This window comes from Rhamphochromis longiceps, linkage group LG3 (genome assembly GCF_057381845.1).
Source record: "Rhamphochromis longiceps isolate RC_006_pf linkage group LG3, R_longiceps_female_GT1.1, whole genome shotgun sequence".
Taxonomy (NCBI): Eukaryota; Metazoa; Chordata; class Actinopteri; order Cichliformes; family Cichlidae; genus Rhamphochromis; species Rhamphochromis longiceps.
In genome coordinates this window covers 39,238,330-39,382,508 of record NC_140559.1, presented here as the reverse complement: position 1 = coordinate 39,382,508, position 144,179 = coordinate 39,238,330, and the positions used below count along the sequence as shown (strand labels likewise).

The window sequence follows — 144,179 nt, the reverse complement described above, 5'->3', positions numbered from 1 at the left end:
GTAGTGACTGCTTCATTTGGCTCCTTTTTGCATTTTGGAAGAACAATATTAGGGAGTGCAGCAACACTCATAGTTGGACTGACAAAAGCAGCAACAAGGGCAGCAGCATTTACTATCCAAAATGTAAGGAGGATAAAAAATTTAGTTGCTGCTGGATTAGGGAGTACTGTGGGGGATCCATTTGTGTTCTTTTTGCGGTTAGGAATAACATTACTAGTAGTAGAAGGTGTATGTAATGGTGTGCAGAGTATAACAGGTGCTCTCTTTGGCATGATTTTAGGGTCTATAGCAACAATGTTATGGGATCGACTAACAGCAGAACAAATAAGAACACTTGAAAATAGCGTATTTAGGAGTCATTTGCATAATTTGACAAGTAAAGCACTTTGCAGAATTCACACTCATAGGGTTAGGAAGCATGGGGTGCACTCTCTTTGTCTTTTTGTTAAAGTTTGGAGGAACAACATCAAAGTTTGGAGTAGCACTAATAGTAGATCTGATAATATCACCAAAAATAGCAGTAGATGTTGGAGCAGCACATGTAAGTGTTTTGATAATTCAAATAGTGAGGAAAAATACCAAACTAGGCCCGATGTGGCCCGATGGTGGCGTGTCCCTTTGTGTTCCTTTCAGGTTAAGAAGGAGGCTTAGGGGATTGAGCAGCATTCACCGAAGGAACGTTAACATTAATGAACAGCTTTAGTCATTGCAGCAGCAGTGGTAGAAGCACTGGTAATGTACAGAAAAAAATAACCAACTCACAATGGGTAATAAAACAATTGAGCAGATGATGAAAATGAATGGGTTGGTTTAGACTTAAGAAAGTGCACAGCAGCATAGGCATTTAAATAAATTATGGAAAATAGTTTATCAGTATTCATAAATTAAGCCAAGTATCATAATGTGTAATCTAAAAATAAGCACAGTAAATGAATGAATAAGTGGTGCATTACGGAGCATTATGGGTGCTGTTCTAGGGTTAGGAGGGTAGGGCAGGATTTCCATTACTTTTTAAAACAACATTTGTCATGGTCCTGGGTCGTGCGACCCAGTGTTTTGTGTTTAGTCTATTTTGATGTTTATTGTTTGTTTAGGTTCATTAAGTTATTCCAGCTCATTTGTAATTATATGACCCTTGTATTAAGCCTCCCTTGCCCTTCATGTGTTTATGTTTGTGTGTCTTGTGTTGTCAAGTTCATGCTGTCGCTTCTGTCATCTTCCCCTGTACTCCGTCTACCTGGTTCGTGCGTCTACCTGTCATGTGTCATGTCTGCGTGGTTATGTTTAGTTCATGTCATGTCTAATCTCCATGTTTCCTGTTTTACTTTGAAAGTCTGTATTCAATGTCAGTGTATTTAGTTTCACCTCTCCTGTCCTGTCGTTAGGTTCATGTGTGTCAGCTGTCCTCCCATGTGTGGCCACTTCCCCTGATCATCCTTCATGTGTATTTAGTCTCGGTGTTTCATGCAGTCTGTGTCACATAGTCTGTGTTCCCACCCTCCGTGTTTCCATGCCCAGTCTTTTGTATTCCAAGCCATAGCCTTACCTTAGTTTGTTCCCAGTTTAGGTTTCTGTTTAGTTACTGCTCTTGTGCTGCCCTCATTTTTGTTTGTTTCACTTCCGTATCCTCACTTGTGTCTGCACCTGAGTCCTCCGCACACTCTCCACAGTACAACGCGACCATGTCGGACTCAGCGGACATTTCAGAGGAGGTAGGAGAGGAGCTGAACAGGCTCTGCCGCATTATGGATCGCATCATCGGATGCACGGATCCAAGAGTGGTTTCCACGGGATTGGCGGCCGTAGACGCCATTTTGTTGCGGGAGCCACGGTTGCGACAGCTCCCCCACCTCATCAAGGCGTTTGACTCCCTGGGCCCCCTTAAGGAGGAGCTTCGTGCCCGTGCGCTGGCCCAGAAGGTCATGAATGCCGCCTCAGCACCCACACAATAAAAGCTGGTGAGTATTCCCACTATGACCAGCAGAGGGTGCTGAAGTGAAGGAACCTATGCATGTCACAACACTCCCCGTCTGGTATTTTAAAATACCATTATGAACCAACTGAAACATCATAAACTGCAAGATTTTACAAATTATATCCGAATACAATGTTTACCATCATGACACACATACTTCTCAGTCCTTTGGGGACATCAATAACACTGTCTCTGACACAGGTCTCAGGTACACTCAACAAAAATATAAACGCAACACCTTTGTTACTGCTCCCATTCCCCATGGGATGGACGTAGAGACCTAAAATTCATTCCAGATACACAATATAACCATCCCTCCCAAACAGTGGTCACAAATCAGTCCAAATGTGTGGTAGTGGGCACATCTGCTATATTGAGATAATCCATCCCACCTCACAGGTGTGCCACATCAGGATGCTGATCTGACATCATGAGTAGTGCACAGGTGTACCTCAGACTGCCCACAACAAAAGGCCACCCTGGAATGTGCAGTTTTGTCTCACAGCAAAATGCCACAGATGCCACAAGCAATGAGGGAGCGTGCAATTGGCATGCTGACAGCAGGAATGTCAACCAGATCTGTCGCCCGTGCATTGAATGTTCATTTCTCAACCATAAGCCGTCTCCACAGGCATTTCAGAGAATATGGCAGCACATCCAACCGGCCTCACAACCGCAGACCTCGTGTAACCACACCAGCCCAGGACCTCCACATCCAGCAGGTTCACCTCCAAGATCGTCTGAGACCAGCCACCCAGACAGCTGCTGGAACAATTGGTTTGCACAACCAAACAATTTCTGCACAAACTGTCAGAAACCGTCTCAGGGACGCTCAACTGCATGCCCGTCGTCCTCATCGGGGTCTTGACCTGACTCCAGCTCGTCGCTGTAACAGACTTGTGTGGGCAAATGCTCACATTCGATGGCGTCTGGCACGTTGGAGAGGTGTGCGCTTCACGGATGAATCATGGTTCACATTGTTCAGGGCAGATGGCAGCTGAGAATGTCCCAGTTCTTGCATGGCCAGCATACTCACCGGACATGTCACCCATTGAGCATGTTCGGGATGTGCTTGACCGGCGTATACGACAGCGTGTACCAGTTCCCACGAATATCCAACAACCTCGCACAGCCATTGAAGTGGAGTGGACCAACATTCCACAGGCCACAATTGACAATCTGATAGACTCCATGCGACGATGTGTTGCACTGCATGAGGCAAATGGTGGTCACACCAGATACTGACCGGTTCTGGGTCCCCAGACCCCCAATAGCGCAAGAAATTGCACATTCCAGGGTGGCCTTTTGTTGTGGGCAGTCTGAGGTACACCTGTGCACTACTCATGATGTCAGATCAGCATCCTGATGTGGCACACCTGTGAGGTGGGATGGATTATCTCAATATAGCAGATGTGCCCACTACCACACATTTGGACTGATTTGTGACCACTGTTTGGGAGGGATGGTTATATTGTGTATCTGGAATGAATTTTAGGTCTCTACGTCCATCCCATGGGGAATGGGAGCAGTAACAAAGGTGTTGCGTTTATATTTTTGTTGAGTGTAAGTATTAATAGTTCCGTTTCTTGAGACCCTCACTTCAATCTTCCTGACCCTGCCATCCTTATCCGGGAAGATCTGGTTGACAAGTCCCATTGGCCATTCATTGCGCCTCACTTGTGCGTCTTTGATGAGCACCAAATCTCCCACCTTGAGGTTTGCATGGTTACGTTGCCACTTGTTCCGGCTTTGCAGTGTCCCTAAGTACTCCCGTCTCCATCTGGTCCAAAATGTGTTTGCAAGGTGTTGAACTTGCCTCCACTGCTGTCGATGGAGATCTTTCTCAATAAAACTTCCCGGAGGGGGGAGAGGAGTGCACACCTTCTGAGTGAGAAGCATGGAAGGCGTCAACAGGAAGGGTGTGTCAGGATCTGTTGTGATAGGAGACAAAGGTCTAGCATTAATGATGGCTGTTACCTCTGCCATTAGAGTAGAAAGCACCTCATGTGTCAAGTGAGAGTGCGTGGTTTGGAGAAGCATTGCATCCAGGATACGTCGGGACAACCCTATCATACGTTCCCAGCTTCCTCCCATATGAGAAGAGTGAGGTGGATTAAAGATCCAGGTGCATCCCTCTTCTCCCAGGTATGTTTTAATGCTTGACACGTCGGCGTCTGTCAGTGTGAAACCTAGCTTCCGGCAAGCACCAACGAAATTAGTCCCACAATCGGATCGAATCTGCTTAACAGGCCCTCTCAAACTGAAGAATCGACGCAGGGAATTGATGAAACTTGATGCGTCCATCGACTCAATCAGTTCAATGTACACAGCACGTGTGCTAAGACACGTAAAAAGAACAGCCACCTTCTGCTATTTGCCTGGCCTCCTCTTGTGCGCCTTGTGACCACAGACCAAGGGCCAAATACATCCAAACCCACGAAGGTGAAAGGAGGTTCGGTGCTGATATGATCAGAAGGCAGATCTGCCATTCTTTGCTCAGTTGTTCTCTTCCTAAGTCTGTTGCAGGTGATACAGTTGTGGATAATCTGTTTGATTAGCCTCCTTGCTCCTGTAATCCAATATCCAGCAGTACGGACTGCACCTTCTGTGAACACCCGTCCCTGATGCATTACTCGCTGGTGATGGTGTTCTACTATCAACTTGGCAACATGGCTACCACCTGGAATAATGAGAGGATGTTTCTCCTTGTAGTCGATGTTGGCGTGTTTGAGCCTTCCACCTATCCTCAAGAGTCCTTCATCATCACAGTAGGGACTGAGTTTTTGTAAAGAGCTGTGTTTTGGTATGTCTTTGCACGGTCATCTGGAGAAAACGCATCAAGAACCTCAGAGCTGTTTGATGCTATTTTATGCAGGCGAAGGTTAGATGTGGCAAGCATTTCCTGTGCTCTCTTCATTAGATCAATAGCTTCACTGGCTGTGGGCCTTGACATAAGCGCATCATCAACATAGAACTCCCTCTCAACGAAGCGTCGTGCATCTGATCCGAATTCCTCTTCACCATGAGCTGCTGCACATCGAAGGCCGTATATAGCTACGGATGGTGAGGGACTGTTAAAAAACACGTGAACCTTCATTTGATACTCACAGATGTCATTGGCAGGATTGTTGTCTTCATGCCAGAGGAAGCGCAAATAGTTTCAATGGTCCTCTCTTACAATGAAACTGTGAAACATCTGTTCAATGTCAGAAGTTACTGCAACAGTTTCACGTCTGAACCTCAACAATACTCCCAATAAGCTATTACAGGGAGTGCAGAATTATTAGGCAAATGAGTATTTTGTCCACATCATCCTCTTCATGCATGTTGTCTTACTCCAAGCTGTATAGGCTCGAAAGACTACTACCAATTAAGCATATTAGGTGATGTGCATCTCTGTAATGAGAAGGGGTGTGGTCTAATGACATCAACACCCTATATCAGGTGTGCATTATTATTAGTCAACGTCCTTTCCTTTGGCAAAATGGGTCAAAAGAAGGACTTGACAGGCTCAGAAAAGTCAAAAATAGTGAGATATCTTGCAGAGGGATGCAGCAGTCTCAAAATTGCAAAGCTTCTGAAGCGTGATCATCGAACAATCAAGCGTTTCATTCAAAATAGTCAACAGGGTCGCAAGAAGCGTGTGGAAAAACCAAGGCGCAAAATAACTGCCCATGAACTGAGAAAAGTCAAGCGTGCAGCTGCCAAGATGCCACTTGCCACCAGTTTGGCCATATTTCAGAGCTGCAACATCACTGGAGTGCCCAAAAGCACAAGGTGTGCAATACTCAGAGACATGGCCAAGGTAAGAAAGGCTGAAAGACGACCACCACTGAACAAGACACACAAGCTGAAACGTCAAGACTGGGCCAAGAAATATCTCAAGACTGATTTTTCTAAGGTTTTATGGACTGATGAAATGAGAGTGAGTCTTGATGGGCCAGATGGATGGGCCCGTGGCTGGATTGGTAAAGGGCAGAGAGCTCCAGTCCGACTCAGACGCCAGCAAGGTGGAGGTGGAGTACTGGTTTGGGCTGGTATCATCAAAGATGAGCTTGTGGGGCCTTTTCGGGTTGAGGATGGAGTCAAGCTCAACTCCCAGTCTTACTGCCAGTTTCTGGAAGACACCTTCTTCAAGCAGTGGTACAGGAAGAAGTCTGCATCCTTCAAGAAAATCATGATTTTCATGATTTTCATGCAGGACAATGCTCCATCAAACGCGTCCAAGTACTCCACAGTGTGGCTGGCAAGAAAGGGTATAAAAGAAGGAAAACTAATGACATGGCCACCTTGTTCACCTGATCTGGACCCCATTGAGAACCTGTGGTCCATCATCAAATGTGAGATTTACAAGGAGGGAAAACAGTACACCTCTCTGAACAGTGTCTGGGAGGCTGTGGTTGCTGCTGCACGCAATGTTGATGGTGAACAGATCAAAACACTGACAGAATCCATGGATGGCAGGCTTTTGAGTGTCCTTGCAAAGAAAGGTGGCTATATTGGTCGCTGATTTGTTTTTGTTTTGTTTTTGAATGTCAAAAATGTATATTTGTGAATGTGGAGATGTTATATTGGTTTCACTGGTAAAAATAAATAATTGAAATGGGTATATATTTGTTTTTTGTTAAGTTGCCTAATAATTATGCACAGTAATAGTCACCTGCACACACAGATATCCCCCTAAAATAGCTAAAACTAAAAACAAACTAAAAACGACTTCCAAAAACATTCAGCTTTGATATTAATGAGTTTTTTGGGTTCATTGAGAACATGGTTGTTGTTCAATAATAAAATTATTCCTCAAAAATACAACTTGCCTAATAATTCTGCACTCCCTGTATTGAGGTCAGGTCCAGAGAGGAGAACATCATTGAGAGAGACGCCATGGCACTTTGCACTTGAGTCAAACACAACCCTGATCTGATCCGGCTTCTGAGGATGGTACACCCCAAACGTAGGTAAGTACCAGCACTCCTTGTCCACCTCAAATGGAGGAGCCAGTTCAGCATGGTCACGATCAAATATGTTCTGCATGAAAGCAAAGAAATGCCTCTTCATTTCAGGCCTTTTTTTCAAGGGTGCGCTGAAGAGAGGATAAGCGTTTGACGGCCTGGTCGCGATTGTTGGGCAGCCACTGGCGAGGTCCCTTAAATGGAAGTGGCGCCACCCAGCTGTTGCTGTCATCTACGAACATCTCTCTCTTCATGACCTCTAGGAACAGTTTGTCTTCAATAGAAAGGCCGATTTTGTTATCGTCCTCGGATGTATCAAAGATGGTGCTTCCAAGACTGCATGCCTTAACTCTAGGTGTTTCGGTGGTAAGGAAGGCTTTACACTCAGACTTGGACCCATAATTCTCTTTGATATGAACCATATTTGGACATGGTCTGAAATAGGATGGGCGATTGTTCTCAAGCACATTAGTGTGATAGGCATCCACAGCTGCAGGCTTGTGAGCATCACCTAAACAGACATCACCAATGATGACCCATCCCAGGTCCAGTTTCTGTGCATATGGGGCATTGTGAGGACCGTTTCTATGCTGCCTCGCTTTGTGGACACTAAGTAGGTCACGTCCAAGTAAAAGGAGGATCTCAGCTTTGTGATCGAGTGGTGGGATGAGATGGGCTATTGGCCTTAGATGAGCATGTTCTGCTGCCACCTCATGGGTAGGTACAGTGGGGCAAAAAAGTATTTAGTCAGCCACCGATTGTGCAAGTTCCCCCACCTAAAATGATGACAGAGGTCAGTAATTTGCACCAGAGGTACACTTCAACTGTGAGAGACAGAATGTGAAAAAAAAATCCATGAATCCACATGGTAGGATTTGTAAAGAATTTATTCGTAAATCAGGGTGGAAAATAAGTATTTGGTCAATAACAAAAATACAACTCAATACTTTGTAACATAACCTTTGTTGGCAATAACAGAGGTCAAACGTTTACTATAGGTCTTTACCAGGTTTGCACACACAGTAGCTGGTATTTTGGCCCATTCCTCCATGCAGATCTTCTCGAGAGCAGTGATGTTTTGGGGCTGTCGCCGAGCAACATGGACTTTCAACTCCCGCCACAGATTTTCTATGGGGTTGAGGTCTGGAGACTGGCTAGGCCACTCCAGGACTTTCAAATGCTTCTTACGGAGCCACTCCTTTGTTGCCCGGGCGGTGTGTTTTGGATCATTGTCGTGTTGGAAGACCCAGCCTCGTTTCATCTTCAAAGTTCTCACTGATGGAAGGAGGTTTTGGCTCAAAATCTCACGATACATGGCCCCATTCATTCTGTCCTTAACACGGATCAGTCGTCCTGTCCCCTTGGCAGAAAAACAGCCCCATAGCATGATGTTTCCACCCCCATGCTTCACAGTAGGTATGGTGTCCTTGGGATGCAACTCAGTATTCTTCTTCCTCCAAACACGACGAGTTGAGTTTATACCAAAAAGTTCTACCTTGGTTTCATCTGACCACATGACATTCTCCCAATCCTCTGCTGTATCATCCATGTGCTCTCTGGCAAACTTCAGACGGGCCTGGACATGCACTGGCTTCAGCAGCGGAACACGTCTGGCACTGCGGGATTTGATTCCCTGCCGTTGTAGTGTGTTACTGATGGTGACCTTTGTTACTTTGGTCCCAGCTCTCTGCAGGTCATTCACCAGGTCCCCCCGTGTGGTTCTGGGATCTTTGCTCACCGTTCTCATGATCATTTTGACCCCACGGGATGAGATCTTGCGTGGAGCCCCAGATCGAGGGAGATTATCAGTGGTCTTGTATGTCTTCCATTTTCTGATGATTGCTCCCACAGTTGATTTTTTCACACCAAGCTGCTTGCCTATTGTAGATTCACTCTTCCCAGTCTGGTGCAGGTCTACAATACTTTTCCTGGTGTCCTTCGAAAGCTCTTTGGTCTTGGCCATGGCGGAGTTTGGAGTCTGACTGTTTGAGGCTGTGGACAGGTGTCTTTTATACAGATGATGAGTTCAAACAGGTGCCATTCATACAGGTAACGAGTGGGGGACAGAAAAGCTTCTTACAGAAGACGTTACAGGTCTGTGAGAGCCAGAGATTTTCCTTGTTTGAGGTGACCAAATACTTATTTTCCACCCTAATTTACGAATAAATTCTTTACAAATCCTACCATGTGGATTCATGGATTTTTTTTCACATTCTGTCTCTCACAGTTGAAGTGTACCTCTGGTGCAAATTACTGACCTCTGTCATCATTTTAGGTGGGGGAACTTGCACAATCGGTGGCTGACTAAATACTTTTTTGCCCCACTGTATCTCAGCTCTGTTACTCGGAATGTTATTACATTCAATTATTGTCGGCAGCGTGACTGATGTAGTGGAGTCACTAGATGGAGCCACAAAGCCTGTAGCTCTTCTACCCATCATTTCTGTTGTTCCCGCACATGTACGAAGTGTGAATGGAGACTCTGACCCCTCTATGCCATAAACATCAAAAAACTCTGACCTGGCAAGTGACCGATTACTCTGATCATCGAGCACGACATAAGCCTTTGTCACTCGCTCTGGCTGTGCTTTTGGGAAAACCTTTACCAAGCAGATCTTAGAACAGGATCTTCCTCTCTGAGCCTCTCCAAATACTTCGGTACAAGTCGATGTTATAGCAGACTGAGTTGTCTCTTCTGTGCCCTCCCTGCCATGACCAAGAGAGTTGCAGGAGGTGGTCCTGGATGAAGGGCAGAGATATGATTCCTGCTTTCACATTCTATACACTTGATTGTTGTGTTACAGTTCTTGGCCATGTGACTAGTGGAAGAACAGCATCTAAAACGGATACCATTGTTTTTGAGGAAGGTCTTACGCTCCTCAATGGGTTTATTGTGAAACCCTCTGCAGCGCTTGAGGGGATGTAGCTTTTTATGAATAGGACACTGCCTTTCCACATCACAGGTTTGCTCTCTCACGCTGTCTTGGCCAGCTTTCTCCTGTGATATTTCCGTCTTGTGAGCAGAGACCAAACCCTTATAGGGCTTCCTCACTGTAGTATCTGATCTAAAGTGGTCTGTTGTAGATGCTAAGAGCCTGAAGCCTGGGTCATTGCGGGCTTGTGCCTCTCTGCAGACAAAGTCACAGAGAAAGGAAAATGGCAGAAAAATGACACTATGGTCAACTTTATACTTAAAACCCTGAGAGAGCCACTTTTCCTGGATATTGTGTGGTAACTTGTCCACAATTGGAGCGACACCACGTGCAGTGTCAAGATAGCTTAGCCCTGGGAGATAACCCTCTGTTTTGCTGCCTCAACCTCATGCAGCAGGTCACTAACCTCTCTCAGCTTCACAGGATCCTTGCTACTGACCTTTGGGAAGTTTGTAAGCCTGTCGAACAGTGTTTTTTCAATTATCTCTGGAGAGCCAAAACATTCCTCCAAGCGCTCCCAGGCTTTGTCCAGTCCAACTTCAGGACGACAGACATGCACTGTCTTTATTCTTTTCACATGCCGTGCTGAGTCGTGCCCCAGCCACTTAATAAGGAGATCCAACTCTTCACTGGGGCTGAGTTTTAGTCCACTGATTGCATTCAGAAAGGAGGATTTCCACGCCCAGTAATTTTCAGGGCAGTCATCAAACTTTGTGAGACCAGCATTAATAAGATCCCCTCCGTGCCAAGTACCTTGCTATATCACCCACCTGAGCGCTGCCATCTGGTAGGAGTTGTGGTGTAACTCGATCAGGCGACCTTTCCCTTTTGCTCTCTGGTGGGTGCGGTGTTGAGTGGGGGTAAATACCATACTTTGGTTCCTGAGATAGACCTGATGTTGGAATGGCTTTGTTTCTCATTTTGAACCAGTGAGATTCAACATATGGAGTACCAAAGCTTTGCCTGGGTGGAATCGTGGGCTTCAGCTCATGAACAGTTGACTCTCTATGCTCTGCCTCTGGTTTAGCGCTCTCGGTTGGCTGTAGATGCTGGTCCACATACTGGCGTGTCCTTTCAGCAGTCTCTTCAAAGGCTGGTTTCCTTTCAGTTTTGACAGACTCCTCTGCTGCAACCTCAAGGATGCCATAGCTGCTGCTACCTCCTTTTCATACTGTAAAGTGTTCAATTTGGCTTCTATGCGAGCCTTCTCAATCATCATTTCTGACTCTATTTTGGCATAATCAGCTCGTGCGCGGCTGCCTCCAGTTTAGTACGAGCTGCAGCCTCCAGTTTAGTACGAGCTACAGCAGCGGCTCGACTGGCTGATGATCCACTAGATGCTATAGAGGCCACTGACCTGGTCTCTAGAGCCGACAGCTGCGTTATTTCTTTTGTGGCTTGTATGTCCTCCATCCCACAATGCTGCTGTGTGGTGAGAGTAAGCAGTAGTAGAGATGAGACGTGCTGGCAGACGAGGTTGCTGTCTTTGATTATCTCTGCCCGCTGAGAAGCTGCTTTTTTACTGTTCTGTCCTTATTGTGTATCCCTTTGCCCAACTTGACAGACAGCTAACGGTTTCAATGAACATTGATGAAGTAAGTTTAAGGCTTTTTACTTCGTCAGTAGTTCAATGATTGACATCCTTTTTTTCCCGTAAAACTAAAAACAAACACAAAGTAAATGTCACAAGATGTCTTTTCCTTTTTACTCACACTTCTAGGATATGAACTATACTGTTATATAGTATGTGTAATCAACAGCGACTCAGTATCGATCACAATACAACTTAGCGAGTTTAGCTTCCTCAAAGATAAACATAACAGATGAAATAACTGGTTTCTAAACAAATCTCTGTAATAGAAATGCACCAAATAAACTTGTAAACATGTTGTACATTAATACTCACAAGCAATAACTCTCCAAGGCAGAAACGTTTTAAAGAGCAACAACATATTCTGCAGGCTAACAAGCAACCAGCTTCCTGTTTCCTCTACTCACAGGAACACAGAAAAACCCCACCAAAATAAAAGCTGGTGAGTAACAAAACACCACACAAGGGTTAAGCCTTAGAGTGGGTGTCTCTTTAGAGATGGTCCTAGTGTTATTGACACATTATTATTCATATGAGTCATCACATAGGCCATAGTGGCGAACCTCTGTAAGACATGGCCCTAAATACACAATAAATACATAATACATAAAATTTTTTGAGTAATTGGCAAATAAAATGATGGAGTGTGCTACACTAACAAGATGTTGTGGTGGATTTTGGTTGTCAAAATATATATATATATAAAAAAAAACACCCAGCACGCCCCTGCGGGCGGTTTATCCTTCAAGCTCGGGTCCTCTACCAGAGGCCTGGGAGCTTGAGGGTCCTGCGCAGTATCTTAGCTGTTCCCAGGACTGCGCTCTTCTGGACAGAGATCTCCGATGTTATTCCCGGGATCTGCTGGAGCCACTCGCCTAGCTTGGGAGTCACCGCACCTAGTGCTCCGATTACCACGGGGACCACCATTACCTTCACCCTCCACATCCTCTCGAGCTCTTCTCTGAGCCCTTGGTATTTCTCCAGCTTCTTGTGTTCCTTCTTCCTGATATTGCTGTCATTCGGAACCGCTACATCGATCACTACGGCCATCTTCTTCTGTTTGTCTACCACCACTATGTCCGGTTGGTTAGCCACCACCATTTTGTCCGTCTGTATCTGGAAGTCCCACAGGATCTTAGCTCGGTCATTCTCCACCACCCTTGGGGGCATCTCCCATTTTGACCTCGGGACTTCCAGGTTATACTCGGCACAGATGTTCCTGTACACTATGCCGGCCACTTGGTTATGGCGTTCCATGTATGCCTTGCCTGCTAGCATCTTGCACCCTGCTGTTATGTGCTGGATTGTCTCTGGGGCATCTTTACACAGCCTGCACCTGGGGTCTTGCCTGGTGTGATAGACCCCAGCCTCTATGGATCTTGTACTCAGAGCTTGTTCTTGTGCTGCCATGATTAGTGCCTCTGTGCTGTCTTTCAGTCCAGCTTTGTCCAGCCACTGGTAGGATTTCTGGATATCAGTCACCTCCTCTATCTGCCGGTGGTACATACCGTGCAGGGGCCTGTCCTTCCATGATGGTTCCTCGTCTCCCTCCTCTTTCTTGGGTTTCTGCTGCCTGAGGTATTCACTGAGCACTCGGTCAGTTGGGGCCATCTTCCCAATGTATTCTTGGATGTTCGTTGTCTCATCCTGGACTGTGGTGCTGACATTCACCAGTCCCCGGCCCCCTTCCTTCCGCTTAGCGTACAGCCTCAGGGTGCTGGACTTGGGGTGAAACCCTCCATGCATGGTAAGGAGCTTTCTTGTCTTTATGTCAGTGGCTTCTATCTCCTCCTTTGGCCAGCCTATTACCCCAGCAGGGTACCTGATCACGGGCAGAGCGTACGTATTGATGGCCCGGATCTTGTTCTTACCATTCAGCTGACTCCTCAGGACTTGCCTGACCCTCTGCAGGTACTTGGTGGTTGCAGCCTTTCTAGCGGCCTCTTCATGGTTCCCATTTGCCTGCGGGATCCCCAGGTACTTGTAACTGTCCTCTATGTCTGCAATGTTGCCTTCTGGTAGTTCAATCCCCTCAGTTCTGACTACCTTCCCTCTCTTTGTTACCATCCGACTACACTTCTCCAGTCCAAACGACATTCCAATGTCATTGCTGTATAGCCTGGTAGTGTGGATCAGTGAATCGATGTCTCGTTCACTCTTGGCATACAGCTTGATGTCATCCATGTACAGGAGGTGGCTGACAACTGCTCCGTTCCGTAGTCGGTATCCGTAGCCAGTCTTGTTAATGATCTCACTGAGGGGGTTCAGGCCTATGCAGAACAGCAGTGGGGACAGAGCATCTCCTTGGTAGATCCCGCACTTGATGGTGACTTGTGCTATGGGCTTGGAGTTGGCCTCTAGTGTTGTACGCCACATCCCCATTGAGTTCCTGATGAAGGCTCTTAGGGTCCCATTGATCTTGTACAATTCTAGGCATTCCAGTATCCAGCTGTGGGGCATTGAGTCATAGGCCTTCTTGTAATCAATCCAGGCAGTGCACAGGTTGGTCAGTCTGGTCTTGCAGTCTCGGCTGATTGTTCTGTCTACCAGTAGCTGGTGTTTTGCGCCTCTGGTATTCTTGCCAATCCCTTTCTGTGTCCCGCTCATGTATTGACCCATGTGCCTGTTCATCTTAGCCGATATGATGCCTGACAGGAGCTTCCATGTAGTACTGAGGCAGGTTATTGGTCGGTAGTTGGAGGGGACCGGTCCCTTCTTGGGGTCCTTGGGGATCAGGACCGTCCGACCTTCGGTTAGCCATTCCGGGTGTCTCTCGTTAACTAGCAGCTGGTTCATTTGTGCTGCCAGACGCTCGTGGAGTGCAGTCAGCTTCTTCAGCCAGTAGGCGTGAACCATGTCGGGCCCTGGTGCTGTCCAACTCTTCATACTGGAGACCCTTTCTTGGATATCTGCCACTGTGATGGTTACTGGACCCTGTTCAGGGAGGTCGCTGTGGTCTGCCCTCAGATCCACTAGCCACTGAGCATTGCCGTTATGGGTTGCGTCCTTCTCCCATATGCTCTTCCAGTATTGCTCCGTCTCCAGCCTTGGTGGTGCTGTTCTCTTATTATTGTTCCCTTGCCACTGAGAGTACACCTTTGCTGGTTCTGTGGAGAACAGCTGGTTTATTCTCCTGCCTTCTATCTCTCTGGTGTACCTCCTCAAGCGGCTGGCCAAGGCTGTGAGTCTTTGCTTGGCAGTTTCCAAGGCCTCAGGTATGGACAGTTTGCTGTATTTCTTTTTTTTTTTTTTTCTTTTTTTTTCTGGAAGTGGAAGCTTGTTGTACCTATATCTATAGATATCTATAGATATATCTATAGATATCTATATATATAATAAAAATAGATATAGATATAGATATATATACATATATGTATATATCGACTTCATACCTGCCAAATTACAAAGTCTGTTTTGTAAATTTTCAATCAATAAATGATTGAGTTGACCGTGATGACCGTAGATGTAATTTTGGATGGATTGTTAACACAACCCCACTCTACACCACTATTCTATCCTAGTTTTAATAGTTAGAAAACATGTTGTAGTTAAATATCATTTAAAAAATATTGTAACTTTAGGTTCAAGGCCAAGTCTAAGTTTCTGTAAGGTACAAATCATAAAGGTTTTGTAGTTTTTTTTTTAAACTTTAATTAACTTTTTTAATTGGGGAGTAAGTGCTGAAGCTGTCTTCACAAAGACAAAGTGTTTTACACCAAAAGTCCGATAAGATCATTTATTTTCTGACAATGTGCCATAATTCTATATTTTTTCCACCAGAGACCACTTTAAAGACATTTTGGGATTACCGCTTTCTTACTTTCTTATAAATGTAGTGTGGGTTTGTCTATTTACATTTTTTATTTGTCTAAAATGAGCTGATTGATACACCTTTTAAGGATACATTTTGAGAAATTGTCCCAGTTCATTTGCAGGCTTGACTGATTTTTATGATGTAGATTAAAGAAATAATCAGTGCTATATGTATGTGGCACTGAAACAATTTTATTTAAAACTATTATTTTATTTATATAGTGCAAAATCAATCAGTCAATCAAAATTTATTTATATAGCACATTTTAAAGACCGAAGTACACCAAAGTGCTTTCCAGTAAAATCCTCATACAGATAAAAATCACAATATAAAATATAAATTACAGATATAAATAAAATATAAAATAATTACATAATCTAAATGCAAAGCCAGATGTAAATTACCCTAATTAGCCTTGAATGCCAGGTTAAACGAATACGTTTTTAGACGTGATTTAAAAGACTGAATGGAAGAATGGAGAGTTGAAGTTAAATCCCACTAAATGGGACATTGGCGCCACCTACTGTTGAAAAAGTCACTCTGCAATATTCACAAAGGGCAAGGGATTCTGGGTAATCCTCAGAATAATGGAGGATACCTGCGAGGTAAGGAATGTGCAAATGTCGTGGGGAGGAAAAATCATATCGCAGGCTGTTAAAGTAATACAGTCTGACCCGATTATTTTTGTTGTTTATACATCATTTGTTGCGGATCATTTCTCCAGTCTTTATGTTGAACTGAGTGCACGTTTATGTGAGATTTATTTATTGGGAGGAGAGGAAACAAAATGGGAGCATAGTTAGCTAACTCTGTTGTTGCTTTCCCGTTTAGATTTTGTGCTGATTGCCCACGACATTAAAAAGAGAGCATTCTAACCATTGCCTTTTTGTTGTGAATGCAGGTATGTGACTGTGCCACACTGTTTAGAGAATTTCCATTGTTTCATGTACAGCTTTAAAATATATTTCTATATTACTTTCATTTGGGAAATTTAACATGCAATGTTAATGGTGTTGAAGTTTTTCTATTTTGGTTGTATAAATTTACCACTATACGATCACACTGCAAGTGGAAATGTAATGAGATGTAATGAGAATAATGGAGGATTCCTGCGAGATTTTGTGCTGATTGCCCACGACATTAAAAAGAGAGCATTCTAACCATTGCATTTTTGTTGTGAATGCAGACCAGAGAAGACACTACACAGAGGTCACACCGGTCAAGAGACGTGCTGCAGCATTTTGGACCAGCTGCAATCGCTGAAGAAGGGAAGATTGTAGGCCCAAGTAGAGAGAATTACAATAATTCAGTCTTGCGTGGTATATAAGGTTTAGCCTTAGAAATTAGGCATAGTTGGTGAAAACTGTTTTTTACCACAGTAGAAACCTGTTTATCTAGTTTGAAGGAACTATCCATGAAAACTCCAAGATTCCTATCAGCTTCAGTAAGGTGGTTAGCAACAGGCCCGAGTGTGCCAGTCAGTTGTCCCAGAGGCATATTTCTATCAAAAATGATAATTTCTGTCTTCTTTTCATTTAAAGTAAGAAAGTTACGTGATAACCAGTCTTTGACATCCCTCAAACAATCAAACAGAGGATGTAGTGAAGATGAAACATCCCCAGTCAGGTGGAGGTAGATTTGAATATCATCAGCATAGCAGTAAAAAGAGACATTACGTTTTTCAAAAATGGAGCCCAAGGGCAGCATGTACAGAGAAAACAACACAGGACCCAATACCGAGCCCTGGGGCACACCACAGTGAAAAAGGGCAGAAGAAGAGGAATATTTTCCCATCATGACAGAGAACGACCTGTCAGAGAAATATGATTTAAACCATGATAGAACATTTCCTTTAAGGCCTACTACTTGTTCCAACCTTGCCAAAAGAATATCATGGTCAACTGTGTCAGAGGCTGAAGTCAAATCCAATATGAAATTTCCCCTTGTGGGACTAATAAAGGTATATAAAATCAAATCAAATCAAATAGAACTAAGACCACAGAGCGCCCAGAGTCAGTGATTGAAAAAAATCACAAAAATCAGCCACATACAACAGTCACTGCAAACCACTTTATAATAAAAGCTAAAGACTGCAATAATATGGAGAAAATTCCAACAACCATACAACCCCCTTTGAGCAAGTACTTGGCAGTAACCCTAACAATAACCGTAGCCCTAACGTCTTTTTCAAAAAGGAAAGTTTTAAAAGCTTGTGGGGATAGGTTAATTGGACAATCCAAATCGCCACTAGGTGTGAATGTGAGTGTGAATGGTTGTCTGTCCATATGTGTACCCCGCCTCTCGCCCTATGACAGCTGGGATATGCTCCAGCTCCCCCTGAAAAAGGATAAGCGGAAGCAAATGGATGGATGAATGGATGGATGGAAAGTTTTAAGCCTAACCTGAATCTACAGAGGGTATGTGCTGCCCAAATCTAAACTAGGAACTGGCTGCAGAGAAGAGGGACCTGGAAGCTAAAGGCTCTGCCTCCCATTCTACTTTTACATACTCTAGGAACCACAAGTAAGCGGGTAATCTGAGAGTAAAGTGCTCTTTTGGGGTGATATGGTACTATAAGGTCATTAAGATTAGGGGGGGGGCTGATTATTCAAGACCTTGTATGTGATATTTAAAGACTGTTTTAAGTCTAGAACCAATGGGCAGTGTTTCCCTCCTTGAGATGCTCTGCCAGGCCTTTGGTAGAGCCACCTTCAGTTGTTTGCTTGTTGGTGGGTCTCTCTGGACTCAGTTTTGTATTTATTTTGAACAGTTTATTCTCTTCTAAAGCATACTGGAGCATCTAGTTCCAGGTAGAGGAAATGCTCAAAACAAGGAAGAAGGAAAAAACAAAACAAAAACAAGAGGAGAATTAAACAGTCATCCACAAACATAACAGAGATAGTTATTAGACTTCTGGTTAGAGTTTTTGAGATTCTTGAGATCAAGTTTGCATGCAGGTGTAACTTTTGTTCATGCACCAGTGTCTGTTGTAATAACTTTTGAAAATTCCCATCATACTAGTGAAAGTTAGTATTGGTTTCATGTCCAGAGAATCAGAATGTCTCTTTCAGATGTCTTAACATAACGAAGGAACAGACTTCAATAAATCAGGTACTGCTTGTCAGTCAAAAAGTAATTTTGAGCTGCTGAAAACGTGAAAAATGTAATTCCTTAACAGCTGATCAAGTTCTTTTGATATAAGCACTCATTAAACATGAACGTCTGCACTTCATCACATATTGATTGCTTGATTTAAAATACATTCTGTTGTTATACACAAGCAAAAACTACAAAAATTAAAAGTTCCTAGCTTGACCATAAGAGGGTAAGTAGCATCTAGGTGCTGCTAATCAAATGCACTTCATTATTTGTTCATTAGCAAGTTTGATCACTTCTAAAAAAATTTAGTTTTGCCACTTTTCTGTTCTGGAGCATTAAGGCGTGTGTTAACACAATGCCAAGAAGGTAAGACAGCAATGACACTTCTGAGAAAATATGAAATGATTGACAGGATCATTAATTTCTGCCTATAAATTAGATGAAGGTTTAAGTCATTTCTAAACAATTTGATGACAATTTGATCTTTCTACAGTCAGAAACTTTATTTACAACTAGAAAACATTCAAGACAGCTTGTAATGTGTACTTAACTTTATTTACAGGTCTGCACAGTCCTATGAGGACTTTCATTTTTGCAAGAGCACATAGAGAGCTGCCACTCTGAAATGACATATTAAAAAAAATGTTGATGTCTGTATTTTTCTTGTGTGACCTTCAATTATTGTCCTTCACTCACTGAAAACTTTACTTTTTAAAAACAAGTATTTATTCACCTGTGACATTACTAGCACTGGGAAATTGGTGCAGTTGGTTGAAAGATTGAAAGACAAACTTGAATCAAAGCTGAACAAGTAAACAATCTTTAAAATGTGTTGAATGTTATTTTGTACATAATCAAACTAATTACTGAAGTATGCAACTGCATTTTATTTCCTCCTAAAGGGAAAAACCCAGCAATCCCCACCCCCTTCCGATATATATTTTAGCAGTAAGTGAAACTAAGCTTGCATCAAAAACATCAAGATACATGACAATTGTCAAGCTCTTCTCTTCACTGATTAACTTCAAACAACATGTCTGGTAAGTTTTTTTTTTTTTTTACCCTAATCCTTTGCAAACATAACAACACTGAATTAAAATAAATAGATAAATAAAATTGAAGATAAATGTCCCATGAAAATATGACTGGATGGTGCCTTAAGAATATTGTGAGCAAACTGTAAAATGTTGCACCTAGCCATGCAGTCTCATTTAATAAGGACACATAACTTTTGGGATTAATTATTTATGAATCATATTAATCTACTAACCAGACTACATTAAATATTTGATGTGAGTAATGTTTAGTGCCCTTCCTGAAGTAAATAAATTAATGAAATGTTACATAAAATTTAACAAAACACTGTTTTGACCACAAAGCTTTTGGTCAAGTGTTGTCAATGTATGGATGAACTTTCAGGGCCCTGAAGTTGGGACTTTCACAAAGACTTTCTTTGGGCCAAGCATTATATTTTCTTCTAATTCATTTTTTGTCTTCACTTCCTTCCAGTGGAAAAAATGTACAGGATTGTCCTGCTGGGAGACAGTGAAGCTGGGAAAAGCAGTCTAGCAAACATCATATTTGGAGAGGACATATTTAAGGTTGACAACACCGAATGTCAAACTGAGTCCAAATCTGTTCATGGAAGAAGAATTACCCTGATCAACACTCCTGATTTCTCAGACACAGGTAGATCAGAGGAGGAGCTGAAGCCTGAAATACTGAGGTGTATCACTGAGTGCACTCCAGGGCCTCATGTTTTTCTCATTGTGCTCAAAGTGGAGAAATCCACAGAGCAGCAGCAGCAGGCCGTCATTGAGAAAATAAGCCAGTATTTCTCAGAGGAGGTTTTCAAATATGCCGCAGTTGTCTTTACTGAGGATGGACCAGACTCAGATGAAATGAAGATCAAACAGTTCATAGATCAGAATAAATATCTGAGTGATCTGGTGAAGAAGTGCAAGAGCCAGTACCATCTCTACAACCAACAGGGTGATAACATCAGCAACCAGTCCAAAGTTGCAGAATTGCTCAACACAATAGACCAAATACTTAAAGAAAATAAAGGAGAGTTTGACATTAACAAGATGTTGCCCCAAGGAGACCCCTGCAATAAGGCTAACAGCAGTGGATTGTGGGATATATTGACCAACTTTGCAAGGCCTGCAGCAGAATTGGTCGCAAATGCTTTCTTTAACCCAACCCCTGGAACAACAACTGAGGCAGAGGATGAAAGCAATAAACTAGAAAGAGAAACAGAACAAGCAGGAAAAGGAAAAGCAGAGGAAAAGACAAAAGAGACTGAAAAACATGAAGAACCAAATGAAACGGGGGAAGAAATAGAAAAAAAACAAGCTGCACTAGATGCAAAAAAAGAAGGCCAGCAAAAAGAGCCAAAAAAAGGAAAAAATAAAACAAAGCAAATAGTAAGCAATGGATTAGATATCATGCTGACTGCCTTATTTGGGATCTTTTTAGCAGCAGTAGTCTTGGGGGATAGAGTGGCATTCACAATAGGAGTCATAATAGCAATACTGTTAGTAGCATGGATGATGCCAAAAATAAACAACCTACAAGAATGGGTAATGAAAGATACAAGCAAAGTAGCAGAATGGGTAATGCAAGAAAAAAACAAATGGGTAATACAAAAATTAAGCATAATAGTAGAATGGGTAATAAAAGAAGTAAGCAAACTTGCAGAATGGTTAAAGCAAAAACTAAGCAATTGGGCAACGCAAAGGATGATCAAAGTAGCAGAATGGGTAATGCAAAAAGTAAGCAAAGTTCTGGAATGGCTAATGGAAAAAACAAATAACATAGCAGAGCATGTAATAAAAAAAGTAAGAAAGTGGGTAATGGAAAAAATAAACAAAGTAGTAGAAGGGGCAATGCAAAAAATGAGAAAAGTAACAGAACTGGTAATGCCAAAAATACACAAGGTAGCAGAAGCGGTCATGCCAAAAATAAGCAAAGTAGCAGAGGTTGGTGGTGGATTAGTTAGCAATGTGGGTGCTTTATTTGGCTCCTTTTTAGGGTTGGGGGGAACAATATTAGGGGGTGGAGCAGCGATAACAGAAGTACTGAAAACAGCACTCCAAATAGCATCGGACATTAGAGCAGTAGGGATAGGACCATGGATAAAGCAAAAACTAAGCAAAGTAACAGAATGGGTACTGGAAAAAGCAAGCAAAGTAGCCAAACTGGTATTTGAAGAAATAAGCAAGTGGTTAATGCAAAAATTAAGCCCAGTAGTAGAATGGATGATGCCAAAAATAAATAAAGTAGCAGAATGGGTAGGTGTTGGAGCAGAAGTACTGAAAACAGCACTCGAAATAGCATCAGACATTAAAGCAGTAGGGATAGGACCATGGCTAAAGCAAAAACTAAACAAAGTAACAGAATGGGTAATGCAAAAAGCAAGCAAAGTAGCCAAACTGGTATTTGAAGAAATAAGCAAGTGGTTAATGCAAAAATTAAGCCCAGTAGTAGAATGGATGATGCCAAAAATAAATAAAGTAGCAGAATGGGTAGGTGTTGGAGCAGAAGTACTGAAAACAGCACTCGAAATAGCATCAGACATTAAAGCAGTAGGGATAGGACCATGGCTAAAGCAAAAACTAAACAAATTAACAGAATGGGTAATGCAAAAAGCAAGCAAAGTTCTGGAATGGCTAATGGAAAAAACAAATAACATAGCAGAGCATGTAATAAAAAAAGTAAGAAAGTGGGTAATGGAAAAAATAAACAAAGTAGTAGAAGGGGCAATGCAAAAAATGAGAAAAGTAACAGAACTGGTAATGCCAAAAATACACAAGGTAGCAGAAGCGGTCATGCCAAAAATAAGCAAAGTAGCAGAGGTTGGTGGTGGATTAGTTAGCAATGTGGGTGCTTTATTTGGCTCCTTTTTAGGGTTGGGGGGAACAATATTAGGGGGTGGAGCAGCGATAACAGAAGTACTGAAAACAGCACTCCAAATAGCATCGGACATTAGAGCAGTAGGGATAGGACCATGGATAAAGCAAAAACTAAGCAAAGTAACAGAATGGGTACTGGAAAAAGCAAGCAAAGTAGCCAAACTGGTATTTGAAGAAATAAGCAAGTGGTTAATGCAAAAATTAAGCCCAGTAGTAGAATGGATGATGCCAAAAATAAATAAAGTAGCAGAATGGGTAGGTGTTGGAGCAGAAGTACTGAAAACAGCACTCGAAATAGCATCAGACATTAAAGCAGTAGGGATAGGACCATGGCTAAAGCAAAAACTAAACAAATTAACAGAATGGGTAATGCAAAAAGCAAGCAAAGTAGCCAAACTGGTATTTGAAGAAATAAGCAAGTGGTTAATGCAAAAATTAAGCCCAGTAGTAGAATGGATGATGCCAAAAATAAATAAAGTAGCAGAATGGATAAAGTCAAAAATGACCAAAGTAGAATGGTTAATACAAAATGTATACAAAATAATAGAGTGGATAAGAAAAACAAATCAGCCTCTGCAAAACCAGTCTCACAGTAGTGGAGTGATACTGCTGGTGTTTCTTTTGTTCTCATTGCTTGTAGCATGGCTTTTTCACAAAGTGCCATATGCTGAGATCCTCATCTTATTACAGATTCTGTTGCTTGTTATTATTTTTGTTGTCAAACAACACTAGGCAGATATATTGTGCCAGATGTGCCTTATGTACAAGTCCCCACTAACATTGAACAAAGTTATAATCAATCAAAATTGGGATAGGGATTCTGTTTGGACTATAGATAATTTTACCTGTTCATTCAGAGTATTTTAACTCCTTTCTACATTTATGTATCTACATTAGTTAATATAATGAAGTCATGGAATCAGTGGATACTGTATAATGTAAGCTAAACATATGTAAGTTTGCACTATAATGTCTGATTTTGTTTTATCTCCCACAAATCTCCTATATTATGTGTTATCTAAAAATAAAAGAAAGGAATGTCTTTGGTATTTTTTGTTGCACTGTGCGTCTGGAAATACAGAGGCAGAAGACAGGCATCAGGCCTGAGTGCTTGAGATACTTGAGACCAAGTTTGCATTCATGCCACTAGGCGTATTTTTAAGAGTTTTTGTTGGTTTGATAATGTCATCCTAGAGACATCCTATACTTGTCTTTTATTCAGCCTTTCAGTTCAGGAACAGTTTGAAAATCATAAAGTCAAGTCCAGAATTGACTGAAGAGAGCACTTAGAATGAGACACAGCCTTAAATGAACATGATGTTCAACAAACTTGAAGTTAAACTATGTACTGTCACCAGCAGACTCCAGTGTCAGACATCAGAGGTTTACTGTGGACTGATATGATAAACAAATTAAAAGTTAGATTGATGAAGTGCTTGTGATAAAGAATCAAAAGTAAGCACACTCTCTGGGGCTTTAAAGATCAAGACGTAATAATACAGATAGGTCTGTAATTTTGTGGACTACAAGACATTTTTGCATCTGTACAAGACCACTGTGGACTTTAAATCAAACACACAATACATGATTGAAGCGCAGACTTTCAACTTTAATTCAAAGGGTTAAATTTTAATAGTGCTACTGAACTCTGAAACACACACACTTTTTATGGTTTGTGCTGTGCAATAAAAGTTTCCCATTGCATTGAGCAAAGCATAGCACAGTAACAGCCAACTGGCTGGAAAGCAATCAAATGTGCTGGGGTGCGTCATACATCTGTGCCACAAATAAAAACAGTCAGCAGTGCTCCACCTGCACTATACACAGTGTAGGTACAGCAATGCTTTTCCACTCCTGAGTCACCTGTTGTTTTGCCAGGATCTCTCTGAGGCAGTCTGAAAGTCCATGGCCTCTCTGAACTCCTCCCACACCCAAGTTTTTGTTTCAGCCACTACCAGAGCTGCGTTCCACTTGGGCTGTCGGTACCTATAGGCTGCCTCTGAAGTCCCATAGGCTAACCAAGCCCGATAGGACTCCTTCTTCAGTCTAATGGCCCCCTTCACCTCTGGTGTCACCCGTAGCTGGACTGGCCATCGGGCATACCGGGCATTTGCCCGGTGGGCCGCTGGCGATTTTTTGTTTTTATGGGCCGATCGATTTTTCTTTTTTTTCTTTTTTTTGGAAGGGTATAAATAATGAAAGGTGTTGGATTGGCCAATTGGTCATGATCGACTCTGGGCTGGACCAATTACAGCCGAGGAGGTCGGATGCACCCTCCCCCTTGTTTAGCAATCTTATAGACGAACTAAAGAAAATGGAGAACAAAATAAGGAAAGGAGGTGCAGAAAAAATTAGGGCCAAAAAGAAACAAGCCCTTCAGGCAGACGTTACCAAATGTGTAAAAATAACTGAATTGTTTGGCGGTAGCTATGGCATAGCTTCCACAGATTTAGCAACATCAGCAAGTGGTGGAGGCCAGCAGGTGGATAAGGGAAAGGGGAGGCAAGAGGAGGAGAGACCCGAGGCGGCCGCCGGTCATAGTGTCAGGTGAACTGAACTTCAGGTAAGAAGTTATGACCTGCTGTCTATCTGTGTCAGATATAAACCAAGTTTAGTTGGAGTTTGTTTTCGTTGTGCTGACTTTTTACAGTCGTTTAGAATAACTGGTACTGCGTACTAGCTAGCATGACGGAGTTTATATACGGCTGGGCGGGTGCTATGAAGTTACTGATAGTAAATTTTATTTTATGCTTAAGGTTAGTTTCTCAAACTCCTCAAAATCTTAACAAATTGTGCCAATCCTTACATGTTGCACCAGGCTGATTTATCATCAAAAGTGGAGAAGTCTGTGACAGAGGAGACAGAAGAGCAGCAGAGAGAGATGGAGCAAGAGAGAGAAATAAAAGAGCAGGAGAGAGAGATGGAGAGATGACTTTATGTCATCCATGAGGGATGCATTTGACATATGTTTCACATATTATAGCCCAACAAGTTACTTATAGCAATTTAAATACAAGCAATCAGTTTTTGGCACATACCGGAAATCAGTTTTTGGCAGACAATCACTTTTTGGCATAACACCGGCTATTGCAGTTAATAATACAACAGCTTCTTGCCATTTTTTGTGTTTCTTTTTATCGCTGTGTAACTGAGTTCAATTGAAAGCCTGCATGCGCTAGTATCTCTTGCCACAAGTTCCCAGAATCCTTTGCGGTTTTACCCCTGAATGATGTCACATTTTTGGTGGGCCGGTCTCTAGTCAAAATGCCCGGGCCGATTTTTTGTCCCAGTCCAGCCCTGGTGTCACCAAGCAACAAGTTCAAGGTTGGGGAACGTCTCAACACAAGGAAGAAGGGGGGGAAAAGGCTGTCACGTTAGAGTGTTTGAAATACTTCTGACCAACTTTTCATGAATGTCAACAAGTGAAATGTTACTTTCATTTTTTTTGGTGCAGTAGTACCTGTTTTAATAATTTTGCTGAAGTAGCAGAAAAAGTAGAGGAATTCTAATAACAAATAAAAAGGTATTTGACAAAGCAAGAGCAGTGAAAAATTTACTTCACTGCAACCTTGTATAATTTCAAAAAGCTGAAATCTTTAGAATTCTGGCATTGTTCTTTGTGCAGTGAGAAAATAGAAACAAAAACAAGTTAGATGCAGTACTTATGTATACAAAGAGTCAACAGAAAAAAGTAAGCATGCCCTTTTTAAAATTTTAATTTTACCTGAAAGAACACAAAAACAACACAAATTACACTGAGTCATTATTCATTTAATAAAAACTAAGTGAAAATGCAGAAATAATAATTTCACTTTTAATTCAAGGACTTTTGGATGAACCATTTAGTAATTACAGTGATATTTTTATACAGAAGGTCTTGTCACATACAATGAAACAACAGCACAATAGAACAAAAGTTCTGAAAGACAATAATTTCCTGGTTGAGCAAAGTGTAGCACAGCACAATCAGGCCAACCAGGGAACATTCACGCACAGCGTGGTTTGACACTCATATGTACACATTATGTATGTACACACTCATATGTACACTCATATGTACACAAACTGTAACATATTTTAAGATGCTTCAGTTTACTTAATTTACTCAATGATGGCACCTTCAGTTTCTTCTTGTTTTTTTTTGTATTTAAAAAGTGAAAGCATCCTCTCTTGGAGCATACAAGAAAAACAGTTCTGGGTAGAGGAAGAGAACAAGAAAGGAGGAAGGAGAAAGAAAATAAAAAAACATAAAATAATAAGTTAAGGCAGACATCTTTGAGAGTCTTTGAGATACTTGTGACCAACTCTGCAAAACAGTTAATGCAAAGTTTTTGTAAAACTCTTGAATTAAAGTTGAAAGTATACAGAGGCAAAACTGTGGACAAACTGTTTAGTAAATACAGTGATTTTTCTGTACAAAAGGTCTTGTCACATACAATACAACAATGGCACTGCTGAACTCAGAAAGACAATAATTAGTTGAGCAAAGTGTAGCACAGCACAATCACGCCAACCAGGGAGCATTCACACATGGCGTTGTTTGACACATTTGCACTATCAACAAAAATAAAGGGTATGGGCGCATGTAGGACACATACAGTAAAGACCATGAGAGATGATGTGCAGTGCCAATTTTGGGCTAAGTGGTCATTGTAGTTCACACTTCTTTCTTCATTAAATATAGAAACTAAAATAAGTTTAATATAATAATTTACTATCACATCCACAATCAGCTTACTTACTGATGGCAGCTTCAGTTCCTCCTTGTTTGTTTGTTTTTTGTTTTGTATTCAAAAAGTGAAAGCATCCTCTCTTGGAGCATTCGGGACAAACCAGTTCTGGGTAGAGGAAGTACTGAAAACAAGGAAGGAGGAAGAAAAACAAAGAATGAAAAAGATGCTTATGGTTTTAGAGTTTGTTGATCTGTGAAATTCGTGAATGTGTCAGCACAATGTCAATAAGGAAAGCCATCAATTTCAGAAAGGCTTATTATTCACAAGTGAAAAAACAATATATATATAATAAATAAAACAAAGCTCTAAATCTCCTACTCCACAGGCTTCATTTACCATTCACGAGTTTAATTAGAAAAAAAAAGAAGTGAACAGGTATGGCTGGTTTGTTCTCTAAAAAAATATGGAAGCTGAAAAACCCCTCATAACTACTGGAATGTTCTTTGGACAGAAGAGAAGAGGTGGAGGTGTTAGGTGTGCAACATGCGGAGAAATCCAAACCCAGCATATCAGCATAAACACCTCACAGCACCACACAGTGGTGGATTGGTTTTGCAAACACAAGAAGTGAAAACTTTGCAGTTATTGATTTGACCATAAGCTCCTCTGTATATCAAAGCATTCTAGAGTAAAGTTGTCATGATCCTGCGTTTTGTGTTCCTCTTCGCGATTTTAGTTCTGTTCTCCCTTTGGGTTGTGTTTACTCCCTTCTGCCCGTGTGTTCCTGTTTTAGTTAGCGTTTCTTAGTTTATGTCCTTCATGTGTAAGTTCCTGTTTTATTGTGAAGGTCTGCGTCTTATGTGAGTGTTTTCAGTTTGCCTCCCTAGTCTCGTCTTGTTAATCACTCCCAGCTGTGTTTCCCACCTGTGTGTAATCTCCCTGTGTTCTCTGTGTGTATTTAAGTTGTGTTTTCTGTCTCAGTAGTTGCTGGTTCGTCTGCGTTGTTTCCCCTCGGTCTCCCTGCGTCTCTCTATGTGTATTCCCACGGATCTCCCTGCATCTTCGGTTCTGGTTTGTGTTGTTAGTTTACCCAGTTTAGGTTTCAGTTTCATGCTCCCAGTGCCCTTGTTGTTTGTATTTCTGTTGTTAATAAATACTCACCTGCACCAGAGCTGCCGCGTCCTGGTCCTATATAATTCCACACGGCTTGCCCCCGCAAACCGTGACAGTACGAACCAGCCACCATGGACCCAGCGGCAGTAAATCCGTCCGAGGAGCTCCGGGACGACATCACATACAATGTGGAGATCCTCCTCGGGCTGTGGCTGGAGAATCCACCGTACGGGCTTCGCCGCGCCGTAGAGAACCGGCTACAACGGCTCTTTTCCGGCCTGCCATGACTTCTGAAATTGCTTCCTCCAACCATGCAGGCTTTTCTCCAGCTCACACCTCACCTCCTCTCAGCCACTCCTGCCCCGCTGCCCGACTCGCCGGATGTGATCTTGCCCGGCTCGTCGGAGCCGTCTGCGGGGAGGAAACGCAGATCGCGCCGCCGGTGTGCAACCCCACAGCCGGACGTTCGGGCTTTTAATTCGCCGGCTGTGGTGAGTGAGGACTCTTTTTCATTTTCGGACTGTATGACCGTTCATTCAGGGGCAGTGTTCTGTGCAGCAGATGATATTGCGAGCAGCATATCACCTGCTCAGCAGCTACTCTCAGCTCAGTTTGCTCCCCCGCAGCTACTCTCGGCTCAGTTAGCTCCCCCGCAGCTACCCTCGGCTCAGTTAGCTCCCCCGCAGCTACCCTCAGCTCGGTTTCCAGAGTCCCCAGAGTCACTTTCAGTTCAGGCCCCCGTAGCTCCAGAGTCGCCTTCAGTTCAGGCCCCTGTAGCTCCAGTGCAACCTGTAGTTCAGACCCCCGTAGTTCCAGAGTCACTTTCAGTTCAGGCCCCCGCAGCTCCAGTGCAACCTGTAGTTCAGGCCCCCGTAGCTCCAGTGCAACCTGTAGTTCAGGCTCCCGTAGCTCCAGTGCAACCTGTAGCTCAGGCCCCCGTAGCTCCTGTGCAACCCGCAGCTCAGGCCCCCGTAGCTCCAGTGCAACCCGTAGCTCAGGCCCCCGTAGCGCCAGAGTCACCCGCAGCTCAGGCCCCCGTAGCGCCAGAGTCACCCGCAGCTCAGGCCCCCGTAGCGCCAGAGTCACCCGCAGCTCAGGCCCCCGTAGCGCCAGAGTCACCCGCAGCTCAGGCCCCCGTAGCGCCAGAGCAACCCGCAGCTCAGGCCCCCGTAGCGCCAGAGTCACCCGCAGCTCAGGCCCCCGTAGCGCCAGAGTCACCCGCAGCTCAGGCCCCCGTAGCGCCAGAGTCACCCGCAGCTCAGGCCCCCGTAGCGCCAGAGTCACCCGCAGCTCAGGCCCCCGTAGCGCCAGTGCCACCTGCACTGTTACTGGCCTCACACACTCACTCCATGCAGGGAGAAAGTTTAATTACACCTCTAGGTGCTTCTTATGGTGCAGTCGCCATTGGCACAGTTTGCCGCTCCAGGGCTTCCCCAGAGTCTAGGTCTCAGTCCCCAGCTGATTCTGGACCCCTGAAGTTTAAGCAGCCACCTAAGAACTGCGACATGTCAGCATTGCCTGTGCAGAGCCCGTGCTCAGTGCATTGCCAGTCGCCTTCGTGTCCGCCAGAGGACTCCATGTCTGCTGGCTTGGTGATAGCTTCTGCTGGAGGGTCCAAGGGGCCCGTCCAGCCTTATTCTCGTGTCTCCGCTGGAGGGTCCGAAGGACCGCTCCGGCCTTCGTCTCGTGTCTCCGCTGGAGGGTCCGAGGGACCGCTCCGGCCTTTGTTTCCTGTTTCCGCTGGAGGGTCCGAGGGACCGCTCCGGCCTTTGCTTCCTGCCTCGTCAGCTGGGGGGCCTGAGGAGCCCGTCCAGCCGCCAGCAGCAGCTTCTTCATCCTCGCCTGGCCCGGCCCCGGCTTCATCATCTTTGCCTGGCCTGGCCCCGGCTTCATCATCTTTGCCTGGCCCGGCCCCGGCTTCATCATCTTCGTCTGGTCCAGCCTCAGAGCCCTCAGCCTCGTCTGGTCCAGCCTCCGTGTCTTCAGCCTCGTCTGGTCCAGCCTCCGTGTCTTCAGCCTCGTCTGGTCCAGCCTCCGTGTCTTCAGCCTCGTCTGGTCCAGCCTCAGAGCCTTCAGCCTCGCCTGGCCCAGCCTCGTTTGGGTCTGGAGTTGAACGGCCGTTTTCTAGACCACTGGCCGGGCGCCATCGCCGTCGTGGGCGGCCCTCAGACTGCCTTCGCCTGAGTGGCCGCCGTTGCCTTCCGCACGGTGCCTTCCGCACGGCCGGCCCCCGGATCGCCTTCGCCCGAGTGGCCGCCGTTGCCTTCCGCACGGCCGGCCCCCGGACCCTCTTCGCCTGAGTGGCCGCCGTTGCCTTCCGCACGGCCGGCCCCCGGACTGCCTACCCCTGAGTGGCCGCCGCTGCCGTCCGCATGGCCGGCCCCCTGAACTCTTCTGTTTTGGCCTCTTGTGCTGTCGGCCCCCTGGCCGGCCCCCGGGACTCTTCTGTTTTGGACTCCTGTGCTGTCGGCCCCCTGGCCGGCCCCCTGGGCTCTTCTGTTTTGGACTCCGTTTTTCTTGGGCTGTGGTGTGTTTCATTTCGTTGGTTGTTTTTGGTTTTGGGCTCTGTTTTCCTGTGTTCTGGTGTGCTTCGTTTCTTTTGGTTTTGGACTCGTGTTTTTCTTTTTGTCGTTTGGCCTTTTGGTTCTCCTGTTTTGTTTTGCCTCGTGCCCTCCGTCCTGGACCCCCACCGCCAGCCCTGGTCTGGTGGCTTTCTGTTTTTCTGGCAGTTCTGTTCTTGTTGTGCTGTCTGGAGCCAGCCTTTGAGGGGGGGGGGACTGTCATGATCCTGGGTCCTAATAAATACTCACCTGCACCAGAGCTGCCGCATCCTGGTCCTATATAATTCCACACGGCTTGCCCCCGCAAACCGTGACAAAAGTTTGTGATGCCATCTGTCCAACAGTTAAAATTTGATAGAAATTGAGTCATGCATCTTCAACAGCACTGTGCATAAACCATTCATGACAAAATCTGAAATTTAAGTCATTAGATTACATGTATTTTCCAAATAATTTTATTATTTAAGTGAAAGTAAAACATTACATTTAAGGTAATGTTGAATTTTCCCAATTCTTTGAATCTTTGGGCTGAAGGAAGGACAATACTCGGTGTATAAATGCTCAATCAACAATCATTTATTTCCATACAATTCAACAATAAGAGCATTACAACGTCCGGACGGGAGAGATGCCTGCAGAGGTTCGACAGCATGTCTCAAAATGGTGGCAACTTTCACAGACTTTTATAGCTAATCCCAGCCCCCCTCTTTGTCATAAAAGCTGCATCTTCACATGTTTTTCTAATTCTTAGTGAGCCTGGCTCCTGACCTTGCCTCCCTGTCTTTCTGTGTGAAATTGGAAGGGGGGTAAAGAATGTGGTTTTATCTCTTCTGCCCCGACACCTAGTCTCCCTCTTACGGCCTCCTTCACATGATTCAGCAATAAAACATTTCAAGAAAACAGTGTCAGACATTCACAGCTGATCAAGGATACAGAGTAATGCACATTTTGTCTAATGAACTACAAATGATTATGTTTCTTTTATTCAAGAGTATAATAGAGACTAAACTACATACATAGCACACCATTAAAACTAAAGGATAATATATGGCCTGCAGCTGTTAAGCTAATTTACTGCATTGACTACTGGTCATAAAATGGCATATGTTTAACTACTAGTCTTTAACAACAGTAATCAGGTCAAAATCTACTTGTTTTACTTTATTATGCACCATATATATTTTTCAAAATTATTATTATTCAAAATTATTGCTTCATGTTTATAAAGGCAAACAATCATTGTTTCATTTTTTTATTATTTGAAAGCAAAGTGAAGTAATTACACCCATGGAAGAATACCAGGACTGGGAGATTGGTGCTACCCCTTGAAAGACTGAAAGAAAAACTTAAATCCCAACAAGGAAATTGAATGAGTGACAATTAAGTTATTTGTTTTAAGACTTTATTAATGCAAAGAGGAAACAAAATGATGCATATATTTAGTTTCCTCATGAAGGGAAACCCCCCAGCTATCCACATCCCCAAAATGCACATATTTCTTACAGCAGGTGAAACTAACCTGGAGAAACAACAAGACACACAACAGTTGTCAAGCTCTGCTCTTTGTTGATTCACTGCAACCAACATGCCTGGTGAGTCCTTTTAATGCTAAACTTCTGCAGATATAACATCTACATATTTTAGATAAAATGTTATTGGTTTCGATGGGCCCACACAGCCTGTTTAAAGAAATGACAAATCACTTTGGGTATTTGTGAAGCTTGAATCACTGAATTATTCTGTTAACCAGGTGACATTATCTTTTTGATCTGAGTAAATGCAGACCAATCCAAAATAAAAAGCCAAAAAAATTCATATTTAATTTAAATGGAAAATTATATAGAGCAAAGCATTGTTTTGAACTTTTTTTTTTGGTGATGTTTTATCAAGCAAACTATTGCTATATCATGCTGTGTATGATATATTTATATTATATATTTTTTGTATCACATTTGGTACATTGGGCGTTTTTGGCAACTTTTGCAAGTACTGATCATGTCAATGAGAAAAAAGTCACAGAAACTCATGTATCAAATATGATACAAAAGGCATTATAAGGCTAAAGTGAAAGTCACAGCACTGTTTTGAACTTCATTTTTATGGTGATGTTTTATTAAGCAACTCCAGAAGATGCATAAAGACAGATTATTACTTTAATGGTTGTTATTTGCATGGTCTGTATGGCAACACAGAATCAAGCTTTGAGTTTGCCTTTAGTAAATGCCTTTTCTCTCAATCTTTGTGTGTGTGTGTGTGTGTGTGTGTGTGTGTGTGTGTGTGTGTGTGTGTGTGTTGTTATTGTTATAGTATCTATTAATCATAAACTGCAATTAATCTGTTGTACAAGGGTCAGAGAAGTTGTCAAAGGATGTATGGATGAACTTAACAGGCCCTGGAGTTGGGCCTTTGAGTGAGGCTTTCTTTGGGCCAAGTGTCACAGTTTTGCAGGAAAACATAGGACCAAAAGGAGTAACAGCACAAGCAGAAGACACAGGTATTCCAAAAAAAATGAATAAATAAACACAGTATTTGTGTTTCTGTGTGTATCATTAAGCAATATAATCTACACCATCTATCACTAACTATTTCCTCTCTACATAATGTTGCAAATGAACTGAGTTGGCATTAGTAATCATTCATATGACAACATGAAAAAACAGTCATAACCAAATAACGCTATTCTTACGCATTTTGCTTTTTTAGTTCCACCAACAATGATTGTCATGGAAGGACAAACAGCTGGGGCTCAAAAGTACATCAAAGGTAACAACATATTTAAGGAGTCATGAGTTTGTCTAAGTTGCATTCCTTAAGTAAAGCCAGCTTGGCCTGTTACAACAGAATGCTCTCCTATTCTTATGCTTTGCGTAAATGAAATAACACAGGAGTCCTGGAGAGCATATTTAAATTTGCAATGTTTCTCCTTCTATGCTTTCTTTTCCCTCTAATAATAGGACACACATTCTGCTATTTACTTATTGTCTTCACTCCCTTTCAGTGGAAAAAATGTACAGGATTGTTCTGCTGGGAGACAGTGAAGCTGGGAAAAGGAGCCTAGCAAGCACCATGTTTGGAGAAGATACATTTATGGTTGACAACACTGAATGCCAAACAAAGTCCAAATCTCTCCATGGAAGACGAATTACCATGATCAACACTCCTGATTTCTCTGGCCCAGGTAGATCAGAGGAGGAGCTGAAGCCTGAAATACTGAGGTGTATCACTGAGTGCACTCCAGGGCCTCATGCTTTTGTCATTGTGCTCAAAGTGGAGAAATCCACACAGAAGCAGCAGAAGGCTGTTATTAAGAAAATAAGCCAGTATTTCTCAGAGGAGGTTTTCAAATATGCCGCAGTTGTCTTTACTCAGGATGGCCCAGACTCAGATGAAATGAAGATCAAAGCGTTTATAGATCAGAATGAATATCTGAGTGATCTGGTGAAGAAGTGCAAGAGCCGATACCACATCATTAATAATTACACCCAACAGGGTGACAAGATCAGCAACCAGTCCCAGGTTACAGAGCTGCTCAACACAATAGACCAGATAGCTGCACAGAACAAAGGTTGGTGCTACACTAGCAAGATGTTGCCACAAGGAGACACCCACAATAAGGCTAACAACAGCTTCTCTAAGAATAAGATGATCAAATTGACAGGTTGTGCAGCAACTTCAGTAGCAAAGGCTTTCTCTGGACCAGCTGTTGTAGTTTTAACCCCAGGGACAACAAACAGAGCAGAGGAACCAAATGCTATATCAGAAATGAAAAGCAATGGTACCCTGACAGAAATGGCAAGCAATGTAGATGGAGAAACAACAAAGAAAACAGGAGAAGAAGAAGAAGCAGTGAAGACAAAAGAAGATCTTCTTCTCCAAGGAGAAAGAGAAGACGGCAATGCTGCTCGAAAAGCAGAGGAAGCGGGAGGACTGGAGTGCTTTGTACGTTTTCTGTTTGGTGTAGTTGTAGCAGTAGGAACACCATTATTAAAGGAGGGAGCCGTATTTATAGTATCAGTCATAGCAAGAGCGATAACATTAGTGACTTCAGCTTCAGACTCTACACCAAACGCAGCAGGAACAACAGATGTAGACTCAGCAAGAGCTGGAGGGCCAGCAGCAAATGTGGTAGAAACACTTAGAAGAGCCTTAGGTGATGGTAACGTACCAGAATGGGTAAGATGGGCAATAGAAAAAACATTCACTATAATAGAGTGGATAAGTGATTTTGAATTGGTGATAATTGTTTTCCTCGCATTACTTCTGACATGGTTTTTACTTAAAGTACCGTTTTTTGGGACACTTCTGGTAATTTTGCTGTTTGTGTTTTTTTTAAAGATTCATGACATGATCTAATTACAACACTAGACAGAACTGTATGATTGTGTGACTGGTTTAATTTAAAGACCAACATCATACATGTTTTAAAAGATACAGGATGCATGATATGGTCACAAATATTGTTTAAGTCATTGTTTCTTTTGTTTTTGTTTTCTTAAAAAGAGATATTCTACTCCATGAAGAAAAAAACATTTTTTCTCTTTGTCTATCTTTTTGTTGTAAAATCATATTTTCAACAGAAATTATTTTCCAAACATGTATACATGTCTTGTAGTTGATTCAGTTTACTATGGGTTACTGTACTTGTGTCTACCTTTAGATTATAAAAACAAAAACATAATCCAATCAGAAATTAGTGTGAACTCAGTTTATGCTTTCTGTCTTACCATATTCTCTGTTCCACCAAAGAATTATAACTGCTTTTATGTAATGCTCTAAAAAAATGTAATAATATGGAATTAGTAAATACATCTTAACATATATTTTGTCTTTATTCTGTACGTCTTTGGGTATAGTGTATCAACCTTGTGCAAGGTTTCTCTTTTATGTATAAATAAGCAATAAAGCAAATAATTAACTGTGTTTTAGTTGCTTCCTTTAATCACACCTAAGGCTGAAACCACCAAAAGCCTTATCTGGTGTCTCTATAATGACATCAAACTCTAAAAATCTTGGTGCATTATATATACATTTTCAGAAATAGTGTAACGTAAAAAGTCTGTCTCTGACACGAATATATCCCATCAAGCCTGCTGGTGGGCAGCAAAGCATGCCTATAATCCAAACCACTGATTTTTATATATTTATTATGTTTTTGTCAGCTTGTAAAGTTCACTTTTACTCTGCCGAATACAGAAACAAACAGGTAGAGTCAGAACTCACTAAAACTATGATGTTTTTAGTACAACATGCTGATGTCTGACCTTTGAACTATGACCTTAAAGCATTACATACTAAAATGGTGTGTATTATAATCTTTATACATATGACTGCAGCAGAGCTAGTTGAAATCTTTGGCCTCTATGAGCTGTAAAAGCTTTAGATTTTAAGTTATATTCATGCAGTGTGAGATTTTGCGAAGCGTTATGGCGTCATTGTGATGTCACAGGGCATCGTTTTGAAACAAAGTATGTTGCGCAGCTCTCTCTCTCTCTCTCTCTCTCTCTCTCTCTAAGCCCTTTCATATGAGTAATTATTTATTTAATAAAAACTTAGTTAAAATGCAGAAAACTATATCCTTACTGCTTCCATATGAGTTACAGTTAGGATTTTTTTCTTTTCTTAATTTTGTTTTGTATTCCCACGTAGTACATTTTAAATTATTTGTAATTGAAGTGCAGAAATCCAACTTTAATTCAAGTAATTTTGGATAAACTGTTTAGTAATTAAAGTGATTTTTCTATACAAAAGGTCTTATCACACACAATACAACAACAGCACTGCTGAGCAATGAAAGACAATAATTTCCTGGTCGAGCAAAGTGTAGCATGGCACAATCACACCAATCAGGGAGCATTCACACATGGCGTGGTTTGACACATTTGCACTGTAAAAAAAAAAGGGTATTGGCTGCAGGAAACATACAGTAAAGACTATGTGAGGCCATTAACAATCATGCGCAGTGCCAATTTTGGGTCTAATAGTTGGGGCAGTTTATCCTTCTTTCTATGTGAAAGGTTAGAAACAGTAACTTATTTTAAGACACTCAAAATTAAATAAACAAACTCAAATAATTTTAACATAATAATTTGCCATCACAGCCACCTTCAGTTTACTTCAGTTCCTCCTTGTTTGTTTGTTTTTGCTTTGTATTCAAAAAGTGAAAGCATCCTCTCTTGGAGCATTCAGGACAAACCAGTTCTGGGTAGAGGAAGTACTGAAAACAAGGAAGGAGGAAGAAAAACAAAGAATGAAAAAGATGCTTATGGTTTTAGAGTTTGTTGATCTGTGAAATTCAAGAATGTGTCAGCACAACATCAATGATGAAAGGCTTACTATTCACAAGTGAAAAACAAATATAAAAAATAAAACAAAGCTCATAATCATAGACTCCACATGCATCATTTACCATTCATGAGTTCAATTACAAAAAAAGACTGAACAGGTATGGCTTGTTTGTTTTCTAAAAAAAAAAACATGGAAGCTGAAAAAAAAAAGACTTCTGGAATAATTTGGATAGAAGGACAGAAGAGACTGAGGTGGAGGCGTTAGCCGTGCGACGTTTGATGAAATCCAAACCCAGCATATCAGCATAAACACGTCACAGCACCACACAGTGGTGGACCGGTGATGAGTTGAGCTTCTCTTACAAACACAAGAAATGGAAACTTTGCAGTTATTGAGTTGACAGTAAACACCTCTGTATGTCAAAGCATTCAAGAGTAAAGTTTGTGATGCCATCTGTCCAACAGTTAAAATGTGATAGAAATTGAGTCATGCAACAGGAAAATGAAGAAAAAATGAATAGCTAGAAAAATAAAAATCAAGGTGCTCTCATAGCGCTGTCAAAGTCGAAGCCTCAGCTGGACTCAAATGCTCTGGCAGGACTTCAACAGCACTGTGCAAAAACCATTCATGGCAAAATCAGGAATTTCAGTCATTATATTACATGTAGATTTTCAAAAAAAATATTATTATCAGGTCAAACGAAATTTACTTGGTTTTACTTTAGTACACACCGTCGTATTTTTCTTAATGGTCATCTATTTCAATAAATAAACATTTGATCTTATTTATTTCGTTTGCATTTTATTCAAAATCCTTACTTCATGTTTATAAAGAGAAACAACCATAATTTCAGTGCATTTTTTCTTATTTGAAGCCCTGGAAGAATACCAGGACTGGAAGATTGGCTACTAAAAAGACTGAAAGAAAAACTTAGATCTCAACAAGGAAACAGAATGAGTGACATTGAAGTTATTTGTTTTAAGACTTTATAAATGCAAAGAGGAAACAAAATGTTGCTTACATTTCCTTGTAAAGGGAAATCTCCAGTTATCCACACCCCCAAATATTTCTTACAGCAGGTGAAACTAACCTGGAGAAGGGTAGGTCAAAAGCAACAAGACACACAAGAGTTATCAAGCTCTGCTCTTTGCTGATTCACTTCAACCAACATGCCCGGTGAGTCCTTTGCTAAACGTCTGCAGATATAACATCTACATATTTTAGATAAAATGTTATTGGTTTCGATGGGCCCACACAGCCTGTTTAAAGAAATGACAAATCACTTTGGGTATTTGTGAAGCTTGAATCACTGAATTATTCTGTTAACCAGGTGACATCACCTGTTTGATCTGAGTAAATGCAGACCTATCCAAAATAAAAAGCCAAACTCCAGAATCATCATAAAAACAGATTATTACTTGAATGTTTGTTTTTTGCATGCTCACACAGACTCGAGCTTTGAGTTTGTCTTTTCTCTCTTGGTGTGTATTTGTATTTGTGTTTCTGTGTGTATCATTAAGCAATACAATCTATGGAATGTATGATTAACTATTTCCTCTCTATGTAATGTAGTAAATTAACTGATGTGACAATATTAATAAACAGTCCTGAATAAACTGAATAATGTTATTCTTGCTCATTTTGCTTTTTTAGTTCCATCCAAAAAAGGAAAAACAGCTCAGGCTCAAAAGTACCTCGAAGGTAACAACATCTTTGAGAAGTTATGAGTGTGACTAAGTTGTATTCCTTAAGTAACCAAGCTTGCTCTGTTACAACAGAGGAATAACTCAGAGTAGTCCAGGAGTGTCAAGTTTCTGACTTGTAACATTTATCCTTCCTGTTTTCTTTTCCCTCCAATAATAGAACCAAATGTTGCTATTTATTTATTGTCTTCACTTCCTTTCAGTGGAAAAAATGTACAGGATTGTCCTGCTGGGAGACAGTGAAGCTGGGAAAAGGAGCCTAGAAAACAACATGTTTGGAGAAGATGCATTTGTAGTTAACAACACTGAATGCCAAACTAAGTCCAAATCTCTCCATGGAAGAAAGATTACCCTGATCAACACTCCTGATTTCTCTGGCCCAGGTAGATCAGAGGAGGAGCTGAAACCTGAAATACTGAGGTGTATCACTGAGTGCACTCCAGGGCCTCATGCTTTTCTCATTGTGCTCAAAGTGGAGAAATTCACAGAGCAGCAGCATCAGAAGGCTGTTATTGAGAAAATAAGCCAGTATTTCTCAGAGGAAGTTTTCAAATATGCTGCAGTTGTCTTTACTCAGGATGGACGAGACTCAGATGAAATGAAGATCAAAGAGTTCATAGATCAGAATGAATATCTGAATGATCTAATGAGGAAATGCAAGAGCCGATACCACATCATTAATAAATACAACGGACAGGGTGACAAGATCAGCAACCAGTCCCAGGTTACAGAGCTGCTCAACACAATAGATCAGATAGTTGCAGAAAACAAAGATTGGCGCTACACCAGCAAGATGTTACCACAAGGAGACACCCACAATAAGGCTAACAACAGCATCTCTGCAGACGCTCCAGACACAGGAAGAGCTGGAAGGTCAGCAGCAAATGTGGAATTAACAGTTAGAAGATCCTTAGGTGATGATAGCGTACCAGAATGGGCAAAATGGGTAGAATGGGTAATAGAAAAAATATTCAATTTATTAGAGTGGATAAGAAATGATTGTGACTTGTGGATAATTGTTTTCATCTCGTTACTTCTGACATGGTATCTTCTCAAAGTACCATTTTTTGGGACCCTTCTGATAATTTTGCTGTTTGTGTTTCTTTTTGAGATTCGTGACATGATTTAATTACAACACAAGACAGAAATGTATGATCGTGTGACTGATTATTCAGCCTCTATGAGGTGTACTTACGATTATTAGATACATTTCTGCATTTGAGATTTTGCAAAATGTTATGGAATCATTATGATGTCAAAAAGGCACGTTTTTTTTAAGTGTGTTGCACATCGCTCTCCATATCTTTCCATATATATGATATATGGAAAGTCTGTCAGTATGTTTCTTTTGCTTTACACAATGTAGATACAACTTGGACTGTAACTTGCACTTTATTTGGTTTTTTGAGGGTCTTTTTGTTTTGTTTTTTAGGTGAACATTGACCTTGGGTGGTAATAATAAAGGTCAAATTCAAACGCTTAGCCAACCTAAGCCTATTAACAAACAGGCAGACAGAAAAGAAACAGAAAACGATTACATGCTCCCTCCTCTACAGGGGAGAATGAGGTAACATTCATTTTTTTTTTCATGTTAAAGGTTGCTTGTAGCATATGTGTGTATGACAGATGTTTGCATTATTGCTGGGTGACCAGTTTGCTGAGAAGCTGATATGAAACACATGAAGCTTTGAATGATAAACAAGAGCGTATCCAAGTGTGTGAACAGCAAAATATTTAAATCAGCAGTTAGGCTAACTAGCTAATTTACACTAATTTCACTTGAGTTTAAGTGATTATGTGCTACTTTTAAGCAATATGCAATACCCCTATAATAAAATAGGTAACATCTCATATTCTTATTAAAAGCAAAAAGAAGAGGCACATTAGCTGACTGATCATTCTCACAAAAACTACTCATAAGCCTATAAAATAATAACACATGAACCTGTAAGGACAGAGTTTTGCAGCTCTGCATGATGATAATACAGCTCTGGAGAAAAAAAGTGACCAACTAAGAGGAAGAGACAAAAAGATTGTTGTATTCTTTTTTAAGTCTCTATTTTATCTTGATTTCCATTTTATTTGCAAAGTTTGTTTTTACTCTCAATCCTTAAAAAGCACTGGTAAAAAGCAGGGTCAGGAGCACCTGAACATTTTGGCTTGAATGATCATGTCTATCTGTGTTGTATGTGTCTGTCTTCATTATGTCTCTATTGGCTTTTTCTCTCTTGAAAGGAGAGAGTGTGTCATCAGCAGTGTTGGTCAAGTTACTTGAAAAAAGTAATCAGTAACTAATTACTGATTACTTCTCCAAAAAGTAATCCCGTTTCTTTACTGATTACTTATTTTCAAAAGTAATTAATTACTTAGTTACTTAGCTACTTTTTAAAAACACGATTTACAACCTGAATAGTTGATAAAGCCCAATTCTACTTTTTCTGCATAATCCATCATAGAAAATGTAATCAAATGGAAAGGTCCCTTTTTAAAACGTGTTTTATTAGTTTTAAGCTTTTAACTTTATGCATCAAGCAAAAATTTAATTATATGCAACATTCTCTGACTGGAAGAAATTTGTTTAACATTTAAACCTATTTTCTACACATTCCAGCACATAAAATAAAATATTTTTTGTGTTTACACTCACTCTTTCAAATAGATGCAAGTAAAACACAGCAGAAAATAAATAAAGTCAAAGACTAGCGGTCCTTTTGCTCTATTTTCACCCGTAAAGCAGGAGTGTTGTAGGCGGAGGTTTGCCCTGGTGCAGGTGTGCCGCGGCGGTCAGTGGAAGAATCCGCGAGTTTCTCTGTGAATTTCCGTGGTACGGAAATACGTGGTAGCGCACTCGGTGCTTGCTTGGAAGTTTAGGGGGTTTTTTCGCTGTAAAAAGAAGTTTTCTTCTCACGCACAACGGACGCTAATGTTTTTGTCACTTTTTATGGAATCAAACTCAAAGTAAGGTCAGTACTTCCACGCTTTAAACGCTGCATGCTCATAATCTCTCCGCACTCCATTTATTATCCATTGTTGATCTGCACACAGCTGTTGTCATGAACATCGTACTCGCTTACTCGCTTACTCGCGTACTCGTGGGAAACAAATTTCCCACGTGTGGGACTAATAAAGGTTATCTTATCTTATCTTATCTTAAGTCACTGTCATGAGAATTTCTCGCAAAAAAATCACGGGTTTTAGTAAAGCGGTAACGCAGCGTTCCTACAGGAAAGTAACGGCAACCTAATTACCGTTTTTGCAATAGTAATCCCTTAGGTAATCGGATTACATCTCTGGTAATCAGTATTTGTTTGTGTGTTTGTTAGCAGTTTAGCATCCAGAGATTTTAAGATCTTGTGTTCTAATTTTGTGTGAAGGCTGATACCAATAACAGCTCACGTTGATTTAATTTAGGTGAAAAGCACATCAAAGTCAAACCAAATGTGATAATGAGCAAAGATTTTATGTTACCCACAATTTTTTAATGGTCATCTTTAAACTTCATAAGAATATACTAGGCCTTGGGGGACATGAGTACCTAAGTTGAATAAGCATTTGACCTTGGCTTCATGTTTGAAGATCAAACTCACCTTGGAAAAAAAAAATCAAGAAATCATATTGAGTAAACATCTTATTTGAAAGGACATGAAAAGAGCTGTAAAACACATCTTGATCCTCTTTTATTGCCACACCAACTGAAGGCTGTTCAAGGCAAAGTGCAAGGCAATATGTTTGTGTTGGCTGTCATAGTAGTCTAAGGAGCTTGGAAAGGAAGCAACTGTAAAATCTTGTTGCTTTCTTTCGAAGCTCCTGGATGACTGAGAACCATCACAAACAGCTGTACAACACATTTTTATTTTTTTCCATGCAGTATGTCACCTCACTACATCACAATGGTATTATAACAGGCTAAAGTTAACATGTTGTATATTCATAAAACAAAGTTTTTGCTTTTTCCCTTTCGCAGGAGTTCCAATCTCCAAGTGTTCTTATTTATTATAAGTTATTTGCCTTTTTTTAATCTGCTGCCAGTCACTCATCCAAAATACATCTTTATCTGAGATTTCCTGTTTAAATAAAGATACATGTGTAATATGTTAAACTGCTTCAGAGAAGCTGCCACATTTAAGTTCTCAAAAGTGAATTTCATATATGCTTTATATGTTTTGTATAAATACAACCCAAATGATTAGAACTAAAACCATCATACTTTGGACGCTAGATGGCAGCACCATCAAGCTCTCTTGTCAAAAATGCACTGCCTACATAAAAGAATCTGTTGCTGGAAGGATTTTTTTTCTGTGAAAGAGACAAAATGCAAATTTATTAAACTGATTGCCTATTTTATCACTTAAAAAGAAAAAAATGATACTAGCTGAATTTAAGTTTCAGATTTAATATGAATTTTATTTTAATTGTCAAACATATCAGCCATATTTCCTTAATGATAATCATTAATCGCCAAATGTTTCTACCATTACAGCAGAAAAATGTGTACATTTTAGTACAACTAGCATCGTTCCATTTGTTTGGTTTGTCCATTCATGCACAGTTTTCTAAGCCAATCTTGTCCATATTGCATCAGTATTATTGAACTTGACCCCTGACACAGAGCAGTGCCATCTCCTGTTTTCTTGTCCAGAGATGCTGTACAGTCCAGTCCAGGCATTGTGAGGTTTTTCCACATACCTGTATGCCAAACAGCTGTATGTACAACACTAAGATGTTTTTCACAAAATAATGTCCTATTTAATTTCACATGTATCAATCTGCTGCCTTACTAGTATTGTTATGGCTGTGTGCTGGCAGGCAGGAAGAGAGGACCCAAAATTAGTGATGGGACGTTCTGTATCGAGGCTTCGGAGCGTGTGTCGAGTAATGGAGGGGGCGTTTCCGCGAAGCGCGTATCGAGGCTTGCTTCATTTATGGGAGGAGCTGAAAATGATGACGTCCGAAGCCTCGCTGCCCGGCTGTACCACGTGACTGGTTCATGAAGTGGTTCGAACTTTGCCGCGAGATATGACAGCGATATAAACCCTCAGACTTCATTCAAAATGTGGGTGTTTGATGGAGAGTTGCGGTTAGTGAGAGTTTGGAGACAGTTTGGAGGTTTATGAGAGTGAGGAGAGAAAGTCAGGAGAGAATGGAGCCAGCTAAGAAGAGGAGGATGTCCTCCCCTGTGTGGGAACATTTTGATCTTATTCCTCCCAACAAGGTATGTAAATTTCTACAGAAGATGTATTTTCATAATACTGATGGTGCAATACAATTTATGTTGAGCTGTCTTGACTTTTGTACAAGGTGAAGTGTTTGCTGTGTGCCAGGGAGCTGGGATATAACAACAACAACACCTCATCCATGCTTAGGCACTACAGAGCTTTGCATGAGAATAAGGGGGACACCGAGGTGAGCCATCAAATGCAATGATAATATAGCATGCAGTAATGTTACTAAATGATATAACAATATTATACAACTGTTATAAGTTACGTGTGTGATATTTATATTTGTGCTTTGTCTTTATTGTCTTTCCTCAGGAGAACAATCTCAAATAGATGAAGACCTGGTCAGCATGGTGATTGAGGACTCCCAGCCATTTAGCATTGTGGAGGACAAAGGATTCAAAAGATTTGTTAAATCATTCAATCCTAGCTATGTTCTCCCCACTAAAAAGGTCATAAAAGCAGTGAAAATTTAGTTTTTACAGAATAAAATGTGAACAGGCAGGACTGAGGCTCAAAGCCTCAGTGTGTAGCTGTCCATACCTCAACGTTACAAAAGCACAACTACTGTCCACACCCCAACCACACCTCACCTCACAGTAAATGATCATTTCCATTTTAAGCATTTCCAAATAATCATTTTCCATACTGCCAGTATAAATATACACAGTATACTGCCATCACTACAATATACATGTTTTACACACTCCTTTTGTTGTTGACATTTACAGGCTGTGTGCAAAATGCCACACTCTTCAAATTCATGCCAGCTATTATTTTTACGTCCAGTAGGTGTCCTGCTAGAGCAAATGAAGCTTCATGAAGCTTCGCGTTGGGGTGAACCAATTGGATGAAAAGCTTCAGTGCTTCATGGGGCTTCATCTGCCCATCACTACCCAAAATGCAGGACTCACAGAGGCAAAGGTAACTCAAAAATACTCAGCTTTACTGCTGAAAAGCAACTGAACAAAAAACTAACTAAACTGAGAGTACACAAGAAAATAAACAGGCAGTCTGCCAAACAGAAAGTGAGGGTGAGCAGACGTTAACGACACAACAGAGAGCAAAGGAAACACAGGGCTTATATACACAGGGGAGTAATCAGGGAATGGGCAACAGGAGGGAGACACAGCTGGGAGAGATTAGGGCTAACGAGACAGGAGGGAAGTAAAATTTAACACACAGACATCAGACATGAACCTTCAAAGTAAAACAGGAAACGAGAAACAATTTACAAAGACGCAGATACAAAATAGAACCAGAACATGAATCACAATACAGAAATATACCAAAATATAAGAAACTGAAAAAGCTGGGTCAAAATGACCCAGAACCGTGACAGGTACTCACTAAAGTGTGTTTAGTGTGTTTTATTTATTCAGCCAAACAGCGTTTTTCTATGCCACAGCCGTTTTCTATCTAACATGCACACTCCGATGAACATATCGGAGAGCAACTTGGCATGTTTCACGTGCCGTCTGCAGCAGCCACAGATTGAAACACCAACTTTCCGATTACCTGCTCTGCTTCCTGAACTACAGCCGCCAATAACTAACCTATGATTAATGTTATTTGTCCACAACTGAAACTCAGCACTGTGACTGCTTCAGTCATTGTACTTGTATAATTGCCAAATAGTTTGACCTTACTCAGAAACAAGTTACTCCACCCTAAAACGTGGTATTAGCATTCGGCTGTCATCTTTTCACTGTGACCCATATTCTATGAATCAGGATTCATAGGTAGCCAGTAAAACATGTCATAACTTTTTTTTTCAATTAAAAAACAAAAACACCACGTCCAAAGGGACAGAATCAGCTTTTTGGTATTTACCTGGATGATTAAGCATGCATCAAGATCATTTTTAATCATTTTTCTGTTGCATATTGATGCCAGGCTTATCTTCTAGTTATCCCTTGTTCTGTGTAAAAATAGGTGTCTGAAATAACCATATTTTAACACTCAGAAATGCTGTAAAATGGATAAACAGTGCTGGTATTGACATGTTCTAGATTGAGATATTATGACAAAGTTTTTAAAAATACAGGATCATAATAACAGTTATCAGCTGGTTTCAAAAAGATTGGATTTGATGCAATGATTGCTTTTTAATAACTGAAGTTCATGCACTGCAATGCATGTGTCAGTAAACCTTTAAGAATTCACTTCTTGGCATACTTCATGCATATTTAACTTTGGAATATAACAAGGTACTCGCCAACATTTTTACAGAAATCAGTAAAAGAACAATTATCATGTTTGTCACGGTCCCCTGCCTCTCTGGCTGGCCCACGCTGGCAACAGGTTTTGTTTGTGCTTCTGTCTGTCTGTCTCCTTCTTCCTCTGTCGCCTGAGTGGAACGGGTTCCTGCCTTTGGCCTACACACCTGTGGAGGATGATGAACACCTGCACCTCATTTGCCTACAACTATTTAGAAGGAAGAAGCGCAGTACTCATCGCTGGATTGTTGTTTGACTCGGGCTAGTGAAAGCCCGGTTAGAAACTATTTGCATTGTTCGTGTGAATTTTGCGTCAGTTGTAGTTTGACTCTTCTGTGCACAGATATCCTGGACCTGTTCCTATTGCCTGTGGAGGCTCGAGAAAGAGCAAGTGGAGAGTGGTAGGCGAAGTAGCAAAGGAGAAGAGAGAAGACAGCGTTTTCTCGTCCCTGTCCCCTTGGATTCCCTGGAAACTCGACCCCTGCACGACTACATCACCTGCTTCACTATTGTACATATGTGCACAATAGTTCTTTCGCACAGTTGGCCAAGTGTAGAAACACACTGTGAGGTAAGCTCATACTTAGTTTGCTGCTGAGAAACAAGTCCAACAGGTACAGAAACAAAACAAAAGGCGTAGTCACAACGTTCACAGGATCTAAGTAATCGTGTGTCTCCGCTGATTTTGCTTTCTTCCAAAAACATGGAAGGTAAGTCACACTTAATACCATGTATTCTGTTTTAATAAATAACAGAAATGTGGGATCACAAAGGAAGAAACTTCTCTCGACCAAACCAAAATGTATTGGCTTAGTCAGTCAAGGTTATCTACTCCACTGAATACCTAAAGTAATTGTATAAATGTTACCTAATATATTGAAGGGTGTAATATTATAGCAGAAAATTACAGAGCATATGCTTTCAGCTACTTTCTACAGCTAAGTACTTACTGATTTGTAAGCCTTGGGACATTTTACTTTTACTTTAAACAAAGAAGACTGGACCATCATTTTTCAGTTAAAGCTTGTATATGTTGTCATAAAGGTTTTATTTCACTGTACTGTAAGTTTTTGATTATTTTGTTTTAGACAGTGTAATAGATAAATGACGGGCAATGAATCATTACTGTTTTATAGACTCAGCAAGAAGGATTGTGGTCCTGGGAAAAACTGGAGATGGAAAGAGTCTTACCAACATCCTGCGTGGAGAGCCTGCATTTAATATAGATCATTACGCCTCATCTGGAACAAGGGAATGCCAGTCAAGGATTATATCTATCAGTGGAAAAACCATATTATTTATTGACACTCCTGGATTTTTTGACACAGACAGATCTGAGCAGGACATGAAGTCTGAAATAGTGAGGTGTATCACAGAAAGTGCTCCTGGTCCTCATGTTTTTCTCATTGTGCTTAAAGTGGAGAAATACACAGAGCATGAAAAGGGTGTGATAGACAAAATAAACCAGTGTTTCTCAGATGAAGCTCTTAGATTTGCCACAGTACTCTTTACTCATGGTGACCAGCTTCCTGAGGGAATGAAGATCGAAGAGTTTGTTAAACAAAACAACGATCTGAGGGATCTGATCAAGAAGTGTGGGGGCCGCTGCCACGTCATTGATAACAAATACTGGAAGAGCAACCAGGGAGATGAATACAGGACCAAGCAATACCAGCTGACAGAATTACTCAAAAAGATTAACACGATTATTAATGCAAACAGAGGAGGCTACTTCACCAATGAGATGCTGCAAGAGGTGAAGAGAGATATACAACAAGAGGAAGCCTGCATCAAACGATCTTTTCCAGATATTACAGAAGAAGAAACTGCAACAAAGGCAAAAAATGCTGTGTTTGATATGCTGTTAAAAGCTACAGGAGTTAAAACTGGAGCTCTACTGGGTTCATTCCTTGGAGGGGAGACAAAATTAGTGAAAGAAGAAATAAGTGTAGGTTCAGCAGCAGGAGCAGCTGAAGTGAAAGGAATACTTCCAGACACAGCAACAACTTGGGGTACCTTTTTTGGTAAATCAAACATTTCATTCAACCTCAAGTGTTTATCAGTGATATATATATACACACACACACACACACACACACACACACACACACACACACACACACACACACACACACACACACACACACACACACACACACACACACACACACAATTAAATGTTTTATTTATCAAAGAAACATGCTTACAAATACATACGGTTAACAAAGTTTCTATAACAAATACACACAGTGTAAGTCAATTAAAAAAAATCATGACAGACTGACAGACTCTTTGTCTGTTAATCGAAAAATATCTCAAAGAGTGATGTTTGGGCCACAGTAACACTGATCACTGCTGGTACAAAGTGATGGTAAAACAGGTGCATAACAGCTGGTTAGAACTTGTGTTTTTCCAGAAATTCTGCAAAGACTGCAAAGCCGGTCAGGTCAAACCTTCCACTGGTGTCTCATTAGCTGATGTTCGATGTTTAGCTCTCTTATTTACTGATATGTTTCATCATTGGTGAAGGGTAGGACCACCTCTATTTTAGCTTTATTGAAATTCAGGGCATTGACATAACTTTTCCTTTTTGAATTATGATACGTTTGCATTATGTTTAGTTGCTTTAGAGAAGCTACCACATTTAATATTTCAGAAGTGAATTTCTGTAAATTTATAAATGCAGCCTGTTGATTAGAACTAAACCATTAAAGTTTGGACCCTAGATGGATGGAATGAATTACTCCACCGTTCCTGTACCTTTACAGTTTAAATTTGTTTTGCTTAGTGATACCTTGATTGCATTTTTAACAATTTTCAGCTCAGTCTATCCTGATTATCTTTATTTTCTTTTATCAGAATATGAGACAAATGTCTACTGAGTCCAGGACGAGCAGTACATTTAGTACAAGAGTCATTTTAAATTTTGCTAAAAATTAAAAGTCACTTTCACCACCTGACAGCATGTAGTATCCTGTCATGCCATTGTGATCAGAAGTTTAGAAACTATAAGTTTAAAAACTCTAAGTTTGGAATTTGACACCATGACGGTAAAAATTATTTCAGTAGTATCCAATCAAATCATGATGCCCTTAAACTGAAGGATTATTAAAAGCCATTATTAAAAGAAAAAAGAAACCTCAGCCTGTTCAGGAAACCTTCTATTCAGTGTGGAGAAAAAAAACAAAAACAAATCAAGCTATTATTGTTATCAAGATTGGGCTGTACAGGTGAACCCAAATGCAGGACAACATGACTTAAATAAAAGCAAGCTTTAATATAACAGTCCAAAATAGAGAGTCCAAATGTATTTTTAAAAAAGTCCAGAAAGAAGACGAAATAAACTAGATATGATATATATATATATATATATATATATATATATATATATATATATATATATATATAGAGAGAGAGAGAGAGAGAGAGAGAGAGAGAGAGAGAGAGAGCGAGATAGATAGATAGATAGATAGATAGATAGATAGATAGATAGATAGATAGATAGATAGATAGATAGATAGATAGATAGATAGATAGATAGATAGATAACAGATATTATGAGAAACTAGAAATTAATTAGTCAAAAGATTTAACTCAGGACAGGACATGAGGGAGTTTACACAAACAGTTTGAGGAAACTGGGGAGGAGATAGGAGTATCTCAACAATGAGGGCAGACTGGGGATGAGACACAGGTGAAAACAAAAATGCCAAGTAAAAAAACTAACTCAAGGCTTGCAAAAATATTTCTTTTGTTACACAGAAGCTAACCAAAAGAAAAACACTAAGCAGAGAGGCAAAAATACTCGTGCATGGCAACTCAAATACAGGGAGAAAAATTTCAGGCAACTGTCAGGGAACCATGACTCCTGTAGACATGAAGAAAAACACACGATTTTGCGTGTATGTGTAGCAATGCTGTACTTCTAGTTTTTAGATTAGTTTTTTTTTTTTATCTTTATTCATACAGGAAATCCCATTGAGACCCAATGTCTCATTTGCATTGATTCTCCAAATGAGTATGACTTCTGTATGATTGATAAGATAATCCACTTATACAGAGCAAGACAAACAACTGACATTTAACCATTACTGTCTTATAGAGTCAGCAAGAAGGATTGTGGTCCTGGGAAAAACTGGAGCTGGAAAGAGAAGAATTGCCAACACCCTGTGTGGAGAGCCTGTGTTTAAAGTAGATCATAGGGCCAAATTTGAATGTCAGTCAGAGGACATGAATATCAGTGGAAGAACCATATTATTTATTGACACTCCTGGATTTTTTGACACAGACAGGTCTGAGGAGGAGATGAAGTCTGAAATATTGAGGTGTATCACAGAATGTGCTCCTGGTCCTCATGTTTTTCTCATTGTGCTTAAAGTGGAGAAATACACAGAGCATGAAAAGGGTGTGATAGACAAAATTAATCAATATTTCCCAGATGAAGCATTTAGATTTGCCACAGTACTCTTTACTCATGGTGACCAGCTTCCTGAGGGAATGAAGATCGAAGAGTTTGTTAATGAAAGTAAAGCTCTGAGCGATCTGATCAAGAAGTGTGGGGGCCGCTGCCACGTCATTGATAACAAATACTGGAAGAACAACCAGGGAGATGAATACAGGACCAACCAGTACCAGGTGGCAGAATTACTCAAAACCATTGACAAGATTATTGAGGCAAACAAAGGAGGCTACTTCACCAACGACATGCTGCAAGAAGTGAAGAGAGATATTCAACAAGAGGAAGGTCGCATCAAACAGTCATCTCCAGACTTAACAGAAGTCAGGTGTCTGATTCTCTAACATTTGATTGGTTGCCGTGCAAAGTAAGGCAAGACAGGTCAACAAAGGCAAAACATAGTATGCTTGATAAAGCGTTTAAAGCTGTGGAAGTTACAACAGGAGCTCTGTGCGCATTTGTTAGTGGGTCAATAAAATTAATGAAAGCAGAATAAGTGTAGGTTTAGCAGTAGGAGCAGTTGCAGAAAAAGGATTAACGATAGATGCAGCAACAGTATCTGGCACAGTTTCTCCTGCATCTGCAGAGCCAGAATTTGAATAAAATCAGGAGTACCACACTTGATGAAGCTGATGCACAGTGAAGAAGCAAAGAAAGCAGACTACAATACTGCAGCACACTTTTTTAAAAATGTAAAAATGGGCTAGATTAAATATAAGATTTATGAGATCCTAGTAGGTTAACAGTCCACAAAAGTACACAATCAGCATATAATTGCTAGTTAATTTGGCACGACTACTGATACTCACCTTTGCAAATTGCCACCACAGATTCACTATTAAAATTATAGAACAGCAATAGTGAAAAGACTTTTTGTATCTATTTGTTCATCATGATTGGACTTAGTGCCCTATTTAAGAGTTTTTGTTTAATATTTATTGTAAATATGTAAATGAAGTAATGTATGCTTAATATATGTAAACATGTGATTCCCTCTCTGAATTTGTCATTAAAAGTCTTTATGTTGCAGTTTAGATTTCAATCTTTACCCATGAATAGGTCCATTACTCCAGCTTGTAAAATCTCTGGGTATGACAATAATAGATCTATAACTTTCAAATAACCCTTGGTTCTGCTTTGCAATGTTGTTTTTTTTGTTTTTTTACAAAAAATGTTGAATAAAAAATAGCAAACTTTTTCACATGCCAACATGTAACCAAAGGTCCTCATTTTATTCATAATTTTCATTTTTTAGCTGGATGGCCTCATGTTAATGATGAGCAGTAATTAACATTTTCAGTTAGTTACATTTTGATTCCTTAATTCAATTGAACCCGTTAAACCTCCTTAGCAATTTCAGCCAAACATGTTTAAGAGACCGTGGCATGTTACACAGTAACTTTCATTTTTACTTAATTTGGCTTCCACTGACTTCACTTCAGCTGAACCTGCTGATGAGGTTTAACAAGTTCAGTCAAAACAACCACAGTCATTTGCAAACCAGAACAGTAAGGGAAACTGCTGAAATGAGTGGATGATTTTAAGTTGTTCTTTTCTTTAAAAAAAGAAAAAACTGATTTGATCTTAAATTAATTTTATTATAAACCATCGTTAATGCTTTAAAGTGTTGCTCATGTTGCCAGATTGCTATCAAAGTTTCATTTATTAAGAAATGGAATGAGCGAGACAAAATGCAAAAACTAAAATGAAATATGAAGACTTTTGTATTCCGTAAATATAACTTTGAATAAATTATATGTAGTTCACAGAACAAGAGAATATATTAAGTCAGCAGTGTAAGGTTTCGGTGTGATGGCTTATATACAGTGGCAGTTTTTCATATGGGCAACATGGGCCATTGCCCAGGGCAGCATCGTGGTGCGGGTGGCATCATGGGCATGGGCATCGGCAAAAAAAGTTGCTTGCACCCATGCTGCCCCGACATCATGCCAGCGCATTTTGGGGATTTTTGCAAGGTGCGCCTGCTGCTTGCTGCTGGCCACACAGGGATAAGAGGAATGGGGTGGCAAGTGATTTTACGCTGCATGGCTGGAGCGGCAATTAATTACCAGCTTGCAAAATAAAACAAAATAAAAACAAACCAACAAACACAAAAAACACCAGACATTATGATATAGATTCAAAATTTGCACTGATGTGTTTTCTAAATTCTACTAAAAACATATACGTGAAAATAAGGACGAGGGCCCTCGGTGCGCCTGCTTGCTGCAGTCTCACACACAACCTGTCAAAAGGGGAGGGGGTGTGGGCTGCCTCCAAATACATTTAATTCATTATGTTTTAAATCCAAGCCCATTATGTATTAATTATGTTTTCCTGGGTTGTGCGAAATCCCCCAAAAAACCCTATTCAAACAGAGTCAGTGCTCTAAGGTGTATGTCTGTTAGTTTATGACCAACAATAAAGTACAGTAGTATAGGCCTATTTAACACTACATTCAGTTTACACAAGACAATTTTATTTCTTATATGAATGTTATTTATTTTAACCGTCATGAACAGGATGTTTATGGCTTCTGCTCCGTGGCTGCTGGCTGACCCCCACGTCTGGGGCTGTCTTCAGCTCTTTACAGGAAGGTGGCACAGTTGCCCCTCCGATGGTCCTCCTTGGGCTCTTACACTCTGGGGGCCTCTGGATGCCTGGTGCCTGGATCTCGTCCATGCCTGCTTCATGCCCTGGGCGTTGGGGCTCCCCACACCCTCTAGCAGATCATTACATGGAAAAACCTTTTGAATACAAGTGCGCTCACGCAAACAGGTGTACACACGGATGTTCGCTGACAGAAACTATATCTTTCTTGGCTGCTACCTCAAGGCATATTGTGTGCTGTCAGTCTTACGTGCTGCACAATAACATTCAATATTTAGTATTTATTGTTACTTATACTTATCTAGGTTATTGCTGTGGTGTTGTGTTTATTGAGTTACTCTGCTTTTTCTTATTTTCTTTTTTTTAACAGGTTGTTGGGTTTGTATTTTATTATTGTCATTTGTATTTAGAGACATATAATCATTTATGCTTAGAAATATATGGTTGATTGCATATTGAAAGAAAGTCTTGTCCTAGGAGGTCTGTAACAACTCTAAGTAGCCTGAAGAGGGGAGTGTGTTCACTCCTCTTCAGAGTGTTCTGGCATAGATCACACACCTCCTAGGGTCATGAGAGAGGTCGTATCTTCTCTTGCTGACATATGGTATAGCAAACACACATATATCTGTTTGAGTGTAAGAGCCTTTTGTTTAAGTGAACTGCTGGACTCCCTGGCACCAGTAGGTGCGGGGAGTCTTCACAGGGTCACATCTTGACCCCACCCCACACACACACACATACACACATACATATACCTACATGACACACAGACAATGTATTCTTTGTTTAGATGTATATCTATGTAAGACGTCATATGTTAATGAACTTTCATGCATATTCATGTAACCTCAATAAAGAGTGGTGTTACGAGGGAGCAGGCGAGAGCGACTCGGGTGAGCGACAGGAACACGCTCGTCACAGTTCTCTCCCTCGTGCACGAGTAACACAAAGAACTTTGGTGACTTGCGTCTTGCTTTTGCTGTTGTAGTAGAATTGTCTCGTTCCAGCTGTGGGTCTGTCTAGCATCACAGGTGATCCAGCTGATTTTTTTTAAGGTGTCTTCTCTCACTGTCCCTCTTCCCCTCTGTTTTTTCTTTCCCTCCCTTTTTTCTTTCTTTCGTTCTTTCTTTGTTTCTCGATGTCCTATACCCTGTCATGTCTGCCTTGTCTGTAAGAACTTAAAATAAAATAAAATAAAATAAATAATAATAATAATAACAAAGGTCAATCAAATGGACCAATATGGCAAGGTTGTGATGATCTATTTAGTAAAGTAAATCTGGTAGGCATAGTTCTTGGCCTTCAGAGAAAAATTCTGATTGCTAAATAACCAAACAGGACGGCTAATAAATAACTAAATAAATAAATAATCGACATGGGATTTATGCACGAAGTCTGTCAAGGCAGACTGAATGGACTCAGGCTCAGACTCAAGCTCTTGAGAATAAAAGTTCAAAAGTTTATTTACAATCACCAAAGTGCAAAATATATAAAATGTGCAGGGCAGGGGGTGAAGGGCTCTGAGGGAAAGAAGGGAAGGAAATCCACACACACCATGCTCCTCTTCTGCCACTCATTCTCACTCCACACCACTCAGCCAAACTTGGGAATCCATGAAAGGTTACAGGGACAGGTCCAGGGAATCTATGTACAGAGACAAGTAGTTAGAACAAGCTACAGATTTATGGGGAAAAAAGACAAGGAGACAAGAAATTTTCCGAGGCTACACAAACTCAGGTTGTACAATGATCCAGCGATGAGATGCTCTGAGTCACCAGAAAACCAGGTAAATAAGCGGAAGGCGCGGATAATCAGTCCAGGTGTGTGGGTGAGGAGCAGGAGCCCAGTGCTGAGCTTTGCTCAGGCATACAGGAGAGAAAAAAAAACAACAACAAATATGTGGCCAAGAGTGAGCCAGTCGGAGAGACACAGGGACCATGACAGATTAATTGTTTAATAATTGTTTATGCATTAATGGCAAAGTATTACATGCACATGTGCCAGTAAACTGTCAAGAGAGAATGAATGCATCAGTTTTATCCCATTTTTCAAACTAAACTTAACTGAAAAACTGTTTTTAACTAGAAAGAGAAACAGAAACATTTTACCACTCCCTTTTTCAAACTCTACATTTTTCTGTTTTTCAAAGTACAGAGGTTTTACTGAGCTGTTCAACACTATGTCAAATTCAATGTGTCATAGTGATCAAATCATTTTTTATACATAGTTCTGACATATATGAGGCTTTTTGGTTTTCAGCCCTATTACCGTTTATAAAATAAACAAAATAGTGGATGATGACCAGCTCTAATATATAATATGTGAACAGTTATACAGCGACATGTTGTGGGTTTACATGGATTTCCAGTAAAATTAATTTTCTGAGTGTACTGCAGCCTGCAGCATGAGGTGTTGCTCATAGTTTTGTGTAGTTACAGTGTAAGTTAACAAGTTCAACCAGTGTTAAATTAAAGCACAGCCAAAGTGCAGCAAGTGAGCAAAAACATGCAGCACAAGGTCCTGGTTACAGCTGTGATTTCTATGAGTGCTTGTGTATAAATACACAAACAATACACATATGCTTTCAATTGTGTAATTTAAGTGATCTAGGGTAGCTCTGTTTTGGAAGTTCAGTTAACGCTAGAAATGTGCTTTTGAGTTTGTACGTGTTTTGTCTCTAGGGGCCACCGCATATATTTATATATAAACATATATAAATAAAACCACTTTTTTTACATTAGTAATTCCCTTTGTGCATAATTTTATATTATTGTTAATAATAAATTGATTAAAGCACAAAACAACCTGAAGAGCCGGTTCGGCACCGAAAGAGCCGGTTCTCTAAAAGGAGCCGGAAATCCCATCACTACTGGGAAGTGCCAGTGAGGCTCTCCTTCGTATCCTCAAGGTGAGAACAGCTGTTAGCAATACCAGCCACTGTAACTTGTTCTCCATTTACTTGTATTATCATTATTAATATTATTATTTTGCTTTTCATGCTTAATAAGATCGGGTCAAAGCTCAATTCAGCAGGGATTAAATTACTCCTTATTCAGGATTTCTTAATTGTTATTCACTACTAAATCTCCATTTGCACTATTTGCCTATTTTGCACCACTATGCCTTCTTACTTGAATATTGTATATTGTATATTGCATAGCTTTTTTTTTGTTATACGTAAAATTGTATTGTACTTATTTAAACTTATTTAAATTTTTACTTTTTAATTATTTTATTTGCATTTTTCTAATCACTAGGGTTTGAGAGTAACGCAATTTCTATTCTGTGTATGTCCTGTACATGTGGCAGAATTGACAAATAAAGTTGACTTGACTTGAAAAAAAAAAACCTACTCCAGAGAGGCAGCGCAGAGCAAAAGCACATTGCAGTTAGGATACAAGTAGAAGCAGTAAAATCATATATTTATAAAGGCCTTCAAGAACTAGAATATGTAACAAAGTTAAAAGAAATAGTTTTAAAAATCAAATGAGAAAAAAGCACAAATATACATGATAAAAATGCTGCAAACTAGAGAAAATTCATGCTCAGAATTAATACATTTCCAAAATTTCATATTTATGTAAGTCAGATATTTTATATTTATTTCTTCTATTCCAACAGTAAATCATTTGGAGCATTCTAAACTCTTGATATTGCTTTTTGTGTCTTAAGCTGTTTGGATGCACAGCAACCCTTTCATTTAACATCTTGAAGAATTTGTCCTTTTTTTGTGCTTTTCTAGCCGGGTGAAGATGCTATGCTATACCTGGAGAAGCGGCCTCTCTCCTCCCCAGTGCTGCTTTTTGATGGGACAACCAGCATTGTTGCTGTAGGAAATATACCAGTGACCACTCTCCCCTTGGAGGATTTCTGGGAAGGAATGTTGGTGTTGATGGCATATTACTACACCTTGCACTTAACACACCCGAAATGTGTTGCAACGGTCCTCTCTGTCATACAAACCGAGGTAATCACTGATGCCATCCATGATCAAGATGCCACTAGTGCATATAAGAAAGCAATAGCTGAGTGGAAGTCATTCTTTGAAAAATAGGTGAATACCAAGCAGGATTTTATAAGGTCATTTGCAGTTTGTTTAGTTTTGTAGTACGTTTGTACAATTTGTTCCTAATTTGCCTAGCAATGTCCTGAGAAACGGCTCTACTTATAATGCTTTACAAATGAAAGTTGTTTTTTTTCTTTACTTAATGACACTTTACCTGAGGCATGTAAAGTTTTAAATCAGTAATGCCGTTATTTACAACATTGTGAGACTATGTGACTGTCACAAAAGTTTAAGGCCAAAAATGTAATTTTTTTTCTCTGTTTAGGCCTTTTAAAAGGTTGATTTAGACTTTTAGGGTTTGTGCAGCAGCCCTATATTGTTTACAAAAAGGGTTTTGTTCTCATGAGAGGAATAAATATATATTAGGAGGAGGCCCCGGGGCAGACCCAGGACACGCTGGAGAGATTATATCTCTCGGCTGGCCTGGGAACGCCTTGGTGTTCCTCCGGATAAGCTGGAGGAGGTGGCTGGGGAGAGGGAGGTCTGGGCATCTCTGCTTGGGCTGCTGCCCCCGCGACCCGGCCTCGGATAAAGCGGATGAAGATGGATGGATGGATGGATGGATGGATGGATGGATGGATGGATGGATGGATGGATGGATGGAGATATATATATATATATAAGTTATTTTTTGCTTGGATTTAATATCGATTGGGCTATATTTTAAGATAAGCCAACCTGAATCAAGAAACAAATTAATTATACTTCAATAATACTGAGTAGTTTTTCATAGTATTAGAACTATTTTTCTCATTGCAGTGCATTCATTTGCTGCAAGTAAGAACTTCAAAACATAAAAAAGACTGTAATTTAGCATATTTAACTTAGGAGAAGTTCAATTCATCAACTCTTCCGAAGCTGCTGCTGTCACTTCTGTTCATTCAGAAATCAGCTCAGTCGTTATCGCTACCTTATCTGAAGTACTTAACAAGCTAAGCACCCCCTCTCCATCTTCTGCTCAAAGACAAGGTCACAAGCTTTTCGAGCCGCCAAGCCCTACCTCAAATCTCAAATCCAGCATTCCTGCCATTCCTTCCGAATTGTCTGAGCTCATCCACTCCACACCACGGAGCGACGTTTGCTCTCCGTGCGCTCGTCTTTGTTCTCTTCTCCTTCTCTCTCCCCAAACCGGCCGCGGCAGACGGCCGCCCCTCCCTGAGCCTGGTTCTGCCGGAGGTTTCTTCCTGTTAAAAGGGAGATTTTCCTTCCCATTGTTGCCAAAGTGCTTGCTCATAGGGGGTCATATGATTGTTGGGTTTTCCTCTAGACATCATTGCAGGGTCTCAAGGCATCTGCCACTGTGGCTTGGTGCTGTATAAATAAGTCAAATCAAGAATCAAATTATTCCGTTGACGTCTTCAACCTTCGTATCGCACACTACTGCTTCTAGGATGCCTTCTTTGGGGATCTGCCAGGCCCGGGAGCCATCGCCAGTCGCCTTTGAGGCCTTCCCCAATCCGCAGCTCAATTCATGTCCAAGCATTCACCTTTACCTACTAAAACGCTGTCAAACCTAAAATGAGGACGTGGGCCCAGCTAGTGAAGTTCAGCTTGTGCTTGTTTTCATTGTGCATGAGACAGCATGACCCTCTCACCAATCTCAGTCAAATGTAGTGTCTAGTCCACACTTGGACCACAGATATGACTTTTGATTGTGACACTTGGAGGGGGTGTAAAATTGACTTAGTTAATAGAGCTTATATGTGTTTTTCAGCCCTAAATATATGAAATATATTTTTAAATGTGAACAAAAAACTATTTTCCTATTCTATGTACTTACATACTCATATCAAACATACTACATTTATTTTAAAAAAGCAGCTGATTTCAAAGACACTGGATTTCATGCACTGATTGATTGTGTAATCTGCAGTTATGCATTAATGATGAAGCATTACATGTGCATGTACCAGTAAACTGTCAAGAGGGAATGAATGCATCAGTTTCTCCCATTTTTCAAACTTAACTTAATTAAAACTCCCTTCTTTGTTTAAAACTTGTTTCACTAGGATGAGAAACAGAAACATTTTACCAGTCCCTTATTCAAACTCTGAATTGTCCTGTTTTTAAAGCACTGAGAGGATTTACTGAGCAGTTCAACACTATGTCAGAATCAGAATACTTTAATAATCCCTAAAGAAATTATGTCTCAGTTCATTGTGCAGTCACAGTCATCAAAGTATCTGCTTCAAACTATTTTTTTTTCAACAATTGCTTTTATTTATAAACGATTTTGCTATTATATGTGGCTTTTGATTTTCAGTTCTGTTACCAATCATAAAATAAACAAAATAGTGGACTAAGATTAATGTGATAACCAGCTCTGATATATCAAATGTGAACAGTTATACACCATCGTGTTGTGGTTTTGCATGGATTTGCAGCAAAAAATATCTGTGAGTGTACTGCACCCTGCAGCATGAGGTGTTGCTCATTGTTTTGTGTAGTTACAGTGTCAGTTTACAAGTCCAACCGGTGACAAAAGAAAGCACAGCCAAAGTGCAGCAAGAGAGCAGGTGGAAAAACACGCAGCAAGGACATCGTGAGGTCCCGGTGACGAGTGTGATTTCTTTTGACAACATGGACGGTCAGTCGAGTTTACTTTATATCAAATACAATGAAACGAATATGAGTCTAAAGGAAATGTTTTGTTTGGACAAACTCTGAATTATTAGCTTCTGATAAACTGAAAAAGCTGAATGAATCATTTCATTGCTACAAATATTAGAGAGGGGCAGACTTGCTATTGGGAAGGCTGGAATGTTTGCAGTTGTCCAAGGGTCTTTTTGTCTGCTGTGAACAGTCAGTGTGATATGATGTAGAAACCATGCATATGTACTCTCTCTTCCTCTGTGCAGTCTCCATGATGCACAAGAGCACATTACAAAGACCCATGCATCTCTGGGCATCCAGCCTCTCTTTCTCTCTCGATGGTAACACACATTATAACTGTATCTGTACTTCTGTGCTCAGGTGCTCTCCTCCTTTCTACACTTTTATTTTAAGTGTAATTACCTTCTTCATTAGGTAGAATTAATCTGCAAAATCAGCAAACGAGTGTTTTAGAGTGGCCAGTCTGGCAAAGATGTGATAGAAAATTACCAACCCATCAAATTCAAGTCAGCTTAATGAACTCAGACATGAACTGGAACCTCTGGATCTTAAAGTACTCAAACAACAGCAGAGGCAACAAAACTTAGTGCATCTCTTTAGTTTTTGGTGTTGGTGTCATTTCAACATAATGTGGCTTCTGTAGCAGCAATTTCACGTCCTGTGCAGTGAAGTTCAAAGCTAATATGTCTAAAGAACGGAGAAAACAGAGGGTGACTTTGACTTTGAAAGGCTCTCTTGTAGTGACCTTGGTTTTGAATATGAAAATGAATGTAACTACTGATCAAAGTCAGAAAAGGAAGCACTGAAAACAGGAACATGCTTTACATAACATAATGCAAAACAAGCTAAAAAGAGAACGAGAGGGGAAAAAGAAAAGGATTCATTCATCCAGTTTCTTCCGCTTATCCAAATCAGGGGTGAGGCTGGAGCCTATCCCAGCTGTCATAGGGCAACAGACGGGACAGGTCACCAAACTCTCATAGGGGTAAAAACAAATCAGCTATTTAACTACAAAGACATAATTTATTCATCAAGTTAATGATGCCAGCCGTAATTGAATCTGATTACAGTGTGTACATTTCAGTACATTTCAGTGTGATCTGTAGTGAGCGTAGGGAGCAGGTGAAAGACAGCCTGTTTAAGTGAGAGAAGAGGTGTATAGAATTATAAAATAACTGTGTGTCAATGTGACTGAACTGACTCACGTGCAGACATAGGAAAAAAGTGGAATGAATGTTTATTTAGAAGCACCAAGTGAGCTATATACAAATGTGCGAAAGTCAGGGGTTCCAGTGATCCATGAGATGGAGAGGAGAGGGACACTCCACTTCTGACATCCCACACCACACTCCCAAACACTCATGCTCAGGAATCCAGGGAGGAGAAACAAGGACGTTTCCAGGGAATCTATATACAATAAACAGATGAAGAGTTCAGAACTGGGAAATCATAGGGAAACACGAGGTTAGAGCCGGGGCTACACTAAAGTGAGTCGTACAAAAACCCAGCGAGGAGAAGCTCTTTTTCATTAGCAGTGACCAGGTCGCACAAAGATGGGGACAAAATTAGAGAGGCGTGGCTGAAATGGTTTGGACATGTGCAGAAGGATCACATCATCACATACAGGGTCTTAAATTTACAGGTCCAATCATATCTTAAAGACCACATAGTACATAGTAATGTATCAACTCAGACTGCTCAGATTAGGCTTAAAACTTTCCTTTTTGCTAAAGGATATAGTGAGGGCTGGATCAGGTGACTCTAAATTTTCCCTTAGTTACGCTACAATAGGTCTAGGGATTCCCATGATGCACTGTTTCTTCTACAGTCACCCTTTTCACTTACTGTGTGTTTATACACCTCTCTGCATTTAATCTTTAGTTATTATTAATCTCTGGATCTCTTCCACAGTATGTGGTTTTTCCTGTCTTCCTCTTCTTACCCCCACATGAACAATAACCACATGACTGCCCCCGCCACTCACACATGACCCTACGCTGTGTCACTGAATCATTTCATGTCTGGCACTGATCACCACCTGCACTCATGTATATATCCTTCTACGTAGCACTCTTAATTCTTATTCTCATGTATATATCTCATGTATATCTCATGCACATATCTTTCTTTCTACATAGCACTTTAACTCTTATTGTTTGCACTGAAGCACCGCAGCAAATTCCTAATGTTGTAAACCTCAACATCTGGCAATAAACCCATTCTGATTCTGATTCTGATTCTGATTCTGAAACTGGTCGTGCCAGATGGTTTCTTCCTGTTAAAAGGGAGTTTTTCCTTCCCACTGTTGCCAAAGCAGTTAAGCAAAGGGGGGGGGGGGGGGGGGGGGGGGGGGGGGGGTCATGTGATTATTTTCGCTTCTTTCTTTACCTTACAATATAAAGTGCCTTGAGGAAAATGTTGTTTTGATTTGGAGCTTTATAAAAAAAATTGAATTGAATTGAGGGATAATAGACAAAGAATGTTGACCATGGAGTTGTTAGGCAAGAGAAAAGAGGAAGACCATAGATAAGATCTGTGGCTGTACAGTAGTGAAGGAGGACATGCAGAGAGTTGGTATAACAGAGGATGAAGCTAAGGTTAGGGCGAGATGGCATCATATGATCCGCTTAGGTGACCCCTAAAGGGAACAGGTGCTTGAAGAAGATTTCAAATACGTAACACATCCTTTTTCTGTATTTATAATTAGATAATACTTTTAATTATAGTATTCTAGAACAGTAATACCATTTTTCTAAAGTCTTGACCTTCTCTTTTGCTAATCACAAATTTACTACAAGCATATTTAACTTTGCGTTACAACAAGGTGCTGGTCAAGATTTTTACATAAGAAATTAAAGAAAAATTGTGTTTTTTTTATATTACTAAATTTTGATATGCACGATAGTTCTCTCATCCAAGTTTGTAAAAACAAAAAGAAACAAACTATGAGGTCATCATAGCTCATCACTTTAGTTTGCTGCTGAGAAGCAAGTCCAACAGGTGCAGGAACAAAACAAAAGGCGCAGTCACAACGTCCACAGGATCTGAGTAGTCATGTGTCTCTGCGCTGATTTTGCTTTCAAAAACATGGATGGTAAGTTGCAGTTATAATCATGTATTGATAATTAACAAAAACATGGGAAACAGAAAGGAAGAAACTTCTCTCCAACCAGCTGAAAGTGATTGTTTTTCTCAGTCAAGGTTATCTACTCCACTCAATACCTAAAGTAGTTGTGTAAACATTACCTAATATATTTAAGGCTGTAAATCTGAATATTATAGCAGAATAATACGGAGTATATGCTTGCTAGACGTAATAATTCTAAATTATTTGGTTGGTTTCCACCATCTGAACAGCTAGATCTGAACTGTGCACAACAGTAAAAGAAATGAACATTCTTTCTACTGTACCACGATGCATTTTTAAGCCAATTACTGACTGGTTTGTGAATTTCATGCAGTTTTATTTACATTTAAAAGAAAGCAGACACGTCCATCATTTGCAGCTATAGCTTGTATATGTTGTCATAAATGTTTTATTTGACTTTACTGTTTATTTTTGATGCACTGTTTAGACAGAGCAATAGATAAATAACTGACACTGAATCATTACTGTTTTATAGAGTCAGCAAGAAGGATTGTGGTCCTGGGAAAAACTGGAGCTGGAAAGAGCAGTTTTGCCCACACCCTGTGTGGACAGCCTGTGTTTGCAGTAAATCATACTGCCAAATCTGGAACACAGAAATGTCAGGCAAAGTTCATGTCAGTCAGTGGAAGAATGGTACTCTTTATTGACACTCCTGGATTTATTGACACAAACAGGTCTGAAGAGGAGATGAAGTCTGAAATATTGAGGTGTATCACAGAATGTGCTCCTGGTCCTCATGTGTTTCTCATTGTTCTTAAAGTGGAGAAATACACAGAGCAAGAAAAGGCTGTAATAGACAAAATTAATCAATATTTCTCAGATGAAGCGCTTAGATTTACTACAATAATCTTTACTCATGGTGACCAGCTTCCTGAGGGAATGAAGATCGAAGAGTTTGTTAATGAAAGTGAAGGTCTGAGTGATCTGATCAAGAAGTGTGGCGGCTGCTGCCACGTCATTGATAACAAATACTGGAAGAACAACCAGGGAGATGAATACAGGAGCAACCAGTATCAGGTGGCAGAATTACTCAAAACCATTGACACGACTATTGAGGCAAACAAAGGAGGCTACTTCACCAATGAGATGCTGCAAGAAGTGAAGAGAGATATTCAACAAGAGGAAGGTCGCATCAAACAGTCATCTCCAGACTTAACAGAAGAGGAAACTGCAACAAAGGCAAAACAATCTGTGTTTAAAAATCTGTTGTCAGAAGCTGCAGGAGTTACAACAGGAGCTCTACTGGGTGCATTCTTTGGTGGAGCGATAAAATTAATGAAAGAAGAAAGAAGTCTAGGTTTAGCAGTAGGAGTAGTATTAGGAACAGCAGCAGGAGTAGCTGCAGCAAAAGGAATGATGGCAGATGCAGCAACAGCATCTGACACATCTGTCACAGTTCAGACTGGGTCTGCAGAGCCAGCAGCTGAGTAGCATCAAGGTTTGAAACAGGTGATAGAGCTTACATACAAACTATAGCACTAAACCACATTTTTTGAATGTATGAAAGGGTTAGAAATTAAATCTCTGATTTTTTCCATCCTCTGTTAAGCTCTCAATAAAGTACCTTTAATATCCACAGATGTACAGGATCAGCGTATATTGCTAGATAACTGGGCACAACTACTCACATTCACCTTTACAAGCTGCCATCAGAGAGTCATTATTAAATTTATAGAATGGGAAGTTTTGGAATCTATTTGTTCATCATTGATTGGATTTCTGTATTTGCACAGCATAAAGTTTCTTAAGAGTTTTTGTTGAATGCTTACTCTTAACATATAAATGAAGTAACGCATGCTTAATATAATGTGTGAATTTTCCCATTATGCTAATACAGTCTTTATGTTCCAGTTTATATTTCAAACTTTACCCATGAACATGTCCATTACTCCAGCTTAAAAACATTTCTATAATAGATCTATAACTTTCAAATAACTTTTGCTTCTGTTTTGTGACGGTTTCTTTGTTACAAATGTTCACTAATAAAACAGCTAATTCTATCACATGTAACCAAGTGTCTTGAATTTTTCTTGACAGATTTCATTTATTAGCTGAATAGCCTCATGTTAATGATGAGCAGTAAGTAACAGATTCAGTTACTTACATTTCAATTAAATAATTCATCTGTTATTTTCTTTTAAAAAACAGAAATCAGCTTAAGTCAACTTTACTGTAACCTCAGTTTAATACTTTTAAGTGTTGCTCACGTTGCCAGACTACTATCAAAGTTTCACATATTGAAAAATGCAACAACAAATGAGACTAAATAAATCAAAACAAAATGTAGACTGTGGTATTCTAGGAGTATCAATCGAAACTTTGAAAAAAACATATATAGTTCACAAAACAAGAGAATCTATGCAGTCAGTAGCATTAAAGAAACGTGTGAAGGCCTATATAAAAATAATTCATAAATAGTGGTCCCTCGCTATATCGCAGTTCAGCTTGCATCCTGATTGGCTGTAGACCATTGTCAATCAATCTCGTGCCGTGTCTCCTCTACAGTACACAATGTGTTGAGCTTTGATCACTAGCAGTGTGACTCTAAAGTGCTGTATTGTATGTTTGTAAGTTTTCTCCCCAACAAACACAACAATGTCGACAAAACATCACCACCTGCGGGTGGACTTCTTTTTCTACAAGGTTTGAACTTTGAGAGTGTTTAAACAAGAGAGAAAAATGTCCATGCCTGTCTGAGAAAAGTGTATAAAGTGTGTAGTGAGGGGTTTTAAAGCCTTACAATATCTGTAATAATTATAAAACATAAAGTTGGCTACTTTGCGGATTTCACTTATCACGGGTTATTTTTATAACGTAAATCCTGTGATATACGAGGGACCACTGTAAAAGAAATAAATTCCACTTTCCTGAAGAATAGAAATAAAAATATTAAAACATCCCTAAGGGCAATGAAATACAGCTTAACTTTTTCTTTCTTCTTGCATCATGATCTTTTTGTGTGATGTAGTTATTTATTACCTTTATCTCTGCATTGCAGCACTTTGGATTATTATATGTAAATGTACAGGGAGTGCAGAATTATTAGGCAAATGAGTATTTTGTCCACATCATCCTCTTCATGCATGTTGTCTTACTCCAAGCTGTATAGGCTCGAAAGCCTACTACCAATTAAGCATATTAGGTGATGTGCATCTCTGTAATGAGAAGGGGTGTGGTCTAGTGACATCAACACCCTATATCAGGTGTGCATAATTATTAGGCAACGTCCTTTCCTTTGGCAAAATGGGTCAAAAGAAGGACTTGACAGGCTCAGAAAAGTCAAAAATAGTGAGATATCTTGCAGAGGGATGCAGCAGCCTCAAAATTGCAAAGCTTCTGAAGCGTGATCATCAAACAATCAAGCGTTTCATTCAAAATAGTCAACAGGGTCGCAAGAAGCATGTGGAAAAACCAAGGCGCAAAATAACTGCCCATGAACTGAGAAAAGTCAAGCATGCAGCTGCCAAGATGCCACTTGCCACCAGTTTGGCCATATTTCAGAGCTGCAACATCACTGGAGTGCCCAAAAGCACAAGGTGTGCAATACTCAGAGACATGGCCAAGGTAAGAAAGGCTGAAAGACGACCACCACTGAACAAGACACACAAGCTGAAACGTCAAGACTGGGCCAAGAAATATCTCAAGACTGATTTTTCTAAGGTTTTATGGACTGATGAAATGAGAGTGAGTCTTGATGGGCCAGATGGATGGGCCCGTGGCTGGATTGGTAAAGGGCAGAGAGCTCCAGTCCCACTCAGACGCCAGCAAGGTGGAGGTGGAGTACTGGTTTGGGCTGGTATCATCAAAGATGAGCTTGTGGGGCCTTTTCGGGTTGAGGATGGAGTCAAGCTCAACTCCCAGTCCTACTGCCAGTTTCTGGAAGACACCTTCTTCAAGCAGTGGTACAGGAAGAAGTCTGCATCCTTCAAGAAAAACATGCTTTTCATGCAGGACAATGCTCCATCACACGCGTCCAAGTACTCCACAGCGTGGCTGGCAAGAAAGGGTATAAAAGAAGAAAAACTAATGACATGGCCACCTTGTTCACCTGATCTGAACCCCATTGAGAACCTGTGGTCCATCATCAAATGTGAGATTTACAAGGAGGGAAAACAGTACACCTCTTTGAACAGTGTCTGGGAGGCTGTGGTTGCTGCTGCACGCAATGTTGATGGTGAACAGATCAAAACACTGACAGAATCCATGGATGGCAGGCTTTTGAGTGTCCTTGCAAAGAAAGGTGGCTATATTGGTCGCTGATTTGTTTTTGTTTTGTTTTTGAATGTCAGAAATGTATATTTGTGAATGTGGAGATGTTATATTGGTTTCACTGGTAAAAATAAATAATTGAAATGGGTATATATTTGTTTTTTGTTAAGTTGCCTAATAATTATGCACAGTAATAGTCACCTGCACACACAGATATCCCCCTAAAATAGCTAAAACTAAAAACAAACTACAAACTACTTCCAAAAACATTCAGCTTTGATATTAATGAGTTTTTTGGGTTCATTGAGAACATGGTTGTTGTTCAATAATAAAATTATTCCTCAAAAATACAACTTGCCTAATAATTCTGCACTCCCTGTACACTGTGCGCAGTGTGTTGTTCGCTTCTTTTGGCTAAAACCCAGATAACAACTTAGACAGGTAGCAGAAGCGAAGCACAAGTCAAGTCACAGTACAAAAAACAAAAGCAAACGACTCACTGCAGAGACACATCATGAGCCAGATTGTATTTTTGACACACTTTCCTCAGCATGGAGTGGACAAGTAACTTTTAAATAGACATTACTCCAAAAATATGATTTTTTTGTCATTCAAAATCCTAAGGTGTGACCTATTTTTTAAATCAGCTGAGTTCATTTCAAGAGCTATTTCCTTATAAAAAAAAATCTTGGTTCTCTAAGCTTTAATAATCTCATAAAAGCAAGATTTTTGGTTATATAGGGTTGTTTGGTGACACATGGCTTGCAAAGTAGTACTGCATTAAGGTAGTTCATGATTTTCTTTTAATATCTCAAACATGTTTTAAATTTGGTTGTGTCACAAGAAATCCTTCATGTGTAGCTGTGGTTGGCAGAAAGGAAGTGGACCCAAATGCACAACTCAAATACAAAACATAAACTTAAGGCGGCAGCTTTATTGCTGCGGAAAACTGTCCAAACATAAGCTAACAAAAAACAAAGTATAATGGAAACTAAAAACAAAAACACTGAAAAATGACAGCTCAAACACCAGGAAACAAGAAATGAGGAGCTAACGCTTGACCACTTTAACACAGACTCACACACAAGAGGAGGTACAACGCAAGAAAGGGCAACGGAAAACACAGGGTTTAAATATACAAGTCAGTAATGAGGAAATGGGAAACAGGAGCAAAACACAGCTGGGATTCATTAGACATAACGAGACAAGAGAAGGAAAACTAGACAGACTGACACAGGGCATGGGACTGTCAAAGTAAAACGAGAAATAACACGAACATCAAACCGGGTACGCATGACATTATACAAGGAACACAAGTGAGGCATTCAGACAAAACCTAAAGGCTGGGAAATCACAGCGGTCCTAAAGAATAAGTAAGGAACATGAAAACATGACAAAAGACAAAACTATGAAAACCCCACAAAATCCCAGAACACTGAATAAACAAAACTTAAACACGGAGTCACCCGACTCCAGACCATGACAGAAATAAGTATGTTTGTTGGGTATGTAATACATTACAAGTAAAAGGAATCTAGAAACAATTAGGATTTACAATAAATCTATTTCATAAAAACATACAAAATAGATTTATTGCATGAAAATGTTCATGCAAAATTTTACTGAGACTGGGCCATCCTTTATATATAATATGTCCACTATGTCCAAGACACACATTCAGAAGTTGCAGTAACATCAGAGGGAGCTTCTTTATTTCAAACCAAAATTTAAAAATGGGAAAATTGTGGGAAAGCATTAAATAATTCACATGTACATGTATATATACATATTACCCGCCCAGTTTAATAGTTTTTGATGATTAAGGACCGTTGAATGTGCTTAACATGCGTTTTGTTTACTACTGATTTCTTGTGTAATTAGACACGATGGTCCTGCTTGTCTATACTTTGCTGTGATACTGGGTTGATAGATTTTTGATCTGAAATTTGAAAATTGATCAGAGATGAAAATCAGATGTAATGAGTTAATCTGATTTTTTCATCTATTCATTTTTTCTTCCAGTGACAAAGACAAGGAGAATTGTCCTGCTGGGAAAAACTGGAACTGGGAAAAGCAGTCTGGCTAATACCATATTTGGCGAGACCAGATTGAAGATTAATCATTTTAATGACTCAAACGCATGTTTGTCTCAGAGCGAGACCAAGACTGTTGATGGAAGAAGCCTAACTTTAATCGACACTCCTGGTTTCTTTGACCCAAGCAGGTCTGAGAAGTTGGAGCATGAGATGTTGAGCTGTATTACAGAGTGTGCTCCGGGTCCTCATGCTTTTCTCATTGTGCTCAAAGCAGAGAAATTCACAGAGCACGAAAAGGCTGTCATCGCACAATTATGTGAACATTTCTCTGAAGATGTTCTTAAATACGCTGCAGTGGTTTTTACTCATGGTGACCAGCTCCCCGAAGGAATGAAGATCAAGGATTTTGTTAATGAAAGTGAAGCTCTGAGTGATCTGGTGAGGAAGTGTGGGAGTCGGTGCCACGTCATTGACAATAAATACTGGAAGAACAACCAGGAAGATGAATATAGAAGCAACAAGTTCCAGGTGGCAGAGCTGCTCAATAGCATAGAAGATATAGTGACAGAAAACAATGGAGGATACTACACTAATGAAAAGCTCCAAACACTGGAGACAGAAATACAAAAAGAGGAAAATCGGGTTAGAAAGTCATCAGAAAATCTGTCACAGGAAGAGATTAGAAAGCAGGCTAAAGTTAACATCATTAAGAGACACATGGAAAATGCACAAAAATCATGGCTTAAACCTTTTGTGGGTTTGGCTGTCATCACAGGATTATTTGCAACTGTCTCAGCTTTGTTGATCAAATCGAAGTTTGGTAAGGTATTAACAGAAGTGCCAGCTTATGTGGTAGAACAAATACCAGAGAAAATCCCAGTTCCAGTTAATCCAGTCCCTGTCCCTGTTCCATCTGTTCCATCTGTTCCATCTCTTCCTGTGTCATCTGAATCATTCCCCATTCCAGTCCCAGTATCTTCTGAAGAGGACGTTGTGGGGGGTTTTGAGGCCATTTGGAATAGACTTCATGTTTTGTATGAGAGAATATTCAATCCCTGGAGTCCATTTGAATAAACACTGACGCACAGACAGAAAATAAAACAGCTTAATCATCATATATTGTCCTTTAAATCTTACATAAAAATAGCATTAATCTGTGTGGCTAAACCATGAGATTAAAATACTTTTATTTTGGCCGATTTTGAATTTTCATGGAAAGTATGAATGTGTTACTTTTTTTGTAATATCCTAAAAATGTTGAGTAAATAAAAGATAGTGGTCATATATTAAAACATGTATAGTAAAAAATAAATGGGTATTACTTGATTATAATCTGAAATTGCTTGATCAGAAGTTCTTCTTAGCTTTGTGATGTTTTAACGCGTTTACATGCAGCAGTACCAGCACTATTTTACCTGTTAAACCTGTATGATGTCTCCTGCAGCTCCAGAGGACCTTTACATAATCATATAAATGTAATGCACATCTATAAAACAGGTGTTTTTTTATTATGTGACTCTCCTTGTGCTTCTTTATGGGTCCATGTGTATATTGTATGATTCATTGATAACAATTCCAATCAAAAAAAAATCGTCTGTGTATAAATGGATGCACAGTTTTTCATGTGAGGTTTTCCCTCAATATGCCAAACAGCTCTATGTATTAAACTAAGTAATATGTTTGTCATGGGATCATTTCCTTATGACGGAGCTTCCCAAAGTGTGGGGCCCGCCCCCCCAGGGGGGCGCAAAGCAATTGCAAGGGGGGCGCGGTGTGAAAAGGGGAAAAAAACAAAAAACAAAAAAAAACGCTTGGACACTGCTAGCACGGGGCGCCCACACAAACGCAGTGCAGGAGATGAAGCATCGCTGAATATGTTTCCAAACCAACTTCATTCTAAGCCAAAGACTAGAAAATATGGTGAAGCAAATCTGCCCTTTCCTATCTCCCCTGCAGAATTGCTTTTCCCTGCGTCGGGAGCACATGCTGGGTTCTTCAAATCACCGACAAACAATATCCCACAGTTTTTTATGTTTTTGAACCCATTTTGCACAGAGAGGCATTTTTTGAAACATGTATTGATATCAATGTTGAATATTATTACACAGGAAAAAAAAACAACTACAGGTAAAATAATTACACCGTGATGACTGTGCCTTTCTAAATGGAGGGACATTTTTCTTGTCAAACAAAGGGGGGCCTAGCAAAAAAAGTTTGGGAACCACTGCCTTATGACAATGACAGCATTTTATTTCAATGTATCAGTTTGCTGCCTCACTTTCACTCACTAAAGCACAGCTGTTGTTGATTGGTGCATAAAAGTAATAAAACATAATTTTATGTAAACTTATTCACTTTCCATTCCATTTTCTTAGACACAGACAGACTTTGTCAATCAAGGTAACACGGTGTAGTGTACATAAGAATGAGACTTGTTCCATTGGCTCCAAGTGTGCAAAAGTATAAGCTGACTGTTAAATTCTCAAATGCTGTCAGGAGCCAATGCAGCCACAGCTGGAAAATCAAAGGAGCCTACTAGGCCAATAACAAGCTCCAAACAGTGAAGAGAAAAAATACAAAAAGAGTAAAAATCATTAAAAAGACATGAGAAAATCTGTCACGGGAAGAGATCAGTCTTCAGATTATTGTCATTGACAATAAATACTGGAAGAATCCATTTAAATAAACAAAGATCCACAGCCAGATAATAAAACAGCTTAGTCATTATATATTGTCCTTTAAAGATAAAAAAAATACTTCCATTAATCTGTGTGAAATGACAGCGTAAACCCTCACACCATTATGCTGCCTATATGTATTCATCATATTTAAAACTTGTGAAGCCACCACTAATATCCTATTAGTGAGTTGCAAATACATTTCATAGTAGTAAATGGGTTGATACACAAAACATTTCTTACACTCAGAACACTTTATACAGCTTACCTCATCCCCAAGCACTTTCTCTCAATGCAAATGCGCTTCTCTATCAACTTGGGGTCAGTGTTGTGTCCTACAATACTTTAGCATGCAGACTACAGCAGCAAGGCATTGAAACTGTCTTTCAGAGCTACCTTCTGAGCTACAGCCACAAATAACTAACTTTTAACTATTGTTATTTGACCACACCTGAGACTCAGCGCTGTGGCTGTTTCACTTTGTATTTGTACATTTGGATTGCCTGGGGATAGAAGCTCCCCTCTCAGTTCTTGCCTGGATGATGCAGAACCTTCTGCCTGATTGCAGAACTTGGAACAGTTTGTTGCCAGGATGGGATGGGTCCTTCACCCACATAGCAAGCAGGTTTGGCCCGGATCTGGTGTCAAGCCGGCACTGCTGGCTGACTTCTGGCATGATAAGATGTATGTCATCCAGATATGGGCCAGGCCTGGCATAGATGGCACTGTGTATGTGATGGCATGCCACATCTTGCTCGATTGTGGTTTGGTTTATGTGGCCCAGCCCCATATAAAGCAGACCTGGCCGGGATCCGTAATCAAGCTGGCACTTCTGACTGACTGGTGTCATGGCAGAGTATATGTCAACTAGATGTGTGACCTTGGTTTTGAATATGAAAATGAATGTAACTATTGATCAAAGTCAGAAAAGGAAGCACTGAAAACAGGAACATGCTTTACATAACATAATGCAAAACAAGCTAAAAAAGAGAGCGAGAGGGGAAAAAGAAAAGGATTCATTCATCCAGTTTCTTCCGCTTATCCAAATCAGGGGTGAGGCTGGAGCCTATCCCAGCTGTCATAGGGCAACAGACTACGTGATCTGTAGTGAGCATAGGGAGCAGGTGAAAGGCAACCTATGTAATGGAGAGAAGAGATGTATATAGTAGAATCAAAAAATAGCTGTGTGAATGATAGGGAGACAGATATAATGGTAAATTTTCAAGGACTAACGCTGGTGATAGACTTAAAGATGATAAGATTTACATTAGCAGTGACCAAGATGGAGACATAGTTAGAGAGGCATGTGCAGAGGAAGGATCACATCATCACATACAAGGTCTTGAACAATAAGGCCCCATCTCATCTTAGAGACCACACAGTACTGTATTAGCAGTACCATTAGAGCACTTCGCTCTCGCTCTGCAGGCCTACTTGTTGTTCCTAGAGTATTTAAAAGTAGAATGGGAGGGAGAGCCTTCAGTTTTCAGGCCCCTCTTCTGTGGAACCAGCTTCCAGTTTGGAATCAGGAGACAGGCACCCTCTCTACTTTTAAGATTAGACTTAAAACTTTCCTTTTTGCTAAAGCATATAGTTAGGGCTGGACCAGGTGACCCTGAATCCTCCCTTAGTTATGCTGCAATAGGTCTAGGCTGCTGGGGGCTTCCCATATTGCACTGTTTCTTTTTCACTTACCCTTTTCACTCACTATGTGTTTATACAACTCTCTGCATTTAATCCTGAGTTAGTATTAATCTCTGTCTCTTTTCCACAATGTGTCCTTGTCCCATCTTCATTCCCTCATCCTCCCCAACTGGAAGGACAAGTCACACCATAGTGATCAAACAACTTTAGGTCATGAAGCCGTCTTTTAAAATTGTAGCCTGAGGCCAGGATGAAAGCATGTCTCACAATCAGTGGTTATCTTGGCTATTTGTTGCTTCACTTCTTGTTCATGCTTGTGCTTGTTATTGTTATGCATGAGACAGCATGACCGTCTCACTAATTTCCCTCAAATGTAGCTTCTAGTTCATATTTAGCCTGCAGATCGAGATTGATTGTGACACTTGGAGTGGGTGTAAAATTGATTTAGTTAATAGAGCTTAAATGTGTTTTGAGCCCTGAAAATGTTATATTTTTTCAGAAAAAATTAATAGTGCTACATTTATTTTAAAAAAGCAGCTGATTTCAAAGACATTGGATTTCATGCATTGATTGATTGTGTAATCTGCAGTTATGCATTAATGAAGCATTACATGTGCATGTGCCAGTAAACTGTCAAGAGGGAATGAATGCATCAGTTTCTCCCATTTTTTAATTAAAACTCCCTTCTTTGTTTAAAACTTGTTTCACTAGGATGAGAAACAGAAACATTTTACCAGTCCCTTATTCAAACTCTGAATTGTCCTGTTTTTAAAGCACTGAGGGGATTTACTGAGCTGTTCAACACTATGTCAGAATCAGAATACTTTAATAATCCCTAAAGAAATTATGTCTCAGTTCATTGTGCAGTCACAGTTATCAAAGTATCTGCTTCAAACAATTTTTTCATATCTTCATATCTTTTATTTATAAATAGTTTTTATAGTATATGTGGCTTTTGATTTTCAGTTCTGTTACTACTTATAAAATAAACAAAACAATTGACGCAGGTTAATGTGATGACCAGCTCTGATACATAAAATGTGAACAGTTATATAACGACATGCTGTGGGTTTGAATCGATTTCCAATCCCACAGCAAAAAATATTTCTGAGCATGAGGTGTTGCTCATTGTTTTGTGTAGTTACAGTGTCAGTTAACAAGTCCAGTTGGTGACAAACGAAAGCACAGCCAAAGTGCAGCAAGAGAGCAGGTGGAAAAACACACAGCAAGGACATCGTGAGGTCCCGGTGACAAGTGTGATTTCTTTTTGAGAACATGGACGGTCAGTCAAGCTTACTTTATATCAAATACAATTAAAGAGTACAAATATGCATTTAAAGGAAATGTTTTATTAGCTTCTGATTAATTGAAAAACCTGAATGAATCAATTCATTGTTACAAAAATCCCTTGAGAGGGGCAGACTTGGTATTGGGGACACCTGGATGTTTTCAGTAGTCTGAGGGTCTTTTTGTCTGCTGTGAACAGTCAGTGTGATGTGATGTAGAAACCACGTATGTGTACTCTCTCTTTCTCTGTTGAGTCTCCATGATGCACAAGAGTGCATGACAAAGACCCATGTAACTTAATGCATGCAGCCTCTCTCAGCAATCTGGTGTTTTGGAATGGGCAGTCTGACAAAGATGTGATAAGAAATTACCAAACCTTCAAATTCCATATCTTTAGTATTTTGTGTTGGGGTCTTTTCAGCATAGTGTGGCTTCTGTAACAGCAATTTCAGTGCCTGTGCAGAGGAGTTCAAAGCTAATATGTCCCAAAAACGGACAAAACAGAGGGTGACTTTGACTTTGGACATTGGAGTTGTGATCCTTCATGGTGATGAAGAAAAATACAGAGCTGGCATGTAAAAGGGCATTTATTCTTCCAGGACCTGAAACTGCGTAAAGCACCCTCCGACAGCCAAACCCATCTGTTCTCTGATTGGATTGTTAAATTTGTGATTAACGTGACATTGACCAATCAGCTGAAAGGAAGAAAAATCGGGTCAAAATTTGTATTTGTAAGTCCCATAGCCAGGGAAGCTGAGCGCAGAGTTTTACACGTAGTTCTTTGCTTTGTATCTGTAAGCAGACCTTAACCAAAAAATTTGTAACTCATGTAAATATTTTTTACAAACACAAATCTGTTTTACACACACACACAAATTCTCATCTGTAGATGCACAAACATAACATTTTTACATATTTTGGTTTACACGGTTACAAAACTCGGTTCACAAATAAGCTTTTGATTTACAAATACAAAATATTTATGACCACAGTTTGAGCCCATACTCATTAGTGTTTTTAGTGATGGACCTACACAAATTCAGCTGCATACACTTTGACCATATGTGACACAGACACCCTGCATATCATCTGTTCACACCATCGGTCGCAAAGTACAAACATAAAGTTTTGTCAATCAGGCAAATCCAGTTCAATTCATCCCTTGAACTGATTTAAGTGTTCTGTATACAAGAATGTTACTGGATGTGATTTTAAAATGTTGTCATACAGGTTACAGTCCCTCATCGGAGTCTCTCAGCTGCTGAAACCTGTTTCTACTACAACAATTCTGTTGAAAACAGTTTGTGCTACATTTAACATGCACTCTCAGAAATAGGGGTACCAAAGTGTACCAAAAAGGGTACAAATGCTTGTCGCTGGGGGTGTTCCTTTTTGAAGGACATTTCTGTACCCTTTAGGCTTGGTACATTTTTGTACCTTATGAAGTTGTACCATCTGAAGTACAATCATGTACTTTCCTAAGACATAAATGTACCTTGAAACTATAGTACAGAAATGTTCCCTTGAAAAGGGTACAATAGGGTACCCCCCCAGCGACAACCTATTTCGTACCTAAAGAGACAAAAATGTACCCCCAATAGTCCAAAATATTTGGTTATTTAACCATTTATTCTCGATAATAGAATCACATCAAAGCATTTAAACAACCACAGGAATACATCCTTGATTACATTCGTATATTGCCATAGGACATGTCAAGAAAAATACATTCATTTAAAAAAGTAAACAATCATATAAAGACATTAAACACCTGAACACAATGGAAAATGTTCTTGCAATCACGTCACACAGAATACCTCAAGGACACAAACAGCCTATCGTCTACTAAATACATGTCTAGAGCTTGAAAGTCTAATTCATTTCCTGGATTGAACAGGATCCAGTCATTGTCAACTGCCACTTGGTAAGCATGGAAATGACATTCATAAGTGCAAGGAAGTAACAGTTTCCCACACAATACCCAACAAGTATCAACATTCAAAATATACTTGATTTTAAGGAATATAGGTATGGCTTCAGTGTGTACATGGCCAACTACAAAAACATCCTCAAGTTCATATTTGACACTGCTGACAGATATAGCAGACACACGCTGAAGCACTTTATCCTGAAAATGCACATCTGTAAAACTTTTGTTCATTTCCAGAGCATTCTGTAAGTCACCTGGCAGAGATGAAAATGGCACACTGACACTTGTGCTGAGTGAATGTTCAAAGTCAACAAGCAACTTATCTGAAGAAAACTCCCAGCACTGTTTCATTTGATGACGATTGTTAAGAGTTGCAGTGATGTTTACAAAGTTTTTGCATTTACTCGCTAGATTTTTGAAATATTGATGCTTGCTTTCATATCTCATACACCACAAAGGGCGAAGAGGACCATACATCAAAATCAGCCTTGGGTAGTGAATAAGGTAGTGACACTTGGGTGGGGGCATATTTAATAGAGTTGGTTAAGTACCCTGGTGACACTTACTGGCAGGGGTTTGTCTCCCTGGTCTCCTATGTTGACAATGCAGTTCTGAAGAAAGACAAGTGTTTTCTTGAAGTATGCAGGGTAGGTCATGTTGAACACGAAGAAGGTGGAGAATGCTGAGATGTAGGCCTCATCCAGCGAGCGGCACGAGCAAACATCCACTCCTTCAACTGTCACAACACAGCGAAACTGTCTTAAGAAGGCAGTTGTCCAACTCTTATCCTTCATTCGAATGGTTGGGTATGGACTCGTGGGAGTATTCTGCAGAAGAGGAAGAAAAACATTAGTATACAGTATGTTTAAGCAATATGTGCCAAGTGGATTTTCAACAGATTCCTCAAATTACCTTCTTTATTTGCTGCAAAACAAAACTGTCTATTCTGATAACCTGTAAACATGGGGCGATCGTGGCTCAAGAGTTGGGAGTTCGCCTTGTAATCGGAAGGTTGCCGGTTCGAGCCCCGGCTTGGACAGTCTTGGTTGTTGTGTCCTTGGGCAAGACACTTCACCCATTGCCTACTGGTGGTGGTCAGAGGGCCCGGTGGCGCCAGTGTCCGGCAGCCTCGCCTCTGTCAGTGCGCCCCAGGGTGGCTGTGGCTACAATGTAGCTTGCCATCACCAGTGTGTGAATGTGTGAGTGAATGGGTGGATGACTGGATATGTAAAGCGCTTTGGGGTCCTTAGGGACTAGTAAAGCGCTATATAAATACAGGCCATTTACCATTTACATGGCCCCTACTCCAAACAAAAAGCTTCTTGACCAATGACTGTTGTGGTAGTGTTTGATAAGCTGCTAAAGTTTGACATAATATTCAAGGGCAAAAGCAATCACCCCTGACAGTGACAGTACCTGTGAAGAAGAATTTCCCTAAGGGGACAATAAAGGTCTATCTATCTATATAAACACCAGACAAAACCCAAGAGCACAGCAGCACTGTGGATTAACAGCAGTGTTTCCTCTACATTAGCTTAGCTGTGATGCTGAACCGCAGCTGAATTCAGCTCCATGCCAACAAAACACCGAGAATGAAACTTGTGGCCAAAGGCTATGCATTGCATCATGCATTTACCTCTCCAAGGATGATGAAATCTTCTATCTTCTCCTTGAAGATGGATGGCAAGAGAAGTGCCCCCTTGAAGTCAATTCCTAGGTCATATAGATGCAAATGCACTTCATTAGATTTTGATAGCATGCAAATTCCCATTAACATGCTCTTCACATGACACTATGGTACATCAATTATCTTTGGAAGAGAGAGCAAATGAATTGTCACAAAATTTACTATTTGTATGAGGTCAAATTAGCACCTGTAATGTCTTCAGCCAGTGCATTCTCTCTTGCCTCCATGTAGACCTCCTTCAGTGGCAAATCCTTGGTCATTTGAAGAACAGCAGTGAAGTTTTTGCTAAAGCGGCGACAGATGTTGTCTTGGCAGGTATGCATTAAATCAACCTCATCACACAACTGGAAATGAAAAGAGCAGAATAGACAAAAGAATGACATTTTACATTGAGGATTTAAACTTTTGACATGTTTAAAGACACAGACTGGAGATAAATGTAAAGTGCTTTAACCCTTGATCAAAAAATTCTAAAGCTAATAAACAGATTGATTAATCAGTTAGTACAGAAAATAATAATAATCAGATTTAGAGACAAAAAAAATCATTAGCTGTTTCCCCAATCATCTTAACAATTCTTGGGTTGCAGACAGTGTCCCTGCCCAGAGCTTACAGCTCTCATATTCGAAAATCCCAAATCCCACTAAGTAGGTGGAATGGTACAAATGTGTACCTTCCATTGTTTAAAATCCCTTTGAGCGGGAAACAAGTTAGATGCGATAAATTTTGCTTAGAAAACGTTTTTGTTAATAGCTATATTTACATACTAGCATGTTTTGAGAAATTATTGATTTTTTTTTTACATTGTTGTACACGGTTACTGACTATTTATTGATAAAACACTGGAATACGGCGGGCAGACAGACGTTGAACATTCCACCAACAGTCTAAATAGTCCACATTTGTACCTTTCTTTGTTTAAAACTTAGCTAACTGCTAGCATTCACCCATGTTAAAGCTAGCTCTTCGGACTTTTGCTAACTCTACTATAAAATTACACGTTGTAATTTTTATAAAAACACAAAATCACACCCGACTTACCTCGAAACCTTTGCGCCTCGTCGTCTGACACATCAATGCCTTCTTCCATCAACTTTTTAAGGAGCTCCTCCATCGATAACCCCCCGAGAGTCATTTTCTGCGTCAACGCTAGTCAGCGCGGAGGCGGAGCACTCATCGCTGCTGGCTTTTCAGCCTTTGGGATTAATGCGCGTTGCGAACTTGATACATGGAAATACAACATTGTGGTATTAATGCGCAGTTGTTTAGAAACCGTTATGCTGTCTTGGCGAACTATATTTGTAACTTACAAAATGTAGTCACCGTAACATAAAAATCTGCTTGACATTTTAACTTCCAAAGAACCTCGGTTTAACTTGATGTTGCAAATTCCATAAAAACCTCCCAATTAATGAACAATTCTAGGATGTAAAAGCGAAAAAGTAAATGGCCAAACATAACAGTAATATGATTTCACGTTTTTGAAGGCTACAACCAAGATTTAAAACATTAAAAATTATAACTGGAACTTAATAAATGGAAATGGACCAGTTTTTTTTTAACATCATTTGGTTGTGCCTGCATGTCATTGTGTGGTTTTTTTTAAATATAATTTAACATAACTTACACAAAGGTAGGTTACAGATATTCTTTGCATCATAGGATAATTTACATACAGAGGAGAGGACCAACAGATTTGATTATAACATGTAGCTTTTATGAGCACACTCACATCTCATATGAATTTTACAATTAACCAGGCCCATCCAGATTTTCCCATGCTGACCCATTACCACATTCTGCCACTGTCACTGCAGTACAGGTCAAAATGGTACAGATTTGTACTTTATTTCAAATTGTACCTTTAAAGGGGCATTTCTGGACTTTTAAAGACCAGTCAAAGTCAAAGTCAAAGTCAACTTTATTGTCAATTCTGCCACATGTACAGGACATACAGAGAATAGAAACTTCGTTACTCTCAATCCCTAGATAAAATAGAAAATGAACATTTAAATATAAGAGTGATTAAAAATGCAAGTAAAATATTTTAAAGTAAAAAAAATTAAATAATATAATACAATTTTACATATAACAAGAAAGCTATACAATATACAATATAAGGGTAAATGACATTGAGTATTGTACCAGTATTGTACTTTTAAGGGAACATTTTAAAAAAATGTACCTATAGGTACAAAAATGTTCTTCTCTCGTACCTCTATTTCTGAGAGTGTGCATGACCTATGTTCATTGTTTGTTTTTATTACAATTAAGAAACTGCACCTGTCCTATTAGTAAATTACCCACAGCTATATTATCTCTTATTATGAGACCTTGCTTTAACCTCCTAGGACCTGGCATCCACATATGTGGACATCATATTTTGGGTTGTCTAGACCAAAATACAAAATTTTGCTCTACAAGGGCCTGATGTACACTTACGAGGACATTATACTGGCAATGATCTATCAAAATTTAAAACGAATGTCCTCATATGTGGATCTCAGTTTTCTCAGAAAAAAAAAATCAGGTTAAAAAAAAAATCTAGTAATTCTTTGTTTTTACATTCATCAGGTCCCAATCAGCCCAGATATCAAAGAGAAATTAAAAATGCATGCCATGAAGGAGTTTGGGTCTTAGGGGGTTAAATTCTAAACAATAAAACTCTCCTAGTCACTTTAAAGTCACCCACAACCTTGTTCTGCATTACAACTCTGAACTTCTGCATAACACACCCAATTGCATCCTCAGGCAGGGGCGTAATTTCCAGGGAGGTTAGGGGGGTTATGACCCCCCCCCCCCCCCCCCCCCCCCCAATAATCAGACCCAACCAATAAAATTATGAATTGTCTTGCATATATAGGCTGTTGATGTTCTTTACTCATTTCTGTTATTACCCGCAAAATAGCTGCATATTTAATCATCTGGGATTTTACCCAGATTTATTTAATCTGGGTAAATAAATCCCCTAATGTTCAGCACAAAGTTACGCCGATGCCCTCAGATCTTCTTCTTCTGTCCACTTCACTACTCGTGCTTCAGTATGTTTTACAGTTGCAGTTGCCCCCAAGTCTGGAACTTTCTTCTAACAGTAATCTTCAATATTGGTCTCTCTCATTGATGATTTCAAAAAACATTTCTTGTTTTGAAAGGTACCTAAAATAAAATGTAGTATTTTTGGTATTGTTATTATTATTGTGGTAGTGGTAGTAGTAGTCGTGTTAGTATTACTATTAGTAGTAGTTTGATTAATGAACAAACACATGCAAAATTAATACATTTCCCATCATCATCTCATCACTTATTTGTAGTTAACAATTTAAGGCCAGTAGGTTGGGCATAAGTGGTGAATATCATGAACATACTTGCTCAAAATACCCATTTTAACTTTAGGACTGCAAATGTAATAGCAGGAAATTTCATAGAAAATTCATTTACTCCAGGAAACACATAAACAAAACCATAACCAGGTTATGGTTATTCAGCAGCAAACCAACAAGACATTTTGAAATTGACTTCTACATCTCTTCATTTACACAAGTGTTTCTTGTCTTCCAGCACTGACTTCAAAGAGGATTGTTCTACTCGGAAAAACTGGGGCTGGGAAAAGCAGCCTGGCCAACACCATACTGGGAGAGAATGTCTTCAACGTATGCCATTCACCCGTTTCTGAAATAAGTGTGCCCCGTTTAGTAATTAAGTCTGTAAATGGAAATAACATCAGTTTTATTGACACTCGTAGTATTTTTGACACAGGCATGTCTGAGAAATTACTCAGGGATGAGATAGTGAGGTGCATGACAGAGTGCGCTCCCGGACCTCATGCTTTTCTCATCGTCCTCAAAGTGGAGAAATTTACACAGCAGGAGCAAGATGTAATCAAAAAAATATGTCAAGATTTCTCTGAAGATGCTATGAAATACGCTGCCGTTGTCTTCACTCATGGCGACCAGCTCCCAGAGGGAACGAGAATCGAGGAATTCATCAGTCATAACAAAGAGCTCAGCAATCTGGTGGAGAAGTGTGGAGGCAGATGCCATGTTGTTGATAATAAATACTGGAAAGACAACAAAGAAGATGACTACAGGAGCAATCGGTTCCAAGTAGCAGAGATACTCAGGACAATAGACAAGATAAGTGAGGCAAACAATGGAAGCTGCTACACCAATAAGATGCTACAGAAGATAGAAAGTGAACTACAGAAAGAGGAAGAGCTCATTAGACAGTCATCAGCAAACATGTCGGTTGAACAGATTGCCACTGAAGCTAAAAAGGGTGTGATGAACAAGCTGCTGATTATATTTGCAGGTACAGCAACAGGCGTATTGGTTGGAGCCTTTCTTGGTGTGGCAAAGATGGTCACATCAACTTTTTTGAATCTGCAGGAGCAGACAGATGCAACAGTATCACTGGCTGCTATACAGAAAGGGTTAGAGGGAGGTTGGTTAGGATATGCTGCAGCTGAACAATCAGAAAGTGCATCGGAAGCCATTCAGAAAGCTGCTAAAGCTGTCCTGGAACACACTGTTAAATAATTGTTAGGATCATGACAACGACAGAGTGGACAGCAAAGAGAGCAGAGAAAGGAGTGTTGTTTTCTTATGACTTGTATGATTACTTTATAAGTAGTACTTTATAAGTAGTGATAGTGTCATAAGTTTCCTCATTGGTAAATGGTAGGGTCATCTCTATTTTAAATGGCTTCACTGATATTCAGGGTGGAGTCCTTGGTCGGGGCTCAAATGGTCAATTCAGCGTTTTGTCATTTGGTCCAGACTGGTTTCTGTGTGAAGATGCACCTGTCTCTCTCAGAGTCTTGCTCTGGTAAAGCTGCCTCACATGGAGCTGGAGCATGCGTGACTCTCACCCTGATTGTGATTATTTTTTCTTTTTTTTTTTAGATAAAATCAATAAAATGAGTTAAAGACTTCAAACGGGGCCAGCCTCCAGCTCCCCCCAATAATCACTGTCACAAAAGCACCTGTTTAATCACACTAACCTTTTTGTTATCATTTAGCACAAACATGCAGACACACCTAAAAACTGCTGACATTTTTGTCTAAAAAGTAAGGTAAAAGTAAGTAAACTTTGGCCTTGCTCTATAATATAAAAATGCAAAAAGAAAATCACTTACACTGTTCCTCTCGTTTATATAAGGCTCCGAAGACAATTATTTCACCATTACTGCCATTTAACAGGTGCATCAGTCCAGAATCACTCTTATTGCTTTAAGCTAACAGTACTGCTGTATGATTGATAAGATCATCCACTTACCCATCAGAATGAGCAGAAACAGATTCTCCTGCATCTTTGTTCTGCTAGCTAAAACATTTCTAATGTGAAGTCAACAAAAAATTCCTAAAGTAATATATGTGTATGTGTGTGTATCAGTGTAGTACTGTAGAATTTTTACTTGAATATCTGAAAGACTCACTTCATTTTAGCCAAACATTTCTGGATTTTTAGATATTACATTATGACTCTAATTATGATGGCAAATCATTTTATTTGCTAAATCTGACAAAATCACAAAGTGCCATCATAATTGGATTTTAGATTGTATTTCAGGTCAAATACAAATCATGTCAAACTTGACTTACATTTCCCAAATAGTCCCTCTTCTGTGTGATTTTTCTGTTGCAAGTGAAAATGAATTACCCAGCTCAACAAAGGCTCTCTTGTAGCTGCCTTGGTTTTGAATATGAAAATGAATGTAAATATTGATCAAAGTCAGAAAAATATGCAAAAGCAGCTGAAAAGAGAATGAAAGAAAAAAAAAGAAAAGGATTCATCCATCCAGTTTATTCTGCTTATCCAAATCAGGGTTATAGTGAGGCTGGAGCCTGCCCAGCTGTCATAGGACACAGGGACAGTTCACCAAACTCTCATGGGGTAAAAACAAGTCAGCTATTTAACTAAAAAGACATTCATTAAGTTAGGTATAATTATTCATTATCCCAGCGGTAACTGAATCTATTTATAGTGTTCACATTTCATTACATTTCAGTGTGAGTGTAGGGAGCAACTATGTCCAGTAGAATTATAGAATACCTGTGGGAATGAGAGGGAGACAGATGTAATGATGACGTAGCCCTGGTAGAGTTGCAGATGATAACGTTTTCATTAGCAGTGACCAAGTTTGACAAAGATGGAGACAAAATTGGAAAGGCTTGGCTAAATAATCCTAAATAATCAGTTCCCATCTTATCTTAAAGACCATATAGTACCAAATCACCCCATTTGCTCTCAGTGTCATATGCTGTGGGAGTGTCTGGTTGGGTGTGGTCCAGGTTCCTGTCATTTGTCCCTGGGAGTGGAGTTGGCCAGCTCATCACCTGTTGTCAATCTCCGGGGCTCCACCTAGAGGGTTTTTAAGCCAGCACAGCCTGCCACTCCTCGCCAGTTCGTCCTGCTACCATCTGTGGTAAACTCGGCCTCCTCTGAGCTCTGACTCTGTATATCTGGACCTTGGGTTAATATGTTTTTGTTTCCTGTATTCTTCAGATTCTCCACCCATCGCACTCACCAGTAGTGCTGTTTTTGGTCTCCATCCTGTCCTCCCATCTGCTCGGAACCCGAGGATTATATACTCCACTTCTCCTCAGCCTGCCCTTCAGTCTGTATTCTCCACCTCCTCGGAATCTGGACCGGACTCTCCACTCTTGACCCTCTTTGGAATACACCCCTGGCAGCCTTTTCCCCGTTAAATGACTAGGGTCGCCAAGTAAGCCCAAGACTATTCACTGGCACTCCGTACCTTTGTCCCTTACTCGTTTGTTTCCCATTCAGTAACATTTCTCCCCTGTGTTTACAGAAGTTCCCGTTAGAAGTCTCCCCGTGCTCTACGCCGGTTTCTCCGCCCACGGATTTCCTTTAGTTTTCTGCGTATGGTTTTTGTTAAACCCAGTTCCGTTCACGTTTTGTTCTTTTCAATAAATTATACACAGTTCTAAGCAAATTGAGTCTGCTCTTGAGTCCACCGCATTCTCGTCCGTGACACTCAGGATGCTCATACAATACTTAAAACATTCATTTTTGCCAAAGCATATAGTTAGGGCATGAGCAGGTGACCTGAATCCTCCCGTAGATACACTACAATTGTCGGATGGCTGCGTCTGTGTCGCAGCATTTTGAGTTTATTTTGTATTTTTGATATATTGGAATAATGTTATAATAATAATAAAGTTATATAGTTATGCCTGTGCCCTCATTTCCTTTTTCTCCCTGTTAAAAGGGAGTTTTTTTCTTCTCACTGATGCCCAAACACTTGCTCAAAGAGTGAGCGTGTTGGGTTAGGGTGAGATGGAAGCAGATGATCAACTGAGGCGAACCCTAAAGGAAACAGCTGCTTGAAGATTTCAAATACGTAACACACACCTTTTATGTATATATAGTAAAACTTTTCATTATAGTATTCTAGAACAGTATGAAACGTATAAACTCTCTTTTGCTTATGTCATATTTACTACAGACATATTTAACTTTGGGTTATAACAATATGCTCGCCAAGATTTTTATATAAAAATGAAAAGAAAAATTGTGTTTTTGTTATTAATTTATTTAAATAAATAACATTTAAATATGCACAATAGTTTTCTCATGCTGTTGCCAGGTGTGGGAAAAAAAGAGAAACACACTATGAGGTAAGCTCATCACTTTAGTTTGCTGCTGAGAAACAAGTCCAACAGGTACAGAAACAACCGAACGGCGCAGTCACAACGTCCACAGGATCTGAGTAATCGTGTGTTTCTGCGCTGATTTCGCTTTCAAAAACATGGACGGTAAGTCGCAATTATTATCATGTATTCTGTATTAATGATTAACAGAAATGTGGGATCACAAAGGAAGAAAGTTCTCTGAAAGTGATTGTTTTTCTCAGTCAACATGATCTACTCCACTGAATACCTAAAGTAGTTATGTAAATGTTATATAATATATTCAAGACTGTAATACACTGAGTGTATGCTTGATAGAGTTAATAATTCAAAATGATTTAGTTGTATCCACCATCTGAACAGCTAAGTCTAAACTTTGATCAACAATCAGAGAAATTACATTTTTCTACTCTTCCATATTTACTTGTAAGCCAGTACTGACTGGCTTGTACACATCATGCAGTTTTACCTCCACTTCAATTTACTGTTTATTTCTTGCACTGCTTTTGACAAAGTAATAGATAAATAACTGACACTGAATCATTACTGTTTTATAGGGTCAAAAAGAAGGATTGTGCTCCTGGGAAAAACTGGAGCTGGAAAGAGCAGTATTGCCAACACCCTGTGTGGAGAGCCTGTGTTTAAAGTAAATCATACCCCCAAATCTGGAACAAGTGAATGTCAGTCAGAGTATATGAATATCGGTGGAAGAACCATATTATTTATTGACACTCCTGGATTTTTTGACACAGACAGATCTGAGCAGGACATGAAGTCTGAAATAGTGAAGTGTATCACAGAATGTGCTCCTGGTCCTCATGTTTTTCTTATTGTGCTTAAAGTGGAGAAATACACAGAGCATGAAAAGGGTGTGATAGACAAAATTAATCAATATTTCTCAGATGAAGCGCTTAGATTTACTACAATAATCTTTACTCATGGTGACCAGCTTCCTGAGGAAATGAAGATCGAAGAGTTTGTGAATGAAAGTGAAGCTCTGAGTGATCTGATCAAGAAGTGTGGGGGCCGCTGCCACGTCATTGATAACAAATACTGGAAGAACAACCAGGGAGATGAATACAGGACCAACCAGTACCAGGTGGCAGAATTACTCAAAACCATTGACAAGATTATTGAGGCAAACAAAGGAGGCTGCTTCACCAATGAGATGCTGCAAGAAGTGAAGAGAGATATTCAACAAGAGGAAGGTCGCATCAAACAGTCATCTCCAAACATTACAGAAGAGGAAACTGCAACAAAGGCAAAACAATCTGTGTTTAAAAATCTGTTGTCAAAAGCTGCAGGAGTTAAAACTGGGGATCTGTTAGGTGCATTCCTGGGTGGGACGATACAATTAGGGAAAGAAGACAGCACTGTAGGTTTAGTAGGAGTAGGAGTAGCATTGGGAATAGCAGCTGCAGCGAAAGTAGCTAAAAACAATGCACCAACATCATCTAGCACAGTTCCTGCTGCATCTGCAGAGCCAGCAGCCAAATAAAACCAGGAGTACCACGTTTGATGGACATGAAACTGGTGCACAGTGATGAAGCAAAGAAAGGAGACTGCAACGCTAAAGCACACTTTGTTTATTTTTTTAAATGTAAAAACAGGTTATAAATTAAATATCTAAAACATCTGTTAAGCTTTCAAAAAAGTACCTTTACAATCCACAGATGTACAGAATCAGCATATACTGCTAGTGTAACGCAATCTGTACTTACGCCAAACCTTTAATGCGTGGAAATCAGGACTGTTGACCTTGGGCAGTTCACTAGGTGTCAGTGTCATCAATTTCACCCCGATGTTTAACCCAGAATCACAGTTTCTCTAAAAATAGGTTACAAGAAATCAAATGTATCCCAAATACCTGTATCCTGTCAGAGGCTAGTTTCGTAAAGGAGATTGGTAGTAGCTGCTCCACCACAGTAACAATAAGGCTTCCAGCACACAATGGACACCACACTTACTTAGCATAAACACATTTATTTGACACAATTTTAAATAATAAACCCCCTTTTTTTTGTAGTGTCTTTCCACTCAGTGTCATGAGAAAAATAAAATAAATAAATAAAAACAAATATGTATCCTTTAAGGTCCTTTGGCCAAAAGAAAATCACCTGAGCTCAGGGAAAAATAAAGCGCATCGTTGGGGCCCTTTGAATTGTTCCTACCGCTCTGTTGGAACGGTGTAGCATCCAATAATAGCATCCAGCAAGCAGCAACGACCATCTATTTGCCAGGACGGTTCGGCAGAGTCATCAGATGAGGACTTCCACAAGGCAGTTCATCCAGTAGGATCCAGGGCACCAAAAGGGCAAACAAACCAGCCTACACACAAGTGTGCAGAAGAATTAACTGAAATGTTCATAAGTCTCAGTACCACTGACTCAGTGTCCATGTCACTAACGGCTTATTTAACAGACTTACCATTATAATAATACAGGTTTGTCAAAATAAAAATATAACAGAACATAAATGCTGTTAACAATGCTTATTAATGCTGTTCTCTTAGGCATAACATAATAACACTGTAACTGACCTCGTGTCGGCCGCCATTTCAGGACATTAGCTAGGCTCACTTAACGGCTAGCTTGCTAACAGTCAGCCAATAACACACGTTATACAATATTTAGCCTCTTTCTTAACAACATGACAGCGGTAGATTTGATACCTCGCTGCAGTATAATAAGGCACAAAACATTTCATACGAACATGAGCTGCACGCTAACTCACCAGAGGAGTTCGTGTAATGGCGAATGCTGTCGGACTCAGCTCCGCTTCACGTTTGTAACTGCTACAAGACTTTTCCCTAACAACATATTAAATCATTAGCTTCACATATAAAGGTTTTTAAAACTATTTACAGCGACTCAAATGTCTACTGTACCCGAATTTCCAGCTCGTAGAGGGCACGAGAGCAGCATGCGCCTCATCGGATGAACGGAAGGAAAAACTCTGTAGCTGGACTAGAGAGTGGCTATGCGCACGGCACAGTGGTGCGTTCAGTGACCACAAATAATCAGAAATCCCATACTCAAACAATGATCTGGGTTACACTCTCCCCCTCTAAAGTGCATGAGTCTCTGCATGCACACTTGACTTAACAGGTGTGTGAAGGAAAGTGCTCTGAGAGAATACAATTGCGAAACTCTGACAAAAAGGAACTGAGAGCCAAAATTAAAGGCTCACCTAACTCATCATAAGTTAGTTTACGAGGTTGGCGTCTCTCTCTCCCAGAACGCCGCAACTCTACTGTCTCTGGCTCTGAACTCTGCTCAGCAGTGTCGCTGCTTTCTTGATTCATTTCAACAGGTTCTGTTTGTTCAGGAATGTCAATAACAACCCAACCTGGACCTTCATCAGATGGAATGGGAGATGTGGTCACCTCATTGCTTTCTGAGTGTAACAAAGGCTCAGGTTCAGAAACATGACTGGGTGTTTCTCGTGCGTGTGACTCGTCTTGTGGCTCTGCACGGGGCAACCTAGAATGCACATCCCCAGTGGACAGCTGAGGTGTGATAACCTGCCTTTCAGTCTGGATAAAAGGACCTCTGGTTATTATTCCTGGAACCACAAAAGCTGGATACACTTCATCCTCATCACTGTATACCTCATCTTCCTGACCATCAGGGTTATCAGAAGATTGTACTTCTCTTTCGGCTTTGTTCCTTGGTTTCTTCCCTTTAGAGGGCCCATGAGATCTGCTCCCTGCTATTTCTTCCACAGGTAAGAACCCACACGGTAGAAGGAGATCCCTGTGTAAGGTGCGTTTTGGTCCGTCTCCCAACTCGGGTTCCACAACATAGACAGGGCCATCATCGATTCGTTTAACCACAACATGTACTTTCTGTTCCCACCTGTCTGAGATTTTGTGTTTACCTCTGATACTCATGTTCCTAACCAAAACCCTGTCACCTGCACAGAGCTCGGCCACTCTAATCCTCTTGTCAAACCTAACTTTATTCCTTTCTCCGATCTTCTGGGAGTTTTTTTGCAGCTAGGGTGTAGCTCTCCTCCAGACGTTGACGAAGGTTGTTCACATACTCTGAATGAGACTTATGGTTGGCATTTTCAGGTTGGATACCTAAGACTAAATCAATGGGTAGTCGGGGTTGTCTGCCAAACATCAGTTCATAAGGAGAGAAACCAGTTGTGTCGTTCCTCGTGCAGTTATACGCATGAACTAAGGGTTTAACGAAGTCCCTCCAGTGAGATTTGTCTTCCTCTTCCAACGTACCCAACATATCAAGAAGCGTCCGGTTAAACCTTTCCACCGGGTTTCCGCGAGGATGATAAGGTGTAGTGCGGATTTTGTCTGCTCCTATCAACGCACATAGCTCTTTGATTGTGTGAGATTCAAAGTCTCTACCCTGATCACTGAGTAGACGACTGGGAAACCCATAATGAACTATGAAGTTCTCCCACAGAGCTTTTGCAATGGTCCTGGACTTCTGATCTTTAGTTGGCACTGCCACAGCAAACTTCGTAAAATGGTCAGTGATAACTAATATGTTCCGGGTGTCTCTGTTGTCTGGCTCAACTGACAAATAGTCCATACAGACGAGTTCAAGCGGGTAAGTTGCTATAATATTTTCAAGAGGCGCTGCCTTCTGAGGCACTGCTTTCCTCCTGACACAGCGTGGACACTGTCTGCACTTCTCTTCTACAGACTTTGTCATCATTGGCCAATAGAATCTGGAACGGGCAAGATGCAGTGCTCGTTCAAAACCAAGATGACCAACTTCATCATGCACTCCACGCAACGCTTTCCCTCTGAACTGTTCAGGTAGGACTAACTGCCATACAGTGTTGTCTCTATTTGTCCATTTCCTGTACAATACTCCATCTCTCATTTCGAGTCTTCTCCACTCCTTGAGAAGAAGCCTAACATCAGGAACTTCAAGGTTTGTTTCTCTGAAGCTGGGCTTTTGAGCTCTTTCAACGAAGGTAATGACACGTGAGACAACCGGGTCATCCCTCTGAGCTTTATACCAGTCAGAGCTTGTCATAGATGGTAATGTGTCTTCTCCAAATACATCCGCAACTGTTGAGGGATCAACAGCAAGAGACTCTACAGCCAAGGGTTGTTCTAGATTTGAACAGTGCTCGATCTTTGACACCACAAGATGGCGTTGACATAAGGCAGATACCACCTCGTGACTCATCTCGTTGCTCACCTCTAGAAGACGGTTTTTCATGTCATCAACTCTCTCCCTTTCTTTGATGAAATCCTCATCTTCAAAAGGAGGAGCTTGTGGTCGTCGGGACAGCCCGTCTGCATCGCGATTGGCATGACCGGCCCTGTACTTAACGGTGAACTGATAAGTAGACAGCGCAGCTAACCAGCGATGACCAGCAGCATCTAACTTTGCAGATGTCAGTACATACGTGAGAGGATTGTTATCCGTCACAATGGTGAAGTTAGCGCCATAAAGGTAGCTGTTAAACTTCTCACAAACTGCCCACTTCAAAGCTAGAAATTCAAGCTTGTGAGTGGGATAGTTTCTCTCACTTTTGGAAAGTCCTCTGCTTGCATAAGCCACAGCTCTCAGCTTCCCGTCCTGCTCTTGGTAGAGCGCTGCACCCAAGCCTTCACGACTGGCATCAGTGTGCAGGACATATGGTAGCTGTGGGTTGGCAAAAGCAAGGACAGGTGCCGATGTCAGTCTCTCAATCAAAGTCTTAAACGCATTTTCACATTCAGGTGTCCACTCCTCTCCAAAAGGTAAGTTAATGTTTGATGGTTGTTTGAAATGTTCTCCAAGATACACTTTACCCCTCTTTTTGGGTGAGTAGTAACCAGCCGTGAGACTATTTAAAGGCTTTGCGATCTTTGAGTATCCATCAATGAATCTCCGGTAATAACCGGCAAAGCCTAGGAAACATTTTAACTCTCTCTTGTTTGTAGGACGAGGCCATGTTTTCAAAGCTGAGATCTTATCAGGATCTGTGTGAACTCCTTGGGCATCAACCACATGGCCAAGGTACTTCACCGAGGGCCTAAAGAAATGACATTTTTCTGGGGACAGCTTCAACCCAAAGTCCCTCAACCGGTTCAGCACCCTCATGAGTCTCACCTCATGTTCCTCCAGGGTGTCTGAAAACACAATCAGATCATCCAAAAACACAAGTACCTCACTCAAGTTCAAATCCCCAACACACTTCTCCATCAGTCGTTGAAACGTACTTGGGGCATTTGTAACGCCCTGAGGCAGGCGATTAAACTCATAAAACCCAAGAGGACAGACAAAAGCAGTTTTAGCTTTATCTTCCTCGGCCATCTCAACCTGATAATAGCCTGATTTGAGGTCCATGACCGAGAACCACTTGGCACCACTAAGGGCCGTGAAGGTCTCCTCAATGTTTGGGAGGGCATAAGCATCCCTAATGGTCCGTGCGTTCAACTTGCGGTAATCAACGCACAACCTGATTGAACCATCCTTTTTACGCACAACTACTATTGGAGATGCGTAGGGGCTCTCTGACTCCCTAATAACCCCTGCATTAAGCAGTTCTTTGAGGTGTTGCTTGACAGCTTCTCTGTCACTTGGATGGATGGGCCTCGACCGTTCCTTAAACGGCGTGTCATCGTTCAGCCGAATGTGGTGTTTTACCACAGTGGTGTGACCATAAGACAGATCATCAACCGCAAACACTTCTGAAATAGACTTGAGCTTGGTGGTGATGCGCTCTTTCCATTCTTCAGAGATGGGTGACTCATCAAGATTAAACTTAAGCTTCTCTCCATCAAACTTGTCATGAGAAGAAGCATTTGAAACAGGCACCAGGGGTGAAATGTGCTGGGCTACACATACCTGGGCAACTGTACTTCCTGGTTGCAATACAATACTATGCCCACTCAAGTTCTGCAAGACGACTGGAACCTTACTCTTAGCTTTGTAAGGGATGTCTATCAAAGCAGTTTCAAGAAATAAACCACCAGGTAACTTGTCGTGTTCATTTGGTTCAAGGACGAAACTTACGTTAGGAGTGTTCTTTCTCAGCCTAACATCGCCCATTAAACAGCACTTGTGGTTGGCAGGGATGGTGACTGGTACTTTCCCGTGCAACCTCACTGGGTGTATGTGGCAATCATCCATTTGTTTAGCCAAGTGCTGGAGAACCAGTGCTACATCTCTGGAACACAGTCTGTGAAGGAAATCTGGACCGTCACGTTCAGATAACTTATCATGGAGTCTTAACAGTGCATTGGTACCAATCAAAACTGGTATTCTGCTGTTAAAATGGCACTCAGGCACAACAAGAGCCAAAACAACCAACTCTTCCTCTTTGCCTGTAATGTTGTGAGGAAAAGTGATGTGGGTCTCAACATAACCAAGGTAGGGAACGTGCTGTCCACCTGCACCCTCAATCTCAAGCAATGCTTGAATGGGCTGAATGGGGAGATGTGCCAGCTTATCCTTGTGAAATGATTCGGAGATTGTAGTGACTTGTGAACCACTATCCATGATAGAGTTGCATTGCACACCCTCAACCAAAACAGAAGCTGAACAACGAGGACCTATCAGACCGGGTGGCAAGCGGGATTGGGAACTGAAATCTTGAACCGTTGTCTGGGTCTTTATTTTGCTCTGAACATCAATTCTTTGGTCACTTGAGGCGGGACTAATGCTGGTCTCAGCTCCTGGACGTCCCACAGCAGGAGCCGCTACAAGTTTAAAGCAAAAGGCTCAGTAACCTGTTGGGCTTGGAACCTTCCTTGCTTTTCCTTTAACTCAGCATTCTTCTGGCGGACTAGTGCCTGGTTGGGTTCATTTGGGCATCGAGCGGCAATGTGGTTATCTTCACCACATCTAAAGCAGAACCATGCTTTTGGCATAGAGGGAACCTTAACTGGTCTCCTGGCACTGCTATTTCTTGCCGTAAGGAAGTCTTTGCCACTATTATTCTCTTTAGGACATTTTTGGTTCTGAGTGAGCTCTCTGAGTTGTTTAGACAACTCATCTATTTTGCTTTCAAGTTTAACAGTTTCTTCTTGCCTCTGTTTTAACGCTGCACTAAGCTCACTGTCAAAAGGAGAATTCTTGGACCTTTGACTCAGTTTCTCTACCTGCTTTGAAAGCTCATCCATTCTCCTCTCAAGCTTAGATGCTTCGCTCTGCTTTGCAGTCTGTGTTGGAACGGGCTCATCATCATAGGAGGGTACATCAAAAATGGAGTGGGCATGTACAGCTGCTTTTGTAGCACCCAGATGTTTTTTCATCCTGTCTAGCTTTGCAGATCTACGACCTTCCTCGGTCCTCAACATAAGGAGAAGATCTGGGAATGTTGGTGGACTGTTCTTTTTGTTTTCTAGTTGGAGAGCTATAATGAGACTCTGGTCCCAGCAGCCTCTAATAAACTGTCTGAGTAGGTGTTCGCTCAAAGTTTCGACAGAGACTCCCCCTCTAGAAATAGCTCGAGTAAGGAGGCTATGGAGTCTGTTCAAATATGCTGAGGGCTTTTCTCCGCTATTCTGGTTGGAGCTGAGAAAGGTTGCAAATAACTCTTCTCCGTCCTCTACAACACTGAAAGCGGAATCGAGCTGCCTAACATAAGCCCTGGGTGGTGAGCTCACACCAAGCAACTTAACAACATCGGCTGCTGGACTTAGCAAACTTTCAAGTATTTTCCTAACCTTTTGCACATCACTAAGAGAGCAATCACTGACAAGAAGGTCCACTTGTGTGCGCCATGTTTCATAGTCTACCTCACCATTGGGCCTAGGAGCACGGCCAGAAAAGGTGCGCAGTCTGGTTTGTGTAGACCACGGGGCTGTTGAGTCATTTCTGATAACGTGCTCAACGACAACTTTTTGAATCTGAGGTGGGTTAAGGAGACTGCGGTCGATATTAACAGGGTTCACCACAGCACTATCAGGTGCATTGTGGGTCTGTGTGTAGTGATTAGGTTCATCATGATCACTAGCTACAATGTCATGGAGGGATGTGTCACCATCCTGAGCTGTGTGTGGCCGTGTGTCAGGAATCTCAGAGTTATGTCGAACTTCTTTGACCTCACTCTGAATAACACTCAAGAAACCTGCTTTACCACTATCTCCAACAGCCTTCAGTTCTTCTAAATATCTACGAGCTAACTCCTTGCCTACCTCTTCCTGAGCAACATCTCGAATGGTTTTGACAGACCAACCGATAGCAGGATCCTTGGGGCTCGGCAAGTCGCCTAAGATCTGGGGGTTGATCTTGGAAATGGCTTGATCGGACAAATATTGTATCAGGACTCTACCCTCTGGCTGGTTTGATTCATCTGGAATTCGAACTATCCGAGAAACTTTACCATTTACTGAAAAAACACTAGCAATGTCATCATCTGTGTAAATCCCTTCAACGCCAGTCACAAAAAGTGAGCACTGGCCATCTACATCAAAACGTCTGCAAAGATCCATGTCCAACACAATAGGGTCAAGGAAAAGAGGTAGGTGTTGTGAGCTGGAAAGTCAAGGTGCTACTTTTCACCAATCTCCTGGCTGGCTCGCCACTTGTAACGCAATCTGTACTTACGCCAAACCTTTAATGCGTGGAAATCAGGACTGTTGACCTTGGGCAGTTCACTAGGTGTCAGTGTCATCAATTTCACCCCGATGTTTAACCCAGAATCACAGTTTCTCTAAAAATAGGTTACAAGAAATCAAATGTATCCCAAATACCTGTATCCTGTCAGAGGCTAGTTTCGTAAAGGAGATTGGTAGTAGCTGCTCCACCACAGTAACAATAAGGCTTCCAGCACACAATGGACACCACACTTACTTAGCATAAACACATTTATTTGACACAATTTTAAATAATAAACCCCCTTTTTTTTGTAGTGTCTTTCCACTCAGTGTCATGAGAAAAATAAAATAAATAAATAAAAACAAATATGTATCCTTTAAGGTCCTTTGGCCAAAAGAAAATCACCTGAGCTCAGGGAAAAATAAAGCGCATCGTTGGGGCCCTTTGAATTGTTCCTACCGCTCTGTTGGAACGGTGTAGCATCCAATAATAGCATCCAGCAAGCAGCAACGACCATCTATTTGCCAGGACGGTTCGGCAGAGTCATCAGATGAGGACTTCCACAAGGCAGTTCATCCAGTAGGATCCAGGGCACCAAAAGGGCAAACAAACCAGCCTACACACAAGTGTGCAGAAGAATTAACTGAAATGTTCATAAGTCTCAGTACCACTGACTCAGTGTCCATGTCACTAACGGCTTATTTAACAGACTTACCATTATAATAATACAGGTTTGTCAAAATAAAAATATAACAGAACATAAATGCTGTTAACAATGCTTATTAATGCTGTTCTCTTAGGCATAACATAATAACACTGTAACTGACCTCGTGTCGGCCGCCATTTCAGGACATTAGCTAGGCTCACTTAACGGCTAGCTTGCTAACAGTCAGCCAATAACACACGTTATACAATATTTAGCCTCTTTCTTAACAACATGACAGCGGTAGATTTGATACCTCGCTGCAGTATAATAAGGCACAAAACATTTCATACGAACATGAGCTGCACGCTAACTCACCAGAGGAGTTCGTGTAATGGCGAATGCTGTCGGACTCAGCTCCGCTTCACGTTTGTAACTGCTACAAGACTTTTCCCTAACAACATATTAAATCATTAGCTTCACATATAAAGGTTTTTAAAACTATTTACAGCGACTCAAATGTCTACTGTACCCGAATTTCCAGCTCGTAGAGGGCACGAGAGCAGCATGCGCCTCATCGGATGAACGGAAGGAAAAACTCTGTAGCTGGACTAGAGAGTGGCTATGCGCACGGCACAGTGGTGCGTTCAGTGACCACAAATAATCAGAAATCCCATACTCAAACAATGATCTGGGTTACACTAGGAAACTGGGCACAACTACTCACATTCACCTTTATAAGTTGCCATCATAGAATCATTGTTAAAATTATAGAATGAGACATTTTGGACTCCTTTTGTTCCTCATGATTGGATTTCTGTATTTGCATTGTACAAAATGTCTTACTTAAGAGTTTTTGTTGAATACTTACTGTTAACATATAAATGAAGTAGCTTATGCTTAATGATATGTAAGAATGTACTCTATATATTTTTATATATTTTATTTTATTGTTTACTCTATTTAATTTGTAAAATATGTGTATACACACACACACACGTAGAAAAATATTTACTATACACATCCAGAAATGCATATACTATTATATATTGTACATATATTTATTAGTTTCAGATGTAGCCTTTCTTGTATTTTGCTTGTTTACGTTATTGTATTTTGCACAACTCTGTTGCTTGTGAATCTCGCACACAAGAATTTCACTCACATGTGCTGTACCAATGTACCTGCACATGTGATGTGACAATAAAAGTGATTTGATTTGATTTGATTTGAATGTGATTTTTTCCCCCTCGTCATATGCTATAAAACCCTTTATGTTGCAGTTTATATTTCAGAATTTACTCATGAATATGTCCATTACTCCAGCTTAAACAAAATCTCTGGGTATTTCAATAACAGATCTATAACTTTCAAATAATTGTTGCTTCTTTTTTTGATGTTTTCTTTGCTACAAGTTTTCACTAATAAAGCAGCTAATTGTTTCACATGTAACCAAGTTTCTTCAACTTCTTGACAATTTTCATTTACTAGCCTCATGTTAATTCAGCTGAACTTGTTAAACCTCCTCAGCAGGTTTAGCCAAACATGTTTAAGAGGCAGTGACATCTTAAACAGCGACTTTCATTTTTACTTAATTTGGCTTCCGCTGACTTTACTTGAGTTGAACCAGCTGATGAAGTTTAACAGGATCAGCCAAATCTACCACAGCCATTTTTAAACCAGAACAGTAATGGAAGCTGCTGGGATGAGTGGACAGACCACTGACAGATTTGATCTTCGACAAACTTTATTGTAATGTCAGTTTTAATGTTTTTAAGTGTTGCTCATGTTTCCAGACTGTATAAAAGTTACTGACTGACAAATGCAGCAACAAATGAGACTAAATAAATCAAAAGAAAATGCAGACGTTTGTATTTTGTTAACATAAATCCAAACTTTGAATAAGTTATATGTAGTTCACAGAACAAAGAATCTATGGAGTTAGTAGTGTAAGGTAAGGATTTAAAGGCCAATATAAGAAGTATTCATATATTCAAGCAGAAATAAATTCCACTTTTCTGAAGAATAGAAATAAAAAAAAATTTTAAAAATCTGTAAGGTCAATGAAATACAGCTTAACTTTTTCTTTCTTCTTGTATCATGTTTTTAGGTCATGTAGTTATTTATTATCTTTATCTCTGTGTTGCAGCACTGTGGATTATTATATGTAAACGTACACTGTGCGCAGTGTTTTGTTCACTTATTCTGGCTAAAACCCAGAGAACAAGTTAGACAGGTAGCAGAAGCGAAGCATAAGGTAAGTCCGCAGTACGAGAACAAAAGCAAACGACTCACTGCAGAGACACGTCGGGAACCAGACTAGATTTTTGACAGATTTCTATTTTCTGGAGAGCATGGAGGGTAAGTAACTATTAAATAGTCATTACTCCAACGTATGAGTGTTTGTCACTCTAGTAATCAAAATCCTAAACTGTGACCTATATTTTTAATTAACTGAGTTAATCTCAAGAACTATTTTGCTATGAAAAAATGTTTAACAGTATTGCTGCTCTAAGCTTTATCAATCTTATAAATACAAGTAAGATTTCTGGGTATCAAGGCTTGTTTGCTGACACATGGCTTGCAGTGTAGTACTGCAGTAAGATTTCTTTTAAAATCTCAAACATGCTTTAAATTTACTTTGTACTTGCATCTGTTTGGTTGAAGTCTCTATATGCAGCGTAATCACAAGGACCAATAAATGACACTGATGAATGATTAGCTAAAAGATTTCAGACACTCTTATGCTGTAGATGTCAGTGATATTTTCCTTCAAATCAACCAGAATGATACTAGGTTTGAATCACATTTCTTTGTGTGTAATTTAAAGTAAAAAGCAAGAAACAAACAAACAAACAATACAAATCACCCCTTTTAATTTATTAACTGATAAAAATGTTTGTTGGTAAAGCGAGTTCAGAAAGAGTTGGGATTTATAATGAATTTGTTTTGTTAAAACATATATGTGACATTGTTCATGCAAAATTTTGCCAACACAGGGGCATCCTTTAAGGAGATACAGACACCTATATCCCCCATGTCTGTTTAACACTTTGACTCTCCAAAGCGTGACAAAGACAAGCATGCAGAAGTTGCAGTAACACCAGAGGGAGCTTTTTTATTTGATGCTTGGCATCTTTCTTGGCCTTAAGACAACAATTCTGATGGCTAAAGATCCAAACGGGACACAAAAAACCCCAAAACAAAAAAAACCCAAAACATATTTACATGTATATACATATTAAGCTTAATAGTTTGTGACTGTTAAGGACAATTGAATGTACTTATGCAATAATGGTTTTTTGTTCATTACTGACTTCTTAGCTTAATATATCAACGCCCCCTGCTGGTCGCGAAAAATTCTTCATACATCTCCATTTCACGTTTTGGAGAGGCATGGTGTGAAATAGACACGGTGATCCGGCGTGTCTATTACACGTTTTGCTGTGATACTGGGTTGATAGATTTTTGATCTGAAATTTGAAAATTGATCAGAGATGTCAGGAAGCAGATGAGGTAATGAGTTAATCAGATATTTTCATCTATTCTTTTTTTCTTCCAGTGACAAAGACAAGGAGGATTGTCCTGCTGGGAAAAACTGGAACTGGGAAAAGCAGTCTGGCTAATACCATATTTGGCGAGACCAGATTGAAGATTAATCATTTTAATGACTCAAACGCATGTTTGTCTCAGAGTGAGACCAAGACTGTTGATGGAAGAAGCCTAACTTTAATCGACACTCCTGGTTTCTTTGACCCAAGCAGGTCTGAGAAGTTGGAGCATGAGATGTTGAGCTGTATTACAGAGTGTGCTCCGGGTCCTCATGCTTTTCTCATTGTGCTCAAAGCAGAGAAATTCACAGAGCACGAAAAGGCTGTCATCGCACAATTATGTGAACATTTCTCTGAAGATGTTCTTAAATACGCTGCAGTGGTTTTTACTCATGGTGACCAGCTCCCCGAAGGAACGAAGATCAAGGATTTTGTTAATGAAAGTGAAGCTCTGAGTGATCTGGTGAGGAAGTGTGGGAGTCGGTGCCACGTCATTGACAATAAATACTGGAAGAACAACCAGGAAGATGAATATAGAAGCAACAAGTTCCAGGTGGCAGAGCTGCTCAATAGCATAGAAGATATAGTGACAGAAAACAATGGAGGATACTACACTAATGAAAAGCTCCAAACACTGGAGACAGAAATACAAAAAGAGGAAAATCGGGTTAGAAAGTCATCAGAAAATCTGTCACAGGAAGAGATTAGAAAGCAGGCTAAAGTTAACATCATTAAGAGACACATGGAAAATGCACAAAAATCATGGCTTAAATATTTTGTGGGTTTTGCTGTCATCACAGGATTATTTGCAATTGTCTCAGCTTTGTTGATCAAATCGAAGTTTGGAAAGGGATCTGTTCCACCTGTTCCTGTTCCATCTGTTCCTGTTCCATCTGTTCCATCTGTTCCTGTTCCATCTGTTCCATCTGTTCCTGTTCCATCTGTTCCTGTTCCATCTGTTCCTGTTCCATCTGTTCCATCTGTTCCTGTTCCATCTGTTCCATCTGTTCCTGTTCCATCTGTTCCTGTTCCATCTGTTCCATCTGTTCCTGTTCCATCTGTTCCTGTTCCTGTTCCATCTGTTCCATCTGTTCCATCTGTTCCTGTTCCATCTGTTCCATCTGTTCCTGTTCCATCTGTTCCTGTTCCATCTGTTCCATCTGTTCCTGTTCCATCTGTTCCATCTGTTCCATCTGTTCCTGTTCCATCTGTTCCATCTGTTCCTGTTCCATCTGTTCCTGTTCCATCTGTTCCATCTGTTCCTGTTCCATCTGTTCCATCTGTTCCTGTTCCTTCTGAATCAGTCTCCATTCCAGTCCCAGAACCTTTTGAAAAGGAAGTTGTGGGGGTTTTTGAGGCCATTTGGAATAGACTTCATGCTTTGTATGAGATAATATACAATCCATGGAATCCATTTGAATAAACACAGATCCACAGCCATATAATAAAACAGCCTAATCATTATACATATAAAGCTTACATAAAAATATTGTCATTAATCTGTGTGGGTAAACCATTGTATTAAAATAGTTTAATAATTTGGCCCATTTGGAATCTTTATGGAAAGAATAAAGGTTTTATTCTGTTTTGCAAGTTCCTGAATGTGTTGAGTAAATACAAAGTAGTGGTCATATATTAAAACATGTATAATAAAATATAAACATGTGTTCCTGGCAATTGTAACTTGATTATGAAATTGTTTGATCTTCTCAGGTTTGTGAAGTTTTAAAGCTTTTATATGCAGAGGTACCAGCAGCTTCAGAGGACCTTTACATAATAATTTACATGTTCTGTGCATCAATAAACAACTTTTTAATTATGTGACTCAGGTTTTTTTTTCATGTGTATATTTTATGATTCATTGATAACAATTCCAACCAAACACCCATCCTGTTATCAAAAGGTATTGTCCGTGTATTCGTAAATACACAAGTCTGCCTGTAAAGTTTACCCTTAAACCTCTTTGCCAAACACCAAGTAATATGTTTGTCTTGGGATTGTTTGCTTATGACAATGACAAAATTTTATTTCACATGTATTAAATTGCTTTTTACTATTACTCATTAAAACACAGCTGTTGTTGATGGGTGCATAAAATCCATCAAAATATAACATATTAAGTACATTTTGCTATTGAGTATTTACTATAAAGTAAAAAATAAGTAATTTAAGATAATACACTAAATTTCTTTCCATTCCATTCTGTTAGACAGACAGACTGTATTGTCGTTTAAATTGAGACCTGCAGTGCACATAAGACTTTTCTTCTATTGGCTCCAATAGTGTGAATGCATGAGCTGGCCATTTTAAACTTGAGGAGAACCCAATCACCTCACTATTAAGTGACCGTGTAAACCGTTGCAGTGGTAAATAGATTGGTACAGGAAACATTTCTTATACTCAGAACATGTTATACAGTTTTCCTCATTCCCACTTACTTTCTTTCAATGCCAGTGTGCTTTTCTATGTAACATTCACAACGGGGTTCAGTATCTCTCCTGACAATACTTCAATATGCAGACTGCAGCAGCCAAACATCGAAGCAACAACTTTCAGATTAGTGGAGGATTAGCAGATCTACCTTCTGAGCTACAGCCACCAATAAATAACTTGTGACTATTGTTATTTGACCACACCTGAAACTCAGCGTTGTGGCTGTTTCATTTTGTATTTGTACAGTTGCCAAATAGTTTGACCTTACCCAGAAACAAGTTACTCCACCCAAAAAACGTGGTATTAACATTCAACTGTCACCTTCCCACTGTGGCCCAGAGTGTCTTGTCATTTTGACTGTGTTATGTTTCATATTCTTGAAGCTGTGAGCAGGAGTTCTAATGCTACATGGTGATCTAATCATACTATTTCTTCTATAACTACGTTTGAGCATCAAAATCATGCAATATATATAAGATTTTCAGTCACAAAACCATATAACTGTCATATCTGTGACACAGAGTAACAATGAAAACCATGTTCCACTGGATGTTTTATGAGTTTTCTGACAATTTATTGGAGAAAACATGAAAATGGTTTTTGTTTTTGAAGAATCAGGATTCATAATAGGTGGCTGGTAAAACATGTAATTTTTTATTTTTTTTATTTTTTAATTTCAGATCATTTTTAAAATGTTTGTCTAAAATAGCCATATTTTAACAGAAATGGTGTGAAATGGATAAACAACATTTGTATCTTTGTGTTTAACTTGTGCTTGTGTTTGTTATGCATGAGACAGCATGTCCCTATTAAATGTAGCTTCTGGCTCATATTCAGACCATATGTGGCTGATTTTGATTGAATTATTTCAAATTCTATGTATTTGTATATGCATATTAAATATTCTACAGTTATTACAAGACATTGGAATTTAATCAATCAATCAATCAAGGCTTTATTCGCCACGTGCAGGTTGCCCTGCAGTGAAATAGGGCGCCCCCCCCAACCCCCCCAACCCCCCCAAGCTTACATACACAACACAGACATCACATGGGGATACAGGTCGGAGATCGGTAGCGTTACAGAAAAAAGACACTGAAATATACACTACAATGGGAAAGTACAAGAGGAAAAAATGAGACCTCTACTCGTGCTGGTCTCCTGGGAGGACAGCATGAGAACAGGAAACAAAAAAAATTCCTCTGCACAAAAAAAGCACATAAATGTCCACAGCACCACATTATGGAACACGTGACAAGCCACAGGGTCGGGTGGGGGGTGAGGAGTAATCCGAAGCAAACACAGCAGCCATCCTGCCCAGCGCTACCATTCCAGCACGGGCTCAGACCCGCCGTGTTCCCAAGAGGGAACAAGCATCGGAGGCGTTTGGAAAGGGGGGATGAGTGTGTGCATATCAGTGTATATGTATGTGTGTGCATGTCCAGAGTTCAGCTGAGACAGTGTCCTTCGCCCTGCTAGGCTAAGTAAACAGTCTTCCAGCCAACCCAGGTGGCCTTGCATGGAATGGGAAGAAACGGACTAAACACAGTCATTATCAGGGTGTTTTTGTTCGGCTCCAGCCTTGAGACCGCAGCTGGCGCCAAGAGGGTTTCCGCATGAAGTGATGGTGCTTTTTACTTTAGTGCGAACAGCTCTAAACACTGAGTCATCGTTTAATAACTGCAGCTATGCATTAATGGAATTACGTGTACCTGTGCCAGTAACCTGTCAAGAGGGAATGAATGCATCACTCTTCCATTTTTCAAACTGAACTTAATTAAAAATACCTTCTTTGTTTGAAACTTGTTTAACTAGCACTGGAAACCGAAACATTTTACCACTCCCTTATTCAAACACTGAATTGTTCTATTTTTAAAAGCACAGAAGCTTTACTGCGCTGTTCAACACTGGGGCATAGTTATAAAAGCATCTGCTTAAAACCTTCTTTTTTTTAAAGTTTTGATATTATATGTGGCTTTTTGGTTTTCAGCCTTATTACCATTTATTAAATAAACACAATATTGGGCAAGGGTTAACATGATGACCTGCTCTAACTGTACTTCTTGTAAAACTGTTCTTTTCATCCTTTTTACCCTCGTCCACTGCTTAACTCAGGTTACTGCTTAGCTTTGTAGCAATGAGCTTGTTTTAAAAACCAACAAGAATGAGACCATGGTTACAGCTCCTTCTTTTAATTACATCCTAAAATCATTCATGCCCTCCTTTTTGTTCAACTGATAAGTCCACCATTTGAAATCTTGGTGTAATATTTTATTCTTCTCTGGGCTTCGACGCACATGTAAAATCTTCGTTTCATTCCTGTTAAATTTATTTAAGGAACATTTCTAAATTCCAAAATATCCTCAGCTGAACTGCAAAAACATATTCATGCATTGGTGTCATTGGGTTTAGATTATTGTAATGCCCTGTTTGCCAGCTTGGACAAATCTCTTTTATGCCTCCAAGCAGTACAAAATGCTGGCCAGACTATTAATATGTTCTGGCAAGCAAACTCACAGAACTACTGTTTTATATTCTACACATTGGCTCTCAGTAGAGTTTAATGATTAATTAACTTCTGATTAATTGAAAAAACTGAATGCTTTGCCATCAGGATCGCCGGGATATTTCTGAAGTGCTCTGAGGCTCATTTTGGTCTGCTGTGAACTGTCAGTATGATGTGATATAGAAACCGCATATGTGTAGTTTCTCTTTCTCTGTGCAGTCTCCATGACGCACACAGCGAATGACAAAGATCCATGTAATTCATGGCATGCAGCCTCTCTTTCTCTTGATGGTAACACACATTATGACTACAATTGTACTTTTGTACAGTTTTTGTGTAGTTATGTGGTTAGAGGTTCTCTCCTCCTTTCTACACTTTATTTTAATTACATATGAATTTAATAAATGCATATATTCTTTAATCTGATGGTAATAAAACTGTTGTGAATTGTTTTGGTCACATGTAAGTCTGAATGTGAGATTTTGACAGCTCTAAGCAGCAGGTACAAATCATCTGCAAAATCAGCAATGTGGTGTTTTGGAGTTGCAAATATGACAAAGATGTGATCAATAAAATGACCAAGCTATCGTATTTGCTTAATGAAATCAGACATGACCTGGAAACCCCAACAACAAACTTTCTTCCATCTCTTTACTTTCTGGTATTGGGGTCTTTTCAACATTTTGTGGCTTCTGTAGCAGCAGTTTCACAGCGTGTGCAGTTAATAACCTCTGCTTTATCTGAATTCAGAAGCAGAAAATTAGAGGTCATCCAGGTCTTTATATCATGAAGACACCTGGATGCCTTCTCTCCTAACAAGACCAGAGGTCCTTTAGAAAGTTTTCAATTATCTATGAAGCCCATGTAGTTTTTTTTTGGACTACATGGGCTTCTGATTTTGCAGATGGAAATTTAAGAACATGCAGCTAAAGATGTCCCTGGCCCTGATCCAGTTTGGGGGGGGCAAACTTAATATAAATTTTAGTGACCTCTGATTGACGTAACATGGTGTCATTACTGCCGACGTAAATTGTAATTTTTTTCTGAATGAAATTATAATTATAAATTAAAAATATATTATAATCCATGTTGCGCATAGCTACTTCATGCTTGTCCACGTCCTGTTCAGTCATGGCCTACACTTCTAGCACGCCGCTGGTCACCTGCCATGCCACACCATCACCAGTTGCCTGAAATGTTTCAGTCGCAGTCATCCATCTGAACTTGAATGTTGTATTGTGTCCCTTTTGTGTTTTGGGGGGATTGGTTTTGAGCCCTCCTGAAGTCAGCCACAACTGCTGCTCATCAGCCCTTGCCAGCTGCAGCTCATTGTCATCAACAGCAGCAGCCTTCCTACTTAACTGTGTGAAATGTACTAAAACAATAAAAATGTCATGGTCTTTTATATTTAGATGTGTTCTGTTGCTGTCTCACATGCAATTGGACAGTCTTAATAATCCCCACAATGCAATAAGCACTGCCAAGATACAAGTCAAACAGGTGCAGAACAAAACGAAAGGTGCAGTCACAAAGTCTTTGGGTTGTGAGTAATCGTGTGTCTCTGACCTGGTTTTGTTTCTTTCAAAAAGATGGATGGTAAGTTATTATCATTTATTCTGTATTAATAGTCAGCACAGGACACTTAACTCCATCTAAGAATAAAATGTTTGTTTTCATTGTCAAGATTATTTACTGCACTGAATACCTAAACAAAATTTTTAAAGTAAAAAATATTAAGTAAATAGTATAGTATGTAAAAATAGTGTTTAAAAAATATTTTTTACAGCAGCTTTATAAACAGGATAAGTTTGTTGTTTCTATTGCATCTAAATGCTATTTATCCTTTTGTATATATTATTTTATTACATTCTATTGCATATAGTATTTTATTTTATTTTATTCTATTCTGTACAGTTGTGTACAGTATATTGTTCTTATTGTATTCCAGTGTTCTCTAATTTTTGCTATATAACTTTGCACTGTCCACTTTCTGCTGTAACAAACAAATTTCCCACCTATGAGACTAATAAAGGTTATCTTATCTTATCTTAAATCAGCATCTAGCTGAACAACCTAGTTTAAACTGCACAATGGTCTGTGGAATTAAACTCTTTTCTACTTTTACATATTTACTTGTAAGCCAAAGCTGACTGATTTGTAAAGAATATGCAATTTTACTTACACTTTTAAAAAAAGCAGACTGGACATTCATTTTTTTAATTGTAGTGTCATTAAGGTTTAAGTGATATTTTACTACTTCTATACTATTGCTTGCACCTTTTTAGACAGAACAATAGATAAATAACTGACACTGAATCATTACTGTTTTATAGAGTCAGCAAGAAGGATTGTGGTCCTGGGAAAAACTGGAGCTGGAAAGAGCAGTATTGCCAACACCCTGTGTGGAGAGGCTGTGTTTGAAGTAAATCATACCCCGATATCTGGAACAAAGGAATGTCAGGCAAAGTTCATGTCAGTCGGTGGAAGAATGGTACTCTTTATTGACACTCCTGGATTTATTGACACAGACAGGTCTGAGGAGGACATGAAGTCTGAAATAGTGAAGTGTATCACAGAATGTGCTCCTGGTCCTCATGTGTTTCTCATTGTGCTTAAAGTGGAGAAATACACAAAGCAAGAAAAGGCTGTAATAGACAAAATTAATCAATATTTCTCAGATGAAGCGCTTAGATTTACTATAATAATCTTTACTCATGGTGACCAGCTTCCTGAGGAAATGAAGATCGAAGAGTTTGTGAATGAAAGTGAAGCTCTGAGTGATCTGATCAAGAAGTGTGGTGGCTGCTGCCACGTCATTGATAACAAATACTGGAAGAACAACCAGGGAGATGAATACAGGAACAACCAGTACCAGGTGGCAGAATTACTCAAAACCATTGACAAGATTATTGAGGCAAACAAAGGAGGCTACTTCACCAATGAGATGCTGCAAGAAGTGAAGAGAGATATTCAACAAGAGGAAGGTCGCATCAAACAGTCAACTCCAGACTTAACAGAAGAGGAAACTGCAGCAAAGGCAAAACAATCTGTGTCTAAAAATCTGTTGTCAAAAGCTGCAGGAGTTACAGTAGGAGCTCTACTGGGTGCACTCCTTGGTGGAGCGTTAATGAAAGGAGGAGGAAGTCTAGGTTTAGCAGTAGGAGCAGCATTCGGAACAGCAGCAGGAGTAGCTGCAGCAGAAGGAATGATGGCAGACGCAGCAACAGCATCTGACACATCTGTCACAGTTCAGACTGGGTCTGCAGAGCCAGCAGCTGAGTAGCATCAAGGTTTGAAACAGGTGATAGAGCTGACATACAAACTATAGCACTAAACCACATTTTTTGAATGTATGAAAGGGTTAGAAATTAAATGTCAGATTTTTTCAGTCCTCTGTTAAGCTCTCAATAAAGTACCTTTAAAATCCAGGATCAGCGTATATTGCTAGATAACTGGGCAAAACTACTCACATTCACCTTTACAAGCTGCCATCAGAGCGTCATTATTAAATTTATAGAATGGGAAGTTTTGGAATCTTTTTGTTCATCGTGATTGGATTTCTGTATTTGCACAGCATAAAGTTTCTTACTTAAGAGTTTTTGTTGAAGACTTAGTGTTAACATATAAATGAATATATATATTAATTAATATATATAAATTAATATATGTAAGCATGTGAGTTTTTCCCTGTCCATATGCTATTAAAAGCCTTTATGTTGTAGACTTTCAATTACTCCAGGTAAAAAAAATAAATCTCTGGATATAATATTAATAGATCTATAACTTTCAAATAACTTTTGCCTTTGTTTTGTGATGTTTCCTTTGTTACAAATAATGTTCAATTATAAAACACCTAATTTTTTCACATGTAACCAAGTGTCTTCACTTGACAATATTCATCTTTTGGCTGGATGACTTCATGTTAATGATGAGCAGTAAATAACTTTTACTTTCAGTTACTTTCATTTTGATTAAACAATTCAGCTAAACTTGTTGAACCTCCTCAGCAGGTTCAGCCAAACATGTTTAAGAGGCAGTGCCAACTTAAACAGTAACTTTCATTTTTACTTAAATTGGCTTCCACTGACTTCACTTCAGCTGAACCTGCTGATGAAGTTTAACAAGTTCAATTAGAACTGCCACAGCCATTTTCAAATCAGAACAGTAATGGAAACTGCTGGGATGAGTGGACAGACCACTTTAAGTTGTTCTATTCTTTAAAAAAAAGATTTGATCTTAAATAAACTTTATTATAACATCAGTGTTAATGCTTTTAAGTGTTGCTCATGTTGCCAGACTCCTATCAAAGTTCACTTATTCAAAACAACGAAACAAGTTAGACATTGTCAGGTTATTTTATGAGAGAAGATGATCCAAACTAAAGAAATAACTTTCTCTTTTCTTTATTCAAGCAGTCAAAGGTTCAAGTTAAAAAATGGCTGCCGTGTCTTTTTGCTACCTCTTAGATCAAGATGGACAAAGAGCACCACACCCAGGCAGTAAATGCTTTTTATTATATGTAATAAACAGGACACTAAGGTGATTGGGCAAAAGTTGGAGGGAAGTTCTCCTTATATCACTGAGATCCAGTACTTCGGCTCATGTTTCTCCTGCCATTCTCTGGCCACTTCTTATGTATAGATGCTAGCCTTGTAGTCAAGACCGCCCAAACTGAGACCAAGACAAGACCAAGACCAGAGGACAGACGGATGCTCCACTTGACTGTCGCGTCTCTCACCCTCTCTGTTTTTCACATAATGATATTATCCTATATCCTCGCGTGTGATTGGCCACAATATGGAGGGATTGGAGCATAGCTGAGCCACTGTGTGAGAGCTGAGCAGTGAAAGGAAATTAAGTGAGGGTTGAAATGACTGAAAGATTAATAGGCTCTGTTTTGAGTTTTGTTCAAAAAAGAATGACTTCATATAGGGAAAAAATAAACATCACATATGCAGGACACCTTAAACTAGTTTTTTTTTAATTAAGCAGCAAGGCAGAACAAAGTCGGGGCTGTATCAAGACACAGGGACTAAACCCCAATTCAACCAAACCCAGAACTGATCCGGAATTAAAACAGGACTACAACAGTTCAATATCAGGACTAGGACTTAACCAAGACAGAACCAGAATCAAAACTAGATGATAGTAGCACTAAAACATCCTGACAACAAAATTGTAAAACCATATCCCAGATTGCAATTCCAGTTTCCAACAATGGCTAGTACTTCAGCTACTTAGTTTTAATATTACTCTTATTTCTCTTTCTGGGTCGCAAAATAAACTTTTAACATATTTTCAGGCGAGAATGTAGCTGTGTAAACTTCAAATAACTTAAATATGTTGTTTTGCCTTTTTCAGTGTTCTATTTGTTCGTGAGTAAATTGGTTTGGCTGAGATTAAAGTTTTTATCTTAGATTAGATTAGATTAGATTAAATAAAACTTTATTAATCCCTCGGGAGGGTTCCTCCGGGGTTTTCACACAGCTGAATAAACGTCAAACAGAAAACTGATTAAACAGAAGTGTGAGATGGTCGAGAATCTACACCAGCGTCCAGTTATATTTTAGACAGCAAGGAACAGACGGCAGAGGTGACATAATTCTGAAGGCTAGACCGTCCAATTTCACAGTCGCTCATTTCCGGTCTACCTGGCTTTCGGACGACCCGGCCCACTTAGGTCGCGAAGGTGGACGCAGCCTCTGAATTTGGACACCCCCGGCCTGTTTCCGGCCGGACAATAATAACAGTGACATTTAACTTATTTTATCAAGTAAACACTGTAAAATTCAAATGTTTTGTATGTATATATATACCCGCCCCCCAATAGCCCTTTTGAATGTCTCCCTAATTCTGAGGTCTCAAGGTTGGCAAGTATGTGCCAGGCTTTGGCCCACATCAGTCTAAAATTGTATGTAACCATGAATAACGTGTTGCCATGTCCACCAGGAGAGACTGGACAGTATAGATGTAAAACAAATATGCCAGCAGTTTATCTCAGTTAACGAGAGGAGCAGGCATGTGTTTGGCTCCTTCACATAGTGGACATTGAGTTGTTGTGTGGGGCACCTGTAGTCCATGTCTGTTGCTGTAACAGTAGTTCATGTTTAGAATAAAAAATCCCAGCTCACTGATTTGACAAGGGCAATAGTGCCTAAAATGCTGCTGAGAGATCTTTTACTTTGTGGTAATCTGTGGTAAAGAGAAACTTGTAAATAACTCATGAAAGAATAAAGTTACGTTGAAACCAAGCACACAATTGTTTTTCTTGTGACATTACCAATGAGTTTGATGTGTCACATGGCCCTCTTCCTATTGAAAAAACAAAAGTTGTATCCAAGATGGCCGACTTCTAAATGGCCACCATGGTCACCACCCATCTTGAGGAGTTTGCCCCCTCACATATACTAATGTGCCACAAACAGGACTTTAATATCACCAACATATATATATATATATATATATATATATATATATATATATATATATATATATATATATATAAGATAAGATAAGAGATAAGATAAGATAACTCTTTATTGTCATTGCACAGTCATACATAGTACAGTAGTACAATGAAATTGGAGAAACTGTCCTACGTCGGCACTACATATAACACAACACGACACGATATGACACATCACAACGTAACAAACAACACAACACAGTATATTAACTTAGTATAAAAAAGAAGAATAAGTGTATGTGTATTGCACACTGTTATTATTGCACATTAATTATTATTGCACCTTGTTATAAATATAAATATTATTGTTATCGTTTTAAACATTGTTACCTCCCCCTAAAAAGTCCAGGGAGGTATCCAGTCAGGTCAGCTATTTACATTGATCAGGGCTATTGCCCTGTTGTAAAAGCTGTCCTTGAGTCTATTTGTTCGGGACCTCAGCAGCCTGAACCTCCTGCCAGACGGCAGCAGCTTAAACACCCGGTGTCCTGGGTGTGTGCAGTCCCGTAGGATGCTGCGTGCCCTCTTGAGACAGCGAGTGCTGTACAGGTCCTTCAGGGAGGGAAGAGGATGTCCAATGATTTTTTGGGCCATGTTGATGACCCTCTGGAGTGCCTTTCTGTGTGCTGTGGTGCAGCTGGAGAACCACACACCGATGCAATATGTCAGCACACTTTCAATGGAGCAGCGGTAGAAGACGGTCAGCAGCTCCTTCTTCAGGTCCATTTTTCTGAGGATTCTCAGAAAGTGGAGACGCTGTTGGGCCTTCTTTAAGACCGCAGAGGTGTTAGAGCTCCATTGGAGGTCTGTGTCTATGTGCACACCCAGAAACTTGAAACTGGAGACCCTTTCCACGCACTCCCCGTTGATGCTGACAGGCTGCAGCTCGGACTTCCTCCTTCTGAAGTCAACTACCAGTTCTTTTGTTTTGGTGGTATTGAGGTCCAGGTTGTTGTCTGCACACCAATCTGACAGCCTCTGAACTTCAGCTCTGTATGCAGTCTCATCTCTCCCTGAGATGAGCCCCACCACAGTGGTATCATCTGCAAACTTGATGACTGTGTTGTCTGGGTGGGAACTAACACAGTCATGTGTGTACAGAGTGTACAGTAGGGGACTGAGTACACAGCCTTGTGGAGAGCCGGTGTTGAGGCTGAGGGCTGAGGAAAGATGAGGCCCCACTCTAACTCTCTGTACACGGTCTGAGAGGAAGTCTCTGATCCAGCGGCAGGTGGTGGAAGGAAGTCCAATTTCCAGCAGTTTATCTATTAGTCTGTCCGGGAGTATCGTATTGAAAGCAGAGCTAAAGTCAACAAAGAGCAGCCTGGCGTAACGGCCCTGCACTTCCAGGTGAGAGATGGTGGTGTGGAGCGTTGTAGCAATGGCATCTTCAGTTGATCTGTTAGCTCTGTATGCAAACTGGAGCGGGTCGAGTGTGGGTGGCAGGCAGGACATGATGTGACGTCGGACCAGTTTCTCAAAGCACTTCATTATAACAGGTGTTAGAGCAACTGGTCGGTAGTGGTATATATATATATATATACATATATATATATATATCGTTGCACCCCTAAGGTCAGGGGGGAGATATCATCACCCGAGATTGGGTACATAGCCCCAAGTGCGATAGGAGAAGGATCGTTGAGTGCGAGAGGAACTGACCTGAAAAATAGGATCATGGCCAAGCTTGAAACCTGGATCCCCCGTAGCCGGTTACCAAGATTACGTGAAGTACCCTCAGAAGGTCTGCTAGATGATGTTAATGCAGCACTACGGGCAATACCTACAACCACGATTACCGACACTAACAAGCTCATCTACAATACGGCAACAGTGATCAGTGAGATGCTTGGCTACAAGTTGAACAGCGACAAGGGGCAGTACCCTCCATGGAGAAGGAGGCTAGAGGGCAAGATCAAAGTAGCACGGAGGGAGGTTAGCCAACTAACGGAGTTGCAGAAAGGTGCGACAAATAAGGTGCCTAAGAAATACAGCAAGCTGTCCATACCTGAGGCCTTGGAAACTGCCAAGCAAAGACTCACAGCCTTGGCCAGCCGCTTGAGGAGGTACACCAGAGAGATAGAAGGCAGGAGAATAAACCAGCTGTTCTCCACAGAACCAGCAAAGGTGTACTCTCAGTGGCAAGGGAACAATAAGAGAACAGCACCACCAAGGCTGGAGACGGAGCAATACTGGAAGAGCATATGGGAGAAGGATGCAACCCATAACGGCAATGCTCAGTGGCTAGAGGATCTGAGGGCAGACCACAGCGACCTCCCTGAACAGGGTCCAGTAACCATCACAGTGGCAGATATCCAAGAAAGGGTCTCCAGTATGAAGAGTTGGACAGCACCAGGGCCCGACATGGTTCACGCCTACTGGCTGAAGAAGCTGACTGCACTCCACGAGCGTCTGGCAGCACAAATGAACCAGCTGCTAGTTAACGAGAGACACCCGGAATGGCTAACTGAAGGCCGGACGGTCCTGATCCCCAAGGACCCCAAGAAGGGACCGGTCCCCTCCAACTACCGACCAATAACCTGCCTCAGTACTACATGGAAGCTCCTGTCAGGCATCATATCGGCTAAGATGAACAGGCACATGGGTCAATACATGAGTGGGACACAGAAAGGAATTGGCAAGAATACCAGAGGCGCAAAACACCAGCTACTGGTAGACAGAACAATCAGCCGAGACTGCAAGACCAGACTGACCAACCTGTGCACTGCCTGGATTGATTACAAGAAGGCCTATGACTCAATGCCCCACAGCTGGATACTGGAATGCCTAGAATTGTACAAGATCAATGGGACCCTAAGAGCCTTCATCAGGAACTCAATGGGGATGTGGCGTACAACACTAGAGGCCAACTCCAAGCCCATAGCACAAGTCACCATCAAGTGCGGGATCTACCAAGGAGATGCTCTGTCCCCACTGCTGTTCTGCATAGGCCTGAACCCCCTCAGTGAGATCATTAACAAGACTGGCTACGGATACCGACTACGGAACGGAGCAGTTGTCAGCCACCTCCTGTACATGGATGACATCAAGCTGTATGCCAAGAGTGAACGAGACATCGATTCACTGATCCACACTACCAGGCTATACAGCAATGACATTGGAATGTCGTTCGGACTGGAGAAGTGTAGTCGGATGGTAACAAAGAGAGGGAAGGTAGTCAGAACTGAGGGGATTGAACTACCAGAAGGCAACATTGCAGACATAGAGGACAGTTACAAGTACTTGGGGATCCCACAGGCGAATGGGAACCATGAAGAGGCCGCTAGAAAAGCTGCAACCACCAAGTACCTGCAGAGGGTCAGGCAAGTCCTGAGGAGTCAGCTGAATGGTAAGAACAAGATCCGGGCCATCAACACGTACGCCCTGCCCGTGATCAGGTACCCTGCTGGGGTAATAGGCTGGCCAAAGGAGGAGATAGAAGCCACTGACATAAAGACAAGAAAGCTCCTTACCATGCATGGAGGGTTTCACCCCAAATCCAGCACCCTGAGGCTGTACGCTAAGCGGAAGGAAGGGGGCCGGGGACTGGTGAGTGTCAGCACCACAGTCCAGGATGAGACAACGAACATCCAAGAATACATTGGGAAGATGGCCCCAACTGACCGAGTGCTCAGTGAATACCTCAGGCAGCAGAAACCCAAGAAAGAGGAGGGAGACGAGGAACCATCATGGAAGGACAGGCCCCTGCACGGTATGTACCACCGGCAGATAGAGGAGGTGGCTGATATCCAGAAATCCTACCAGTGGCTGGACAAAGCTGGACTGAAAGACAGCACAGAAGCACTAATCATGGCAGCACAAGAACAAGCTCTGAGCACAAGATCCATAGAGGCTGGGGTCTATCACACCAGGCAAGACCCCAGGTGCAGGCTGTGTAAAGATGCCCCAGAGACAATCCAGCACATAATAGCAGGGTGCAAGATGCTAGCAGGCAAGGCATACATGGAACGCCATAACCAAGTGGCCGGCATAGTGTACAGGAACATCTGTGCCGAGTATAACCTGGAAGTCCCGAGGTCAAAATGGGAGATGCCCCCAAGGGCGGTGGAGAATGACCGAGCTAAGATCCTGTGGGACTTCCAGATACAGACGGACAAAATGGTGGTGGCTAACCAACCGGACATAGTGGTGGTAGACAAACAGAAGAAGATGGCCGTAGTGATCGATGTAGCGGTTCCGAATGACAGCAATATCAGGAAGAAGGAACACGAGAAGCTGGAGAAATACCAAGGGCTCAGAGAAGAGCTCGAGAGGATGTGGAGGGTGAAGGTAACGGTGGTCCCCGTGGTAATCGGAGCACTAGGTGCGGTGACTCCCAAGCTAGGCGAGTGGCTCCAGCAGATCCCGGGAACAACATCGGAGATCTCTGTCCAGAAGAGCGCAGTCCTGGGAACAGCTAAGATACTGCGCAGGACCCTCAAGCTCCCAGGTCTCTGGTAGAGGACCCGAGCTTGAAGGATAAACCGCCCGCAGGGGCGTGCTGGGTGTTTTTTATATATATATATGTGTGTGTGTGTGTGTGTTAAGTTAAGTTTGCACGTAAAGAAGAAAACAGTACCAGATTTCTAGTTTTTGATCAAATGTATATAAACTATACAAAAATTAAAATAATTGGGATTTAGAATAAATCTGTTTATTTAGAAACATATCTGTGACCAGGTTCGCACAAAATGTTGAGACAGGACCACTGGCTAAGGAGGAGATGGGGTATATTAAACCCCGATTATTTTGTCCCCGTGATAGAACAGAGAAAACTGACTCATAGTGTGTTAAAACATTTATATTTCTTTTTATTCAATCATCTTGCGGAAGCGAGAGACCCCTGCACAGCCCAAACGTCAGTTGCAGGATCTCTAACATTTTTAGCTCAACATGTGTCTTATATGGTGTTATTTCTGTACTTCAGACGTCACACACGTCACTCACAGTTTCAAACATTGCTTATATGGCAAAGTTCCTCTTTTCTGTGTCTTATCTATTAATATGCCTGTGCACTAAAACTTCCTGTTTTTCAGTCTGGCTGAGCACTTAGTTTGTGAGTCAAAAGTGGCCTTGCTCTACAAGCCTTCATTATTAAAGTACATAAAACAATCTAATGAGCAGATACACATTAAAAATATCTCTCTATTTCTTAACAGGTACATACACAGACATATCTTCAGACATATCTTCATATAATGATTGTAGGCAGTGTTGGGGAGTAACGGAATACATGTACCGCCGTTACGTAAAGCAGTGGCTAATGCCATATTTGGAGAGGCCAAATCAAAAATTTATTTGATTTCATTGAGTTGATCCAACCCATGCAAATCACATTAGACCAACAAAAGTACTTAATACTAATAGGGGGACATTTATTAACGTGGAAATCCTTTCCATGATTATTTTAGGTTTGTTTAAAGAGGGGTTTTTTTTTCGAATGTTCAACAAACTCAGAGTCTGGTTAACATAATTTAATGGATTTAGAACATCACTCCATCCATCCTTTAACGTTTGTCCTTATAGGTGTCGCAGGGCAGCAGGAGTCTATTCAAGCTGTCATCAGGCGAGAGGTGGTGCACACCCTGGACAGGTTGCCAGTCTATTTACAGACAACATTTCACTCTCACATTCACATCTATGGGTAATTTAGAATCATTAACCTAACCCCACATATTGTGTGTACCCAGAGAGGCACACAGTGCGAAATTGCTAACTCCACACAGAAAGATCCTGACCAGTTGATGGATTTGCAGGAGCTTCTTGCTTTTGTGGCAACAGTGCTAACACCCATCGAGCTGTCACTCCAGACATAAAGTAGTATGACAGCTACAAGGTTTGATACTGAATTTCCTTAATGTTTTTGTCCTTGATAGGTTAAGCCACAATAAATAGCAATAGCATGTACATGGTGTGTTTAAGCTTTTCGTCCTGCGGTTTGCAATCTTGTGTGATCTTGTGAATTTAGCAAGGCAGGTAACCAACGACTCTCCCTAGATTGTATCACGTCATCTCAACAAGAATAAATGTAGCAATTTTTAAGTTGTTGAATTTCATGCAGATTGTACATGATTTAATTACGTTAACCATAGAAATATAAAATATTTTTCTTCAAAATTACATGTTAGCCTTGTAAATGTAAAAACCCCCCAATTTCACTCTTTTGAGGCCATGATTAGTAGTTTCACCAAAATTTAGCTTCTAGCTCATATTCAGACCACAGGTTTGGTTTCTGATTGTAAGACTTTGGAGTGGGTGTAAAAATTGACTTAGTTATTAGAGCTTCTACATGTTTTCAGCCCTAAATATTTTATATTTTTATGAATTTATCAAAAAAAGAAATTAGATGTGATGCACTGATTGATTGTTTAATAATGGCAGTTATGTATTAATGGCGAAGCTTTACAGTAAACCTTCACAGGCATTACAGTAAACTGTCAAGAGGGAATGACTGCATCACTCTCGCATTTTTCAAACTGAACTTCATTAAAAATACCTTCTTTGTTTGAAACTTGTTTAACTAGAATGAGGAACAGAAACATTTCACCCCTCCCTTATTCAACCTCTGAATTGTTCTATTTTTCAAGGCACTGAGAGGATTTACTGACACTATGTCACAGTTCAGTGTGCAATCACAGTTATTGAAGTATCTCCATGAGACTATATTTTTCCATTAATCTCCTTTTTTAAATAAATAGTTTTGGTGTTATATGCAGCTTTTGATTTTCAGCCCTATTACCACTTACACAAGAAACAAAACGGTCCACATTTCATATATCAGTACTCGTCATTACAGTTTAATGTGATGACCAGTTCTGATACATAAATTATCAACAGTTATACAGTGACATGTTGTGGGTTTGCATGGATTTACAGCAAAACATATCTTCTGGGTGTACTGCAGCCTGCAGCATGAGGTGTTGCTCATTGTTTTGTGTAGTTACAATGTCAGTTAACAAGTTCGACCAGTGACAAACGAAAGCAAAGCCAAAGTGGAGCAAGAGAGCAGGTGAAAAACACACGGCAAGGACATCGTGAGGTCCCGGTGACGACTGTGATTTCTTTTTAACAACATGGACGGTCAGTCAAGCTTACTTTATATCAAATACAATTAAAGGGAACACATATGTGTTTAAAGGAAATGTTTTGTTTTGACAAACACAATTATTAGCTTCTGATTAATTGGAAAAAACTAAATGAATCAATTAATTGCTCCAAATATTAGAGAGGGGCAGCCTTGCCATCAGGATCACCAGGATATTTCTGAAGTGGTCTGAAGGTCGTTTTGGCCTGCTGTGAACAGTCGGTGTGATGTGATATAGAAACCACATATGTGTACTTTCTCATTTTCTGTTCAGCCTCCATGATGCACAAGGGTGCATGACAAATACCCAGTAACTTATGGCATTTATGGTAACACACATTATGCTTATAATTGTGCTAATTGTGCAGTTATGGTTACAGGTTCTCTCCTCGTTTCTACACTTTATTGTAATTATATATAATCTGATGGTAATAAAATTGTTGTGAATTCTTTTGGTCACACTTAAGCCTGAATCTGACATTGTGGCAGCCCTAAACAGCAGGTATAATTCATCTTCAGAATCAGCAAACTGGTGATTTGGAGTAGCTAATCTGACAATGCTGTGATAGAAAATTTACCAAACCGTCAAGTTTGTTTAATGGACTGAGACATGACCTGGAACCCCTGACCTTAAAGTACTCAAAATAGAAGAGGCAACAAAATTTCTTCCATCTCTTCAGTTTTTGATCTTGGGGTCTTTTCAGCATAGTGTGGCTTCTGTAACAGCAGTTTCACAGCCCGTAAAGTGGAGTTTGAAGCTAATATGGCTGAAGAACGGAGAAAACAAAGGGTGACTTGTGACCCTGATCTGTGTGTTTACATTAAAAAGCTTTAGAAAAATAAATGTCTTGTTATTACACTCAGATTAAATTGTTATCATTTCAGGAACACAGCAAACACAGTTTTCACCGTAACTTATTACTGCTTGTTACTATGGCAATAACTCATTACTGTTTAGTGATGGACATACACAAATTCAGCTGCATGCACTTTGACCATATGTGACACAGACACTCTACAAATCAACTGTTAACACCATCAATCGCAAAATACAGACATAATGTTTTGTCAGTCAAGCATTTCCAGTTCAATCCTCGAACTGATGTACTTGTCTGTACTTGAATGTTACTGGATGTGATGTCATACAGCTGAGGTTCTCAGTTGTTGAAGCCTGTTGCTATTGTAACAATTTTGTAACACTGTGTACTACATTTAACTTACACACGCATGATCTATGTTCATTAGTTTGTTCTTATTGCACCCTCCTGCTTCAGTATGTTTTACAGTTGCAGTCGACCCCACTCCTCATCAGTAATATTCAGTATTGATCTTGGTCTCTAATTTCAAATCCCATCTTAAAACACATCTCTTTAAACTAACAAACTCTGATCATTATCTGTCTGTCACACAAATTTCCCATTGTCTTATTTTAGATGATGCAAAGTGATTTGAAAAGTGCCTGAAATAAAATGCATTACTATTACTATTGGTTTTTATTATTATTATTATTAGTGGAAGCATTAGTATTACTATTAGTAGTAATTTGATTTACACATACAAAATTAATACATTTCCCATCATCTCATCACTTATTTCAGATCAGTAAGCCAGGTATAAGGGGTGAATATCATGAGCACACATCCTCTAAATATCCATTTAGCAGGAAATTTCATAGAAAATACATTTACTTAAGCAAAAACGTAAAATAAAACATAACCAGCAAATTCAGCAGCAAACCAACAAGACATTTTGAAATTGACTTCTACATCTCTTCATTTACACAAGTGTTTCTTGTCTTCCAGCACTGACTTCAAAGAGGATTGTTCTACTCGGAAAAACTGGGGCTGGGAAAAGCAGCCTGGCCAACACCATACTGGGAGAGAATGTCTTCAACGTATGCCATTCACCCGTTTCTGAAATTAGTCTGCCCCGTTTAGTAATTAAGTCTGTAAATGGAAATAACATCAGTTTTATTGACACTCGTAGTATTTTTGACACAGGCATGTCTGAGCAATTACTCAGGGATGAGATAGTGAGGTGCATGACAGAGTGCGCTCCCGGACCTCATGCTTTTCTCATCGTCCTCAAAGTGGAGAAATTTACACAGCAGGAGCAAGATGTAATCAAAAAAATATGTCAAGATTTCTCTGAAGATGCTATGAAATACGCTGCCGTTGTCTTCACTCATGGCGACCAGCTCCCAGAGGGAACGAGAATCGAGGAATTCATCAGTCATAACAAAGAGCTCAGCAATCTGGTGGAGAAGTGTGGAGGCAGATGCCATGTTGTTGATAATAAATACTGGAAAAACAACAAAGAAGATGACTACAGGAGCAATCGGTTCCAAGTAGCAGAGATACTCAGGACAATAGACAAGATAAGTGAGGCAAACAATGGAAGCTGCTACACCAATAAGATGCTACAAAAGATAGAAAGTGAACTACAGAAAGAGGAAGAGCTTATTAAAAAGTCATCAGCAAACATGTCGGTTGAACAGATTGCAATTGAAGCTAAAAAGGGTGTGATGAACAAGCTGCTGATTATATTTGCAGGTACGGCAACAGGCGTATTGGTTGGAGCCTTTCTTGGTGTGGCAAAGATGGTCACATCAACTTTTTTGAATCTGCAGGAGCAGACCGATGCAACAGTATCACTGGCTGCACAGAAAGGGTTAGAGGGAGGTTGGTTAGGATATGCTGCAGCTGAACAATCAGAAAGTGCATCGGAAGCCATTCAGAAAGCTGCTAAAGCTGTCCTGGAACACACTGTTAAATAATGGTTAGGATCATGACAACGACAGAGAGTGGAAAGCAAAGAGAGCAGAGAAAGGAGTGTTGTTTTCTTATGACTTGTGTAATTACGTTATCAGTAGAGATAGTGGCAGTAGAGGAACTATTTAGGTATTTAGTCAAGGAAAAGTAGCATTTGCTAAACACTTACACTACTTTGTTCCAGTTAAATATTAGCAAGTACAGGTACTTTTCAAGAATAATTTTCTTTATACAATTGGTTATAGATGCTGATGCATTTTTTTTTTTTTTTTTACAATCTATCAAAGTACATCAATAAACACAGATGTAAAACAATATATTTGTAAAACATTATATTTGTTGGTATTCACTTCTTAATCATTTCTGTCAGCTGTAAGCAGAATAATAAATTACTATGGATTTGAAAAAATATTTTAAGCAACTTATAAATAAACACACATTTTAAGACCTTCAGGAGTGAACTTGTGTAAATGCTTTGATTTAAACTTGATTATGTCATACTACAATTCAATGAAACAGGTACATATTAAACGGAAATGTATATATCTGAATTTATTTCTTTTCTTTTCTTCCAGCAATAAAAAAAACTATTGATGAATCTTTGTAGTTTCTTAGGGTGAACAATATTATATCGACCTGGGAGCTGGTTATAATATACCGTGATTTGGTATTTATAGTATTTGCTATGCTTTAGCCTTCAAAATTTATTACATTGTCCCTCCTAAAGATTGGTATGTTTTTTAAATAACTCCTTTTACAAGCTTTTAAGTTGTCTCCACTCTGTTTGTTTAAGAAAGACAGACGGTCCAACTTTCCCTTATTATTATGAGAAACCCCAGTATACTAGAAAGACATGCATATGATAAGGACACAATTAATACCGGTTTTTCATTATAAAGCCTGTAAACACAAATTTCCTTCTTTCTTTCATTTCTTTCAAATCACAGTCACAGTATCATCTATTAAAAGACGCAGACACCACCCCCTTAATCCTTTCTTCTATCCCAAACCTGTGTGCCCATTATGTAAACACAACCACATTCAGCATGTCAGCACATAAGCCACGGACAAAAAGACAAGTCTTTGACAAAGTAAGTCAGATAAATCAAGTCAAGTCACTTTTATTTAAATAGTAAATATAGTTCTGGGAGGAGTTGTTTTAACAATGTAACCATGTCACTTAATCTTCTCTTTTTTTTCTGAGTACAAGTAGATACACGCACCAGAAATAAGCAGGGTGTGTGGGCTTTGTCTCTGAAATATGGTGAGAAGCAGAGATGTTATTTCTCCATGCTGAAAATAAAACAGTTAACGTGGTGCAAGCATCTAAGAAGGAGACACCCGCTAGGTGGGTTGTTTCGTCCTGGACCCACAGCGTACTGATCAGAATATATCTTTCAGCTGGCTCTGTTTCATGGAAGAGCTAGAGGAGGTGGCTGGGGAGAAGCTTGGACTGCTGCCCCCACCACCCAAACCTAGATAAGATGCAGAGTATGTATGTATGGACAGACTGACTGTTTATATTTATACTACAGGGGCAGATCTTGTGTCTAAGTCAGTGACCTCTGTTCCTTATGTGTACTACATAAGTCCACTCCTATGCTGTACTATTTCACTATCATCTCTCTATCACACAAATAACTAATCCATACAGCCTGAAATTTCAATTCAACAATATCAGACAATTATAGATTCTTTTGTTCTTCAAAGTATCTATCATATCTACCAGATATGGTGTCCAACATTAGAGGTATATCATTCCTTTGGCCTCTGTATGATCCTGTTACACAAGATGTCATTTGTAATAGATCCAACGCAATATCGTAGTTTACTTAAGTAGATAAGAGACCAGGCCCCACCTCACATTGACCTTTGTCATATTATCATCACATTTCACTTTTGGCTTATGTGTCCAACGTTCATAAAGTCTTAAAGGAATAAAAGAATTTTACATTGAAGACTATGCATACTCATGATTGTCATACTATGACCAGACATAGCCTTCTTCTTCAACCCCAATGATTGGGAAAATCATGTAGGAATAAAAAGAAATGTCAGTGTAAATCATGATATGGTCCAGAGTGTCGATTCTGACACACAGAGGCCTACTAGTGGGTCCAAGGACAATTGTAGTACTCTGTCCGTACCTTTCCACATGAGCCTCGTGCATCAGGAGTAGTCTTTCAGCCTCTGTTTGCAATGTTGTTTTACCTTATCTGTTCTGTACTCCAGAACTTTATTGTTAGAACAACCAACAATGTCCACACATCTCATTATTACAGTTTTTTTTTTCTTTCTGTGTAAAGGGCTGTAAGACAAACCTTTAGTTTTGTTTTCAGTCTTATTCAGGAATGCGGTGTCATTTATGATAGGGATTATGGGAATTCTTTCAATCAGTGTATCTTTATTATCATGATTTATGGTTTTGAATGCTTCAGTGAACTTTAGAGGTATGAGTAGTGCAAGTAACTTTGAACTCTAAATATGATAAAAGTTGCACCTATAGGGCAGTTTCTGGGTATTTCACTTTTGCTTCAGAGTGAATTTGTCTTTTGTGAACCTAATACTTGCACATCACCACTTAACTGGCCATTAGAGTGTTTGCATGTGTATGAGTATCTGTATTATATACTTTCTCCGGGTTACAGTGAAACAGGATATATAATATGGAATACAAAAATAATAATGCCATTGTCAACACCAGGAGATCCCGATTGTGTAGTATAAGAAGATGCGACTAATACCCTTGAAAAAAGCTTAAAGATGCAATTATTCTAAATAGATGAATACACTACCACCAAAAGGTTGGACACACCTTCTCATTTAATGCTTTTTCTTAATTTTTCAAGTTAACAACAACTCAGATTAGAGCCCAGATAAATGCCACACAGAGTTCTAGTAGTAGACACATCTCTACATGACTCATCTCTGATGAGTCCAAATTTGAGATCTTTGGTTCCATCTGCTATGTCTTTGTGTGACACAGAAAAGGTGAAAGGATGGTCTCTACATGGATGGTTCCCACCGTTAAGCATGAAGGAGTAGGTGTGATGGTGTGGGGGTGCTTTGATAGTGACACTGTTGTGGATTTATTCAAAATGGTAGGCACACTGAGCCAAATTCTACAATTTAAATAATTGTGATAATAAAGAATAACCATTAAATGAAAAGATGTGTCCAAACTCTTGACTGGTAGTGTAAATATCCAGTGGCCATTGGATCTGGATAGCAGTGGCTGGGATGTACCCTGGTGTTTCAGTAAAATTTTAATAGTGGGACCATAACACCCTTACAGGCCAATCTTGTTAAACATTGCCTCTTGTCTCACATTCACAGGTTATTGCAGTTTAGCCACTGTCAGCCAATAAAGAAGTCGACCAGTATAAGTATGGAAGCAAAAGTAGAGGCAACCAATAGCATACATATGGGACATTACTTATCATAGGACATTACAACAGATAACTAAGGGACATTAAGCACTTAGACTTGAGGGTCTATCCACCTCTTGCATTTCTCTCTCTTTTTAGGCAACATGGATGGTAAGTTAAGTTTTTTCTATTATCTCTGATTATATTATCCATGTACTTTTGCAGCTACTTTATTCGTCACACATATCCATGAATCAAAATGAACAAAATTTCAAATTTCTTTTACAGAACTACTTTTTGTAAGATACTGCAATACAAATTTTATTTGCAGCACTGTGACTAAAATTGTGTTAATAATTCAAGAAAATAAAAACAATTCTATCAACCGTGTTAATGTATTCTATGTTAAGGATGCATTCCTTTTATTGTTACTTCCAGTTGTCTAGTATTTTAACATTATGCCGTGTCCTAGGCTCAGGTTATTTAATAACTATCCATAACGATGACTCACTATCTCTTGATAGTAAAGAAAGCTGAAACTATATGCATTGAGAAGTGGCTGTGGCAATATAATCCCAAGATATTTCAATCTCCATGCTTCAATCTGGCATTTTTTTGTCTTTTAAAATATATTTATTTGTTTTTGTTGTTGCTGTTTTGCTGTGCACACACATGTAATAGACCACTTGATTTCCTTTGCTCACTTTATTTGCTGTATTTTTAAACTGCCATTTTTCTTATGTCTAAATGATGTGTGATTAAATACTTTCCATACCCTTGAAGGTGGCAGACATACACTTGTAGTAAATATAGTTTATATTTTATGTGTAGATAGCATTTGTCCTTTTAGATGATAATCCAGGTGGCAATTTGAGCAGGTAATTTGTAAGATCTAATGTCCTAAATTTCTAGTTCTAATTTCTATGAACTTCAAATTTTATCTAAAAACTTGACAGAGACATAGATAACGTATTTAGACAGCAAGTGAGCAGAGTGTAATATGAGTACTGACTGAGACTGTCATGCTTATCCAAAGCATTTTTGCCTCTGAGGAATAGAGTTGAAAAAGCATTTGTTGATGCCAGTTGCAACATTAGAGATGAAGCAAGAAACAAAATGTAAAAAAAAAAAAAAAAAAAAAAGTTACTCTGAAACCTTTTTTTTTTGTAGTGCCACCAACACGGAGGATTGTCCTCCTCGGGAAAACGGGAGCTGGAAAAAGCAGCGTTGCAAACACTTTATTTGGAGAAACCGCATTCAAAATGGGCCATTCCCCTGACTCAGAGACGAGCTTTTGTAAAGCAAAGTCCAAACTCATTAACGGAAGATCCATAACTTTGGTTGACACGCCCGGCTTCTTCGACACAGGCAGATCAGAAGAGGACATGAAGCCCAACATACTGCAATGTATTGTTGAGTGCGCTCCTGGTCCTCATGCTTTTCTCATTGTGCTTAAAGTGGAGAAATTCACAGATCATGAAAAGTCTGTCATCGAAAACATGTTCCAGCATTTCTCCAAGGAGGTTTTACGGTATGCTGTAATTCTTTTCACTCACGGTGACCAACTGCTGGAGGAAATGAAAATTGAAGAGTTCGTCAGTCAGAGCAAATGCCTGGCTGATCTCGTTCAGAAGTGTGGACGCCGATGCCACGTTATAGATAATAAATACTGGAATAATGAGGCAAAGAATGAATACAGGAGCAACAAGTTCCAAGTGGAACAGCTTCTCAAAACCATTGATGATATAGTGATGGAAAACAAAGGTGGATATTACACTAATGAGATACTGCAAGCAATAGATACAGATATACACAAAGAGGCAGAGCGCATTAGACAAGAATCAGAGTCTTCAGAAGAAGCCATGGAGAGAGCTAAAATTGTCGTCTATAAACAGCGTGTGGCTAAATTTGCACACATCGCAGGTAAGGGCCTGCTAATTGCAGCTTTGCTTGGTGGATTGGAGTGTGTTGCACTTGTACCTCTAGCTATAAAAGGAGTCGGTGCAATTAAACAAGCAGTAAGGAAAAAAAGAAAAGGGACCGTGTCGAAGGAAAAAACAAGTACTGTGGGAAAGGCAGGAGGAAAAGCACAAACACAGTCAGTATCCACACCTAATAAAGGAACTCCAACAAAAGAAACAGCAGTGGAAAAAAGAGCAGCTGGAGGAAGAACGGCAGCTAATTTTTTCTCAAAACTATTTACAATTTTTAGGAAGACAAATGAAAAGGAAGTGAGCGCATCAATAACAGATGAAGCGGCTACACTGGAAGAAGAAGTCGTAGAAGAAGAAGTAGAAGATGGAACAGAGGAACTATTTGAAGAAGAAACTGGGACTGCAGAAGTTTTACCAACTATAGAAACAGATGTGCCAGCAGAAGAAGAAGAAGAAGAAAGTGAGCAAGTAAAAGTGGAAATGACACAAGCCATAACCATATCAGTAATGGGAGAAAAACCAGAAGTGGCAGTGACGGCAGAAGAAGAAGCAGGAGGACAAGCAGTAACAACAGCAGTCGAAGAAGAAACCGATGGGGCGGTGCTGTCAGCAGCAGAGGAGGCGGCTGAGGAGGTAGCATTGTCTGAGGAAGCTCTTTCAGTAACAGTAGAGGGCATGGCTGAAGCATCAATTGAAGGAGTGGAAATAGAAGTAGTAGAAGGAGCTGCTGGAGTAGTTGCAGAGGCAATAGATGGAGTAGTACAAGTGATGGATGTAGCTGTTAAGGTAGCTGAAAGCTGTTGCATACAGTGAATCAACCTGTACCAACAAAATTTCTGCTTTCAGTGATTCATAAAAGTAACTCAATTATTTCTATTCAAAATTATTGTGACAGTGGCAACAATGGTGTAATCACTCACATCCCTATGATGTTTGGTATAAGTTATAATATAAATCTATTTGAGGCTGGCTCTTAATCCTAAAAAATAAGTTAAGACATTATTGCTACCATGTCTGCCTTTACTTTTCTATTTTTGAAAGGGACAGTGTTTCAAATTCAGAGATTGAAATGTTTTTCTTTTTTTTAAGTTAAATATAAAACTAATGATGATATTAATTCTATCCATTAAGAAAATTGATTTTTTTTCTGTAGTGGATTAAAATTCTGTTCTTGTTTTGTTGCCATGGTGAATCACGGTTTATTATTGCGTTTATTTGCAAACTCTTCCTTGACTAGGCCGTAGAGCTTTAATGCATTCTAGCTGCAATGACTGTGGACAAAAAAGCAGAACAACAGACGCAATAATATTCAAAATCCAAATCTTTATGGCTAGAGGACAAACATTTATAGGTCTGTTGGTGTAACAAACATTACTGGGAGGAGGGAGGTTATTAAAAAGAATAGAAGCTCATTAGAAATTGACTACACACACACAGAAAAAAAATCACAAGCAATAAAAAGTTGAACCTGGGAGGACTTGTTAACTATAAGTTGTTTTACTAATTTGTGCCTTCTTGTCTCCTCGTCCTCCTTCCTATGACCAAAAAATCATAAGTTGTGAAATTGATATGTAGGACAGAGGATAGAGGAAGCATGCCAGAGGAGCAAGTTGTGTATGCACAGGTGTGTGTTTTATTGAAGTGTTTTGTTTTTTACTTCAGCATATAACAGAGGTGTGGCACAGAGCTGGAATGTACCAGTCATGGTGGGAGGACTCAGCAGCCAGACCTTTTTACCTAGAAGTCATTTCATTATTTGAGATCAAACTTTGTACCCTTCACTAATGTGTAATTTCTTGTTTCTTTGTGCTTTGTTGTGAATTTAACTGAAAACTGAGTTAAATATTTGTTTAAAAAATACATATATATTAAAAGTTGATCAACAACCTGTCATTCATTTCTTATCTCATCCATTTTTTTTAATTCATCATTTTGGGGGGGGGGGGGGGGGGGGGGGGGGGGGGAATTATTAGAAGCATCATGTTTTACTTGAACCTGTAGCATGTGGGCTAAAGACTACCACAGTAATTAGTATGTCACTGCTGCCAGCTGCTGCTTAGAGGGTGCACGACAGATAACCTGTTACTCTGGTGAAGGATCTGCCTTTAAGTGACCCTAAGTCTCCTGTTCCCCTTCCTCCAACAAAACTCATCACTTTAGGTGTTACTGAAAATTTACTCTGATGTGAAGACCACATCAGAGCTGCTATAGCAGCTGGTGATGACTCAAACACGGGTCCAGCTAAGATCCATACAGACACAAAAGGAGCTCAATGAGCAGAGTCTTGTAATTACAGTATGTCACCACTAGATGCCAGCAGATTACATGTTTTTCCCAGACATAATTATGTTAAAACTTCATGTGCCAAGATGACATCCAGTTCAGTAAGAAAGCAACTTTTCTACTATTACCCCCTTATATTAAAACTAGGAGTAGCACTCACTGGTCTCTTTATCAGGGACACACAGCAGTGTGACTGTGACATAGAGATCAGACTGTTTGGTTGAATTACCTCTCTGCCTTGTACTTTGCCCGGTCGCTTCATCGTCCCGTCATCCCCTTAAAATCCTTCTCTCTCTGAAAGTCCTTTTATTTGAAAAAGGCTACTGTACAAATATTTACACTCATTTTATCCCAACATAAGTCAGATTGTTTCTTTTCTTCATATCGTTGCTTCTTTGAAGGGGAACCCTTCTTAGACAATAAAACGTACTGTATATGAGTCTGAAGGTGCAGCCACAAATAAAAATTCCTTCCAGGTTTGGGAGAACACATCAGTTTGCCTGAGGATGTAAATTACACACTAGTCAATGTATATTCATGAGCACAACACTGTACTTGTTGTACTCAATAGTGATGTGCGATACCACTGATTTCCTTTCCGATCCGATACCAAGTAATATTCAGGGTGGTATCGACGATACTGATCCGATACCGATACTTTGTACAAAAACTTTTATTTATTGTATCTCAAATTATAGCGTCATAATGATTACAGGACATCAGATTACTTGTTCTTATCACTTAATAATGCAGAGTTCATCATATAGAAATAAAAAAAACTGAAGTTGTGCTATTTGAACACGTTGCCTGCCTGCAGCACTGAAGGACTCCGTGAGAGACGTCTGTCTCGCCCTAGCAGCACCTGTCCCTCTCCTCCTCTTCAGTTCGCCTCAATATACGCTCGTCATATTCTGTGATATGATTTACTCTGAGGTGTTTGACAAGGTTAGTGATGTTGCCACAACCATACATGCCAACCCTCTCGATTTTTCCGGGAGAATACCGAATTTCAGTGCCCCTCCCGAAAATCTCCCGGAGCCACCATTCTCCCGAATTTCTCCCGATTTTCCACCCAGACAACAAAATTGAAAAACCATATCGCAGAATTCATAGCGCGGCCCAGCCTATTCCAGTTTCCAACAATGGCTGCAGCTACTTAGTTTTAATATTGCTCTTATTACTCTTTCTGGGTCGCAAAAAACCTTTAACATATTTTCAGGTGAGAATGTAGCTGTGTAAACTTCAAATATCTGAGCCGATCGACACATCGTCTTCAAACTCCCGCAGTCTTTCACTACTCAGGTTAAACATGTATAAGTCACTTTGATAACTTAAAAGTGTTGTTTGGCTTTTTCAGTGTTTTATTTGTTCGTGAGTAAATCGGTTTGGCTGAGATTAAAGTTATTCGATTAGATTAAATTAAATTTAACTTTATTAATCCCTCAGGATGGTTCCTCCGGGGTTTTCACACAGCTGAATAAACGTCAAACAGAAAACTAATTAAACAAAGTGTGAGACGGTCGAGAGTTTACGCCAGCGCCCGGTTATATTTTAGATAGCAAGGAGCAGACGGCAGAGTTTCACTCCACCAAGGGAGCTCGTGACGTACTACCTGGCTTTCTTTAGACCGCGAAAGCCGGGTCCTCAGGTGGAAGCAGCCTCTGAATTTGGACACCCCCGCTATTTACGGGCCGGCCAATAATAACGGTGACATTTAACGTATTTTATCCGATAAATAGACACTGTAAAATGTATTCATCACCCCCCAACAGCCCTTTTGAATGTCTCCCTAATTCTGATGTCTCAAGGTTGGCAAGTGTAACAATGTTTATGTGGTATTATTCCACTTGCCACAAATATCAGTGTAATGGGGAAACAGCGCCCCCCTCGTGGTGTGGCTGGTTAGGTGAGGCTGGCTGCAGTAATCGCTGCCAGTCTGCCGTAGCCATACGAGAGGTGAGTTGTATTGTTCCGCACACGATATAGCTAAGTAGTACAGACACATAAAACATGTTTGATTAGCTGATGAGCACTGAGTGTAATAAGTGCTTAGTGGACACATGTCTAACATCAGTTTTATGTACTTTTCATTTGTTTATTAATGTGTGAAACTGTATGCTAAAGCGGAATGCTAATGGGATGTTCTGCCGTAGTGTGCTGTGCGGAGTGGTGTGTGGCGAGCCATTTGCACTGATACAACACCGTTGTTTCCATTCAGGTACATCACTTGTTGTTGCTGTTATTTTATTGTATATTAAAAATTGTAATATTGCTGCAGTAATCGCTGCCAGTCTGCCGTAGCCATACGAGAGTGTGCTGTGCGGAGTGGTGTGTGGCGAGCCATTTGCACTGATACAACACCGTTGTTTCCATTCAGGAAATAAAGTGGCAACGATCGATAAGAGACTCCTTGTCTTTTTAAAAACACGACACAACGCAGAGTCGAGGAGTCTGTTTGGGCCGAACTGTTGCAGCGGGATGAAGCAGAAACCGGTTACACAAGTATGGCCACAATACCTCACTTTTTTGCCACATGTATCGCAAACCATGTCTCAGCTGTTTGTGGAGGTAAAATACATCCGCACAATTATGCTCAGCCATTGTTGTGAGTGCGCGCGCCAAGGGGCTGCGAGACATTTATACAGCCGTATTTTGCACATGACTATGAAAGGCGGAAGAGGAAGTAGTTCCTTTGAATGTAGACAATCCGAATGTTATAGTTTATTTTCACTGTGTTCCTGTTAATGATAAACTACAAATTTACCCTAAATTACTAAAATATCGATATTTTAATGTGAGAATCAATTCTAGAACATAAATGATTGGTATCGGAGGAATCGATATTTCAGGATCGATCCGCACATCACTAGTACTCAATACAATAACCTCAAAAAACTACTGATATCTATCTTTTATATTTAAAGACTAAAATAATTGATGTCTTTATTTCTTTATGTGCACATTTCTGTATATTCAAATGTGCCAGATAAAAGCATCTTGGCCTTCCACAGAGGCTATTAGGTCTTTCTCGTAGATAGTCACAGCCATGTGTGCACATATAAGGTCATAACTTAACCCACTAGAAAGCAAGAAAATCTTGCATCATGTAGGCTAACGTCTGTAGTGTATTGCTTCATTGCTGGAGGGTCTTTGGTTAACTACACTTTTTGGGAAATTGAGGATTTAGCAGTGGCAATAACACAAGAATCATTTCAACAAGAGGAGAAACACCAAAATTACCAGCTTCCCAGCTGTCCCCATCCTGTTTCCGTACATTAGTGTATGTATTTTTTTTTAACATTTACATTAAAATAAAATAAAAATAATAAATAAAATACATTAAATGTGCAAAGAAAAAATGTTTTTGTTGACTGTTTATTTTTATATTTGTAATTATTTTAATTTTGTAATTAATTTATTTAAAGTGGCTTTAACAAGCTTCCGTAACAAACCTGTCAAATAATGATTGGTGTAAAACGTGCAGAAGTTGAAACCCCGCCCCACTTTTCACTGCTCTTTCCCTTCAATTAGTTAAAAACTCCGCTGTGCACCTGTGGACTTCATCCAAATGGCAGAGAAGTGGCAGCAGCAGTGTGCCGTCGAGTTGGACCTGTATCAGTTTTACTGCTCGGTATGTCTGGCAGGGGCGGATCTAGAGAAATTTTCTTAGGGTGTGTTGTGTCCACACATACTATTGCATTTGTTCTGTAGATGCATTTACCAGAAGCGCTAGAGGGCGCTAGTGAGTATGTTGTTCTGGTTGTGGTTTTGAAGAAGAAAAATAAAAATAAAGAAAGGAGTTATCTCCGGTAACCCTCTGTTCCTACCTGCATGTGTGTGTAATGCCTGCTGAACTAACACCACACAACAAGTGGCGACGAGAGTAGTGGTGATTAAGTTATGGCTCTGCTCTCTTTGCAACCCCCGGCTGTGTTCCTGGATTGTCCGGGCGAACCGAAAATTCCATTTGCTGCGTGGAAAAAGTTGTTCGATAACTACTTGCTGGCGATCGGGGGTAATGACTTTGCTACGGAGAGGAAGAGGGCCCTGCTCATTCACTGTTGGGAACGGAGGGGCAACGAATCTACAGCGCCTTACCACTCACTACAGATGATTACGAGGGATCCGTAAAGGCTTTGGAAACGTACTTTCATCCTAAAGTCAATGTTGTCGCCGAAAGATACCGTTTCAGGCAACGAGCCCAAGCTGTCGGTGAGTCTACAGATCACTACGTTGCAGCACTGCGTGAGCTCGTGAAACAATGTAAGCTCGGGGCTATGGAGAATGAAATGTTGCGGGATCAACTTGTAGAGAAGACAAATAATGCTCGTATACATGAAAGACTGCTAATGGAGGAGGATTTGACGCTCGATCGAGCTTTGGAAATTGCTAGGCGTACAGAGGCTGCAATAGCTGATGCAAAGGCCATTGCTGTTGGTGAAACAAAGCCTGTTGCCGCTGTTCAAGTACAAAAGAAGATGCGCAAGCCAAAATACAAAGCAGCTAAAAAAACGGATACAGCTCCGACGTGCTACCGTTGTGGTTCAGCTGATCACAAAGCCAATGATAAATCCTGCCCCGCAAAAGACTGCAAATGTAATACGTGTGGGAAAATTGGACATTTTTCGAGAGTGTGTAAATCTTCTCATAAGCCTGTTAATGAAGTGACTGTGCCTGAAATGTGTGTTTTAACTGTTGACAATTGTGTCAGTGGTGATCCGGCTAAACTGATGTGCACTGTTACTGTCACTGTACCAAATACTGCACAGGCATGTACTGTTAAGCTACTAGTAGACACAGGGTCTGGTGTTTCCATACTGCCTGAACATGTTTACAGCACAAATTTTGGCTCAGTTAAGTTAAGTAACCCAGCTGTTCAGCTTATTACATATTCATAAGAGAAACTGGATGTATTAGGGTGTCTTAGAGCTGACATTACTTACAATGGCAAGAGTGCCTCCACTGATCTCTACATTGTGAGAACAGGAACACCCATACTGGAAATGGACTTGGTGACTGCCTTCCAGCTACACATAAAAGGGGGACAATTAGTTCTTGACAGTCCCAAGGTCTGTGCTACACTTCAGCAAACCTCTGCTCTGCCCACTCAATGTAAACAGGGATGTGAGTCTCCAGTTGCATTCGGATGTGCAAAGGACCTTGTACATAAAGTGAAGGTGCGACCTGAAGTGAAGCCAATACAGCAGAAACTTCGACGCTTACCCCTGTCAGTCCGTGATGCTGTTTCCGCAGAACTCAAGAACCTTGAGGAACATGGCATCATAGAGAAAATCGATGCATCTGAATGGGTCTCTCCGATTGTAGTCACTAGAAGGAAGACTGGTGGCATACGCATGTGCGTTAATTTGAGAGAACCTAACAAAGCGGTGGTCGTTGACAGTCATCCCTTGCCACTGATAGAGGACATACTGTCTGAGCTGCATGGGGCTGTCATGTTCTCCACCCTGGATCTTAAATCCGCCTACCATCAGCTGAAACTACATGAAGAGAGTAGAGGGCTCACTGCTTTCATTACACATGAAGGACTGTACCAGTACTGCAGAGTTCCCTATGGGTTGAGTTCAGCACCTGCAGTCTTCCAAAAGATGATGACACAAATCCTACGTGGCCAGAAAGGGGTGCAATGCTATCTTGATGATGTCATCATATACGGAACTTCAGAAGCTGAACATGAGGCCAACCTGCGTGCTGTGTTACACAGAATCAACAATGCAGGACTGAAACTCAATGTTGACAAATGTCAACTCCGTCAAACTACTCTGAGCTTTTTGGGTCAAAAGATCGGTCCAGAAGGTCTGCTGCCAGATGACTCTCATGTCACTGCTATCCTGCAAGCTCCGCCCCCTACTGATCCTGCAACCCTGCGCTCATTTCTTGGCTTGAGTGCATGGTACAGCAAGTTTGTGCCAAATTATGCGACAGTTGTTGAACCTATGAGAGCTCTTCTGCGTAAGGACTGTTCATTCCACTGGAACAAAGCAGCTCAAGCAGCGTTTGATCAAGTCAAGCGGTTAATCGTGCACAGCCCTGCCCTGGTGATGTTCGACCCCAGTAAGCCAACCATAGTCTCAACAGATGCCTCAGACTACGGTGTAGGTGCTGTTTTGACTCAACTTGACAGTAATGATGCAGAACATACTGTTGCATTTGCATCTCGCAGCTTGTCTGATGCAGAGAGGAAATACTCAATCGTTGAGAAGGAAGCTCTAGCTTGCGGCTGGGCTGCTGAAAAATGGCGCACATGGCTCTGGGGCAGAAAATTCCTCCTACGAACAGATCACCAAGCACTTACAACACTACTGACTACTAAGGGCAATAACAGAGCTGGTCTACGCATAGCCAGATGGTCAGCTCGTCTGTTGGAGTTTGACTATGAAGTGGAATATAGAACTGGGTCATTGAAACATGTTGCTGATTGTCTTTCTAGGCTCCCACTTTCCGAGACAGACATGGCATGTGCAGAGGATGTGGAGTCAGTTGCAGCCATCCTCACTGATCTGAGTGCTGTGTCTGAGGATGACTTCCAGTCAGAGTGCAAAGCCTGTCCAGTGTTCACAAAGCTCCGTGTGCAGATACAGAAAGGCTGGCCTGCAAGGAAGACGTCACTGGAACCTGACTTACAGCCGTACTTCCCAATCCGCCATGAACTCGCGGTCTTGAACGAGTGCATTGTCAGAGGTACACATCGATTGCTAGTGCCTGAGTCGTTGCAGAAAAAACTCACTGATATAGCTCATGAAACTCATCAAGGCATTGTACGTACCAAACAACGCCTGAGGGAATTGTACTGGTGGCCCAAAATGGATTGTCACATAGAGACACTGATAAAGAACTGTGCAACGTGCAGACAGAATGACAAGTCCACTGTCACCCATGATGCTCCACTCCAACCCATTCCTTTACCAGCTGCTGCTTGGGAAAAGGTGTCTGTGGACATCATAGGCCCTTTTGAAATAGCCCCTTCTGACTGTAGATTTGCCATCACATTGGTAGACTACTTTAGTAAGTGGCCTGAAGTAGCTTTTGCTCCCCGAGCTGATGCAGCTACTATCATTCAGTTCCTTTCTGTAGTTTTCTCTCGTGAAGGGAATCCAAAGACACTGATAAGTGACAATGGCTCTCAATTTCTCTCTGCTGAGTTCGCTGACTTCCTTAAAAGCAGGGGAATCCAACACCTGAGATCCTCCGTGTATTACCCAAGAGCTAATGGGGAAGTTGAGAGATTCAATAGATGCGTTAAAGACTGCCTACAGACTGTCTCGATTCAAGGACAACCCTGGAAATCATTCCTGAGAACTTACCTGATGGACTACAGAGCAACCCCTCATTCAACAACTGGAGTTTCCCCTTCAGAACTGCTCCATGGACGACGAATGAGAACAAAGTTACAGGTAATGGATATGCCTGTTCCTCAGACAGAGAGGCATACCATGTGCGAAAGAGTTAAGAATAAGCAAATAAAAATGAAAGAATACACTGATGCTCGCAGACACGCCAAACCATCCAACGTTCAGCCTGGTGACAAGGTACGGGTTAGGAAGCCGTGGAAGGTAAAGAAAGGCGAGTTAAAGTTTTCCAAACCAAGGACTGTCATGACAAGGAAAGGACCAAACACTTATTTGCTGGATGATGGACGGACCTGGAACGCCTCACACTTATCGGCTCTGTCAGAGCTGAACACAGGTACTGATTCTGACACAACAATGGACTGTCATAAACCAGGAACTGATCTAGCATCTAACTCTGATAGTAGGCTTAGGCTCATCAGGATGAGGAACCCACCTTGCTGGACCCAAGACTTTGTCATGGGAAAGTGAATGTTACTGAGTAATGTGAAATATGTTAAACGTGTATTAGGTGACATACATCAGAATGATGAAGTCAGGTTCACATAAGAAATCCTTGTTCAAAGGGGGAGATGTTGTGTCCACACATACTATTGCATTTGTTCTGTAGATGCATTTACCAGAAGCGCTAGAGGGCGCTAGTGAGTATGTTGTTCTGGTTGTGGTTTTGAAGAAGAAAAATAAAAATAAAGAAAGGAGTTATCTCCGGTAACCCTCTGTTCCTACCTGCATGTGTGTGTAATGCCTGCTGAACTAACACCACACAACAGGGTGGCATGAGGGTGGCAAAGAAATCAAATGGGGTGGCAAAATCGAAGCCCTTTTTTTCCCCCCAAACACATGTGCAGGTGGTTACATATGGTTAAAATGATTCAAATGCAGTAAGTATACACGTTTTTCCATATAAATATAGTCTACAACTTAATTATTGTCTGTAGCCCACATAATTAAACACTTTAGTTACATAAAGTGAGTTTTGATGCTATGTACGGTATAACCTGTATGATAAATAAATATGTAGCCCAATAAGTATAAAATCCAGAAAACTACACAACATGGGGTGGTTTGTTTACAAACACAAGTCTAACTTAAGTTTCACTGTTTTTTGTTAGAAAACAATCACATTGTTACAGCTTAAATTACACAAAATGTCAGAAATCTGCACGGTCATGAACAAAAATTTAAACCTAATTTTTCATGATTTGTTGGATTAACCCACTGAGGTCTGAAATACAACTGGCCATTTCTGACTCCTTTTGAGTTTACGTTTGTATTTCACCATCAGATTGTTTCATTTTATTTTTTCCCCCTTGCCTTGTTTGGTGTCATTCTTTTCATCTCAACTGAATTTAGTTGTTTTTTCACTGACATACTGCATTAGTACTACTGATCTGAAATCACACAAAGAACTTAAAATCCTAGTTGTATTTTTTTACTGTAAAAAAAAAAACAGACACGTTGAGTAAATTTTTATAACTTAATGTGCAAATATAAATTGTACATTTTGTAAACATATACAATTATTTATCTAAAAATGCAGCCAATACACCTGCTGTTTTTTTCATTTTGTATAAGAATTTAAAAATATTACTAAAACTAAAATGAGAGAACAATCAGGTGTCGCATTAAGATGCCCCACAAATTATATGTGCCAGTAAAAAAAATGGTTTTCCACCAAAAGACAGAGCAGCACAGGGATAAACCTGCAGGCCTGACAACAGGAGGTGTATCACTACGCTGGTTTTCTACTCAGTGTTTACGGTGCAAATGTGCCTTTGTGACATTCATCAGTGCTCTCACTGACACACAAAACAAAACAACGACTACACAACAGAACAACTACACAACACAACACACTAAGTAAACACTCCACACTAAACTTCACAAATCTCCCACATCTAAAAACTCTCTCTCTCTCACTCGCTCGCTCTGTTTTGCTGCCGTTACCGTCACTCCCCAAACTCTCCCCTCTTCCTAAACAACCAAATCCCACGTGTTGACTTATTTTTTTTAATTGGTCAACATGGTACATTTTTCCACCAATAAGAAAGAGGTGGCTTTTTTCCTTTCTTTACTGTTTTCGCGCTGTCCTTACAAAACGCTTAAAACACACACACACACACACACACACACACACACAAACGTGATGACAGTATTTAGAAAAAAGCGTGGCTTATATATATATTATCATAACTCTGGATTTACTGGCCTGTAATTAAAATGTAAAAACTTTGAAGTCCGAACTTTCAATGTGGGCTGAAATAGAGAGTCAGCGTGGCTGCAGCTTGTTGCTATGTCAGCTTACATCAGTCATGTGATTTGGAGGTGCAGCGTGTCTGTGGACCACAGAGGGTTAATAACACTCACCTTCCTTCCATGTCCAGAGTGTAACATCCAACCACCTGTGTAAAAAGCGAAATTCCCATGGTGTTGTTCAAAATGTGCTCTGGCACAATCATAAGCATTGCTTGGGTCCTGCTATGGGCTGAACCATTTTTTTTAATGGGGGGGGGGGGGGGGGGACACTATGCAATATATTCAGTTTTAGCATTTATATTCAGTATTGACTGTATCTACGCTCAAACTATCTTATTTTAATAAACAACACTGTCATATGCAAAACTGGGGTGGCACTTGGGGTGGCAAGTAGTGATGTGCGATACCCCTGATTTCCTTTCCGATCCGATACCAAGTAAAATTCAGGGTGGTATCGACGATACTGATCCGATACCGATACTTTGTACAAAAACGTATTTCAGTTATTGTATCTCAAATTATAGTGTCATAATGATTACAGGACATTGGATTACTTGTTCTTATCGCTTATTAAAGCACAGTTATCATATAGAAATAAGAAAACTGAAGTTGTGCGCTATTTGAACACCTTGCCTGCCTGGAGCACTAAAGGACTCTGTGAGAGACGTCTGTCTCGCCCTAGCAGCACCTGTCTCTGTCTACTCCTCCTCTTCAGTTCGGCTCAACATAAGCTTGTCATATTCTGTGATATGATTTACTCTGAAGTGCTTGATGAGGTTAGTAGTGTTGCCACAACACCTCACTTTCTTGCCACATGTATTGCGAACTATGTCTCAACCGTTTGTGGAAGTAAAATACGTCTGCACATGACTCGATTTACGCTCAGCCATTGTTGTGAGTGTGCACAACAAGGGGCTGGACACATTTATACAGACGTACTTCGCACATGACTATGACAGGCGGAAGAATAAGTAGTTCCTTCCAATGTAGACAATCCAAATGATATAGTTTATTTGCACTCTGTTCCTGTTAATGATAACCTACAAATTTACCCTAAATTACTAAAATATCGATATTTTCTAGATCCGGCCCTGATGTCTGGACCTGCTCAAAGATCCCGTCACCATCCAGTGTGGACACACTTACTGCGGAAGCTGTATCGAGGGATGCTGGAACCAGGAAAAAGAGAAGGGAACGTACAGCTGTCCTCAGTGTACACTGAAAAAAAGGGACTGGCCATCTCTTGGATTTATGTAAGCATCTTGCATGTATTTAACACAATTGCCTCATGTTTTAAAGATAAATGTAACTATATAGTGTAAAAACTACATGATATGCAGAAAGGGTGTATTAAATTGTTCATATCATGTTCAGGTGAAGTAAGTCAATAAGATAGCAACGTTAAATCTCGTGAAACCACGCGTGATTTCATCTCGCGGGCTTTGGATCGTGGTTTAAAAAATGCATCCATCTCAGTCAAGTCGAGCAGCCAACTCTACGTTTTTTGGTATGTCTTGATTTTTTGAATTAATGTTTACCATATTTCAGCCAAATGTAGTTAAACGTCTAGAGTGCCGCCATGTAACATGCTAAAAAAGAGCCGTTAGCTTATTTGCTGTTTTATCTGTTGTCAAAGAATTGGCGCTTTTTCATTTGAATTTGTCTTTGGCACAAGAGCCGTAATACCACATTAAACCTAATTACGAGGCACTCACAACATAATTTGGTTTTCTGTGTGAATAGATTTGCCAACTGACTCTTCAGTTACATTGTGTATTTACTGCACCGTGGTGTTAGTGAGATTTTGGACATTGAACAGCTTTAGCTAATATCATCAGTGGCATTATGCTAGCTTACATCCCTACCCTTCCTGCCCTCACCTGCTGTCCTTTTGTTTTTGTTTTTTTTTGCTGCACATTGAGAGATTACCTCTATTCTGCATTTCACCAGGAGTCAGCTGATGGATTGTGGGTTCAAGGTGTTATGGTAAGAAAGTATATTCTATTTTCGCTTAAGGTTTCTGTAACTTAATTATAATAGGTTTTTTATAATTATTAGGTGCATGCATACTCAAATAGACCACCCTATTAATACAACTGAGAAATCCAAAATCTGCCATAGGTTTAACCTGTATGTATTGTCAGAAAGGTGATTACTGGACTCACATTAATGCACACTTGAACTAAAATGAGGTTGTAACTTGTGGGTTCTTGGGTTGCAAATCAGAAACAAACATCTTTGGATTTTTTTAATCCCATAAGATCTGGAAACACAGTTTTTATTCAACAAAACATTACTGATTAACCAAGCACAGTGCCTGCTGTTATTTCAAAATAATTTTATGTCATTTTAGATGAAATGCAGCATTCCAGTGCATCCCAACCTTGCCTTTACAGTCAAGGTTTCTGACGGAGCTGAGTTTCTCTCTGACAGTCTGCTGAAAGTGTTTGGGGGAACAGGGCACAAAGCTAAAGGATGTAGCTGCCATGATGACAGTAAGAACTTTAAAATTCTTTAACTACAAAGTGTATATGTATTGCATTAGGTCAGTAAAAGATTTTTATGCTGCATCCATTGAAACAGTCAACTATTACCCGTGAGTACTGATTCCACCGAAAGGATGCCATAATTTTCGTTATGCATTTACTGGCCCACTGAGAAAAATTTATCTTTTTAAAAAAATAAATGTTCTGGAAACTATATATCCATAAAGTTGATGTCAAACAGGAACTTTTGATATTTCTTTGTAGATGCTGGTGTTGCATGTTGACTGGTTTAAGTTTTTGTCTGGGATCATTTTCTTCTGTGCTACTGAAAAGTTCACAAATCTCTGTTTTCTTTGTTATAATACTTTAGGATGACATTAATGCTCGAAGGGAGTCTCATCAAAGTGCTCCGCATCTGTGTGAAAGACAATTGCAACATCTTGGTGCAGGAGTTCATGGTGAGTGTTTTATGAGTAGATTGTGGCTTTGCAACATTTAAAAATGCATTTAGTTATCCACTTGATCCTCATTGGACTGGTTAGGACCAGTAGTCCTCTTTAATAATTTGAAGTTCACATGAGGCCTGGTAGCGAACTCGGCCGCCCCCCCTTGAGGCCCCACCCCCTTATATTAGGGGTCACATCAGTGTGAAAAAACTTTAAATTTGTCATTCTAGTGAACAAAGGAAAATCCCACCAATATTTACATTAGCTTTTGTTTGGAAAAAAAAAAGACCAACAGCTAACCAAATTGTGGGGCTGAAAGTCTAAATTCTAACATCTTCTGAGTGACATAACCTGGATTTCTGATGGGCCGGTGTCTTTCTAACAAAAACTAATGTAAAGCATTTGAAATTATTATGTTTTTCACTCTGTCTTAGAAACTCTGTTAGACCATGAATGGCAGCATGGCAGGCAACTCTTTGGCTATAGCTATTTACTATGTTGCTTGCATTGGTTTAAATTACTCTAACATTAGAACTGGTAGATTCAAAAGAGATGAGTTTAAAAAGGAATCTTAAAGAAATGTTTTGTGTTTAACCAGGACTTGACTGAGGCCACTGCACAGATTGAGAAAACCACAATGAACATCTGTCTCCAGAGGATGCACCAGGCAATGACTTTTCTGATGTTGGCATCATCATCGAGGGTATAGTAGTTCTTCAAGATCTGGATAACGTGACCTTTGCAGTAGCCATGCTGTTTGGACCTTTTTTATTCCTTCAATATGAGTTACCCATCACAACTCTGCTACACTTTTGAGGTGATTCAAAGGGTGGTAATGGAGTTGGATGCAACTCAGCTCTCAAGAAAAACTCACAACTAAGACAAAACTGCTCCTGCAAGGAAAGCTCACTGTTATGCATGCAAGCTGATCAGCTCTAGGTGAGAGGACATTTAAATCTCACACTTGTTCTGCTGCATTTTTGAAGCTCAATTCCAGGAACAGATCGCAGGGTTCATTTTTATATACTCTGCAACTGCCATGAGGACGAGCCGTTTTTCTTGTTGTTGTTTGTTTTTCCTTTTGCTCTGTACAGCATTTTGGCAGCATTTTTAAATTTCTCTTTGTATTTTTTCTTTCTTTTACTAGTGAAGAGATGTAGCATGAACAGTTATGCAGTCTAAATATCCCATATGGGTCGTGTGAAATGGTATTTTCAGCTTCATTCAGTTGAAGTAAAGAACGTTGAATATTTCTAAGTGTGCTGTTTTGAACCAAGATGTCACAGTATGATCAGTGCTGTAATTTTTGACAGTCACTGTATCAATGTTATTTTTGCATCTCTTGAATAAAGGTTTTGACCTGCAAGTGCTAATTTCTTTAGTTATTGATGGTAAAATGGGTAATGTTAATAGGAAGGTGTTTGCCAATTCAGTAACCTAATTTAATGTTAATGGAAACTAACATTACCTCAAATTGTTTAGTTATAATTGTTGTTTAACTGAATCTTGACGTCAGAGGCCTTAAATAGAATGTTTTGATTTGTTCTTTCCCAACATTTTTCAAAAGAAACAGTCTAATTTCTTTGCTGTGATTGATTCCAGAGAACACGGAAGAACTGACATTATTTAACTGTTGATTTATGTAGATTCAGTGGAGGAGTAATGTCAGTTTAATTCTTTACCTACTGTCAATGCAGTGAAATTAGACATTTTGTTTTGAAAGGTTACTGGTGGATGCCAGCAACCATCTTGGAAGAGAACAATACAATCTGTTATAAGGCCTCCATTTGAAAATTGTGTATTTGATACTAGAATATAATAGCAAAATGTAATTTGAAGATAACATGTAGCATTTAAGTGACCAAGTAGTATTGGGTAAAAGTTATTGAATGGTGTTGGGATAAAGTGAGAAAATTGTGAAGGATTAAAATATTTCAAGAGCTCAAATTACTTCATCAAAACATGTTTAAGTCACATTTTATCAACACAAATTGCACAGGTTTATTGAACATGAATAAATTGTGTTAATTTAACTCAATTGTTTAAGTTGCTGCCAAAGCAAAACATCTGTGTGCAACAAATGTCCACCATTGAATTAAGTAAATCCAACAACATATTTTTTTCAGTGTAGGGAGGCCTTCAGCCCAAGCCCTGTCCTCAGGAGGAACACCATGCTGGCTGAGGTGATGCATCCACCGTGCTGTTTTTTTGTTTTTTAAAAGTAGCAACTGAATTTGAAATATGAGTTGTTGTTGTTGGGGTTTTTTTTGTTTTTGTTTTTTGTTGTTGTTTTGTTTTGTTTTTTCATTGTTGATGCTATTTTTGTGTGATTTAATTGACAAAATGTGTTTCTTCGGGCTTTTCTGTTGATTAAATACACATTTACATCTACTGGTCACGTGGCCAGTGCCGTGTTTGACCAGCTTCTTTCTTCAGAACTGTTGTAATTCTTCGTGGCACAGATTCAGCAAGGTGCTGGAAACATTCCTCAGTGTTTTGGTTCAAAGTGACGTGACACAGTTGCTGCAGATTTGTCTGCTGCAGTTTAAGGAGATTTTTAGCTTTGTGCCATGATCAGCAGCAATACTCAGATAAGCTCATTTGTTACCAAAGGACACGTGGTGTGTCATGAAAGTATCCCCAACACCACTACACCTACACCAGTAACCTGACATCGTGTGTAGGTATCAGTCCCAGTAGATTAGCATTTTCGGAAAGACTGACACCAGCACGTCTGGCACGAATAACCATGTCACATTTAATTGTATTTAAATTACAGAGTCCCAGGAGTATAATTTCTTATTTATTTTGGCATGACATTAGAATTTCTTGTAGGTGATTACCAAGCCCACTGTTGTTACTCCTAAAATACTTTCATTATTTCATTATTTTCATAGCCAGTTATTCTGTATACACCAACATATTATGTTGACTCTTTTTTTTTTATTGCATTTTCTACAGTTTAAAGAAAATACACAATTGGGATGCTTTTGCTGACTTCAT

At 40.1% G+C, this 144,179-nt stretch overlaps 11 protein-coding genes, 1 long non-coding RNA gene and 1 pseudogene across 12 annotated transcripts; 12 read left to right on the top strand and 1 right to left on the bottom strand.

The window, feature by feature from the left end:
- The first annotated feature begins 19,869 nt into the window (after positions 1–19,869).
- LOC146674591 (GTPase IMAP family member 5-like) lies at positions 19,870–20,864 on the top strand. Its single transcript, XM_085401093.1, has 2 exons — positions 19,870–20,498; positions 20,843–20,864. The coding sequence occupies exons 1-2, from the start codon at positions 19,882–19,884 to the stop codon at positions 20,862–20,864; spliced, it is 639 nt and encodes a 212-aa protein (XP_085257219.1). The 5' UTR covers positions 19,870–19,881.
- Positions 20,865–33,227: 12,363 nt separating this feature from the next.
- LOC146674590 (uncharacterized) lies at positions 33,228–34,978 on the top strand. Its single transcript, XM_085401092.1, has 3 exons — positions 33,228–33,388; positions 33,624–34,564; positions 34,961–34,978. Exons 1-3 carry the CDS (start codon positions 33,340–33,342, stop codon positions 34,976–34,978), a joined length of 1,008 nt encoding a protein of 335 aa, XP_085257218.1. The 5' UTR covers positions 33,228–33,339.
- Positions 34,979–38,821: 3,843 nt separating this feature from the next.
- LOC146674589 (uncharacterized) lies at positions 38,822–46,581 on the top strand. Its single transcript, XM_085401091.1, has 2 exons — positions 38,822–39,486; positions 46,395–46,581. Exons 1-2 carry the CDS (start codon positions 38,825–38,827, stop codon positions 46,579–46,581), a joined length of 849 nt encoding a protein of 282 aa, XP_085257217.1. The 5' UTR covers positions 38,822–38,824.
- A 584-nt stretch (positions 46,582–47,165) lies between these two features.
- LOC146674588 (GTPase IMAP family member 8-like) lies at positions 47,166–64,375 on the top strand. Its single transcript, XM_085401090.1, has 5 exons — positions 47,166–48,063; positions 50,112–50,830; positions 56,860–56,999; positions 59,631–59,770; positions 63,420–64,375. The coding sequence occupies exons 1-5, from the start codon at positions 47,166–47,168 to the stop codon at positions 64,373–64,375; spliced, it is 2,853 nt and encodes a 950-aa protein (XP_085257216.1).
- A 4,793-nt stretch (positions 64,376–69,168) lies between these two features.
- LOC146674587 (GTPase IMAP family member 7-like) lies at positions 69,169–70,263 on the top strand (the record flags this gene model as incomplete). Its single annotated transcript, XM_085401089.1, has 1 exon — positions 69,169–70,263. A coding segment is annotated over one exon (1,095 nt), but the record flags the coding sequence as incomplete, so codon positions are not given.
- A 6,185-nt stretch (positions 70,264–76,448) lies between these two features.
- On the bottom strand, positions 76,449–79,939 carry LOC146674586 (uncharacterized). The gene is made up of 4 exons (XM_085397154.1): positions 79,457–79,939; positions 78,603–78,759; positions 78,365–78,441; positions 76,449–77,555 (listed from the first exon to the last, which is right to left on the bottom strand). The coding sequence occupies exons 1-4, from the start codon at positions 79,487–79,489 to the stop codon at positions 77,259–77,261; spliced, it is 564 nt and encodes a 187-aa protein (XP_085253280.1). The 5' UTR covers positions 79,490–79,939; the 3' UTR covers positions 76,449–77,258.
- Positions 79,940–81,861: 1,922 nt separating this feature from the next.
- LOC146674582 (GTPase IMAP family member 9-like) lies at positions 81,862–120,990 on the top strand. The gene is made up of 3 exons (XM_085397155.1): positions 81,862–81,892; positions 81,980–83,003; positions 120,895–120,990. The coding sequence occupies exons 1-2, from the start codon at positions 81,889–81,891 to the stop codon at positions 82,948–82,950; spliced, it is 975 nt and encodes a 324-aa protein (XP_085253281.1). The 5' UTR covers positions 81,862–81,888; the 3' UTR covers positions 82,951–83,003; positions 120,895–120,990.
- On the top strand, positions 86,190–87,568 carry LOC146674585 (GTPase IMAP family member 7-like). The gene is made up of 2 exons (XM_085401088.1): positions 86,190–86,196; positions 86,628–87,568. The coding sequence occupies exons 1-2, from the start codon at positions 86,190–86,192 to the stop codon at positions 87,566–87,568; spliced, it is 948 nt and encodes a 315-aa protein (XP_085257214.1).
- On the top strand, positions 98,478–101,568 carry LOC146674584 (GTPase IMAP family member 7-like). Its single transcript, XM_085397153.1, has 3 exons — positions 98,478–98,586; positions 99,788–100,756; positions 100,919–101,568. Exons 1-3 carry the CDS (start codon positions 98,580–98,582, stop codon positions 101,197–101,199), a joined length of 1,257 nt encoding a protein of 418 aa, XP_085253279.1. The 5' UTR covers positions 98,478–98,579; the 3' UTR covers positions 101,200–101,568.
- LOC146674583 (GTPase IMAP family member 7-like) lies at positions 107,045–107,998 on the top strand (the record flags this gene model as incomplete). The annotated part of the gene is made up of 1 exon (XM_085397156.1): positions 107,045–107,998. A coding segment is annotated over one exon (954 nt), but the record flags the coding sequence as incomplete, so codon positions are not given.
- On the top strand, positions 118,255–121,151 carry LOC146674581 (GTPase IMAP family member 7-like; annotated as a pseudogene).
- A 2,895-nt stretch (positions 121,152–124,046) lies between these two features.
- LOC146674580 (uncharacterized) lies at positions 124,047–127,151 on the top strand. Its single transcript, XM_085397149.1, has 2 exons — positions 124,047–124,062; positions 125,575–127,151. Exons 1-2 carry the CDS (start codon positions 124,047–124,049, stop codon positions 127,149–127,151), a joined length of 1,593 nt encoding a protein of 530 aa, XP_085253275.1.
- Positions 127,152–139,958: 12,807 nt separating this feature from the next.
- On the top strand, positions 139,959–142,529 carry LOC146674579 (uncharacterized). The gene is made up of 4 exons (XR_014909472.1): positions 139,959–140,230; positions 140,598–140,739; positions 141,101–141,188; positions 141,775–142,529. It is a non-coding gene; the product is annotated as an uncharacterized LOC146674579 (long non-coding RNA).
- The last annotated feature ends 1,650 nt before the right edge of the window (positions 142,530–144,179 follow it).

Bases quoted from the DNA above. Each gene is read 5' to 3' on its own strand.
- LOC146674591 (XM_085401093.1), top strand. From the start codon at position 19,882: ATGTACAGGATTGTCCTGCTGGGAGACAGTGAAGCTGGGAAAAGCAGT. The intron at 20,499-20,842 runs GTGGGATATATT...GGATCTTTTTAG, and splicing joins AAGGCTAACAGCAGTGGATT to CAGCAGTAGTCTTGGGGGAT.
- LOC146674590 (XM_085401092.1), top strand. From the start codon at position 33,340: ATGATTGTCATGGAAGGACAAACAGCTGGGGCTCAAAAGTACATCAAA. The intron at 33,389-33,623 runs GTAACAACATAT...ACTCCCTTTCAG, and splicing joins GGCTCAAAAGTACATCAAAG to TGGAAAAAATGTACAGGATT.
- LOC146674589 (XM_085401091.1), top strand. From the start codon at position 38,825: ATGTACAGGATTGTCCTGCTGGGAGACAGTGAAGCTGGGAAAAGGAGC. The intron at 39,487-46,394 runs GTCAGCAGCAAA...TTCTGTGCACAG, and splicing joins GACACAGGAAGAGCTGGAAG to ATATCCTGGACCTGTTCCTA.
- LOC146674588 (XM_085401090.1), top strand. From the start codon at position 47,166: ATGAATCATTACTGTTTTATAGACTCAGCAAGAAGGATTGTGGTCCTG. The intron at 50,831-56,859 runs GTCAGGTGTCTG...GTGCTTTTCTAG, and splicing joins CATCTCCAGACTTAACAGAA to CCGGGTGAAGATGCTATGCT. The intron at 59,771-63,419 runs GTCAGTCGAGTT...ACTGTTTTATAG, and splicing joins TTCTTTTGACAACATGGACG to AGTCAGCAAGAAGGATTGTG.
- LOC146674586 (XM_085397154.1), bottom strand. From the start codon at position 79,489: ATGTGTCAGACGACGAGGCGCAAAGGTTTCGAG. The intron at 78,442-78,602 runs GTGCTAATTTGA...TATATGACCTAG, and splicing joins ACTGGCTGAAGACATTACAG to GAATTGACTTCAAGGGGGCA. The intron at 77,556-78,364 runs GTAAATGCATGA...CCTCTTCTGCAG, and splicing joins ATTTCATCATCCTTGGAGAG to AATACTCCCACGAGTCCATA.
- LOC146674584 (XM_085397153.1), top strand. The intron at 100,757-100,918 runs CTGTTCCTGTTC...TTCCATCTGTTC, and splicing joins TCCTGTTCCATCTGTTCCAT to CTGTTCCATCTGTTCCATCT.